Source organism: Pseudorasbora parva, chromosome 7 (genome assembly GCF_024679245.1).
Source record: "Pseudorasbora parva isolate DD20220531a chromosome 7, ASM2467924v1, whole genome shotgun sequence".
Classification (NCBI taxonomy): Eukaryota; Metazoa; Chordata; class Actinopteri; order Cypriniformes; family Gobionidae; genus Pseudorasbora; species Pseudorasbora parva.
Genome location: NC_090178.1, coordinates 12,188,243 through 12,320,844, shown reverse-complemented (window position 1 = coordinate 12,320,844; position 132,602 = coordinate 12,188,243). Strand labels below are relative to the sequence as shown.

The window sequence follows — 132,602 nt, the reverse complement described above, 5'->3', positions numbered from 1 at the left end:
GTTAGTCAGAGTCAAGTCTTTACTAATCAACTGTGTTGATCTGACTGGCAACTTCACATCAAAACAAGAAGTTTTGATTGAAGTTTGTTCAGGGCTCAACACTAATAATGTGAAATAATAATAATAAAAAAATAATTCCTGCAGGCTCCACCACAGAAGTGTTTTTTTTTTTTTTTTTTTGGTAGTTTTACTTGGCTAGAAAAAGTCAAGACATATATATATATATATATCTTTTATTTATTTATTTATATATATATATATATATATATATATATATATATATATATATATATATATATATATATATATATATATCTTTTATATATATATATATATATATATATATATATATATATATATATATATATATCTCATTTATTTATTTATTTATATATATATATATATATATATATATATATATATATATATATATATATATATATATATATATATATTTATATATATATATATATATATATATATATATATATATATATATATATATATATATATATATATAAAGATATATATTTGAATTTATTTAATATTTTCTATTCAACTCTTTACTCTTTATTGCCAAAAGTATTGAGACACCCCTCCAAATCATTCAGTTGTTGCAATCACTTTCGTGGCCACAGGTGTATAAAATTAAGCACCTAGGCATCCAGACGCTTCTAAAACAAAACATTTGTGAAAGAATGGGTCACTCTCAGGAGCTCAATGAATTCAAGCGTGGTACAGTTATAGGTTGCCACCTGTGCAATAAGTCCATTAATGAAATTTCCTCACTACTTAATATTCCATGGTCAACTGTTAGTGGTATTATAAAAAAGTGGAAGCAATTTGGAACAACAGCAACTCAGCCATGAAATGATAGTCCACGAAAATCACAGCAGGGTCAGTGCATGCTGAGGTACACAGTACACAAAGTCGCAGACTTTCTGCAGAGTTAATAGCTACAGCCTTCAGATTAACTCGGGTGTGTAGAGAACTTCATTGAATGGATTTCCATTGCCAAGCAGCTGCATCAAAGCCTTACATCACCAAGACCAATGCAAAGCATCAGATGCAATGGTGTAAAGCACGCCGCCACTGGACTCAAGAGAAGTGGAGATGTGTTCTCTGGGGTGACTAATCACACTTCTCTGTCTGGCAATCCAATAGACGAGTCTAGTTTTGGCGGTTGCCAGGAGAATGGTACTTGCCTGACTGCATTGTGCAGAGTGTAAAATTTGGTGGAAGGGGCTTATGGTGTGTGATTGTTTTTCAGGGGTTGGGCTTGGCCCCTTTAGTTCCAGTGAAAGGAACACTTAATGCTTCAGCATACCAAGACATTTTGGACAATTTCCTGCTCCCAACTTTGTGGGAACCGTTTGGGGATGACCCCTTCTTGTTCCAACATGACTGCGCACCAGTGCATAAAGCAAGGTCCATAAAGACATGGATGAGCGAGTTTGGTGTGGAGGAACTTGACCGACCTGCACAGAGTCCTGACCTCAACCCCATAGAACACCTTTAGGATGAATTAGAGCGGAGACTGCGAGACAGGCCTTCTTGTCCAACATCAGCGCCTGACCTCACAAATGGGCTAGAAGAATGATCAAAAACTCCCATAAACACACTCCTAAACCTTGTGGAAAGCCTTCCCAGAAGAGTTGAAGCTGTTATAGCTGCAAAGGGTGGGCCAACTCCATATTAAACCCTACGGATTAAGAATAGGATCTCATGTGTATGTAAAGGCAGACGTCCTAAATCTTGTGGCAATAAACATGTATAATTATATACACTGCCAAAAATAATGCTCTGTTTGGATTAGTGATTATGTTTATATTATGTTATATGTTTTTTATGTGAGTGTGTTGCTTTTCATTTCTTAAACAGCCGTGTAGGAAAACACACCATGGCCATATTCCAGGATGACATTGTCAAGAATCTTCAGGCTCAAATTATGAAAGAATGGTTGGGAGGGAGTATGAATAATCATTTTCACGCATGAATTGGCACAGACCTTACATTGATTGAAGTCTTTGGGATGTGCTGGAGCAGACTTTACAGAGTGCTCGACTCTTGCATTGTCAATACAAGGTAAATGTGATGCTAATTCCATCAAGAGGTGCAAAGACTCAGTGAACTCAGAGGTGCCAATTCATGTGTGAAAATGATTCTTCATGCTCCCTCCCATCCGTTCTTTCACAATTTGAGCCTGGTGAATCGTTATATAGAGTATATTATTGAAGATCAAAACAGTGCTGACCATTTAAATCAAGTCTGATAGAACGCTAGGATTTAATTTGTATTTGCAGTCTGCCCACCAGGTGGAACTGATGTGCTACTGATTTTATCTCTATATCATGGAGAATATGCATTTCTCAATACTGATGATGAACATCCCTGGTCAAACAATGTGGCCTTTAATTACTTTATTCTACTCCAGTTGTGCAATTTCATGTCAGCAGTTTTTCATAGTTAAAAGATTCAGATACTGACTTAATTATTGTTTTTACCTCCACCAATGTGTCATTTAAGCACTGTTTTTCCTCCTTCTCCATCCATGTTTATGCTTTTTTTCCGTTTACCCAATTTAATCTCAGTGCTCCAAACTGGCCTCACTGACCATAAAACCCTCTTCAAGTTACAAGCAATTATCACGCTCCCAATCGTGTAGCCTTTGGCAGCATTTGCAGCAAAAAATAAAAATAAAGTTACTTTTACTGTAGCCAGAGAAAACGGGTCTAAAAATCTTTCAAAAGCAGCGATACCAAAAGGGAATGCGTTCCCTCCTCTCAGTGCTGGAGATGTTTTGAGTGGCTTGTGGAGAAGGAAGTTCTTGGACATTAAATGTTTTGGGCCCTGAAAATCAGGCCTCTCTTTTTTTAACTGTGTGGTTTATCACTTGGCAGCTTGACTAAGCATAGATAATGCCTGCTTATGCAATCTTGTTTTGCTAATAGTGTTAATATGTATCTGCACGCTTGTGTAAGACTAGCGCAGCCGAAGGGCGGCTGAGGTCTGTGTTTGTAGGTCAGGGTTCCATGACTCTCTCCGTGGTTTTCTTTTAGAACCAGGTGGGTGTGTTACAAACCCATGAGTTGATGTCAAGAGCTCAGCAGTGCTTTATTTTCCCTCTGTGAGCAGGCTAGGGGGTGTTTCGTGTGGTTTTATTAGAGCGTTGATGTTTAAATATTGAATGGCATACTCTGAAATAGTTATTAAAGTTACCAATTGATATTTAATGAAATTTCTTGGATTGGCCTTGCTCTTGACCCAAGATTTAGTACATTAGCTATAATATATAAGATTTTCTAGCATCAGCCTTTCTTACTTAAAGAGAGGAAAATAAGGGCATACTATATGGCTATAACCTGCAACTGGAGCAAAATTGACCTTCATAATACATGTTCTTATTGTGTATGATTAATTGTTGCATGTTATTCCAAAAAAAATGCATATCTTCATTTTATATATATATATATATATATATATATATATATATATATATATATATATATATATATATATATATATATATATATATATATATATATATATATATATATTGTATTTGACGAGTTGGTCAATTCATATGATTTCATAACTGTTATTTTCATAACATAACTGAACCTCAAACCCCGCCCCTAAACATCGCTGCACTATTGAAATTGACATAGAAATTATAGACATAGAAATTGTACAAATTCATACTAGTGAGGTCATACGAATTAGACACTTTGTACGAATACGTAGAAATTGTTTGTGAGTGAGATAGAGTTGGAATTTTCATTTTTGACTTTGCACTGTAAAAAATTATTTAGAAAAAAAGTTACCTTGGTTGCCTTAAAATTTTGAGTTCATTGAAATTAAAATTTTGAGTTAATAGAATGAAATGTTTTTGAGATTCGACAACCTTTTTTAAAAAAAATATTATTAAAAGATTTTGTCAGCATATTGGGTAATTGTGTTTTATTTCTGATGACGCAGTGAAACATGCCAAATAGTGCTATTTTCATGATTTATCACATTTTTTATGTGGTTCAGATACAAAAATATTTTGAGTTTCTATTTATTAAACTAATTTCTTTCATTGTATCAACTCAAATTTTTAATTTCAATAAACTCAAAATTTTAAGGCAACCAGGTTACTTACTTTTTTAAGTTAAACCAACAAAATCCACCACAAATTTTTTACAGTGTGGTCAAAATCTATGTCAAATAAATGTTGTTCTTTTAAATTTTCTACTCATCAAAGATCCTGATTTTTTTGTATCTTCACAAAAATAATAAGCAACAGCATCATTGTCATGTTAATAAAAATAAAGAAATGTAAGCAGGAAGAAGTTATTTGAAATAGTAATAATATTTCACATTATTACCAGTTTTGGGGGTAACGCAATACAAGTAACTTAAATTACGTAATCAGAATACTTTTTTCAACTATATATTTGTTGACTTTTTCTTTTTATATCGAAGTTACTAGTTACAAATGATGACAGAATTTTTTAATTTTGGGTGAACTGTCCCTTTAACCAGTGTCGTGGTTAAGCATCATTTGTTTTCTTTTTCTTAAAAAAAAAAAAAAAATCCCATTCTTCTTTAATCCACAGCACAGAGATTTGTTTGAGCTGCGCCCTTTACTGTACAGGTGTAAATTTACATTCAGCCTGAGGCTTATTAATTTCATTGTTTGTGTAAAGGGACCTTTGCATTTGCAAAAAGAAAGAAAGAAAGAAAACACTACTTATTACTGTTTTTAATGTATTTTTTATTCAATAAACTCAGCATTGGTGAGCAGGTAGCACTTTATTTTACAGTCCTGTTCCCCATGTACTTTCTATAGTAATTACAATAACTAAGTAATGACTACCTACCCCTAAACCTTAACCGTAACCAATTATCTTATATTACCCAGTTCTTTCAGAGGCAAGTACACAGTACACGCAAGTGCACGTGGGGACTTACTGACCCCAAACTTTTTGAACAGCCACATTACCAAAGTCAAATGGGTTGTGGGTCTATTTTCATTTGACTTTAAATGAACTAGAGCGAGATAGAGGATTGAAATGGCTATATTTTACCAACGCTAGCAGCCAATGAAGAGAAACGATAATGACTCTGATGTTGAGTAACAAAGAGAGAGAGCTAATGTGTGTTTGGAGAGATAAAGCTTCCTAATTAGCGATGAGATATTGACTGAGCGTGCTTTAAGACTTTACTCTTGAGCCACATAGCTGCTGTGTCACAGAACTCTCTCTCTCAGTTTGGCTTCCATAATGTACAGTTGATTTTGGCTGCTGTAGTGGAGTATAACATTTCACATTGTCTTTGTCCTAATTTTTAATCAGGTCTGTCTCATAGCTGCTGCCAGAAACCTTTGGTTTCTTCTTGTTAGATTCCGGCATCTTGGGACTCTGCCTAGTATGGAACAGAGGTTCTAAGAAATATGAACTTGGTGCCAACTCAAAACCGCATGAAAACATGGTTGGAAGAAAATAAATATGTGAGGGAGGGTGCGTGTTTCTCTCTGTATTTTTCAAATGGGGCTTTGCAGCTGCCTTTCTCCATGTTGGACTAAAAGAAACATGGTATTAGAGGAAATCAGATTGAGCATAACACATTCTTCAATGTTTTAATGATTTTACTACGAGAATGACAAATATTTTCATCATTTAATGTCACAATAATGCCCTAAAATTAAATTATGTGGGGGAGAAACGGCTTAAACTGTTTTGCTGGTCTTTACTGGTTATAAAAGTCTCCCAGCCTGACCAAGCTGGTGTTGAGAAACCAGAAAGCAGATTAGCCTGACCCTATGAGACCAGCCAATTACAGTAACTTATGCTGGTTTCATTTTTTTAAGTATCAAGGAATGTAAAGGATATAATAAATAAATATATACCTATCAGGCATGACAGGTGAAGTGAATAACACTAAATATCTCTTCATCATGAAGCAAGTGATTGGGCTGCAAGTGAACATTTAGTCCTCAAAGTTGATGTGTTAGAAGCAGGAAAAATGGGAAAGCATAAGGATTTGAGCAAGTTTGACAAGGGTCAAATTGTGATGACTATAGGTCAGAGCATCTCCAAAAACTACGGCTCTTGTGTGTTCTTGGTCTGCAGTTGGTAGTATCTAGCAAAAGAGGTCGAAGGAAGGAACAGTGTTGTACCGGCAACAGGGTCATGGGTGGCCAAGGCTCATTGATCCACGTGGGGAGCGAAGGCTGGCCTGTGTGGTTTGATCAAACAGGCGAGCTACTGTAACTCAGATTTCTCAAGACGTTAATGTTGGTCTGATAGAAAGGTGTCAGAATACACAGGCTGACCCTTGTCCACCACCGAAAGCGCCAGTGGGCACGTAAGCATCAGACCTGGACCACAAAGCAATGGAAGAAGGTGGCCTGTCTGATTAATCACGTTTTCTTTGACATTACGTAGGAGCCATGTGTGTGTGTGCGTGTGCGGCTTACCTAGGGAACACATGGCATCAGGATGCACTATGAGAAGAAGGCAAGCCGGTGGAGGTAGTGTGATGCTTTGGGCAATGTTCTGCTGGAATAACTTGGGCCCTGCCATCGATGTGGATGTTACTTTGACACATACCACCTTCCTAAGCATTGTTGCAGAAGAACATATACACCCTTTAATGGAAATGGTATTCCCTGGTGGCTGTGGACACTTTCAGCAGGATAATGTACCCTGCCACAATGCAGAAATGGTTCTGGAATGATTTGAGGAGCACAACAACGAGTTTGAGGTGTTGATCATTGTCCATGAAGGCCATCAACTTATAGGACTTAAAGGATCTGCTGCTAACATCTTGGTGCCAGCAAACATTCAGGGGTCTATAGTCCATGCCTTGATGGATCAGGGCTGTTTTGGCAGCAAAAGGGGGACATATTTCAAATAAATGCTGTTCTTTTGAACTTTCTAATCATTAAATAATTCTGAAAAAAATATAACTTTAATAAAAAGAAAATAATTATTGAATACCAGTTAAATTAAATTTTAAGACTGGTATTCTTAAAATAGAATACCAGTTATAATTAAAATAGAACACTTATTTTAAATTGCAATAATATTTCACAAAGTTTATGTCTTCCTCAGTAATGGTATATTGGATGGTTTTAGTGGTTTTTAGTTTGGGAGACCAGTTTTAACTAGCTAAGACCAGCGAACCACACCGTTTATTCATAAGGGACATTGTTGAATTTTGAGTCTGTGTAATGCTGTGTTCCTCCATGAAGTCTACAGTAATGTGTTCTCACTGTATCATTTCTCAACCCACTCTTCATCTAAAGGCTTGTTTTGTTCTCTCGGAGCTGGACACACACTATGTCATTGCTATGTGAGAAATAAACTTTGCAAGAAGCATAAAAGAGAAAATAACTCTCCTCATCAATTCATATAAACTACTTACTCCTGTCTGGAAGGACCTAACAATGAACAAGAGAGAGAGAGAAAGAGAGAAAGAGAGAGAAATCAACAAAATGATCTCACCCCCCTCAGCACCAGCACACACACACACACACACACTGACTCAGCAGTGCTTCAGGATGTTCTGTCTCTGCTTTGACCCTCTCTGCTCCTGAGTTCCCAGAGCCAGACTGGTAAGTGTATCTCCAGGGAACCCTAAGCCAATGTGAAATCACAATGCTGATCCTCAACTCACTTTCAATGGGATGTGCATTTCAACAACAACGGTTATTTGCTGAAGATATTCTGCATCCGTCACTCATGCTGCATCCCAATTCTCCTATTTACGCCCTGAAAGTATGTACTCTTTTTGTGAAGAAAAAGTTAGTGTAGCAGAAGAGTATGCAGGCTTTAAGATAAACTACTTCGTCATCTTTAATGGCCGCTTTGTTGCATCCTGTCACTATTTAAACTGTCCTGCCAATCATCTTGTCGCTGTTACAATCCTCCATATTCAATTTAATTTAATTTCCTACCGTACTGGAAAGAAATGTAGTAGCACGTTGATCTGCCAGCCATGTTTTTTTTTGTTTTGTTTTCATTTGGAGACTGTGACATGTTTGAAATTGAAATATAATGATGCATTAATGCAAGTTAATGGCCAAACCTATCATTACAAAAGTTCACAATGGTGTTGCAGATTAAATATAAAGTGGATAACAATGAATAAACATATTTTCATCAAGTTAGATATGATAATTATTCACTCATCCTTAATCTAAACCATTTTACCAAATCACCAGACATTTTTTTTTTAGAACTTTTTATTTGTTTTAGTTCTATAGAGTGGTGCAGGCTGCAGGTGTAACCTAGCGTGGAAGCCAGCCGAACTCAGCCCCGCCCACAACATTTTTAGGTCGAGCAGTTCGGTCTGGCCTCGCTCCATAGAGGAGTAATTATCCCCGAACAGAAACTGTTCAGACCAATGAAATCATCAGGGCGGGCTTTAGACGATGACGGACAGATGATCAACGGTAACGTAATCATCACGTCATGAAAGGGGCTTGTATTATATTTTTTCGAATCCTAAACGCGAGCTTGTTTGTATATAATAATAATAATAGATTTTATTTATAATGCACTTTTCATTCCGAAGAATCTCAAAGTGCAACAAGGGGGGGGGGGGGGGGAATAACAACAAAAAATGAATAACAAGTAAAAATATAGAATACTACAAACAATCAACCAACACAGAAAACAGAACAGAAACAGAGCTGATGGTGAACAGAAACAGAGCTGATGGTGAACAGAAACAGAGCTGATGGTGGACAGAAAACAGCTGATGGTGGAAGTCTCTGTTAGCTCCGCAGCACACTGTGGTCCACTCCATGTTTCAGATTTCTCCCAGCGGCAGTGTCCCGATGACATCGCCGAGGCACGACAGCTGAAGACCAGATGATGGGTCTTCTTCATGATGATTCAAACGATGGGGATCGCTGCAGCACCATGCAGGAGGCAGAACATTCCTCCGGGCACTTCTGTGGACACACCGGGGCCGGCGCAGATGTCCAAGCCGCTCCACGGTCGCAATGCAGGACGGAACAGCGGCGCAGCCGAGAAGCAGAACATCCCAACATCATGCCGGACGCCGACGACGAGAGCCCGGATGACGCTAGCCCGGTGCAAACTTCAGCCACCATGCAGCCCAAGCCCAAGGGAGACCACCAGTGAGCACCCGCGGCGAGAAACATCAAATGTCCTCCAAACCAGAAACCAACCGCAGCAATTCAAACGTAAACATTAAAGAAGCGGTTGAAAACGGCGAAACGACGAACAACGACCTCTCAGTGGCTGCCAGCAATCAGCAACAGTCCCAATTGTAGCTCTGACTGTTAGACTAGTCACAAACATAAGGAAATAAAATAAAATGTAAATCTAATAGTACATTAACATGATTTGTTGTGGGTGGAGAAGCGGCGAACAGACAACGCCAGCGTCCTCTCCCCCACGTTGCCTAGCAACTCAATCCAATCACACAAGCTTTCGTGTTAATCACAGACACCGGAGCTTTCAATGTTGCTGCTATAGCTTCAGATACAAAAAAAATAAAGAACAAATGTGTGCAAATGATTTGTTGAAAAGCAAAAAACAGGTAAATAGTTAGATAACAGGGAAATAGACCATCTACGATAGCCTAACATATTGTAATTCAAACAGCAACAGTCACTAAAGTAACTACTCAATGGTAGGCTGAAGCTCATTTAAAAATTGGGGTATTAGACTAGCGCTACATCTACTGGAGCAAGGTAAGGCATTTCATGCATTGCTATCTCCTGAATTAATTAATTAATCAGTCCCTCAATAATCATGTTAACTATGTCTGAATCCCAAGCAATTTACTAGCGTTGCCATAGGAACGCTTCGGCATGGTGAACTGAATGCGCGTATCCAGAGACGCTCTTCATTGGCTGTGTTTTTTTTAAAATCATTTTGTCGTAAATCTGGTTTGAACAAACATCTTGCGGTGGTGGGATTAAACCAAAGTGTTTCTTTCACGCGGTTGGTTGTCGTATAAAATCAAGCTAAATACAACAAAGACCAACCGTCCCATTCTGCTTGTGCAAAGTCAACAGTTGAAAACAAGCAGCATAATAACGAAACTAAATAATTTAAAACAAGAGCTAGGCCAAACACTTTACATTGTATCAGCATTTTTATACAGAATCAATACAGAAACAAACTATCTGTGAAATGAGATAGGCCTACTAGTAGCCTAACGCTGCACTACCAAAACCCTCTCAAGCGCTCAGCGAGGCGTATTTAGCAGAGCACCTAACAGTTAGCGTTTTCAGATAGATAAAAACGCTTTGGTGGAAATGCGGCATAGGCTGTTTAAATGCGCTATCAAATGCCAACTCAAGCAAGAGAACTAATGAACAGCATCACGAGCTGTTTAATGTTACTTCCCCTGTTTTGTCCTAAATGTCAGGGTATGGCAACTGCCAAACTCTGAATACCGCCCCTGCGGTCTACGGGACACACATTAAAACATTTAAATAAAAGGGTTATTGAGTTTACACGGTCATAGCCTATACAATAAAAGAGCCTGCACAGTGACAGGAAATAACAATAAAACACATAAAAAACTGCCTGAAATATGCATTCACCTTCACGATTTCTCTCAGAAATGATGATCATGTTGGGTAAGTACTCTGTGTATCATTAAATTATGTTATTTTTTTACAACACCGGCAAAGATCGTGTGTTCCAGCCTGATTACAGCGCACGTGCAGACAGGGTTTCCAAGTTTTTACAACAAAACCCGCCAACTACTAGCCCTAAACAATAGCTTCTCGGGGGGTTCTCCAGGGGGAAAATGGCGTTTGGGGGGTAAAATGTGTGTTATTTGGCAAGGTTGCCTGCTAAAATTCGCACTCATGGGTCTATATATCACATAATAGTCGCTTCAACCCGTGGACATAGAAAACAACCCGCAGGGAAAAAACGCGGACTTGGCAACAGTGCAGTTGAACTATGTTGACATTTGACAATGCATCGCTTCGTTGCTCTGATTGGTTGTAGGTCTATCCAATTGATGTCTTTCCTGGTTCGGTTGAAACGCCCCATAATCACAGCACAATGGAACAGTTTCAGACTCATATTCTGACTAGAATTGAGTATGACCACGTCAGGCTAGGTGTAACCCCTTCCTGTTCGAACCGCCCGCTCCAAGCAGGACTTGAGCCTGGGTCCACCGGCATGAGAGTCGGACCCTAACGGCTAACAAGAAGTCTAAAGGCTGCAATCGCTAACATCAGTAGCTAGAGCGTCTCTTGAAGTCATATAGGAGTGAGGTTTACTCGCACAGCAACTACTTGCTGGCCTCTTTACACTCACCTCACTATCCGGGTCACGGCACCAATGTAACCCCTCCTGTTCGAAACGCTCGCTCCAAACAGGACTCGAACCTGGGAGAGATTGGCATGAGAGTCGGACGCTCTAACAAGGATGCTAAAGGCTGCAACCCCTAATGTTAGTCACTAGAACGTCTCTTGAGGTCAGAGCAGGGAGGTTTACTCACACACCAACTACTAGCTGGACTCTGTTTACACTGGTGTGACATCACTTTATAGGCCAAAACACGGAAGCGAATTAGCATTTTAGCACTTCCGGTTCCATTGTGCCGAAGACAATGTTTTTTATTTGAATGGAGTTTTAGATGAATGGCTAAGAAAAGGTCTGTGGTAAACAAGCTCAAGACACTTTATGCATTTTATTCTAATGACATAAAATGCATAAGAATTGCCCCATTCTGGGATTTTTTTTAAAGCATCTTGAACAAGGCGGTTGCTTACAAGAGCCTTAATGTGACCACAAAGGCTGTAGAGGAGATTAAACGTCATCACGCCGAAAAGGTAAATCAATGCTTTTACACTTTTACAGCATCATTATGCTTATAGTTGTGGTCATAAACTAGTCTAACTCAAACATTGTCGGAAGCTTAGTGATGGCGATGTTGAAGTCGTGGGACCATGGTGTAGTCCATTTAGAGCCTACAGTTATCTTTTGATTTCTGGCAACTGCATTTAGGCTTCAAATTTCATAAAAGTTATCTTGATGGACAAAACATGCAAGTATCTTAAACTTTTGTTGATCAAGGAACTTGTTTTTAGTGAAAATCCTATTGGATTTTTCTTCAGGGGACCAGTGTGATGTGACGTCATAACTGCACCGCTCTTTTCGAATCCTTTAGCTACTACACCAAGCTGCAACGGCTAAAGGCTGTCTACACTGGATGTGACAAAAGCGCCTATTGCAAACCATTTGTCCTTCACGTCAGTACGTCATAAGTAAAACAAGGTATCAGTTTACTGACAGAGATTTGTTCACATCCAGTGTAGACAGAATCACTGTTTATAATAAGTTTTATTGCTTTCAGTCGCCACTCGCGTCCTGTGTAGACAAGGATGCAGTCCACTACTTGCTTGTCACGCTATGCTCAAAATGTGGAATTCAAGTAAAAAGTTAAAGTAAGTCCACTACCTAATTAGTGAATGAAAACGAGTGAGCGAAATTTGACAGCCGTTGAGTGTACATCTGATTGTAACTGGAAAGAGTAGACCATACAGGTATCTTTGGAATACTCATTTCAACATACTATAATTTGGGACATTCTCATTTTATTTTTTTCTAATTTTCATCTATGTCTGCCTGTCTGTAGATACATACACATACCTAGTAAGATCGGTCAGTTTCTATCAGCCAAATGCCTCTTTTTTGTCTATAGGTGGGTTACACCAAGAGAAGCTGCAGTACGGCCCATCGATTGGCTTTGCGAGACTACTATGTTCCTAACATGCTCCAGGAGTTACACCACAAGCTGTAAAGGAGTTTCAAAAACAATCATTTTAATTCCTGGATCGGAGTTCCTGTTGTATATGCCCACTTGAGAAAACCAGCTGTAACTGGATTTTAGAACAAATTCTCTTCTTTTTTTTGAGAGGAGAAAAATCATATTGAGAGCAACTGTACTCGATTTGCAGGCGCTGCTCTTACAGTGAAATGACTGAAAGCAGCTGTCAGAGGTGTAATTGCATTCTAAGTGTAAAACCCAAGCACATTGGATTACATTGCGGGATGGAGCAAAGCTAATTGAGTTTTGGTCCTGCTGGCACATGTGTGCTGGAAACATTTACCCAACATTACCACCCCATTAGACTCCACAAGACCCAGAGTTTGGCAGCAGAGTGGCAGAGGGTTGTGATGCCTTACATGCCCGGGTGGGTTTATCTGCTCTGAAGGCCGGGAGCAAGAAACCACCTCTAGCTTTTGCTGCTCTATGCAAAAATACTACATTAATTATCCACACGGGCATGAGACAAGAGGAAACTTATGAGGGAATAAAAAGGTCATAGATGAAAACACAAGATAATCCTTGTAGTTCCTCACTGTCAGGCCCAAACTGAATCAGTACCCCACAGAAAACGGCAGATTTCATTCACTAAACATTCCCCACTTGTATGTGTGTTTATTCAATACTTTGAATATGTGGCTAAGCTACCGATCATCTTCATGTAACACATTTTACCATGTTTAAATCCTTTCTGAAGATCTTCCTCCACAATGTGATTTCATCTCAGATTTAATCTCTCTCTACCATTATGGAGTGTGTTCTGGACAATATGAGCTCCATGTAATGGGGGAAGGATCAGATGTACTTGGTGGAAGTAACTGAAAAATCCGATATTACAAGAGTGATATTTCATTGCTAACAAAGTGAGATATATTACAACCTATTGATTTTACTCTGTGCTATTATATCGCATGTTTATCAAGATATTTACATATATGACATGTAGGTATAGGGTCACTATAATATCTCATATCCCTTTCAATAGTTATTCTGCAAAAAAATATGATTAATAAGTTGTGACAACGTGTTTTTTTACATTGAAAGTTTCAACTTTTTATTTTATACAAGATTCAGCTAATAGTTTAAATCAGTTTAAAGGTGCATTATGCAACTTTCCAACCACTGATGGGCGCCTATTCTAAACAAAGGCGTAGTTTGATGATGCCAAGTGTGAGCGCAACATCTTGGGACATGTGGTCTTCACCTCACAGCCGGTGGAAAATAGGACTCAGGCAGAAATCATGTTGGTGGATGCGGTTATTAACGTTACTGTAGTATGAAGCAGAGCAGGACCGAGTGTTGAGGAGCTGAGCACGGCTGCTGGAGCGATTGTTACACAAACACCCGCCTTGCAAACACTGGGACTTTTATTATGACGGGATGGGACACAGTCGTCAGGCGCGCACACTATTTCCGTTGGTCATTGATATGAGGTGATCCAGCTCTTTTTATCATATTAGATACATATAAGTGTGTTTAAAATTATGTTATGACATTACTCTGTGCGTTCGCTCGGTAGCTGCTGTGACACTTGTTCACACTGCTAAGAGGAAAGCGCTGCAGAATAAAACCCGACACCGAGGGTAACACAGTTATGACGCCATTGACAGGCGACTCCCTCAAATGCTATGCTGAAATGTCCCGGTTCACTGGTTAAAATAGCAATTTTCTCACAATTTACAAAAAGTTGGAAACATTTGGGATATCGTAAGAACTTAACTGAACAAAATATATGTGGTGTGGCAAGCAGCGGGGCGGGGGACCGCGAGAGTGGGCGATGAGTACCAGCTGCGTGACGCACCGGTCTCGTCTCGCGGCCAAGTGACAGGAGCATAAAAGGAGTAGCCAAGGCAGCGGAAGACGAGAGAGGACCAGGCCTGGAATTTATGTTGAGTTTTGTTTAAGTTTTATTATATTTGTGTGGGCAGTTATCCGTGAGGGGCTGCCCACGTTTTATTTTGTGGGTATTTGCGGCAGTCGTTCGTGAGGGGCTACCCGCAGTTTTACTTTCGTTTTGTTTATTTTGAATTAAAAAGTTGTGAAACGTTCGCCGGTTCCCGCCTCCTTCCTTCCCATCTACAAACCTCGTTACAATATATAACACTGGTGGTGTCTTTTGGATATTTTACTGCAAAAATACTACATAGTGCACCTTTAAAGGGTTTGTTCACCCAAAAATGAAAATTCTGTCATTAATTACTGTCGTTCCAAATCCGTAAGACCTTCGTTCATGTTCAGAACACAAAAATGTGTTGACCACTCCATAGACAGCAATTTAATTACCACTTTCAAGGAAGGTAAAGAGACTGGTAAAACCGGAAATGTGACTACAGTGGTTCAACCTTAAAGGGTTAGTTTGCCCCAAAATGAAAATTCTTTCATTAATTACTTACCCTAATGTTGTTCGACACCCGTAAGACCTCCGCTCATCTTTGGAACACAAATGAAGATATTTTTGTTGAAATCCGATGGCTCAGTCAGGCCTTCATTGACACCAATGTCATTTCCTCTCTCAAGACCCATTAAGGCACTCAAGACGTCGTTACAAAGCCCATCTCACTACAGCGGCTCTACAATCATTTTATGAAGCGAAAAGAATAGTTTTTGTGCGCAAAAAAACAACAACTAAATAACGACTTATATAGTGATGGCCGATTTCAAAACAAAGTTTCGAACAGTTATGAATCAGCGTATTGATTCATGATTCGGATTGCGTGTGAAACTGCCAAACTGCTGAAATAGCGTGACATTGGCGATCCATATTTATGAATCGATACACTAATTCATAACGTTCAAAACTTTGTTTTAAAATCAGCCCATCACTAAATATGTCGTTATTTAGTTATTTTTGTTTTTTTGCGCACAAAATCTGTTCTCGCCGCTTCATAAAATGATTGTAGAGCCACTGTAGTGAGATGGGCTTTGTAACGACGTCTTTAGTGCCTTTTATGGGTCTTGAGAGAGGAAATGACATTGGTGTCAATGAAGGCCTGACTGAGCCATCGGATTTCAACAAAAATATCTTCATTTGTGTTCCAAAGATGAACGGAGGTCTTACGGGTGTCCAACGACATTAGAGTAAGTAATTATTGACAGAATTTAAATTTTTGGGTGAACTAACCCTTTAAATTCATGAGGCACAGAAATACTTTTTGTGCACAAAAAAAATTAACAAAAATATCAACTTTATTCAACAATCTCTTCTCGTCTGTCCCAGTCTCCAGTGTGTGTGTGTGTGTGTGTGTGTGTGTGTGTGTGTGTGTGTGTGTGTGTGTGTGTGTGTGTGTGTGTGTGTGTGTGTGTGTGTGTGTGTGTGTGTGTGTGTGTGTGTGTGTGTGTGTGTGTGTGTGTGTGTGTGTGTGTGTGTGTGTGTGTGTGTGTGTGTGTGTGAGCCTGTTTATGTGGTTTATGAGGACACAAATTTGTATAACTACATGGGTATTACACTGGTATTACACTATAAATGTGGTTTATGAGGACTTATCAAATGTCCTCATAATTCAAATGGCCTTAAAAACATACTAAATGATGTTTTTTTGGGAAAGTAAAAATGCAGAATGTTTCCTGTGATGGGTAGGTTTAGGGGCAGGGGCAGTGTAGGGGGATAGAAAATATGGTTTGTACAGTATAAAAACCATTACGCCTATGGAGAGTCCCTGTAAACCACATAGACCAACATGTGTGTGTGTGTGTGTGTGTGTGTGTGTTTGTGTGTGTGTGTGTGTGTGTGTGTGTGTGTGTGTGTGTGTGTGTGTGTGTGTGTGTGTGTGTGTGTGTGTGTGTGTGTGTGTGTGTGTGTGTGTGTGTGTGTGTGTGTGTGTGTGTGTGTGTGTGTGTGTGTGTGTGTGTGTGTGTGTGTGTAAATACAATGGGGTATCCATATTATTGTTAACTAGATCAAATAATTTTCATAAACTGAAATGAAAATGAGATAAAAAATAAATATTAGATGAAAATGCTATTTTGTTATTACATTAAAATTAATAAAAACTAAAACTGAAATTCTTCTAAAACTAAAAAAAAAAAAAAAAATACTGGGTGATTTAAAGTCAACTTGAAATGAAAGTTCCAATTTCTTTTCTTCCCTTTTATGACATATATCCAAGTGAAATGGCTTCTCAAACAACAACAAAAATGTGCACAGATAATTTTATACTAAACACTGCAACATTCCATAAAAAAAAGAACTGTCCATTTGGATTTCCTGGTGATTTTAAATCTGGAGTTTTGGATTTTAAAAAGAAAGTCTTAGTCACTAACCAAATAGAATATCATATATTTTAAAATTCATTCCTCCGTGATCTTTGACTCTTTTTGTGTTCCTGCAGCAGGCAGCATTGTTTCTCTCTGTCTCACTCTCTACGTCTCCGACTCTCGCTGTCTCCCTTTCTTTGGCAGGCTGCTTTATGCCATGCACAGGCGCAGCCCGGCTCTGTGGGGAGGCTGATCTAGTTATATAACAGTCGGTGCAGCCGTTGTCTGCTGGAAGACGAGCATGCAGGCATCCCTGTTACATAAGCCTGTTAGGATCATATTGTCACACTGTGGAGCATTCGCAACGCAGTGTCCTTGCTACTGTGCTTCCCTCTCTCTCGAGCGCGCTCGGGAAAGAAAACCCAACAAAAGGGTGTTCCAATGCAGTTCAAAGAGCGTGAACTTTGCAATCACGATTAACCCAATCAAACCAGACCTCCCTGCATGGGCTACACCCCCCACCCACACAGCCGTCACGCACCTCACAGCCACACGCCCAGTCAGGTGTCCTGTTTGACTCAGCTGAGGATGGCGGCTGTCATGACGATGAAGTCAGCAGCCATCTCGTTCCCCACAGGGAGTCTGAACAACAGTGGCATCCAGTGACGGGATCAGGCAGCTGTGAGCTATGACTCATCACCTGAAAGCCAGGTGAACTTTACCGGACACTGAAGAGTCTCCAGGAGTCCGTCTAAGCTTTCTAAATACACAGCGTTGGCCCCACAGAGTCGGTGAGAGTCTCACCTTATCTCTTCGCTAATTTTAGAGCCAACACGTTGACCTATTCAGCAGCAAGACATCATTGCGCATTACGGTGGGAAAATGAACAATACCACACTGGTTTTGTCACGCAATGCTACTCTAATCGACCCCAGCGTGACCTTCTTGCGCATTCAAGTTTTGCTCAGTTCCTCAAGCACCACTCTTCCTTGAGAGTAATTCGACTCTTGTAAAATAAATATATAAAAAAGCATAATAACAGGTTGGAGGCCCAGCAGGCGTGGAGTTTGGGAAGCTATATTTACGGCCAGTAATTAAACTGTCCTTCGGGTATCGACCCAGAACTGCATTTGCATCTGTTAAACAAAGCATTCCTTTGTCAACCGTTTGTCATATGGTAGTCAGGGTGACTGTGTTTAGATTCATAAGACGAGTGTCACACACACTAGTACATTCAGAAACAAACAACAGATAAATCCCCAAGCTATAGTGTGTGTTTTGGCGTACTCAGTTTACATGGTCTTCAATTTTTGAAGGCCGCTGCCATTGTTAAAAGGTGGGCCAGTGAGGACATAATCTGACTGGAAATATAAACCCAACGGGGAAAATTCCCTGCAGAACTGGTACAACTATTTAGGACTTCTTCCTTAGTATACAATGTGATTTTGGCAACTTTAGGGAAAACAAAGAGCACAAGTAATAATTTACTACTCAGGTTTAGTTTATAATATACTAAGGAATAACCAAACTTTCCTGGGAGTTTAGTAATGTTTTTAAAATTCTGGTTTCCTACTTTTCCTCCATGCCCCTGGGAAAGAGTTAAATGAATTAAAGTTCATACTGATGGTTAACCCTGTTAATAGTCCTCATGTGGGTCATACTACCATTAGTGCAACTGAGTCAGGGAATTGTGGGAATTGTGCTGACATAAGCAACTCAGTATGCATCCCCCAGATGGGCCTGCTTGTGAAACACTTGCTCTGAATGTATTATGGAATTCTCCCTCTTATGTTCAGTGAAATATTTGAATATGGTTATGATGACTGTTTAACTTAATAATTATCAGTTATATCAATTGTATGAAATTAATAAAAAATTAGCAACCTAGGGCCAATGTAAAGGAATTATTCTCATGTTTCCCCCATACAATACAGTAAATGACAGAATTTACTCTTTTTGGTGAACTGTCCCTTTAAAAAAACATATAGCCTACTGTAGGCCTATATATGTAAGAGTAGGCCTATTGATTGATAGTAAAAATAAATAAATAAAACAAATCTACACAAAAGTTTTGCAGGGTCCCCTTGAAATAAAGAATACCGGGACAAGGAATTTTTGGAATGTTCCATGACGTCACCTCACTGTCGCTGACAGTGAGGAGGGAGCTAAAAAAATGAAGGTAGTTCTTCGGCCAATAGACGACGCGAGAGGATACTACCTCATGATTATTAATCACCCTGAGAACTGCGAGAGCATGGGAAGGGGGCGGGGCCCCGGGGCGTCGCGTGCAGGGTGGTGCGGTGTGAACTCTTTGCGTTGCGCGACGCCGTGGCTGTTGTTGTTGCACCGATCAGCTGAACGCATGATTGCGCTTCTAGTTTGACAAGCAAGAGGGGAAGCCCTGTTGGCTCCCGAGAGCGTCCAAAGAACGCAGAGAGGCGTCAGCAGCGATTCCGTTTGACAAGCAATGGGATGCGGACCACGGCACGCTGCCCTGGAGAGTAACGTTAAATGGCTACATCAACACCAACAGCTGTGTCAGGTATGGTTAGCGTGTAAATGTTTTATGTTTTTTCACGTATGCCTTAGTCGATAAAGTGCGTAGATTAGTAAGCATTTTATTAAGTATTTTTCTTTGATATCTTGATTTAGCAGAAATAACATTTGATGAAGTCTGTTAGTAAAACTTGGACGTGGTGTTTTGCAGAAACTACTGTTTAAACTGTCATTTGTAGAAGCTGTTACACTTTTCATACGTTAAATATGAAGATTGACTTTCTGTAAACTATATGCGACACAGTATTAGTGTCTTGACTGTTTACACAAGTTGAGAAATGTATAGCGCGAACTCTCACTCAGCCTATGGTTTTGTTCCGACGGTCAGCCAAGAATAACGTTTGCTACATGGCAAACCACACAACCCAGGAATCTGACGCTCTTTCCTAATTCTTGGAAATGACAGAACATAGACGGAGTTCCCCCGTGTGTGGGGTAAGTTAGGCTAGGGAGCACTGGACATTTGCTCAATAGAGAATGATACTTAAAGGGATAGTTCACTCTAAAACTGAAAATAGTTATTATTCGCCTTCGCGCTGTTCCAAATTCACATGACTTCCGTGGAACACAAAAGGAGGTTTCCACTTCCATAGCCTTTTTCTTTCTTTCATACAGTGAAAATGAGGCTGTCATTGTGCCTCAAATTCGGAAGGCAAGAATTCATTTTTAGAAGAACTTCCTTAAAAACATAGGCCTATGTATATTTTTAATTTCCAAATAGCTTTGAGGAACAGTCCAAAATGTAAGATGTCTTCTTAAAATAACTGGTAACATTTGTTTACTGATGGTTTTCTAGCTCAGAAAATACTTAAAAAAAAATCTTTGGTGGAGCTTAAAGTCGACATGAAATATACTTTCTAAATGCATGTATTAATCTTATTGTGCTCAATTAATCCATGAATGTTTCAATTTAAAAAAAATATTTTTGCCTCAAAATCAAAATGTCGTTACTCGACCTTCTGGTAAAAAAGACCACTCTTTTCACACTTTTCTACTTTTTTAGTCCGCCCTCCAAGATTGGGTTTATCCTCCTTTTTTGATTTCCATGTATGGATTATTATTCATATCCTTTATCCTTGGATGTACATAATATGGAAGAAAATATCTGTTGCTATTTCTATTCCATAGCAGGCTTAAACATCAACATGGTTTTAAAAAGTAGGTATGCACGATATGTTTGCCACCATATCTGTATCGGCTGATATTTTTAATGTTAGCTTTATTTTTATCTGCCTGATATGAAAACTTGGCCAATATATTAAAGCAGATAAATAATGGATTATTTCCTTCAGCCAAGACGAGTGCTGTTCTCCATGATAGTTTTGAATCTCTTGAAATATGATTGAAATCACTTCAAAAAGTCTGTTATAGATTACATAAAATTATAATGAGAAGATTATAATTGTGTGCTTGGGGTATGGCTTTTTAATGTTGATACTTTTGTGTTTGTAGTCAAGTTCTCAAAAAATATATGAAAGTTTGGCTTTAGATTTATTGGCCAGTATATCGTATAAAGAATTGTCGGTATCGGCCAAATTTTTCTTATTGGTGCATCCCTACTAAAAAGTATCAATATAGTCTGGGAGGTTTGCTTAGGAAATGTATCATAATTAACCACGTATTTTTGTTATGATCATTTTTAATATTTCAATTATATAATCACAGTCATCAATAGTCAAAACATTAGGTACTACATGATCTGCCGTGAGCGACATGAATTCATTCTAAACCGTTCAAATCATGAATTTCTTGGTGTCAATGTTATCATGCATTTGAAAAGTGTTTCATGTGCACTGATGTTAGCAACGGTATATTTGATTCAGGCTGGTTTTGTTTGGAGTTAAGTCAACTCTCTAATGTGATCAAACAGTTTCCCTCATCTCAAGTAACATGAAAAACTTGGCTTTGTTTGCCTCAGACACAGTTGGCTAGAGCTAGTGTCTTTTAATGCAGTGTGTGGTGGTGAGGAGAGAAAGCTTAATGATATTATTTTTGAGTGTATCAGCACAAAGCGCAGAGCTCTGCGAATGAGACGTGTTATTGCTTGAACTAAGCGGCAACAGTGCTCCAGCAGAATTTGAAGGGAGGAATGGTGTTGGGCTTTTTCCTTCTTTTATTTATCACAATGTCAAAATTGTCGAGTATATCATAAGCAACACCTTTGTAAAGAGAGACAGTTTGTTTTTCTTATACTCAGGAAAAATGTTTGCTTTTAGCCTGCTAATTTGGAGTTACGGTGCAGCCTGCGTTTTAAGAATGAGAAAAATCAGCTTCAATCTTCCTTAAATAGAGAGACTAAGTTACTCACTGTCTCTGTATGGCACTTTATGTAGTGCATTATGTTAGATCGTTTTTCATTTTCCGTTTCGTTTTCATTATGAATACTTATTTGCAATTTGGAATTTTATATTTAAGTGACTTTTTGGCTACAGTGATGATGTGTTGCTATAGCTGATGTGATGTGAAAATGTATAACATTTCTGGAGTTCAGCCAGACAGTTTATTTATAGACAGTTTATTTAATAGACAGTTTATTTACTCTCCCATGTCAATCCTGACTTGTATGCTGTCATTTTTTCCCTTTAGACTAGAAAATAATTAATGATAGTCTGGTTGTTTAAATAAAAGACCAAGATTTGGGATCGAGTTGGTTAGTGGCAGCATCAGAAATTGCATACAAGTCGGTTCTTATTTTAAATAAGTAATTTCTTCATTACAATTAAAAATATGGTGTGTGTAATAAAAATGTAATTCATCAACATTAGTCATTTTGTGAATGCCATTTGACCTCCTAGTGCCAGTTGTGTCACTTCCCTACCTTTCACAAATCCTCCCCGGTGGATTCATGGGATGGTAAATTGTCCATGGGATAGTAAATTGTCCATTGGATGCGCATTTTGAGATCTCAATAGAAGTAGTATGTCATCCAGGTACTTTTTGTCATCTGTGAATTTGAACATGAAATTCTTTTCACATACTGTTTTTTCCCCCTAGGGAAGTATGCATATTCGATAGTATACAAGTATGCGTCTGATTCACAAGCATTGAGTTTAATTTGCGACTGATTTGTTGAAAAGAATGGATGATTCGAAATAAACATTAAATATAAACCTGCATCATATGAAATTGCATACTTTACTACTATATAGTAGGTAAATAACTGTGTGTGACAAAATAAATATGTCTGAATTCACAGTACTCATAAAAGAGTAGGGAAAAAGTACCTGGATGACCTCCTTCTGCAAGCGAGATTCCGAAGTGTGCATGGGGTGGGCAATATTCATGAATGGCAGTAAAGTGTTAGGTCACATGATAATGACAACACGGCAAATGTAGTACGTCCAGAATCAAATTACATTCATACTACACATATACATATTATATAAAACATACTTTTTTAGCAGTTGTGAAATTATTACTAATTAAAAAAAGGAGCTACTCAGGAATGTGATTTCCGACATAGCCTGGCTTCCCACATTTCATTATGCCTACTTCCCCTCTATTTAGCATGCTATAAAGTATTTTCTTTGTTTTACAGTGCCTTGGGAAAGTATTTGGCCCACTTGAACTTTGCAACCTTTTGCCACATTTCAGGCTTCAAACATCAACAAACAAGTGGGACACAATCATGAAGTGGAACAAAATTTATTGGGTATTTCAAACTTTTTTAACAATTAAAAAACTGAAAAATTGGGCGTGCAAAATTATTCGGCCCCCTTAATTTAATACTTTGTAGCGCCACCTTTTGCTGCGATTACAGCTTTAAGTCGCTTGGGGTGTGTCTCTATCAGTTTTGCACATCGAGAGACTGAAATTTTTGCCCATTCCTCCTTACAGAACAGCTCGAGCTCAGTGAGGTTGGATGGAGAGCGTTTGTGATCAGCAGTTTTCAGTTCTTTCCACAGATTCTCGATTGGATTCAGGTCTGGACTTTGACTTGGCCATTCTAACACCTGGATATGTTTATTTTTGAACCATTCCATTGTAGATTTTGCTTTATGTTTTGGATCATTGTCTTGTTGGAAGACAAATCTCCGTCCCAGTCTCAGGTCTTTTGCAGACTCCATCAGGTTTTCTTCCAGAATGGTCCTGTATTTGACTCCATCCATCTTCCCATCAATTTTAACCATCTTCCCTGTCCCTGCTGAAGAAAAGCAGGCCCAAACCATGATGCTGCCACCACCATGTTTGACAGTGGGGATGGTGTGTTCAGGGTGATGAGCTGTTTTGCTTTTACGTAATCATAAAGTTTTGCATTGTTGCCAAAAAGTTCAATTTTGGTTTCATCTGATCAGAGCACCTTCTTCCACATGTTTGGTGTGTCTCCCAGGTGGCTTGTGGCAAACTTTAAACGACACTTTTTATGGATATCTTTAAGAAATGTCTTTCCTCTTGCCACTCTTCCATAAAGGCCAGATTTGTGCAGTATGCGACTGATTGTAGTCCTATGTCCCACCTCAGCTGTAGATCTCTGCAGTTCATCCAGAGTGATCATGGGCCTCTTGGCTGCATCTCTGATCAGTCTTCTCCTTGTATGAGCTGAAAGTTTAGAGGGACGGCCAGGTCTTGGTAGATTTGCAGCGGTCTGATACTCCTTTCCTTTCAATATTATCACTTGCACAGTGCACCTTGGGATGTTTAAAGCTTGGGAAATCTTTTTGTATCAAAATCCGGCTTTAAACTTCTCCACAACAGTATCTCGGACCTGCATGGTGTGTTCCTTGTTCTTCATGATGCTCTCTGCGCTTTAAACGGACCTCTGAGACTATCACAGTGCAGGTGCATTTATACGGAGGCTTGATTACACACAGGTGGATTCTATTTATCATCATTAGTCATTTAGGTCAACATTGGATCATTCAGAGATCCTCACTGAACTTCTGGAGAGAGTTTGCTGCACTGAAAGTAAAGGGGCCGAAAATTTTTGCACGCCCAATTTTTCAGTTTTTGAATTGTTAAAAAAGTTTGAAATATTCAATAAATTTAGTTCCACTTCATGATTGTGTCCCACTTGTTGTCGGTTCTTCACAAATAATTACAGTTTCATATCATTATGTTTGAAGTCTGAAATGTGGCAAAAGGTTGCAAAGTTCAAGGGGGCCGAATACTTTCGCAAGGCACTGTATATGCAATTTTTGACAGTACTTTGCTGAGATGTTACTGCACTTGTATGCTTTTCCCTTTTTGGTCTGATTTCTTCTATTGTTCTCCTCATTTTCAAGTCACTTTGGATAAAAGCGAAATGATTAAATGTAGGGCTGCACGTTTTCAAGTTTTTCATTAACCGTTAACCGAGGCCCTTAGCGGTTAATACTCGGTTAACCATAGTGTGCGTCAGGGTTATTTTTAGCTTATTAATTTGACGACCGCCATCTCCGTAGTGAACGCGCCTATAGAGAGAAATGCACATCATGGATTACATAAACAGAGAGTAGCCTATTTCTTTTCGTTTTAAATTGTTAAAAGACATTTCAAGCTTTCTTAAGATATATTTCATGTCTGTGAGGCGTACGCTGAGTTTCTTAAATTAGGATGAGATGCGCTCCAGTTCATGAGCAATGCGAGTGGCCGCGAGGGCGCCTGCACAATTAGGGCATGTAGTAAAATATGCAGCGGAGAACGATTCACACAGCGTTTGACTCGCGCGGCTGAGCCTCTCCCGGCAGAGAGTTCAAGCATCTGTGGACTCGTCCCTTCAGCTCTGGCCATCTTGCTTTCAGTCCGCGATTAGCTTTTTGTTTTCTTCATTACAGTTAAAGTAACGTCTGCTTTTCTCTAGTCATTCACAAGTTTCTCACTTCAAACTTTCTTTCTTCTGCTCCGTTATGCACAGCGCGCAGGGGTCCCGCTCTGCTTCTGCCCTAATGCGACTTATAGTCCAGTGCGACTTATGTTATTTTCCTCTTCATGACGCATTTTTTGACTGATGCGACTCATACTCCAGAGCGACTTATAGCCTGAAAAATGCGGTAAGCACTGCATTGCAATACTTGCATTTTGCCCCGTCACTCTCATTTTTAAAGTACTCCCACGCTTTCTTTGCCCGCTTAGAAAGCGGGTCATGGCTTCTTCTTGTGGATATTACAAATGTCAGGGAGTGCTCTGGCGGTCTCTAGTGGTGTAAAAATATATTACAACTAAATTCAAAGCACGTCATTGACTCCACTTAACCGAGCAAAATGTTTCACTCGGTTACGCCATTTTCAACGGTTAATCGGTCAATCGGTTAACCATGGACACCCCTAATTAAATGTAATAGTATGCAAAAAAAAATTGTATGTCTATCGAGCAGTATATTTGAATATACAATATTCTTAATACGGTAAGCAAAAAATACTTGGATGATGTTTGGAATGACATGAACATAAGTGAATAATGAAATAAACAGAAAGAATACACATTTTTGGTTGAAGCATCTCTCCTAATTCTTATAGTGGCCCTATTATGTTGAAGTTAACTTTATTTGTTAAGAAACCAAAGTCTAATAGCATATCTTCCTTCTAATGGTTTCATTAAAAAAGAGCATGGCAAGGTCAAAAAACATTTGTAACTTTCGTCGTCAAACTCTCTAGAAATCCACAGAGGTTGGCGAGGTTAACGGCCGCGTGTCGCCAGTAAGTGTGTGAGAATCTTTAATGACCATTGCTTACCTCGTTAGCCAGGACTCCGCAGCACCTGTGGTGCGCTATAACCATCAGACTAATGAGCTGTTGGCAGAATTTCATCTTAAAGTTTTCCCTGGCTTAACTGCTCCATTTACATTTCTTTCACATGCAAAACGGAGGACATGAAAGATTTGTCTCATAAAACAATGGCATTCTGAGGCATTGAAATTCGCACTGTGAAGAAAAATACCGGTAATAACATTCTCTGCCGAAGTTAATGTGCTTTGTTTCGTGCCAGCATGCCACACAGGCCCCATCAGCGACGGATGGCATGAAGTGTAGATCTGAAGGATCACAGTATGTGCCCAGTGCCTTGTCCTTATCAACCCTCACTGCATCTGTTATCTCCTTTTTCCTTGAAAATATTCACAAACATATACGGACCGGTTAGACATCAAGTTCGCTGCTTGCTTCTCCCCTGCAGTCAATCTTTTAGCAAGGTTTTTTTTGTTTTTTTAAACACTTAAACTACCTAAGAGGTGCTGCAGTAGATACTTGCATTATTTGAATGCAGAGTAAAATTCCTCAAAAGAACTGGCCAACAAAATCTATTCTGATGTTGATTATTTAAGTATTAGCAGGTCCATCATTCACAAAGTTCTTTCAGTTCTTTTATTAAATATTCTGGCTCATTTTGTAATGCTTTAAAAGGGGTAGTTCATCCAAAAAAGGAAAATTGTCATCCTCGTGTTGTTCCAAACCCATAAGAATTTTCATCTTTGGGACATATGAAGATATTTTTAATGAAATCCTAGAGATTTCTGTCCCTCCATTGAAAGTGACTTCAAAGGATTTATATAGAGATCATAAAAGATATCCATGTGAATTGAGTCTTCTGAAGAGACATGATCGCTTTTATATAATGAACAGATTTAATTTAAGCTTTTGTTCACATATAAATATTGATCAGCGAACAGTGACATGGAAGCTCAAACCATACTGGCTTGACGCATGAGAACAAAGCTCATTTCTTGCGGAAGCTCAAACATGCCGCTCTTTATGATCCTTTTGAAGCATCAGAGTTTTGGGTATGGACGGACAGAAATCTGTCCGATTTCATTCAAATATTTTTATTTTTGTTTCAATTATGAACAAAAGTTTTATACGTTTCAGATCTATACAGGTGGAGCTGGGGAGGTGGAGGGTTTCTGAAATCATGCTGCTACTGCAAATCCTGACAAAGTATTTGAAGTTTGAGTAACAAGTTCATTGGCTACTGATAGAGCAGGAACCAATCAGCTGTGCCCTATAGAGCCTGCACTATATAGTTTCATGACAGAACTTTGTACATAGATTATTTTATTTGAATGTTTTAGATTTCTCTCCATTTTTAAGGGATGTTAGTATTGAGAGAGACAGAGAGATTAACTTAGATGTTTCTTCAGGATGTAATATTTTAAATTATATAGAAGTGTAATAATATTGAATTTGGATAATACAATTCCAAATATGGACTCTGGGTCGTTAATATACAAACTAGTGCGTAGTTTGTACTTTTTTGGTATATTTTGTTTAGAAATGTGCCAAATATCTGAAATGTAGGAAAGTGTTTTTTTAGGTACATTGTATCAGCATTGCAGTAGAATAACAGAATCATCATCCTGTCAGGTATGTTATTGCAGAAAGATAAGAACTTGGCCGTTATCTTAAACAACCCAAAACTGATTAAATGCCCAGTCATCCCGCCACACGGCTCCCTACTGAGAGTCCTCCAGTGTCACAGGGAACCTGCGAAGAGAGTCAAAATGAATGGGCATGTCTGGAAAGGGCATCAGGTGCAATAATTCCACAGTGAATGAGCCTGATGTCCTTCGTCGCCCATCAGTCAGGGACTCACTTGGTGTTTGCCATGCCATAGGGAAAACTGACACCAGAATGCTCACTCCCTGCTCTTTGATTTATGGCTTGATGAGTAGCAAAGCTCTGGGAGATTCACTGATCACTGGATTCTCATTTTTATCCCCCGACTTTCACACCCACCGTTACTTAGCATTTGCTCTTGTTTTCAGGAGCCGAAAATGGCAACTTTCTGTCTTGCGCCTTCAGAAGAATGTGATGCCTCTGGTGTAGTAATGTAATAACAAGAGTACAGGAGGTGATTGTCACTATCATCTCTAGTCTGGCACTTTCCTCATGTTGGCGTCCTATTTATAAAAGCATTCATGCTGCTGTTACTGGAGAAGCACATACAGTTGGGCCCAAAAGACTTAGAACAAAGTTAAAATTGTTCTAAATTATAATTATAAGAGAATGTGGAGAATTTGGAAATGTTGAAATAGATATATTTAAAATACTGCTGCATTTGTTGTCTTATTTTTTCCTCCCAGTGTTATTTTAGTATGATTTATGTACTGCTATATTTTTTGAATTACCTTTTATTTTGTATTTTTAGTGTTCCTCTTATTTTAGTATAGGTTTCAGTAACTTTGTTCATTTATGTTTATTATTTATTTACATTTTTTGCCAAAACAGCATTTCAACATTTTTAGTCAAATATTTATATTTTAGATATTTTGTTCAGCTTTACAAAAATAAATTTGGTCTAACTTGAAAGGGGACTTATTATGCCCCTCTTTTTGTAAAATAAGTCTCTGATGTCCGCAGCATATCCCAATAAATATCCCACAGGATGTTAAAATTGCCACTTTTTAGGGGTGAGCAAAAATGTTTTTGTGTGTGTTCCCTTAAATTCAAATGAGCTGGTAATCCTGGCCCCCTCTGCAAAATGGGCAGAACTTCAAGAGCTTATGCTTTGGCATACCGACAGCAAAAAAACAGGACAATCTTACAGTGAAAATGTCAGAAACTATCAGTAACAGTGTTCAGCTTTACACCTTCAAGCCAGAGTCAGACAATGATAGAGACTCAAGAAGAAGTGACAACATGTAGAACGCAACAGGATGGTTTTTAATGGCTAATCGATGATTTTATGTAGTGGATGTGGAGTTAGTAGTCTTCAAGTAATCTATTAGAATGTTCTGTCATGATAATCTATAAATCGCTGTATAGGACAGGAGCTCGAGTTCAAACACCTTATAAGAGTTAACAATGACAACACTGGCTTCCATTGAAGAGGAAGATAAGATATAAATGATATAAATAATATAAATAAAATATATTAAAAATGATACATTTGTTGCTTAATTAAACTTAAAACATTTTTTTTTTACTACAGTGGTCTCAGAATTTTGAACCCCAACTGTATTTGCGTATCTTCTTTATCACAGTTGTCTTTTTATGTTTCCTTTGTTAATTTGTTCCACTCTTTTACCAGTCTACCCCAAAGGTGTTATTTATGCACGAGTACCACAGACTTTGCTGTGAACAAGCACTACCAACAGCTGCAATGGGTTAATTATTATTCCTTCCACAACTGTTTCACATACCAGCTTGGGTGCCGTCACATACTTTACTACCCACATTTTGGCCACACTCTCTGCGTCGTACTTTCACAAGTCAGCGGCAATCAGATATTGTGTAGGGTTTTCCAGTGTTTGGAAATATTTCAGTTTTCGGTTTTGCATTGTGTTTGTAAAGTCTTTTTCTTCCTGTTTTTAGCATTGTTGATATATTAGAGCCTTTGTTGATCTTCCATTTAATCTGTGTTTTGTTAGTAGCCTTTAGATTAACACTACTGTAGAATTTCAATTGATCACAATATTAAAGTACTCCTGTGAATCTTGTTTATATGCTGGTCTGACAAAGCGAACAAAAAACATTGATTTTCAATGAGAGTTAGAGAATTAAAGGGATATGGGTGACCATTGGTGATGTAATGTAGGCGTGCCTACATGAAAAAGTGGTGAAAAGTTTAATTTCATGCAAATGAGAAACTGAAAACAGTGTCAGAAATTGTTTCATTTAGATTGTTCACTTTATTCATTTATAATTGTTAATCTCATGACGATATATTGCATCATAGCAGTACCCTTTAGTCATATTTATCCGTGTCGTATTGTGCAAAATGTGGGTCAGGTGTTTGTTTGCACTGTAGAGTTGTGTTGAACATCATCTGGCATGATCCCAAGGGAATGTTGGCTACAACTGCTGATGAGGATTACATTCCCTTGCCTGGTACTGGCATGGATTGCTAACTCCCGTAATGCAAATAACTATAGGCATGGCCAACACTAATGAGAGCCTAAACAATAACATATCATTCCTTTCTATATTTTGTGATGCATGTTTATTGAAACAGCCCAACCTAGATCAGGTATTATAGCTTGGAGTTAATGAAGTAGGAGTAATAATTCCCCACTCTTCCCTCAGGTCCCTTGTTCTGTTTTTTATTACTGATGTGTTTTTTATGGGTTTTCATTTAAAGGTTCATATTTTGTCATGCACAGTTTCGAGACATCAAATGACTCCCATTTGTCAGAGGCTGTCGTAGGCCATAGCTAATCTCCTAGGGTGAACTGAACCAAAACAGTTCACTGGCTACTGTTTTGATTGTGGGGCTCGGTGACTGACATCTGTCTAACTATGCATAGCATGAAATGCATTGATGAAGTACAGTGGGGCAAAAGAGTATTTGGTCAGCCACCAACTGTGCAAGTTCTCCCACTTAAAAAGATGAGAGGCCTGTAATTTTCATCATAGGTACACTTCAACTCCAAGAGACAGAATGAGAAAAAAAAATCACTTTGTCTGATGATTTGTTTTTAAAAGAATTTATTTGCAATTATGGTGGAAAATGGGTATTTGGTCTCCTATGAAAAAAGCAAGATTTTAGTGTGATCCTAGTGAATCCTAGTGAATGACTTGCAGAGAGCTGTGACCAAAGTAACAAAGGCTACCATCAGTAACGCACTACGCCACCAGGGACTCAAATTCTGCGGTGCCAAACGTGTCCGAGTGCTTAAGCCAGTACATGTCCGGGCCCATCTGAAGTTTGCTAGAGAGCATTTATATGATCCAGAAGAGGATTGGGAGAATGTCATATGGTCATATGAAACCAAAATATAACTTTTTGGTAAAAGCTCAACTTGTCGTGTTTGGAGGAGAAAGAATGCTGAGTTGCACCATATACTGTGAAGCATGGGGTGGAAACCCCATGCTTTGGGGTTATTTTTCTGCAAAGGGACCAGGACGTCTGATCCATGTAAAGGAAACAATGAATGGGGCCATGTATCGTGAGATTTTGAGTAAAAACCTGTATTTATTTTAAATTTTTAGATTTTTATTGTATTAACAACTAAGCTGTATGTGGACACATTTTTTTGGGTAGAAATGCATATTGCATTTCTTGTTGCAAATAAAACTCTCATAGTCCATAACTACTCTAATTTTAATATATAAATTCACTTAAATCATCAAACATTTGTTTGACTTGCCAGAGCCTTGACCCCAGCTTTGACTTGACTTGCTTGACATAAAGCAGTGACTTGTCTTGACTTGACTTGATTGTCACAACAAATGACTTGGACCTGCTTGAAACTTGATGGTTAAGACTTCAAAGAGATTTGCTTGTGATTTGCACATGTGTGACTTACTCCCACCTGGTAAAAACCTTGTGGTGACTTACAGAATACGGTTGACCTCTGTTATTGCCAACAAAGGGTATATAAAAAAGTATTGAGATGAACTTTTGTTATTGGCCAAATACTTATTTTCCACCATAATTTGCTAATAAATTCTTTAAAAATCAGACAATGTGATTTTCTGGATTTCTTTTCTCATTCTGTCTCTCTTAGTTGAAGTTATGATGACAATTACAGGCCTCTCTCATTTTTTAAGTGGGAGAACTTGGAAATAGGTGTCTGACTAAATACTTTTTTGCCCCACTGTATCTGCGCAAGTGGGGGCATGTATCAAATGCAATGTAAAACCACAAAAACCAAAATAACAAAAAACGTTTCTGGAACAAATCGCCTACCCTGCCTTTAATGTTCATTATGGTTATAGTATACCAGTGGTTAGCCACTCAGTTGACACTTATGTAATATCTGCATATCTAGGTGAAACAAGTGTTTTTTTTTATTTATTTTTTTTAAGTATACACTTTATTCAACCTAAATCCAATTGGGCTGTTTTTGTATTGATGCACTTTAGTACCTCTTCCAGACTGACTGTGTTTAATGTTGTGCATCAGAATCCAAAAGTAACATTTCGGTAATTTAGATTGCACGCCAGCAAATCTCACAGCTGTGGCCAAAGACATTTGTCTGATGGGCTTTTGTCTGATATTTGTGGTTTACTTGCATAATTATTGATCGCTCTGAAATGGATCGTATTGAACGAGGAGAACACTCGGCTCTTTCGGGTCTACGCTGTTGTACTGTGATATTTTAACCTGTCTTATCTCATTGCTCTAAGGGTCAAATGTATACAATTTCCCAGAATCATTGTGCTGAAAACCAGGAGCAGTTCTTTACTTCAGCGTCATAGAGAAATAAAAGTCTCCACCCCAAGGAAAGCCGATACAAAATCTCTATTCTCGGTCTGAGACTTCTCCCCCTCTCGTCCTGTCCTCCCTAAAAAACATGTGTATCTGCATGTCTTCACGCTTGGCCTTGCCCAACTTCTTCCTTGCATATTGGAGGTGTGTGTGTGTGTGTGTGTGTGTGTGTGTGTGTGTGTGTGTGTGTGTGTGTGTGTGTGTGTGTGTGTGTGTGTGTGTGTGTGTGTGTGTGTGTTTGAAAGAGTGTGAGATGCTTGAACACGGCTGAGCTCAGCAGTCAGAGGCAGACACTCACTGTACTCACACAAATTCCTCTTCTCTACATCGCTTGTGGTCTTACTAGGGATGTAGCAAACTATGTATTTTCAAAGTACAAATTACATTTGCTGTAAAATCGAGCTACAGTGGATTTGATTCATCAAGCTACAGGCTTAATTTGTCTGTCAAAGAATACCTGACATGTTTAATTGCATATGAAGAATCAAATGCAACCCTGATGAAGATGATCTATGATTGTGTTATGTGATACGTGATGATATATCCAAATATGAGGCAATTAATAGATACTTGCAACTCTAGTTGTAAAATTGTACATGCTTCACTTTGCACAGACTCACCAAAATTTGACAATAGATTGGAAAAATGTCTGGTCTGATGAGTCTCGATTTCCGCTGCAACATTCAGATGGCAGGGTCAGAATTTGTTGTAAACACCATAAAAGCACAGATCCATCCTGCCTTGTATCAATGGTTTAGGCTGGTGGTGTTGTTGTAATGTTGAGGGGGGTATTTTCTTTGCATACTTTAGGTCCCTAAATTGAGCCTCATTGTTGTTACTGACCATGTCCATCCTTTTATAACAACAGTATACCCATCTTTAATGGCTGCTTTCATCAGGATAACGTGCCATGTCACAAAGCTCAAATCATCTCCAACTAGTTTACTCAAATGGTCTCCATTTTTACAGTGTACAAATAAATGACAACATTGAAACATGACATTTTTAAGTTGAAAGGCTGAAATAGTTATTTCTTGTAACATACTCATAATCTTTGTTTTATTTACAACTTTGAATTTGTTTACTGTGTTTTATTACTTTTCTTTGTTTTTCTCACCCATTTTAGCAGTTAGCATCAAGTGCTATCTGCTATACAACATTTTAAATAGGAGAACCTTAAGTTTCCATCTAGCTCATTTGATGTCCCAATTTTACATTTATTTATTCTGAGAATGGATTAAATTAATATAATTTCAAGAAAAATGGCAGCAAAAATGTGGTATTTTGTTTACTTTGAACTCAAACAGATCTTCATGGAGTTTAGATTTTTTTGCTTTAGAAAGTTAGACTTGGTTGTTTTACACTTCCAGATGACATTTTGTCTACCTGTAACAATCCCTCGGCAAGTTATAGCCATTTATTATAACATTATTCTGGCATTTGAGTGAAAACAGGTGTATTTTATTTACTGACAATGTGTCCTAAAAAGTAGTAAAGTAAATAGAAAGATTGTTATATAATAACAACACTGAAACAAAATTTTTTTGGGACTAATATATAATAATTTCTGTTCGGCTCTGGGGACCAACCCAAGTGTGTTTCCTTCACAAATCAATGCTGCATATGGAGCCTCTGAATGATCAATTGCGAAAAATATATTATAGCTATGGAAAGCGGAGATTCTCCTCTTTACTGTGCAGTTTACAGCATACAGATTGGATTAGCCGTTTAAAAGATATGAAACATTTAAGAACGATAGTTATTTTCAGCCGTGGGCAGCTGTCTCGGTCTATAAGGGTTAAACAGTCAATAAGTGGATAAATCACCTACTGTCTGCAAGAATATATTAATATAGGCGCTGAGCGAAGCTTGCTTGAAATGGGCCGAGCAAACAAATGATTTTGAATTAAATTGTTGTGGTATCCGATTATAAAAAACTTCAACCATGATGTGTTGAAATTTTTTATCTGTGGGAAGGGTATGAAAAGTCCTTACATCCTCTGCACATCCTGAAACATGACATTTGTGTCCATGAGCTGCCGTTTTCGCTATCCTCGCATGGCGCTTGTTTACCTGCAGATTAGGGTTGTGCCAAAGGACGATATATATCAGGGATTAAATACTATAGTCTATGCAGGATATATATATATATATATATAAAGAGAGCGAGAGAGAGAGATTTTGAAATGATAAACGCTCAAACATCGATTTCATATAAGCATGCGTGTTTATTTTCCGTCAGTGAAACGACTCACTGCAGAAAGTAAAGTTAAATGAAAGTAAAATCGCAGGGTGTGAAATGCGCTATTCAAATAAACTTGATGCACCTCAAGTCTAATAACACGCACAAACATAAAATTTAATAAAATAAAATTTGTCAAAAGGTATTCGTCCTACAGTCTTTACCATAGATGTGAATAGGTATAATAGACTTAATTATACGCAAACGAAAGGAAGAAACGTTTATAATTTCCTGTGAAAATGAGTGCGACACGAGTGAAGATTTGAGAAGAGAAACTAGATCTCCAGTGGGCTAAAATGGGCTAACGTTAGGCCTATTGTTAAAATTCACGGAAATCGGAAAAGAACAACATTGGAGGAACCGTTAGCGCATTTGAATGACGAAGCACGCGATCGTGTCGTTTACTGATGTTTACTCACACGACGATAGCCAACAGCACAGACATTTGAAGCAGTTTTACTCACCGACTACTTCCAAAGAACGACCGAACCTTTATCGCTGGGACCGCTCCGTCAAAAACACACTTCTTTGGTATGATTTGGTAAAGTCCTGACAGCAGTGAACGGTAGAGATCCGCGATGTTGTGAAGCTTCCCGTCATTTCTGCGTTCAAATCGGTTCAAATGCAGCGCTGCCTTCCCGGAATGCTGTGCTTGAAGTCGCTTGATGTCACCCATAGGAATAAAGTGGAGAGCGGCGCGGACCATAACGACGACTGGATCTGCACCTGAGCGAGTGTTTATGGGCGTGCATTTCCTCTCTCGCTCAAGTCACGAGCGCGCGCACCCTACCGGGAGAAGAGCCCATACAGCCCATAGAAGGACCTTCCGCTCTATTAACGTCAAGCCGACCCATACTCGAAAATAACTCTCCGAAACTTGTGAGAAACCGGAAGGAGTATTTTTAACACAGAAATACTCCATCAAACGTCCAACATTAGTTTTTGAAACTTTGTCTATGTTTAGGATGGGAATCCAAGTCTTTAACAGTGTAAAAAGCTCAGTATGCATGAAACAGCGTCCCCCCCCCCCCTTTAAGTAGAAAATAGTATTTATGTAAAGAGATAAAATACAGAGTATAGTAAATTATATATTTTTATAAAAATAAAAACAAACGACGATATCATCGTCCATCGGGATGTTTTACTGTAAACATCGTCAACTGCCAATTTAGGGGACATCGCTCAACCTACTGCAGATCCTGATGATTCGGCTCCGTCAGTTTCGCCTGACAATGAACATGTTCGGACATGCAAATGTTGCATATTAATGACCCCAGCGACTGCGTCACAGTTGGGTTTATGTTGAGAATCACTTATTTTTCTGTGGTGTTTTTCATGCACGAGATATACATAAGAAGTAGGAGGCAATGGTGTTTGAGACACTGTATGTGATGTCCATGTACTGAACTCGTATTATTTCACTATGGCAAGGTTACATTTAAATTTTTTCATTCTATGGCACCTTTAATAAACAAACTGTTAGGAGGCGTATATGTATAACTTGATCGATTGAATAATGTGTTTGAGTTGAGTGGAAATGGGCCTGGTGATCGGCCATGTGACAGGAGCTGCTTCTTTTCTCTTTGCTCAGATGGAAGGAGGGGTTTAGGGGGCTTTGGCTGGTAAATCCCCAGGCGCAGAGGGGATCAACAGCACCAGGCTGAGCTCCAGCAAAGCATCTCTGGCATCAGCTCCGTCATTAGCATGGGCCGCTTCAATTCCCTAAATCTTGGACGGGCCTTTCAGCGTGATCTAGTTGTGATATCCCGCACCTGTGATTCTAAGTTCTGCCTGCCTTTTGAGCCTCAAGGGGCTTGAGTTTTACTGTGTGCACAAGTATGATGCTTGAGGAGGACAATGGTTGGGATGGCAAAGTTGCAGAGCGAGTTGTACACTGTCCGAGGAGACGCATGTTGTAATGTTTGCTGCACAGGTTGCTGGAGCGTTTTGAGACGCCTTTTTCGTATCGTATTTTCGTATCAGATTTCAGTCAGTGCTGGTCCTAGTTGCGGAGCACCTGATGTTAAACTGCATGTCTGAATCTATGTTGATGGTTACATAACAACACGTCCAACGAGTCGCTCGTCGCTGCAGCTGTCTGCCCAGCTGCCAGCAGTCAGAGAGCTGCCAAGTGTCTTCGCTGTCCAACAGAAGCTGACTATCGCACAGAAGCTGACTTTACACCTTCGTTTGACAATCCAGTCTGTCACAATCTTGTGCCTTTTTAAATGTATTATCAGCCCAGAAGCTGAATTCATATGATAGCTTTCTTAGAGAAACAGAACGTAATTGACGTCATTGATTTTAAATTGTGACATCCATACCTCTCTTTCGCGAGTGAACAAATTGTTCTATTAAATCACATATTTTCAATAAATCAGTTGAACCTGTTTAATGTTTAGTTCACAAATCAGACTGATCCAGTTCAAGTCACTGTCACAAATATTTCGGTCAAGGTGTTTCTCGAGGTAAACTGCTTGGAGTTATTTTAACAAATGCTATTGTTTTCTAATAGTTTTTGTTAATATATTGAATGAGCATTTATTTGTATATTTTCATATTTTTTTACATTTTTATTTTCATTTGTATTAGTTTGCTTCTTTTTTTTTAAAAATAATTGTAATTTATTTATGTCTTATTTCAGTTAGTAATTTTAGTGCTTTAACTTATTTCAGTTAATTATCAAGGCAACATTTCACATTTTTATTAAAAAAACTAATTGTTTTAATTAACTTCAATTTTGGTGATTTTCATACACATATGACAGCATAAGACTTTATACAACTAAAGAATATAGTGCTCACAAGTTGTATGACTTTGTGGTACTTTTATCATGCTTTTGCATAATTTTTGCAGCTTGAAAGCTCCAGTCCCCAATGCAGTTTTATGGAAAAAAGCGACCAATTACATTCTTCAAAATGTACCCTTTCATGTTTCACAGAATAAAGACAGATTTGAAGCAACATGATAATGAGTAAATGATGACTTTTATCTTTTGCTTCCAGATTCTTCAAAAAATAAAAACTTGAATAAAAACATATAAATACTAGGTAAATACAAATGTCAGTAATCTGTGGTTTGCACTCGGGGTGAATTAATTTGTAATACATAATGTCAAATGGCAAAGTGATGGTTGTTTGCATCAACCATCACTTTGCCTGGATACAAGAACAACAGCCCCATGACTTGGGTTTGTCTGAGTATTTACACTATAGTGTGCACTTTATGGTGTTTAAAGATCAGGTATCTGTTTGTCTGTGTTAGGCAGGTTTTGCCATTCTGCCCCAGCCCTCTGCAAACAAAACTCAGGGAATGCGTCAAGTTAGACTGCAGTGTAAGGCCATTGAGCTTCCTTAAATGTGAGAGCTACCTACCTCTTGACATAGTACAGTTTGTTCTCAGCTGTACTGTCTGAGGTTTTTTTGTGTCGGTGAGCAAGAGAGAGTGAGAGAGGGCACAATTTCCAACTTGTTCGTGCCAACTCACACGTGCCAGACTACAAGGATAACCTGACTTGGATCTACATGCCTGGTAAACAACAGATTTCATATAACCACATTGTTAGCATCCTCTCGGTTTTGTTTCTGTTGTGTCATTAGAATGCTAAAATGGCAAGTTGCAGGTGCAATGCAAATATCTTTAGCCATAATTATGCCTTGCTGGATGTGAAACTGTTTTAATTTTTATTGCATAGAGAGATTATGTGGCTTTTCTCTTGATTATTAATGACAAACCACAGCTTGTCATGAATTTGCTAGAGAAAAGGTACATAATGGCTATTGTTACGCTCGCAACATCATATATGAAATGAGTCAGACTCTATCTCTGATTAAAACTGCATCACAAAAATATGAAGACATCTTGTTCTTGCTCCGCATACTTTCAATTTGGTGGCGGAATAAGCTTAATATTCCACAAACTGAAGTTCTGGAGAAAAACATTAGCCATCCTCGAAAAAATCTCAAGTTCATAGCATCCCAAACTCCTGACATGTAATCTGATTTAAATTACCTGCCATGCACTTACATTAATGTTAATGCTTTAAATGTTTTAAATAATTTATTCCTGTGCTGTTGAAGAAGTAGGCCTACAACTCCAAGAATCGGTCTTACAGCTCGTACACCTTGAAAAAATATAAGAAAGAATATTAATTTATAAAATAAAATTATATATATATATATATATAGTCATAGTGGCAGAAATTTGAGCATGTTGCCGTTCGTCCTTGTGTATATATATATATATATATATATATATATATATATATATATATATATATATAGTCTGGCTAGTTGGCTATCGGATGTGAGGATGCTGCAGGTGGTGGATCATTTATAGCCTTTTCTCACAGCAGCCGGAATAATTAAATGTATCTTTTTGATGGCGGATTGTAATCCAGAAAGGCCAAAACGACAATCATCAGTGACAACGGAAGATTCACCCGCAGTAAAAAGCAAAAGATTAGACTGTACAGAAATTGAAATCTATGCTTCAGGTAACGCTAATACACACTAAATACACATATTAACACAATGCTAATGCTATTAACATGAAAGGGGTGGTTCCGTAGTTTTTTTCTAAGCTTGGTTGTGTTTATGGGGCGCAGTATAATTTGTCAACACTTTTTTTTTTAATGCCATAGTTTACTTATATTTGAGGGGAACCTTTATTCCCCACCGCTGTCTCCACTGTCCTTTGAACGACTCGTTTGCTTCCTGCTTCAATGAAGTCCATCCCTCTGAAAAACGCAATGGTCTTAGATTGGTTAGATGGCCAAATGTAGTTTCATGTTTTTTATTGGCTGAAGTGCCAAGCACAGGCTGCCGGAATCGCCTCGCCCCTTACCATTACGGGCAGAAGTCACATCTGCGGTGACTAGAAAGGGTTTATGATGTCACCAACCAAGGAAGAAGCTCGTTGTAGTCCAAACCGGCCATTTTTGTAGGCAATAAAGTAACTTTAAAAGACAATATCTCCGTTTGCATTGAACTTTCAGCGCTGTAACTTTGCAGATACTGTTAATGCTCAAGCAGCAACATTACACAAAAGTGAAATCGCATGAAACCACCCCTTTAACAATTAAATGTTTTGAAATTGCGCTCACACTAATTTTCCCTGTTTAGTCAATCTGGCCCTATATTCAAATTGTAGTTTGTAGGCAATATATCGCTAGACATAACAAAACTGGTAGATATTTGACACTGTGAAGGCACTGTTTATCCTGTTCATGCCTGTAGTGTTTACTCATCTTCAGTAAGCTTGACCTTTTACATGTATTAGTTAGGCTAGTGTAGTGTTATTTTGTAGAATGCATCATTTTAATGTTGTTATAAACTTAATAGTAAAAACCTTATTTTCACCAAAACTAACTATATTGTGAATTTATATATTGTTATCCCTAAATTAAATTAATCATATTGTGATTATGATTTAATATGATTGATATGATCACATGGTTCATGATTGAGTTTGTTAATCATTGATTTGGGTCATATCGGCCACCCCTAAGAGTTTCTCAGTATTACCGAATCATCATAATGTAGCTGATGTTGTTTCTGAAGCCACAGAAGCTAGCAGTGCTTATAAATGCTCTGTTAGATTTAGCAAACTTTTCATCTGAGCTAGATTCATGCTCATGTGAAAATGATTGGTGTTCTCTTTTCCAGTTTTTTTTTTTTGCCTTTTCTTTTTTAATAAAAGTGGCAAAAAAGCTCAAAAATAGAATAAAACACTAATGTTTATTCTTAGAAGAACTGAGACCCCAATTGTTTTTTTCCCCTCCTGCTCTGCATGAACCACTTTACCTGTAAAACAGAATCTTGAATGCACTAGCTCATTTCCTCTGATTCACCCCGAGATCCAATAATGGCCCGCACTGCATTACGCAACACCCGTGTGGTATTTCAATGGACAGAAATATTCTGACAAACGAACGCCTACTCATGTCTCTGTTCTGCTTCTCTCACAGTTTGTCTTTCTACAACAGCAGCTATTTTCAGTGCTGCCGTAATATCACATTGTATGGCATGAGCCGATGGAACGGATGTTCGCTTGTAAACTGCCCGCCGTTAGCGTCAAATTCATTGCTATTCCCTCAGGCCAATGAAGATAGGGAACGATTTGATATCGAGCTGAAGTTCTGCATATCACAGCCAATCAGTGATAATACCTGCTTTATTATATTGAATAGTTTCATAACATGCATTTTCAGTGCATCATAGCCCTTTATGCATGCTAAGTGTTGTAGCACTCTTCCAGGTGTATGCTTTTATATGTGTAGCAAACACTGATGTTCCAGACCTGCCATTCAGGCCTCATGCTGTGTCTGGTGTACGTCTCAGAATGGTCTCCGCACTGTGGCGCTGCAAGGCTCCTCAGCAAATCTTTCAGACCCCTAGGGATGTTTATGTGTGCCCCCTGTTCTGCCCACTGGCGCTGCTGTAATTAGGAAAATAAACAGTAGATTAATGCTAGACCATGTAGTATTGACTGTGTTTATAGTAAGCTGTTCGTACGGATTAAAACTCTACCCATGTCATGAAAATGTGAAGACATGCAGATTTGTTACTCATATTTTCATTTTAGGGGCTGAATGAGGATTTTTCCATGTTCTGGAGAAGAAGAAAAACTTAAGTCACCCTAGAAAAATGTTGTTTTTTGACTAGATCTATGATTTTTGGTCACTGCTGTTCGACGTAAAGGCTCTGCTCTTGAAGACTATTTAGGAAGGAAAAAAGAGGCAACAAAGTCTAGAGACAAATTAGTTGATTTTTCCCTTCCCTATTTTGATTCGGGCAAGTGAGGTGGGAAAGAAAGCTGTAGGGTTGAAGTTACTCTGTTTAAAGTGTTAGTTCACCCAAAATTTTTAATTCTGTCATTAATTATTCACACTCATGTCATTCCCAAACCATATGACCTTCTTTAATCTTCAGAGCACAAATTGATATATTTTTGATAACTGCAATGGAGACTGACAAAGACGAAAATAAATGATCAAATAAAGTTTTTTTGTTTGTTTTTTGAGCACAAAAGTAATATCATCGCTTCATTTTATTAAGGATGAACCACATGGACTATTTTATTGATGCCTGTATTACCTTTCTTGGCCTTGAAAGAGGTAATTAAATAGCCGTCTATGGAGGGGTCAGAGAGCTCTCGGATTTAATCAAAAATCATCACTCATTGATTTAATTCTGACAAATGCCCCTTATAAGTTTTCTGAAATAGGTGTTTTTGCTAATGATGTGAGTGATCACTGTGTGATTGCTGCTATTAGAGATACTAAGGTGCCCAGGTCTGCACCTCGTATTGTTGAAAGGCGAAATATGAAAATGTTTGTTGAGCAGGGTTTTTTATATGATTTGTTTTATTTTGACTGGAGTAGAATTGCCTTGATTGATGATGTGGAATTAGCCCTGACTTATTTTCAAAACAGTTTTCTTGATATTCTGAACAGACATGCACCTATTCGTAAATTTAGAATTAAGGGTAGGGATAATCCCTGGTTTACCTCCGAGATTTCTAAATTGCTCCAAGAGAGAAATGCAGCCTGGACAAAGGCAAGGAGATCAGATACTGATGCTGATTGGGTTGTTTTCAGGCGGTTGCGAAACAGATTTACTTCACTTTTCAGAAAAGCTAAGGCTGAATTTTATTTATCTGAAACCACAGAGAATCTAAATGACCCAAAAAAGTTTTGGAAAACTGTTAAGTCGTTATCTACATCGACTAAACCAACAGGTTTACCATTATCTTTAGTTAAGAATGGTGTGTCTATATCTGACAATGTAGAAATGTTAAATTGTTTTAATGAGCATTTTGTATCATCTGGGTGCTTGTTTAATTCTGTTGCCCCAATAGTTTCGGAGTCGATAAATGATACTTTTATTACTGCCAAAACTTTCAATTTTAACCTTTTCTCTGTTGCTGATGTTCATAAAGCCCTGAAACAATTAAATCCTCGAAAACCTGCTGGCCCAGATCACTTAGAGCCTTTCTTTTTAAAATTAGCTGCAGATATCCTAGCTGAACCGCTGACGCATCTTTTTAATCTTTCACTAGTCACAAACAAAATTCCAAAGGTTTGGAAGTCTGCATATGTTTTACCACTTTTGAAAGGAGGTGACCCTACCTTGCCAGATAATTACAGACCCATTTCCAAACTCTCAGCGTTGGCCAAAGTATTGGAATCTTTGGTTGGTGAACAGGTGAAGGAGTATTTAAATGCTCAGTCAATTTTATCTAAGTATCAATCTGGTTTTAGGAAAAAACACAGCACTACCACTGCTGCTATAAAAGTAATTAATGACATAGTCAAAGCGCTGGATGAAAAGAAACACTGTGTATCACTGTTTATTGATTTGTCCAAGGCTTTTGACACAGTAGACCATAGCATACTAGTTCAGAGACTGATCAGTATAGGCATGTCTCAGCACTCTGTGGGCTGGTTTATCAACTACCTCGCTGACAGGACTCAAGCTACGCAAGTTGATGGCCTAAAGTCAAACTATGTATCTATCTGTAAAGGGGTTCCACAGGGCTCCATTCTTGGGCCACTTTTATTCACCATTTATATAAACTGTATAGGGGAAAATGTCCAACATGCATTTTTCCATTTTTATGCGGATGATACAGTTATTTATTGTTTTGCAACTACCATTAAGAAGGCGTATGAATGCTTGCAAACTGCTTTCAATAGAGTGCAAGCTCAGCTTTATCAATTAAAGCTTGTGCTTAATGCAGAGAAGACCAAAGTAATGGTCTTTTCAAACGCAAGGAAATTGGAAAATGAGTCAGACCTGAATATTGTTACTGATCAGGGTAATAAACTTGAGGTAGTTTCATCTTATAAATATTTAGGATTTTTAATTGATGATGACCTTTCTTTTAAGCTTCATTTACAGAATCTAGTGAAAAAGTTGAAACTGAAGCTAGGTTTTTTCTTTAGAAACAAATCTTGTTTTACTTTTTCTGCCAGAAAAAGGCTAGTCCATGCCACATTTCTATCTATGATTGATTATGGTGATCTGCTGTATATGAATGCTCCATCAAAGTATCTTCAGATGTTGGATTCTGTGTTTCATGGCGCTTTAAGATTTATCTCGAATTGTAGACCCCTCACTCATCACTGTACACTTTACTCCTCGGTGAATTTGCCCTCTTTGTCAAGTCGCCGGCTTACTCACCTTTATATCTTTATATATAAGGGTATCATAGGCAGGCTACCAGGTTACATATCTGATTTACTTTCTTTTACACAGAGTACTTATGGTTTACGGTCCCAGAAAATTATTTCATTATATGTACCTAAAGCCAGGACTGAGATGTTCAAAAAAGCTTTCATGTTTGTTGCACCTTCAAATTGGAATAACCTACAGAAAATACTCAAACTACAGAGTCTAATTTCCTTAAATTTGTTTAAAGGTTATGTTAAATCTATAGAACATGACTCAATCCACACATGCAAATGTTTTAATTAATGTTATTTTTATTTAATTGAAATGCACTTGACTTTTGTGTTTTTGTGATTGTATGCTTTAATTTGTACTGCTATCTTGGCCAGGTCTCTCTTGAAAAAGAGATTCTATATCTCAATGAGACTAACCTGGTTAAATAAAGGTTAAATAAAATAAAAAAAATATCTTCATTCGTGTTCGGAAGTTGAACAAAGGTCTTATGGGTTAGGAACAACTTGAGGGTGAGTAATTCATGACAGAATTTTAGGTTAACTAACCCTTTAATAAGACCCAGCTCAAACCAATCTAAGCTGATATCCTGGTCTAAACGTGCCATTTTTACATTAATGTATCATTTTTATATTATATATGTACCCACTACCCACCTTGTTTCAGTCACCTAAAAATGTTAAAGGGGTCATATAATGCCATTTTTATACAAGTTAATATGATTCTTTAGTGTTTAAATGAAAACTTAGTAATATACTTGAATTAAAAATTCTCATTAGTATTGTAAAAAAACACAAATTTTACTTGGTCAAAAACAGCTCTGTTTTCAGCAAACCATTTCAGTGTATACGGCTTTAAATGATAAATGACCCCGATAACAGTAGAGGCGAAAGAATGGCTATGTGAGTCTCTGAGGACAGATCTGTGCAACTTTATCAATTTGAACCTGAGTCAGACTGGGACAAGATGACGGCTCCAACGAAATTCGACATTTAAGGCTAAATGGGACTTTTCTAAATGGTTGGTTAACGTAATGTCACTTTGATCTATCTTCATGTACTGGCAGGGTAACTTTAGCACGAAGGTGTTTACTGATGTATACTTTAGTTCATTGACAGGTTACACCTAATGCCAATAAAAACTTTTTTTCTGTTAATGTCAGTTTGTGTGTGATGCATAACGTTATCTATGCATTGTAATAACTGTTACAACACTTTTTTTTTTTTTACAGTAACAGACACTGTTATAAACCATCTATATAATTAAGTTTAGTGTTACCACGTTCACGTTAACTTTAAAACCAGCACACACAGTTTGTAATAACACAATAACCATAACGCGTTGTTCATTATAAACGTGGGATTATGTATTATATTGAGAACGTCATACATAGAAAGCATGCCGTAATGTATCTTACCCTGTAAACTTTAGCCGCATTCATCGTGAAGCATGCAAGCGATTCAAACGTTACACTCACTTCTTCTGCAGCAGGAACACAAATAGTTGTACTGATCTTTATTCAGGAGCAGCTTCTTAGCAAAACCTGCTTTATACTGACCCTCGGTTATAAAGCAGTCTGGTGAGAAATGCTTCACGGTTTGTGCAGACATAAAAGCATCGACGGAAACAAAACTCAGCCACTGCGTGCGTCTTCAGCGGTTCGGATTTAGGAACATCAATCCGAACTGCTACTGTGTTCATTATTTCACCCAAGAACAGAACCCTGCAGTCGCTTAGATGCCATTCTGCTCCAGCGTCTCTACTTATACAATGGTGGACTATGACGATGACAGCTTGAGCTCGATCAGGGCGGGTCTGAGATGATATGCTGCTGTCAATCAACAGTTGTGGGAGGGGCGTCCGACCGCGTGGCGTCACACAGTCGAACGGCTCGATTTGAGACAGGGGAAAACATATAAGGAGATTTAAAAAAACTTGATGGATTTTTATAATTTTAGGATGGTTGTGTACAGGCACTGCCAACACATATTTCCGTACAATCAGCTTGTAAAAGTGCATGTTCCATTATTTGAACCGTTTAAGGATTATTGGTCAAATAATAGAATTCATGTAAGTGAAAGATGGCGCCGATAGAAATGGCATGCCGTCTGATCCTCTGTTGTTTCCACTTGTTTCTTGGTCTGTTTGAGTGTTCAAATTCGTTGGCTATAATAAGTCAAAATGTGGCTACTGGCCCGAGTTCCAGCTTACCCCCTCCACCTCTGCTGACTGATATACCTTGGTGGTTGCGCCGGGTACCGTGTGCTTTTTCCGGGAGGAAACGGCGCAGGAGGAGAGGAAAGCGGGGGGGGCATCGCTGTTAGACTGAGATCCTGCATGGCTTCTCAAATGACACGTCATCCTTGTCTGGATGTTGCGTGGCCAGAGCTGGATCGCGGCTTTTACATCTCACGGCGTTCTCTCGAAATTCCTTATCAATGGATTGTGCCTCTGTCAGCGGATACGTTACGGCAGCCTTTTCGCAGACGCTCACCTCGTTTTCGGCGGGGTGGGGTGGACTATCATCATCTTCGTCCGCTGTGTCGGGCGTCACATATCGCCTCACAACAGGTCGGTGACTCATCTTCAATCAAAATGGCTGTAGTAAATTCGAGGTCGCTTGGAAACAAGACGTTTATTCTCAACGACTTTATAAACTCTGGCAACTTAGATTTTTTATTTGTGACTGAGACCTGGCTATCTGTCGGAGATAATAGTCCTTTCTCTGATCTTACTCCTCTTAATTATAATTTTTTTAATTCTCCCCGTTTGTCTGGCCGGGGAGGTGGCCTGGCATCTGTTTTTAGAAACAGTTTTTGTTGCCGAATAATAGAAACGGACACTTTCACAAGCTTTGAAGTTCAACTATTTTCAGTGGACTCCAAGAACTCATTGGTGGTAGCAGTGGTTTATCGTCCACCAAAATCAAACAAAAACTTTATTAATGAGTTCTCAGAATTCCTAGGTGGCATTACCTCTAAATTTGAGAAAATTCTAATCGTTGGTGATTTTAATATTCATGTTTGTTGTGACTCCACAGTATTAGCGAAAGAGTTTATTAGTCTTATTGATGCTTGTGATTTCTCTCAATGGGTGAAAGAACCAACACACGCACAAGGTCATATTTTAGACTTGATACTTACACATGGCCTTTCTATTTCAGACATTCTTATTGGTGATTTAAGTTTTTCGGATCATATGCCTATAATGTTTTCTGCTGATATTTCCTGTCATACTACTGAAATCACTAGACCTGCGAAATGGTCACGTGTTGGCTTATTTGGCCCAACCACTGTTGTAAATTTTTCCGCAGCATTCAATGAGGCTTGTCATCTGCTTTCTGTTGATTATCTTACTACTGTGTTAAATGTGGATGAGCTTCTTAACATGTTCAATTCTGTATGCACCAGTGTGTTAGATAGTGTTGCCCCTTTGAAACAAAAAAAACATAAAAACAAAGTTGAACCATGGCTAAACAGTGAAACTCGTAGTCTAAGACAAGCCTGCAGAAGAGCAGAACGCAGGTGGAAAAAGGATAAACTCCAAATATCCTATGAAATCCTACGGGAGTCATTAATTATATATCAAAAAGCGGTGAAAGTTGCCAAATCTACATATTTTTCGGAGATAATTTCAAATAACACAAATAATTCCAGGACTTTATTTAAAGTATTGAATTCTGTTTTTAATCCAACAAGTAATAATTATTTAGTGGAGTCTTCTTCTTTGTGTGAAGACTTTTTGAGATTTTTTGTGGATAAAATAGATTCAATTAGACAGTGCATTACTCCCTGTACTGATGACCCTGCAGAAGTTTTGATTCCCACTAAGTTTATAAATTCATTTGAGCCGATTACTATGCTGGGTTTAATGGATTCAGTTGTTAAGCTGAAGCCTTCTACCTCTGCTCTCGATATTGTTCCTACCCAATTTTTTAAACAGGTATTTGATAGTGTTGGGGTCTGGATTCTAGAAATTATAAATAAGAGCCTTCTTTCTGGGTCTGTTCCTGCTTTTTGTAAACATGCTTTGGTTAAACCTCTGTTGAAAAAGCCAAACCTGGACACAACGGTCCTATCACATTTTAGGCCAATTTCTAATTTACCGTTTATTGCAAAAATTTTAGAGAAAGCTGTGTTTTTGCAATTAAATAGTTTTTTGGCCACTAACAGTATTCTAGAAAAATTCCAGTCTGTTTTTATGAAAAATCATAGTACTGAGTCTGCACTTCTAAGAGTACTGAATGATATTTTATTACTAGTTGATTCTGGGAACTCAGTAATTTTAGTACTCTTAGATTTGAGTGCAGCTTTCGATACAGTGGACCACAGCATTCTTTTATCACGCCTTGAAAAGTGTGTGGGAATCCAAGGAACTGCCCTGAGCTGGTTCAGATCTTATCTTAGTAATAGAACCTTTTCAGTAGGTATTGGTCATGCTACTTCATCTGTAGCATCTCTTACCTGTGGTGTTCCTCAAGGGTCTATTTTGGCTCCCATTTTATTTTCCCTTTACATGCTTCCACTAGGTTCAATTTTTAGGAAGCATGGAGTGTCTTTTCATTTGTATGCAGACGACACCCAAATCTATTTACCCCTAAATCATAATGACAAGCATGGCTTAGAAACATTGCTTGCATGCTTAGCGGATGTACAATCTTGGATGTCTTTGAATTTTTTGCATCTAAATGAGTGCAAGACTGAAGCAATTGTCTTTGGGCCTTCAGTTAAAAAAGGAAATCTAAATCTTAACTGTGGTAAACTAAACTCTTATATCAAACCAACGGTTAAAAATTTGGGAGTTGTTCTTGATTTGTCCCTTAAATTTGACAACCATATAAATTCGGTTGTAAAATCATGTTTTTTCCATCTTAAACTACTGTCTAAAGTCAGATCTTTTTTATCTTTAAAAGACCTCGAAAGAGTTATACATGCCTTTGTTTTATCTCGCTTGGACTATTGTAATTCTTTGTATATCGGATTACCTCAATCTTCGATTGCAAGGCTTCAGATGGTCCAAAATGCCGCGGCTAGGTTTTTAACTAAGGTTCGTAAACGCGAACACATTACTCCGGTATTAGCGTCTCTTAATTGGTTGCCAGTGCATTATAGAGTTGAATTTAAAATGTTGTTGTTTGTTTATAAGTCGTTAAATGGTATGGCACCTGCATATCTGTCAGATCTTTTGATTGTAAATAAGTCAGTTAGATGTTTGCGATCCTCAGACAGTATTACATTGGCATATCCTAGAACAAGATTGAAGTTGCGAGGTGACCGTGCGTTTTCAGTGGCTGGTCCTAGGATATGGAACAGTCTTCCATTATCTGTGAGGTCTGCATCATCGATATATGAATTTAAATCGAAGTTACAGTCTTACTTTTTAAATCAAGCATTCCATTCATTATAACTCATGGTTTCCTTTTAAGCTTAAATTTAGTGATGTATTGTTATTATTATTATTATTTTTTAATTATAATTTTTTTTAATTTTTCTTTTATTGTTGTGTTTATATTATTATTTATTATTCCTATTTTTATTACTGTTCTTTGTACAGCACAGTGGTCAACTTTTGTTGTGTTTATTTGTGCTTTATAAATAAATAAATGAAATGAAATGAAATGAATAATAAATCTAAAATGTTACCAGTGGTGTCAGTTAGCAGGGACTATGGCTATGTATACACCTTCTTGCTCAGTACAGATTTATTGCTCATATCTGATTTCTTGTATATCTGTTTATATTGTTGTTTTAAATGTGGCAAATATCAGATGCCAGTGTAAACAGATCATCGTCCTTAACTGACCCACATGTGCAAAAGAATGATAAAAGAAGACACAGCAGGCTGTCATACGAAAGTAAATACAGAGGGCATTAAATTAAGCGATTTTATTTATAGCGTGATCTGTCGCGAATGCCAGCTAAATTTATGTGCAGGCAATAAAATAAAACTAAGACGGGAATGTAAAAAAAGAGGGCAGTTTTTAAACACTTCAACTAATACAAAGACTCATGTTTTGGTTGTACAGTATATAGAACTGTCACTATACTTACAATACTTATCAGTTCTGACCTATCACTGCCCTTCCACTTTCTACCTTTTGAAACGGCCTTGATAACTTTAGGTATGTAAAAACTTTGAAGTGACTCTAATAAGTGCAGAATTGTGACGAATGTTGCTATGTCTAAAGTGACGTAAAAGTCGCATAAATTGCGACATTCATTACTGTTCATACTGAGGTCACATTGCAAAACATCTGACCTGTATCGGATTAAGGACCACATATGAAAGTGGCTCAAATTGGAATTGTAAATATCAAATAAAGATCGTGCTGTTCACACTGTCATGACAAACAGATCACATGAGCAAAAAATCTTGATTTGGCCCACACTGACCTGCAGTCTGAACTGCAAACTCTACTATGTTGTCTTTTGCTTGCTAGGAGTTTCAAACTGGAGATATTTTCCACTGAAACATTTCATATTTACCCAACTATGTTTATTTATGGTTATAAAGATGATATTTTGTCAAATTAGTTATTATTGTATTGCTTCAAGTGTTTCATTGTGGGTTATGGGTCAGTTTTAAGTTGTTTTTTGAGGAGGACCCCTCAACAAAATGGAGGATATGCTCTGTCTTACTCGTGTGCTCATTTCTGGCTGAGGATCTTACAAAAAAGTGAAATTAGCACCATGAAATAAGGTAAGAATGTTAAACAAATGTCACAGTAGTTTCAGGTGTCATCTATGCTCTATATTTACCTTACTGTGCTGATATTAAACTTAGCAACCTAAAATGAAATAAAAACCCAGACACACTTGCTAAACCAGTAACCATGGAAACACACTATAAATGGAAGTCTCTATAATGCGGGCGCAGGTCCCAACTGTTCCTATTCTGAAAAATAGACTGTTTTGGAAGGTCAGTGAAGTACCCGATTGAATGTTTTGGCTGCGATAACTGACTTTGAATAGACTGAGCACTGACACAAGGCACTCGCTCGAGACTCTTTGTACCAAACCCGAAGCACCAGCGGCGTATTGACCGAGCCTTGTTAATGACTTTAAAACTCAACAGACCTATGACTAGTCGTGAGTGTATGCTGGGTCAGCGACAGACCTTACAGTCTGTGAGGTGTAAGGAAAGCATGTCTGGCTCAGTCCAGTCATTGACGCTTTGCTCAGAAATGAATTTCATTGGCCAGTTGTGAGATTCCATGATCACACTCATGGTTTATGAGCTTTTATGTGAAGTAGCCCTGGAATGGCACCATAAACTCATTTTATGGTGCATAAAACACCACAGAAAAAACAGGCTATTTTCAACAAAACGCCACATGTGACACAATCGCTGGGATCCTTAAAGGGGGGGTGAAATGCTGTTTCATGCATACTGATCTTTTTACACTGTTAAAGATTTGGAATCCCATACTTAACATAGACAAAGTTTCAAAAGTTAAGGTGGACGTTTGATGGGAGTATTTCTTTGTCAAAAATACTACTTCCAGTTAGTCATAAGTTTCGGCAAGTTTTTTTCGATCATCGGTCCACTTGACGTTAATAGGTCGGAATTTCCTTGTATGGGCCGTACGGGCAATTCTACCGGAAGAGCGTGAGAGAGAGAGAGGGAGAGTGCGAAAGCAACAGCCTACGTCCATCAAAGCGCTGGCTTGTAGGATGCGCTGCACAGGTGATGTGCACATAACAATGTCACCAAAAAAGTGCGTTTTTGGTTGCCAGACCAAGACAGTCCTGATTGCCAAAAAACCCTGCGTTAAGGCAACAGTGGATGGAATTTGCTTTTCCGGATCAGCAACTGAGTTGCGCAAAGGTTTATGTCTGTTCACTGCATTTCGGTGCCGACTGTTTCATAAACAAGGCCCAGCTCGACGCCGGATTTTCCGATCGCCTAATGCTGAAGGATGGAGCAGTCCCAACGATAAAGGTCCCAACGTTAGAACCGCAGGCGGTGAGTAAGACTGCTTCAAATGTCTATGCTCATCAAGTAGCCCAAACATGATCACGTATAGTTAGTTGATCAATGGAGCATGCGATGTGTAGTGCGTGTAGATTTGTTTAGCTGGCCACTATATGTGCAACTTTATGTTTGTGTATTGTAAAAGCACTCCAAACAACAATACACAAAGAGGGGGGAAATATGTTGAACTAAATAAGCGCGCTTCTTCATTCAAATGCGCTACTATTCCGTGTCTTTCTATGTAAACACTAGCCTGCCGTGCAAAACCAGTCCGCTTACTACAATTGTCTACACAAACCACGCGTAAACACACACACACACACACACACACACACACACACACACACACACACACACGTGCACAACCAGAGGTGTCAAAAGTACTCGCATTCATTACTCAAGTGGAAGTATAGATACTAGGGTTTAAAATACTTCTGTAGAAGTTGAAGTATCAACTCAAGCTTTTTACTTAAGTAAAAGTGTAAAAGTACTGGTTTCAAAACTACTTAAAGTATAAAAGTAAAAGTAATGTAAGGAAAAAATGCCATTAAAGACAAAAGCTTAGGCCACACCACAGGGGCCTATAGTGCTCTACCCCACCTCCTCAAGAAAAACTTTTCTAAAGGCCATACTGACTATAATGTTATATTAAAATGTTAATGTTGAAAAATTTGGGAGGCACTGGCTACCTGTTTCAGCCGCATATATACCCATTGAAAATGAATGCATTTTAGTACAATGGAAATATACCATTATGTGTACTGCTGAGCATTAACATGTGTTTCCTGAAGCGGAAGATATGATGACTAGTTGCCTATAAGTAATGTTATCAATAACCTTTATTGGAATGTAAATGTAGGCTACATGTGTGATCAGTGTTGCCAGATTGACGACGCTTTAGAGCCCTACGGGCCCTGACTTTTTTTTACACCCCTAACCTCATTCCCACTGCTTGGTTGTCACTTTAAAAAAAATTAACAAACAAACAAATTATCCAAACATTTTTCTAAATTAACTTTAATAAAGAAACTAAACGAAATTTAAAGGGGTACTTCAGCGCTGGGAAGATGAATCTGTATTTAAACTGGGTCATTAATGTAGTAGAAATGTGAAATTATTTTTGAATTTGGTGTCTTCTAGACTGAGAAAAGACAGAAAATGTATTTTTGTCCCATGGGGATGAAAGACTACAATTCCCAGAATGCTTCGCTGCCCTGTGCCATTCCCCAACGCCACCAACTTGATTACAGTGACTGAGTTAGAGAAGACACTACAATTAAAAACTGAACGCGTGTGTTCAATATAATGAGTGAGTCACCGCGCGAGTATCACAGCACTGAGCACTAACTGCAGGAGTGATGAGAGCTGAGGTAATCCCGACTACACTCGCGGCATACATTCACAACGAGAGTTCAGTCTGGCGTGTTTCAGTTCATGCCTTTACAAGCTTAACTTTCATAGAAATTAATTTGAGAAGTTAAAAGACTTACATTGCACACCATAGCTCCGTTTAAATGAGTGCCTGTAGCTGCCAGCTGAGCTCTCCCTGCAAGCTGAGTGTAATCTCCCATCCCCCATGCGTGGGTTCAAACATAGACAGTAAAAGAAATGGACGGAGGGATCCCATTGCCTTCTACGGCGTTAAGTGATGTCAGTATAGGAGCACTCACTTCCTGATGGCTGAGCAAACTGCGCAGGCTCAGACTGAGCTTGACGACGTAGATGTGATGTGAGCCTCCTGTCTGACAGCTGTAGGTCTTCTAGTAGTTGTGGAAAGTGAAAGCTGAATCACGTTGTTTAAATATTTTCTCCCGTTGCTTTTGGCTCACTATGGGCTTCTCCTCATTCTTCCCCCTTGACTTTATCAGACTTTATGTCTCCACGTCCCCCCGGCTGTCTCATAGACAGTAAAGATTGCCTGCGAGCGTCTCCTCAGGTCTATACGGTAATTTCTCAACTGTGCGACAGAGTCGCGTTGGTTATGACGCAATAGTTAGCCTATTTTTACAAAAACAGCTTCTGCGGGGCGATAGTGTAAGATACAAGGTAACGGAGCCTTTTATACATTGTCGTGTTTCTTTAGAAATAAACAATGGACAAATGGAGTCTTTAAACGCCTCTGATGTAAAGTTATTCACTGTCAAAGTGACTCAAAAATGAATGGGAGTCAATGGGATGCTAACAGCAGGTGATGGCTTGGTTAGCAATGGCAGCCCCTAGGGGTGGAACGCTTTCCGAGCGCTAGATTACCCCCTTGGGTTCAAAACATGCGGAAATGGCTCCCTCTGCTGGCTGTAGTCTTTAGCCTTTGGGCAAACATTCCTCCTATGATGCAAAAATCGTCAATTTGCATCATAGGAGGAATTTTTCCAGAAATAAAATGCATAAATCTCTTGTCTCAGGGAGATATGAGGGGGGAAAGCACAATCATTTGAATATACTCCAGGGTTTCTACTGATACAAAGCCATATGCTAATCGCTGAAGTAACCCTTTAACTACTTGGACATTACAATCAAAGCTGAACGATTTTAATGACTGCAGGAGTGTGCCATAGGATTGTGCAGGGCCTGTGCAGGGCTCAAAGAATATATAGTAAAATGCAACTTATTCCTGTGATCAAAGCTGAATTTATCATCATTACTCCAGTCTTCAATGTTACATGATCCTTCACTAATCATTCCCATATGAGGATCTGATGATCAACACACATTTATGATTATTATCAGTTGTGCTGCTCATGGTGATGCTTAAATTTTGTGGAAACCATCTAAACATTTGTGGTAAAATTAAAAAGAGAGTAATTAATACTTTTATTGATCAGACATGCATTTAATTGATCAAAAGTGATATTGTTAATATTACAAAAGATAATAATTTATTTAATAAATGCAAATAAATGCTGTCCATTGAACTTTCTTTTCATCAAAGAATCCTGAAAAAATAAATGTATCTAGGTTTCCACAACATTTTAAAGCAGCACAACTGTTTCCATCACAGATAATAATCATAAATGTTTGTTGATTATAAAATCATCATATGAGAGTGACTAGTGAAGGATCATGTGACACTGAAGACTGGACTAATGATAAATGCAGCTTTGATCACATAGAAAAAAAAGGCTGTTTTAATTTGTAATAATATTTCACAATATTACTGTTTTAACTATTTTTGATTAAATAAATGCAGCCTTGGTGAGCAGAAGATACTTAACATTAAAAAAAGCTGCATTATAGGCTGCTTTATTGTCAATAAATAGGCTACATTGAGATGGCTTGAAAAACACACATAAAGCATATATTGTCGCACTCGTCTGATTGTCTTCGTCACGTTTCATCACTCATAGCGATTGTTTTCCTTCAGCTGCAGCTCCAGCGTGACTGGGTATTACTTCTACCTATGGGGCGCCGTTTGTAAAGAGTCTCAGGCTGAAAATAACAGCAACATTTTGTCACATTTAGCTACAAACAATGTTTAAAAAACTGGTATGAAATTTTGACGGTCACATTTTAGCACATTTACAACAATATTTATCAACTTAGAGATATTTTAAATAGTTAAATCTAAATATTAAATGTTACAACTAAATGTTAAATGTTAAATGTTAAATCTAAATGCTAAATCTAAATCTAAATGTTAAATCTAAATCTAAATGTTAAATCTAAATGTTAAATCTAAATCTAAATGTTAAATCTAAATGTTAAATCTAAATCTAAATGTTAAATCTAAATGTTAAATCTAAATGTTAAATCTAAATCTAAATGTTAAATCTAAATCTAAATGTTAAATCTAAATGTTAAATCTAAATCTAAATGTTAAATCTAAATGTTAAATCTAAATGTTAAATCTAAATGTTAAATCTAAATGTTAAATCTAAATATAAATGTTAAATATAAATATTAAATCTAAATCCAAATGTTAAATCTAAATGTTAAATCTAAATTTTAAATCTAAATCTAAATGTTAAATCTAAATCTAAATGTTAAATCTAAATGTTAAATCTAAATCTAAATTTTTGATTTAAATGTTAAATCTAAATATCAATGTTAAAAATAAATGTTAAATCTAAATCTAAATGTTAAATCTAAATCTAAATCTAAATGTTGAAGCTAAATGTTTCGGGTCAAACTAAATATTTAACTAATATGCAAATTCAAAATGCCGAGAACCGGAAGTGCCAAAATAAAAGCTCGAAGAGGTCAGTGTGTGTTTATAGCATCGTCAAATGACTAACGAATACAAATAATTGACTGGAAATTGACTCTTGGACATGGATTATCGTCATAATAACTACCTAAATAATAAACACTTTTGGAGAAACTGTATTTGAAGAGTAAGTTAGGCTAGTGTCACTTTTATGAAAAGTGCGGGACTTATGATGACCTGTAGTCATAATAGCAGCCACGAGGGGTCTCACTTTGACTGAATGTTATGTCTTCACTCATCATGCCATCACTCTCTATCACCTTCGCATGCTTAAACGCCACAAGAGCCCATTTCCCCGCCAGCCCCTGACCAGGTACGGCTGTCGTTCAAGATGTCCAACGATTCGGCGTTAGCCGAGAGCATCGGTACATAACATTCAGTCAAAGTGAGACCCCTCGTGGCTGCTATTATGACCATAAATATTATCTCCAAAAGTGTTTATTATTTAGGTAGTTATTATGACGATAATCCATGTCCAAGAGTCAATTTCCAGTCAATTATTTGTATTCGTTAGTCATTTGACACGATGCTATACTGACCTCTTCGAGCTTTTATTTTGGCACTTCCGGTTCTCGGCATTTTGAATTTGCATATTAGTTAAATATTTAGTTTGACCCGAAACATTTAGCTTCAACATTTAGATTTAGATTTAGATTTAACATTTAGATTTAACATTTAGATTTAGATTTAACATTTATATTTAACATTGATATTTAGATTTAACATTTAAATTAAAAATTTAGATTTAGATTTAACATTTAGATTTAACATTTAGATTTAAATTTAGATTTAACATTTAGATTTAGATTTAACGTTTAGATTCAACATTTAGATTTAACGTTTAGATTTAACATTTAGATTTAACATTTAGATTTAGATTTAATATTTAGATTTAACATTTAGATTTAACATTTAGATTTAGATTTAATATTTAGATTTAACATTTAGATTTGGATTTAACATTTAGATTTAACATTTAGTTTTAGATTTAACATTTAGATTTAGATTTAACATTTAGATTTAACATTTAGATTTAGATTTAACATTTAGATTTAGATTTAACATTTAGATTTAGATTTAACATTTATATTTAGATTTAACATTTAGATTTAACATTTAGATTTATATTTATATTTAACATTTATATTTATATTTAACATTTAATATTTAGTTGTAACATTTAATATTTAGATTTAACTATTTAAAATATCTCCAAGTTGATAAATATTGTTGTAAATGTGCTAAAAAGTGACCGTCAAAAATCCATACCAGTTTTTTTAAACATTGTTTGTAGCTAAATGTGACAAAATGCTGCTGTTATTTTCAGCGTGAGCCGCTTTACAAACGGCGCCCCATATCTACGAAGCCGCTTTTGGAATTTGGACTTTCTGTGAGAGCGAACTCCTCATATTTAGATGCGAATAAAATGACAGCGGGTCATGCATCGATTAATTTTTGTCTCTGATTTTAAATCTTAATGTATTCACATTGGTTTCTATGTAAATACACTTGCCCGTGACCTCAAATAGCGCTCTATCAACCGAGATTAGAGAAGGCTGTCTTTAGCGTCCCTGTTAATTTGGCTGTCGCCGCGCAGGGTAACGCTGATCCGAATCCCGCTCGGAGCGGGTCGACTAGAATCGGTGAGACCCAGTAAAAGTGCGGGGGACGAAAATACATTTTATTAAAATTGAGGGGGACACGTCCCCCCCCCGTCCCCCACGTAATCTACGCACATGCCACTGCCAAAATGCGTAATTCATTGATAAATTACTGTACAATAATCCGCCGACAAAAAAATAACAACAATGCGCTTAGCTTTGCTCTGACAAAACTACAGTAGGCCTACCCTTGTGAAGTTCATAGAACATGCACTTAGCCCAGTCATAACTGATTCAAACCTCTTTCAGCAGCTGTTGGGGTTGCTAGTTGCAGATGTCCTGAGTGTATGATGGACAGGAATCATGATTATATTTATAAAGAGTCTTCGAGTCACAGGTGTATTCCACGTTTGAGAGTTGGTTCACTCTCCCACTCCTTACTGTAGAAACGGGTTGTGTATATATATACTGTATGTATGCCACTTTAGCATAGCGATCACTTGAATATACATCTATCACGAGTTATCGCGCTAAAAACCTGGCTGTCATGAATGAGCGCGTCTGCCTGCTGATCGCTGATTGACTGAAAGTGCGTGCTTGTCCGCTGGAACCCGCCCAATTTGGCAACACCGTGTGTGATTTGTGCTTTGAGTCATGTGCAGGCACGATGGATCGCGTAGTAACCAATAGGGTGTTGGTTTGGTATATGTTTACACTTCTCATCCAACCACAATCAAATTCACACTATCCGGATGACGCGATTTATCTGCATTTTTTTTTAAACAAGATTAAATGAAAGAGGAGTAACGAGGCTATTTTTAAAAAGTAAGGAGTAGAAAGTACAGATAATTGCGTGAAAATGTAAGGAGTAGAAGTAAAAAGTAGGCAGAAAAATAATTACTCCAGTAAAGTATAGATACCCAAAATTTCTACTTAAGTAAGGTAACGAAGTATTTGTACTTCGTTACTTGACACCTCTGTGCACAACTGCACTTCCCACATGTACACCTTCAAAGACAAAAAATACGACGATATAATTCAAGTATAAATATGTAAATAACAAGCCGCTAAGCATATTATATAGTTAGTGTATAACTTGTACCACATAGAGACGTCCTGCTCTAGTCGTTTTTGCTGCTGCTCCTGTTCAACTTCAGCCTCTGGGTCTGATTCCGGATCATAGATGTATGGCTGTATCTGATTAAAAGCCATATTTTTATTTTGAATAAAGTTTTTTCCCGCTGTTAGGGACGACACAGCTTTACGACGCACTCAACACAATAACAGCGGCGCGCACTCGTCATCCGCTCACACGATACGCCCCCACCCGCTCGGCTTTTTTCGGAAAGACTCGGAACAGCGCATCTTTCTTATATAATTATAAAAAAAATAAGACTTTTCAGAGATATGCAGGATGCAGTGCTACTCTATAGGTACTCAAGATTGACATGACACTGACTGAAACTGAGTGTTTCACCCCCCCTCTTTAATATGTACACTCCTAACATTTGCATGTTCATTGTCAGGCGGAACTGCGCAGTGCGCAGCCGTTGGGAGTTCAGCAGATAAGCAAGCATAGCGAAAACGGCAGATCATGGACACAAATGTCATGTTCCAGGCTGTGCAGGGGATGTGAGGACTTTTCATACCCTTCCTACAGATAAACAATGTCAACAGTCATGGTTGATGTTTATTTACAATCGGATACCACAACAATTGAATTCAAATTTGTTCGTTTGCTCGGCCCATTTCAACACGTACAGTTGCTCTAACCTGGGACAATATCAAGCAGGATTCGCTCCACGTCTAAAACTGAAGAAAGGGCCGATTCCAACCATATTCCTGCAAACAGTAAGTAGTTATTTTATCCACTTCTTGAGTGTCGAACCCATTTATGATTAAATTAAAAGTTTCTTAGTAAGACATCATTACGATAATATCCTGTGTGTTGTCTAGACTAGATCCAACGCAAGAGGCTAGTATTAGAAACTCCAAGTAGCACACACAACAGTTTGTCAAATGACAAAGGTTAATATTATTTCCTGCCAGTGTTGTCATAAAATACAACAGTAGATACGTATGTCGATCCCTTTTGACGGATTGAAATCTAAATTATAGCCTATATTTCATCATCAACACAACTCAGTAGCTAACTACATTTACTACTACTGTTTAGTTGCTTACAGATCACTCACTCAATCCTTGTAGCTAACGTCACCTTCTCCACCATCTAAGTTGAAACGAGTTAAAACTGAAGTAGGATTATTTTGCAGTGGGTGAGTAGTAAACACGACACTATTTTGAGTGGCTTCTACATTACTTTGTTTGGCTAAATAAATCTACTTTTAAATCAGTACTCTACTGTCAAACTGTTAAGTTACTGTACAAACAACATATTTATGTGCTACCCTCTTCAGTTCGTGATTCAAAGTAAAGAAGCTATCATTGTAAAATCATTGTCATGACGGATGGTATAGATGTGTTAGCTGTCATTGAGCTGTGCAGTGAAACAGCCAATCAGAGCAGAGCTCCGCATTAATATTCTCCACCCTTCGAAATAAGTCAAAAACAGAGCATTACATCCTAGGGACAATTTATAGGGTTGTAAATGGACCTGTAAAACTGTATCGGGACCATTTTTGACCTTAAATAAGCCACATACCCTCTATTTAGATATCAGAGAACAATTTAAAATATTGTTTTAAATCATTCTAAGGCACCTTTAAATATGTAATTTTGGTGGTCAAAGATGAGTTTTAGAAGGGATAGAATAATTGACTACAGGGGGACTTTAAATATATATATATATCGGGAAAAAATTTTTTGTTTCTGTTTCTTTTGACAGACAGCAGCTGTGACTGTATACTGTCACTTTAAGACCCAGTGCTCAGATCCTATATAGACCCACATACGGTTTCTCTCGCAACTGTTTACGTTCACTTAAGACATAACCAACTGTGTTTACATAAATATTCACCAAGACAGGCATTTTGACATAGCTGTGCGACGCGTTTATTTGACCGTTCAACAGCGATAAGCTGCAAAAGGGAAATTAATGTCTGAGAGGCGCGTGTCAGACAGCGTAAGTACCGCAATGAGTCGTGTGCCCAATCCATTCTCTGCTATTTGCATCAAACTAAAACTTTGACTTTTGGCAATTTTTTGACGTAGGCTATTAAAATCATTTAGCCTGCAGTATACATTTTGCAATAAGTTCATTTGCAATATTTCAATGATATTTTTAATGTTGTGCAGCCTAACTAATACTGTTGTATTTTTTCATTTTTTTCATTTTTAAATTAGCATTTATTTTTTTTATCTTTTAAGTTTTAATTTTAAGTTTTAGTAAGTAATTTTGTCAATTTATTTTTCTAATAGATGGCCTGTTCAACACAAACACAAACACAAACACACACACACACACACACACACACACACACACACACACACACACACACACACACACACACACACACACACACACACACACACACACACACACACTTTTTGGTGATTATTTATTTTATTTATACAAAGTTATATTATACAGTTTTATGGTAATTTCAGTTGCTGTTTTTATTAACCCAAAACTACTGAATTTTGTTAATACATTTATTGATTGCACTTACAGTCTTACATACTTTTTGCATCGCAAGTACATTTGGATGACTGTTGGCACTGAACAAACCCATTATAATTGTAAATGTCCTATTGCTCATCGCTTGTTTCAGTTATCACTTTAGTTATTACAATGTGTTAGCCTCTCAAGATCAGCTTTTTGTAGCTTTTTAGGAACATAAAAGGCGATTTATACTCTCAAGCCCTAATGGTCAACCTAGTAGGCCATTTGTAATAGCATTGTGTTTTTGTGAGGAATTCCCTCTGCACAAAAAGATGGATGGGCTTGCATCCGCCTCATTCTCCCACCTCACATCTGACCCAGCGGTGCTTACAGGATGCTGTATTGCTGCATGCAGTGCTGTTCACCAGAAAAACACCTATTACTGAGATCAAAAGTAGGTTCAGTATTAAATTCTGAGCTTATCTGAATGCTTTTGAATTTCAGGAAATTGTGCAGTGTTGCACAATCAACTCAGAGTGTGTTTGATGGTGCCTTTCTTTGTATGTGTGTATGCACTGGGATGTACAGGCTTACGTGCTGTAAAGACATCATGCAGATTCCTTTCGTCTGAAGTTCCTCAACCCTGCCAGGCTGTGACAGCTCCTCTCAGCCGCCAGCAGGAGGGAGCGGAGTGGATGTGTACATCCATTATTTTCCTTCGCTCCATCCGTTTTCTCAACTTGGAGCAGCTGGGCTGTGTCAGTAGTCTGTGGAAGACTGTACTGGAACGCCTGTGCTTAGTCACTGTAGAGTTTTTTTTACATTTTCATTCTAGCCATGTATGCATGTTCTCTTTACTCTGTTTTGGCTTGGACACGGCCAGTCTCAAGGAACTGATTTTTTTTCACTGTTAAAAAAGTTGGATTCTTATGCTAAACATAGCCAAGATTTAAAAAAACAAGTTGGAATTATGAGTAGGTTCCGGAAAGGTGTGTGTGTGTGTGTGCGTGCGTGCGTGCGTGCGTGCGTGTGTGTGTAAAGCCCAATATGAAAACATAAAAGGTTGAATTCCTTGTTTGGGCACTTCTCCCTGATGAGCGCGTGCACACATCAACCAGAGCAAGAGCACGCCCTTCAATGAGTTTCTTTCGGTTTACAGAAGCAGTCGGCAGCGCTGTCATTTTGTTTTTAGACCACAACATCAACAATGTCACTAAAGAAGTGTGTTTCTGGTTGTTAGGGAAAGATAACCTTATTCAGTTTCCCAAATAACCCAGCGTTAAGTAAATGATTCTGTGTCTGTGTGTTTGTTGGCAATCTGCATGTAAGTGCATATAATGTAAACAACATAAACGTGTGTGTGTGTGTGTGTGTGTGTGTGTGTGTGTGTGTGTGTGTGTGTGTGTGTGTGTGTGTGTGTGTGTGTGTGTGTGTGTGTGTGTGTGTGTGTGTGTGTGTGTGCGTGTGTGCGTGTGTGTGTGTGTGTGTTAGTGATGTCATTTTGAACGAATCTTTAATATGACTCGAGAACAACGGGTTGCCTCAGAGAGCCGAGTCCGAGTCTCGTTCTTTTGTCATGTGACGTGACCACTGTGTTGAATACAGAAATTAGTTAATTCATAACCTTCTTTACAAACAAGGGAAAATAATTAATGTAAATATAATTCATAAAATACATTCTATGGACCCTTTTCACATTTCTGAAGTCCTCATTGTTGGGTAAACTTCAATAGCGGTGAATGGAAACTATAACAATATAATTTTTGCCCTGATAGCAAAAGAAAAAAATACGATTTTTTTTAGGGTTTTTTAAAAGAGGAAAAAATATTGAGATATAATTATTTGCCGTCACTTCCCGAGCCGTTGTATGATGAAGGAAAAAAACATGAAGCAGCGTTATCTAGTCTGTAATTTAATACCATGGCAATTTAACACAAAGTATAGTGTCATAAATGTATATTAAACTTTTCAAAAATGAAATATAAAAAACTTTATAGATTTACAATGTTAATAACTGAAAACACAGAATCACAGTCAGTGAAAAGGGTCCACGAGAATAAAACACTGTATTATTATTATTCAATTGTTATAATTATATTTAATATAAAACGTGTGCAATTTTGAACAGTAATGGTAGTTTTTTTTGTTTTTTTTATCTAGTTTAACTATTGAGTTTTGTGTAATTTTGTGACATAACAAAAGATGTTTAGACCAAAAGCAGCTCAATGGAGGCACTGTACAGTTTGTGGACTAGATGTGACTGACCCAGGGGCCCCTCTGTCTCCTAATGTTCTGGGTGTGACTGGATCTATCCATCACGCTCTTGGCCCTCTGTCTGTTAGAGCTGACTCAGGCCTTCAGTCTGCCTGGAGGAGACCTCCCCACCTCAACCCCTTACAGCTATGCTAGCACCCAGAAAATGGACATGTCAGCTTACCAGTAAATAAGATTAAGGACGATATGTTGTATGTGTGCCAGAGTGTAAGGGAGGGTGACTGTATGTGTAGCTGGATGAGGGCCAGAGGACAGGATGCAGCCCTGCTCTGCAACAGTCTGTCTGTGTCTCACACTCAATAGATGCACCGCACTTTCTACACAGACTCTTGAGCCCCTCCCAATAAGTGTGTTGTGGAATATTTTATTATATAATTTAGAGGAGGGTCTTGAGCTCTTGCCCCAGGTTGGTTTTTGTTGTTCCCTCGTCCTTCACATACTGTTTAGCTTTCCGTTGTCAAAAAGGTATGCGTTTATGCAAGGATGCAAATGTCTGTTTAAAAGTGTTTAATCTCACCAAATGAATTACATAAAAAATAATGTATAACCTAGTAATTTACAATTGTCTTTGGATAGGAAAAAATATCATCATTGCCATCAGTTGCAATGTTTTCAGTGGGAGTTCTTTTTTTCTTTTTCCTTATTTTTACGGATACTCTATTCATTTAACTGTAGTAAGACTTGGTTTAGCAAATCATTTTCATACCCTTTCAATAAAGGAGAGTTTGTGAAGTGACCTTTTCATTAGAGATCACTTCTTGAGCTGCCACTTGGCTGTAAGTGGTCTCTTCCAAAGCTTCAAATGGTTTAAAGTGGTATCTTACACTTAACTGATTCCAACACTCTTCCTAAAGGTTCCACAGCAATGCCACAGAAGAACCATTCTGGGCTCCCCAAAGAACCTTTCAGTGAGCAGTTCCTAAAAGAAGTGCGAAGAACATCTTAATGATCAAAATAACTCTTTTCCACTATACAGAACATTTTGTCCAATGAAAAGGTTCTATGAATGTTAAAGGTTCTTCATAGTCTATGTTTACATGTGCAAATTTTTTTATCTATGCGTTTACACAAAACCTCTCTCACAGAGATTATCGATTTCCATATAGCTAATTATTTAGATGTTTATTATAGGTTAATGGCAAAATAAAGGTTATATGATGATGTAATTTAGGAAGTAAACAACACCTCTCTCTCACACACACACACTCACATACACACACACACACGTTTATATTGTTTACATTGTATACACTTTTATGCAAATTGCCAACAAAACACCAACACAGATACATTTCCTTAACGTTGGATTATTTGGGAAGCTGATTTAAATCTTGTTACAAGTTACATATGGTGGCCATGCTGGAGTGTCTCTGAGCCTCATCCCCATAGATACACTATATTTCTAAAAGTTTTGGGATGTCTCTTTGTTTAATGAGATCCCATTCTTAATCCGTAGGGTTTAATATGGAATTGGCCCACCCTTTGGAGCTATAACAGCTTCAACTCTTCTGGGAAGGCTTTTCTTTCTCAAATGGGAATTTGAGAAGGGAAAACAAACTCTAGAAGCACAATTGTGTGATCAGGCATTGATGTTGGATGAGAAGGCCTGGGTCGCAAGCTCTAGTTCATCTCAGAGGTATTCTATCGAGTTTAGGTCAGGACTCTTTGCAGGCCAGTCAAGTTCCTCCACACCAAACTCGTTCATCCTTTGTCTTTATGCACTGGTGTGCAGTCATGTTTGAACTGAAAGGGGCTATTCCCATGAAATTGTCCAAAATGTCTTGGTATGCTGAAGCATTAAGCATTTCTTTCAGTGGAACTCTGGGGCTGATCCAAACCACTGAAAAACAATCCCTTCACCATAATTCCCCCTCCACCAAACTTTACACATTCGCACAATGCAGTCAGGTAAGTACCAGACAGAGAAGCATGATTTGTCACTTCAGAGAACACATCTCCACTGCTATAGAGTCCAGTGGCGGCATGCTTTACACCACTGCATCCAACCGTCCAATGCTTTGCATTGCACTTGGTGATGTAAGGCTTGGGTGCAGCTGCTCGGCCATGGAAACCCATTCCATGAAGCTCTCTATGCACTGTTCTTGGGCTAATCTGAAGGCCACATAAAGTTTGGAGGTCTATAGCTATTGACTTTGCAGAAAACCCCGCTCTGTGAATTGATGTGGCCTACCACTTCATAACTGAGTTGCTATTGTTCCCAATTGCTTCCATTTTGTTATAATACCATAACCCACTTATAATCCACTTTTGTTAGAATATTTAGTAGTGAGGAAATTTCATGAATGGACTTATTGGACAGGTGGCAACCTATAACTGTACCACGCTTGAATTCATTGAGCTCCTGAGAGTGACCCATTCTTTCACAAATGTTTTTTTTTAGAAGCGTCTGGATGCCTAGGTGCTTGATTTTATACACCTGTGGCCATACAAGTGATGCAACACCTGAATTCACTGATTTGGAGGGGTGTCCCAATACTTTTAGCAATATAGTGTATATACATGCATAGATGCCTTGTTAGCAGCTGTTTCTATGGGCAGCTATACATGAGCCATCCACTATATTGGAATGGTCAAAGCTGATTCGTGATCACCTGAGAGCAAGTTGACTGTGCTTCTGCAACCATAGGCTATAGATGCCTGTATGAATATCTGCATTATACTTCAGCTGATGATTTTGCTAAACTAACACAATACAACAAGACGAAGGACATCAGCTAATGCAACATTATAAAGTTACCATAGTTTAAACACTCATATTGAGTTTAATATTGTAATTTTACTACCTATAAAAGCACAAACCAATATATCTCATCTGTGAAAAATTATCCCATTTATTTTGGATTTTAAATCTCCGCAGTTTCACAACCAGATGCTGTGCGGTGTTGTGGCATCATTGATTCTTACTGTGAGTGACGGTCAGCTGTTATTGTATTCAAGAATTCACTCACATTTAGCTTTCATTCAACCTCACAGATTACTTTTTTCTTCCCTAGTCTCATTATATAGCAGTTTGGTTTTAAGTCAAATAACTTGATGAGTTCCTTGAAATAAAAAAAGATTCTGGCTCGAACCCAAGTTTGGTGTGCTCGATAAAACAGTTTTGATCTCTGCTTCCTCTGTGCGCTCTCCAAGCTCAATACACACTGTATATTGATTTCTGAGTGCAGTGCTGGAGTTGAAGGCCTTGGCCAGCTCCCATTCTGTGGCAATCACAAGAGGAAGAGTTTGGGAGACAGAGACACAGAGAGAGACAGAGACACAGAGAGAGACAGAGACAGAGAGAGAGACAGACACACAGAGAGAGACAGACACACAGAGAGAGACAGAGAGAGAGAGACACACAGAGACACAGAGAGAGACAGAGAGAGAGAGACACACAGAGACACAGAGAGAGACAGAGACAAAGAGAGAGACAGAGAGACAGACAGACACAGAGAGAGACAGACACACAGAGAGAGGCAGAGAGAATGTCTTTTCTTTGTCTCCGCATTTCTTGCTTGGAGCTGCTGAGGTCATTGGGAGGGATCCAGAGATAGAGGCCCTGGGATATTATATATTGTGGTTTGGATTCCCTATATTGGTTCTCTCACTTTACTCAGAAAATATCGTGTTGTTAAAAATGACTGAGCTTTTAGGGGTTATACAAAAGATCAAAATCATTAGCAAGTTTGAAGCAGTTTTGAAGTTGTTTCTGGTGTTTTCCAGGAATATAAATAATAAAAGCATCAATCCAAGTTGTTATTTTTTTGTTCACACACCCTCAAAGAGAAATTTCTGTCATCAATTACTCAGCTTCATTTCACTCCGAAACACACACACACACACACACACACACACACACACACACACACACACACACACACACACACACACACACACACACACACACACACACACACACACGTTGGTCTATGTGGTTTACAGGGACTCTCCATAGGCGTAATGGTTTTTATACTGTACAAACCGTATTTTCTATCCCCTTACACTGCCCCTGCCCCTAAACCTACCCATCACAGGAAACATTCTGCATTTTTACTTTCTCAAAAAAACATCATTTAGTTTGTATTTAAGGCCATTTGAATTATAAGGACATTTGATATGTCCTCATAAGCCACATTTATAGTGTAATACCAGTGTAATACCCATGTAGTTATACAAATTTGTGTCGTCATAAACCACATAAACAGGCTCACACGCACACGCACACGCACACGCGCACACGCACACGCACACACACGCACACACCCACAGGGATGGGCTATCCCCATGAAATTGTCCAAAATGTATTGGTATGCTTAAGCATTAAGCATTTCTTTAATTGTAACTCAGGGGCTGATCCAACCCCCTGAAAAACAATCCCTTCACCATAATCCCCCCTCCGCCTAACTGTTCATACATCCTCAAAGATATAGTTCACCAAAATATGAAATTTCTGTCATCAAACACACACACACACACACACACACACACACACACACACACACACACACACACACACACACACACACAATATTCCATTCAAGCGTAAATGGCCTCGAGAAGTGGAGAAGGAAGTTTACCCACCAGTCATTGCCCATTACTCCAGTACTAAAAAAGAAAGAAATGCATACCCATTTGGATCAACATGACACTATTGTCTTTTTTGTGTGAACTATCCCTTTAAAATGATTGATATTTGTGCACTTGTACCATTTAGACCCCATCAGAATCATTCAGATGTGCCTGTGGATCATCAGGAAAGATTAATGAAGCATTATGTCAGCTTTCAGACAGAATACTGTGACTATGTCACTCTTGGCTCCATAACAGCAGGATGTAGTTGTACAGCACATTTAGAGTATAATGAAGACAGGCTGTTAGCTCAGTGGCTCAGAGCCCTTCCTCATCTACACTTCCTCCAGACACACACACACACACACACACACACACACACACACACACACACACACAAACACACACATATCACTGCTCTTCAAGCAGCGGGTAGGTCAGAGACAGAAAATGCAATGTTTTAAATTGTGATTCTTTATTGTGGATCAGTGCTTGACAGGTTTAAATCTGTTTGACAGCATGAGACCAAAGACGTCAACCCAAGGACCCTTAAAGACTGAATGATAAACATCAGGTTTTTTATCATGCAGTATGTAAATGTTGTTTTAGGATCTAAAAAAGGTTGCACCTAATGCATTACATTTTTGCAACTAAACTCATTTTGGGCTGGCTGCAACGATCTCTCCGGGGTGCCGTAACACTGACATCCTCCTACAGCTGTTATCCTTTGTCCTTGTCTCTGCGGTATGAAAAATAAGTATGCCTTGCTGAATACAGATCTGCATCCTCTCAAAGTTACATTTGGAGATGCTACTTCTCGAATTGTTAGGTATCTTCCTCATAACTAGGTGTGACGCATCACCATAGGGGTTATCCAGCACAAGGGCTTAAAAATAGAAACCAAGCATCCATCAAAACATCTTGATGTGCAACTCTGTTGACAGTTGTGTGCTTGTCATGTTAACAGGCATTTCACTTAGATTAACATGATAGAGATGCCATTCATCACTTGATGGTTTATTGTTAGGACATGGCACTGCTGCTACCCTTGTTTGCCATTTCTATTTCTCTTGAATGTCACCCAGACCTCTTAAATTACATCGTCATTGGCCTAAAGGTGAGGAATGATGAAATTTTGGCAATAGACAACTAAAGTTTTTGGCAGGTTACCTTTGCCTGAAATTAATTCACTTTTATGCTGACTCGAAAGGTGAGTGCTGATGTAACTCAGTGATACTTTATATCCTATATATATATATATATATATATATGAAAACGCTGTTGTGTTGCATAAACAGCCCTTCATTTCATGCGTGTCCACTGTGGGCAGGATAGTTAAAGTATAATGCAAATTTTAGGTTTTGTTTCATTTAATTTTGTTTTGCATCAGTTTAGCCAAGTTAAAGGTAACTTTTTTAGCACGATTTTGGTGAAATTTCAGTTAAAAGGTCCATTTGCCTCAATAGTGCAGCAATATAAGCAAAGCTCTCACAGAAGTCACTTTCAAACCAAGCAGCTTTCTGTTGTTCAACATGGCAAATCCGCATGATCAATTTAAACCAGCGTTATTTTCAGTGTTATTTTGGCTGATAACCTATTCAAATTCTACTCTATTTTTGTCCTAAATAAATTTAAAGTAAATGATGTAAAACTCAGATCAGTCATTTTAATTTGATATTCATGTTGAGGTTTGATTAACGATTACATTTAACAGCCTTTAAATACAAATTTTACCCCTGGTTTCATAGAAAAGGCTGAAGCCTAGTCCCAGACTAAAATGGATGTTTGAGTTGTTTTAAAGGTGCACTATGGAGCTTTCCGTCCACTAGAGGGCGCCTATTCAAAACAAATCGTAGTTTGATGACGCAAAGTGTGAGCACAGCATCTTGGGAGATGTGGTCTTCTCATCACAGCCGGTGGAAAATAGGACTCGGGCAGAAATCACGTTCATGCATGCGGTTATTAACGTTACTGTAGTCTAAAGCAGAGCAGGACCGAGTGTTATGGACCTGAGCACAGCTGCTGGAGCGATTGTTAAACAAATACCCGCCTCGCGAATACCGGGACTTTTATTATGAAGGGACGGGAGACATTCGCCGGGCGCCTGCACAGATCCGCTCTTCCGGTTATGATTTTGAGGTAATGTAGCTCTGTTTATCATATTAGATACATTTAAGTGTGTTCAAAACGATGTTATGACGTTACTCCGTGCGTTCACTTGTTCACACTGCTAAGAGTAAAGCGCTCCTGCCAAATAAAAGCCGAAACCGAGGGTAACGCAGATATGACGCAATTGACAGGCGACTCCCTCAAATGCAATGTTGAAACGTCCCTGTCCTTAGTTAAAATAGCAATTTTCTCACAATTTACAAATAGTTGGAAACTTCTGGGATATTGTAGGTACTCAACTGAACAAAATATATAACACCGGCCTAGTGGTTTTTGGATATTTTACTGCAAAAATACTACATAGTTCACCTTTAACTGAAATCTACTTGCACTGACATATCTTAAAATACATCAGTGCCCTTGTTTTGTCTCAAGATGCAAACCAGTGAGTTTTTTCTTTCTTTCTAAGACACTTTATAAAAGCTACTTAAATGTCCTAATTTAACTACGGCCTAATCCTGGATTAATCTAAACCCTGTGCGAAACCAGTCCCTGGTATATTAATAGGTTGTGAGTGCTAGATGACGTCAGAGTTAATCTAAATTTTAAAAAAGAGGACATAATTACGCAATATTGGCATGTATATGTGTGTATATATCTCAGCAGAATGTGGTGAATGTTGATTTTTTTTTTGTTTTTTTGAAAGGCTCACTTTCATTACCTTTTACAAAAAAAAAAGAAACGTAAGGTGTTAGTCACTTAAAGAATGGCTCGTTGGCCTCCACCATCAAATGTCACTGCTATTCGTCTTGTATAATTAATACATGTAATGCCATTTTTGAAAAAGGCTTTTGTAACTGATTTTTACCATTGGATTTCAAAAAGGTTTGAAGTTATGACACCAGTGGGGTTGTCCTAAAGCTAAGACAGCTTTTAGGATTTTTTGTCGAGTTGGGATGCTCCTGTAATTCCCGTTTCCTATCCATAGTTAAGATAAGATTACGCATTTAGGAAATGTCATTCTGTAATAGTTTTGTCTTAAATGAGGTCCTAACTGAAATTGCCATGGTTACCAAACAGATAAGATAGATCTTTCTGTAATATGCCCCCCAGATTTCTTGTCAAATATATTTATACAGTCAGTGAGTGTGTTTACATGCACACCAGTAAGCTGATAATTCACAAATAGCAGCTTTATTGAAATAACCAGTTTTCCCCGTTCACATGCAAACCAGTAAACAGACAACGCAAGTAAACCGTTTACATTACTTTATTAATAAACCGGATTATTTCCTTGTAGTGACATCAAACATAATAATGTGCGTATATGACTTCGAGTATTCCAAATGTTACATTAGTTGTGATCTTAAATAAAGTGTGCAACGTGTTAGCAGGAAATTTATGGCTCATGTTATCCCCCTGTCTGGAATCTGGATGCATTTAAATCTGCTCTGTTTCATTTTAGTCACCTATCACACATGCGCACTTTAATAAGCCGACATAAAGCAGGTTAATGCGTTTACATGCAGCGCGAAATCGGGGTAAGAGGCAAAAAACTAGCTGTCCCGACCGGTTTATGCTTACACCGTTTATGACCATACTCTGATAAAAGAAAACGGGTAACCACGTTTACCTGACTGGTTTATTAGGCATCATCGGCTTAAGACCGTGCATGTAAACACACCCAATCTCAAAGCTCTTTACTAAATTTTAGATGTGTTTTGTGTGGTTTTCACGGCAATAACGCTAAAAACCAATAGTCCTGTTCAGTCTTTTTTGCCACTCAGTGGACGTAACCACAGTCACTCAACGGTGACGTCACATACATACCCTCTATAGTCGGTGTGTAGGCATTTTGATTTTGACCTGCATGCTACATTTGGTTCCAACTTTTTTTCATGTGAACCCTGTAGATGTAGAACTTTAACCAACAGAAACTGAACCAGCTAGTTAAGCTTAAACTGCATGAAGGTAGATCTTCAGGAGATTGAGTGCCCGTTTGTTCCCGTTGTTTAAGAAGTTATCTCCTTTTCCCGCTTGTTTTGGTATTGGTTGACGCATCGACTCACAATGAGACAGAACAAAATCAATATACAACAGAAGCTCTGGGCCATCAACCAGAGACACTTATATGAGCCCCCTCCTCATGAGCTCCAAGCCAAAGTGAGAGGGAAGATGAGATCCTAAGGGTTTTGTTTGAGAGCTGCTGGGAGCAACGGGCCACGGTGGAAGCGAGGTCGGATTTCCCCTCAACAGATTTTTATGAGTTGATGACAGCTGCCGGAGTGTGGTACCAATCCCCCTGACGAGAGTCATGTGACCCCTGCCTCAATTATTCTAGCTAACCCAGCCTCAGCTTCTCAATGACACATGTGGCATAGTATGGAGATGTAGGCTAAAGTTGCCCTGTCAGCAGTTAATTGAAATGCATTGTACAGTAGATCTGGGTTTCTGCTTCAGCCCATGAAAGGGATCCCTAACCACTCATCCTTCCAATCTGACTACAAATACACTCTCTCATAAGGTAGATACGTGTTATGTGTGTATGACCACATCCCAGGAGTTCTTTCTGACCTGATTCCAGACCACCGGCGAGCCCAGCTCGTTCCTCTGACATACTTCTGCCTTGTTGATGGTGGAAAACTGGGCCAGTTAGGTTTGTAATTGAGTACAATCTTTCACTCATGCCACAGATGGTTAATACGGCCATATTACATCACACCAGTTTCTTTTTAATTCTCATGTCCGATGTGGCCTTTAGTCACCCCATTTTTTTTAAGCTACCCTATTTGTGTTTGTTGCCAGGCGCTATACAACAGTTAACTGTGCTTTGGTCCCAGTAGATTTCTGTAGATGTGTGTTCACACCTTGCTGGAGGTGATAAGTCGCTATTGTTGGTTGTTAGTAGCTGTTCATACTCGACCGCTGTTTCTGGCAACATCACACGGCGGATAAAGTGAGATCCACTGCCTGCACTTCTAATGGTAGTCTCTGCACATTTTAAATAAAGTTACTTGGGATGCACCAATAAAGAAAATTCAAGTCACACATTATTTGTCTTGTCTATTTATTTAACAAATAGATGAGACACATAAGTATTTTAAGGTTCTACTAAATTAGTGTTTTTAAAGCTATTTCTTTAATCTAAGCATTAGATTATGACAAAGGTCATGTACACTATACTAGCATGAAACTTTTTTGTTTTAATTAATACTTTTATTTAGCAATTAATCCAAAATGACAGTAAAGACATTATTGCAAACATTTTCTATTTCATATACAAATATTAAGCAGCACAGTTTTTAACATTGATAATAATAAATGTTTATTGAGCACAAAAGCAGCATATTAGAATGTTTGGAGGAGACATTTATATTTTACATTTATGGAGGAGAAGGTTACACTAAAGACTGCTTAATTCATCTTTGCCATAACAGGAATAAATGTAATTTAAATATTTATTAAAATTGAAAAAATATATTTTAAAATGTAATATTTAACAATGTTGTTTTTGATCAAATAAATTCAGCCTTGATGAGCATCAAGTTTACTGACCACTAACTTTTGAACGATAGTGTAAATGGCATCCACAATTAATTCTTCATTATCAACTGACCAATTTGGAGTCAACGACTCAACGTCACATTTTGCATTGTGGTGGTAGAAAAACATTGGTAAAAAGTGGAGGAAAATGAGAAAAAAGATTCTTCTTCACTTCTTATTGGCCAGATGATGAGCGGCGCCTGGTTTTCTCCAGACATGACACTTGCCATTCAGGCCAAAGAGTTCAATCTTTGTTTCATCAGACCAGAGAATTTAGTTTGTCGTGGTCAGAGAGTCCTTCAGGTGCCTTTTGGCAAACTCCGGGCAGGCTGTCATGTACCGTCTGGCCACTTTACCATAAAGGCCTGATTGGTGGAGTGCTGCAGAGATGGTTGTTCTTCTAAAAGATTTTCCTATCCACAGAGATGCGCTGCCACTCTGTCAGAGTGACCATCATGGTCATCATTTCCCTGTCTAAGGCCCTTCTCCCTGATCGATAATTTGTTTTCCCCAGGAGGCTAGCTCTAAGAGTCCTGGTGGTTCCAGACTCCTTCCATTTACGGATTAGTATTTCTCAGAAATTGTTCTGTTTTTTCAGAATTTTTTCTTCCCCAGATCTGTGCCTCGATAGACTCCTGTCTCGGAGGTCTACTGACAGTTCCTTGGCCTTCATGGCTTGGTTTGTGCTCTGACATGCACTGTTAACTGTGGGACCTTATAAAGACAGTTGTGTGCCTTTCCAAATCCTGGGGTCAACTGAATTTACCACAAGTGGACACCAATCAAGTTGCAGAAATATCTCAAGGATGACCAGTGTGTTTATTGGAATTCTGAATTTCCAAGGTGACCCTTTCTTTCACAAATATTTGTAGAAGCAGTCTGCATGCCTAAGTGCTTGATTTTATACACCAGTGGCCATTGACATTTTTGGAACAGCTGAATTCAATGATTTGGAGGGGTGTCCCAATACTTTTGGCAATATCATGTAAGTGTATAAGTAACGCCTCAAATCTTTTAATCTGATTGAAAATGAATGACTTTCGGTTGCTTTGTTGCTGAAAACCGCTGTCACCTCTTTTAGAATAATGATCTAGAGTTACTACGAATAATGAAACATTAGCTCACTTTTACCATCATGATTGATTGAGTTGCCTACAGGAGTAGTTTTAAATGGTCTGTTCATCATGTTTTCTCTACAAAAGTATAAGATTATAAGATTCTGGTGCTGAATTTGCTTGCCAGTAACCCCTGGGGTGTTTTTCAGACCCCTACTTGAGAAATACTTTTTTAAATGATATTTGTCTGCATGTGTGTGTTCGTACACCAGCCGTACGCTCCCCGCGGAGGGCTGCAGTGGAGATCGGGCACAGTCGAACCCCTGTTTCTCTGCAGGCTGTAATAGTGAGCCAGGAGACCTGAACGAGAGAGGATAGAAATAGATGCCTGGTGTCAGGGGAGAGTCCTAGGGACGGCTCGCATCCAGGAACATAAACCACAGAACGTAAAGTAAACCACCCCGGCTTAATGTTTCTCTGAATGTCAGCTATCTGTGAATTAAGCCTCATTTTGTTCAGATCGTTTGTATAAGAAAAACTACAAACAAACTCCAAACCATGGTGCCCTTATTGAAAGCTAATTAAGCGTTACCAATGGGCAGATGAGAGTTTTTCCTCCATTTAACTTGTTTATGTCTATGGCTCTTCCTTTTTCTTTCAAGCAGTCATTTGTTGGGTGTGAAATGTGGAGTTTATCTGTCATTCGGGAATAAACTGCAGCAATTTTACACTGGAGCTGCACTGATGGCTGACAGCTGTAATTTAATGTGAGACTGGCTGAACTGTCCTTAATATTATTGCCATGCATGATTTACAGTGTCTTTAGCTCAGCGCTCAACGAGAGATGAGAGATGGACAGCAGATGTTGCACAACTGTGGACGTCTGATGAGCGTGATGAGATGATATCTGCCGTCTTGCAAGTTTTGTTTCTGTGTGTTTGATAAACACGAATGCAGAGATGGCCCTCTAGGAATGAGAGCCTTACAGGGAATATGCTGGGCAAACAGCTGTGCAGGCAAACCAAAATGCATGCATTAGTGTATTAAATCTGAGAGTGACTTGCACTTCTAGAAGGACAACTATTGGATGACTGCAGCAAGCTGTAGGAGACCCGTCTAATGTATGTATTAGGAGAGGAAGAATTTGTCCAGGAATTTGTTCATTTTCTTTATACTCATTCTGGCAATGCAGTCTGATTGTCAGAAAAACACACAAACAGCTCTAGTAATCTTTGATAGTGCTCCAGATTTACTCTTTTGTCCGAAATCTAGAAACATAACCAGAGAATCTTCACAGAATAGGGTAAAATAAAGAGGATTTTTTTTTTTTTATTATTGATGGCTTTAATGCTACTGTATAACAATGCAAAAGGTGAAAATAGGCTATACAATGTATATATTTACAATTTAAATGAACTGTTTTCTTTTCTAAAATATATTTTAAAATACTAATAAGACAGTAATAATGATGTCAATTTTACCATATCAATCCAAGTGAAAGTCCAATGATTAGAAATCCAATAGTTAGTTATTCAACCCAAACCCAATAAAAAATCACTACTCATTTTGAGGTACATTATGAGACGATGCAACTGTAATTCCTCACATCAGCATTAAGAAGTGTATGTCAATCAACAAACCAATGTGTATATTTCTAATTTATTCCGGTACACATTCAGGAATTGTATCAATAACAATGCATGCGTTAGCACTAACGTGAATGACTGATGCAAGACGTCAATTAGCCGTTAGCTTATACATTGTAAAACACAAAACTACGTATTTTGAACACCCGGTAGAAAATATATACATCAATAATTATTAATATACTTACAGGTTGTGATTCTGAGGAGCAGCTGGTCCAAATAAACTTGGTGCTGACCCATCTTTCCAGAGCAAGTGTTTTGCGAATCCCACATTGTACTCCAAGTATGTGTTTGGTTTGAAGGCGGGACAAGTTGCTTTTGGGCGGACAATGTACAACATAAGCGGGCATTATGCAAATGCCTTATCTACTGGGTTCAAACCAAAACCATATAGGGGCTTTTTAACAAACATTTATTATTATTATTATTATTATTGTTGTTGAAAATCATGATGCATTTTTTAAACTTTCTTTGATGAATAGAAAATGACATTATATTTTACAGTCACTTTTTATCAGTTTAAACAATGCATCCTTGCTGAATAAAAGTATTAATTTTCTAAAATAAAATAAAAATATTGACCCCTAAACTTTTGAACTTTTGAATTATAACTTATTGACCCAATGCTCTATAGATTTTAGGTGTTTCTCAATGTCAAGGATACTTCCTTGGAAGGACGGATCCTTCCAAGTCACTTCCTTCAGAGGCTAGGCGAGGCTCCTCTTTAGCATTCGGAGAACACGTAAATGGAACAGGCTAGCAAGTGCACGTCATTGCGTCAGTGAAAAGGTCCGTTGGCCATCAATAACGTTATGTGTAACGTTATTTGTATTTTTTTTATATCAATACAGTAGTAATTTGTACTGGTATTTAAACGTTAAACTTTACTTATATTTACTACGGTTATAACAAATGTTTGGTAACGTAAATAAAAGCATTGTGGCAAGCAGCGAGGTGGGGGTCCGTCTGATCGCCACACCGGTCTCGGCTCACGGCACTGACGGGAGTATAATTGGAGGAGCATGGAAGACGAGAGAGGACAGGCCTGGACTTTATGTTATGGTTTGTTTATGTTTTATTATGTGTGCGGGCAGTCGCCCGTGAGGGGACTATTATAAAGTTGTTGAATGTTTGCCGGTTCCAGCCTCCTTCCTTCCCATCTACAAACCCCGATACAAGCATATTTGCCCCGTTCACGCTCCGAGTCCGACTCCGAGAACGTCTGATAGAAAAGTTGCGCGCATAATTGTGGGTGATTTGAGAACGCGAAGAGCGCGAAGGCTACTCATATGCATCCTTTGCTGTATATGACATATTTTTCGAACGAAGGACTCAGTCCTTGGTTGAATTCCGAGGATCCTCGACATTGGAACAGTCCTTCGTCGGATGTCAATGACGTAGCATCCTTAGAATTCTGGCTTCCGAGGATCCTTCCTTGACATTGAGAAACGCCTTTTGTTTCAGCTGTGCTCATAGATAACCAGATAAGAATGTTGTTCAACCACTAACCTCAGCTGTAAGTTGAGCACCATCCCTAAACCTAGCCTAACTCCATCCATAAAAGTTGATTTGACGGTGCTCTGTCAAAGGCACAGAAAAATCTGTACATTTAGCTTATCACTGGGGCTGTACTTTAACTGTATCGAAGTGCATATTAGTGCCCTTGAGGTACTCCTAAAGCTATAATTTTTGCACATATTTTGGACATTGTGATATGTTGCTCCAGGACCAACAAGGATATTGTTCCAGCAACGGGTTTGGGATCAGTCACATTCAGGTTCCATTGACCTGCCCTTTTTGTTAATTGCAGCTTTACACTGAATAGTTTTGTGCCATGGACTCAGCTTAGTGGTCTTGATACACAGGAGGCAGTCCATGCAAATGATGGTGTTATAATCTGTTTGTCATGAACGTGTGTGTTGCTGTCAAAAAAGTGAGCTTGCCTGTTTGTTTTGCAGCTCTGTTCTTGTGCCAGGTTTACAGTGACACATTTGCTCTGGGATCATGGTTAGGTTGATAAGAGATGTTTTTTTTTTTTACTTATTTGAAAGGAGCTAATGTGTAAAATATGTAGCGACCAGTGTAGCTCACAATCAAAATAAAAGCTGTGGGTTGACGCAGACAGTTTTCGGATCCCCTTATTTATAATCTAGTGCAAATAAAAACATTTTTGTTCTTAATGCCCTCTCTTTCATCAATGTCACTTCCTGCCTCACTGACCACTTCCTGGTCTTGTTGGCCATGTCTCAGCAAGTTCAGGTTGTTGCTTTGTAGAAGAGTGTGTGTTGTGGTTTCCCTGTGCTTCGAGACTTGTCACCCACGCAATGACAAGCGAAACTTGTCGGCTTTGAAATGAGTGGGCGGCTTCTAAAAGTGTGACATCCTCCCTCTATTTTTATCGCTTGTGTCCTCTTCCCATGACATGTCATGCTCATTTCTCTCTCTCTCTCTCTCTCTCTCTCTCTCTCTCTCTCTCTCTCTCTCTCTCTCTCTCTCTCTCTCTCTCTCTCTCTCTCTCCCCCCTTTGTTGCTCTCTTTAATTTTTCTTCCACTAAGTAACGTGAGATTCGGATTGTTGCCATGACAGCTGGAAGTTTCTATCAGAATGAGTCTCATTTTGCCCCTTTACTTTCACAGACGTCCCTGTTCTTTTTACTGTTGTTTTCTACACATTGTGTTCTTTGTAGTCCTCTTACGTTTAAATATCTCTCCTTCTTTCTTTTGTTCAGTGAGAGAGAGCCTTTTCATGTCCCTTCCAATGACAACACAACCAAAACCTAGAACTGTAATCTACAGATGTTGATAGTTCCTGTAGCTAAACTGGTAGAGCATAGCAATGGCAGGGTCATGTGTTCCAATCCCAGGGGACATGCATGCAGATAAAATGTATCTTGAATGCACTGAAGTGTCTGCCAAAGGCATAAATGTAATGTAAATGATAGGGGAGGATGCACAAGTGCTGTATTACACAACACATAACACCGGAGAGCTTCACTCCTACTCATGCTTCTGCTGAGAGCTTCAAGCTGCAGTATTGCAATGTGCCACCTGAGTTGGAACAGTCTGTGTGTTGTAAATTTGGAATCGAGCCCATGAAGTTGAGGGATTTTTGGCTGCTTTTCCATGTAGCGTGGCTTAGTGATGTTGGGTAAAGAGAATTGCGAGGGATATTTGCACTTTAATGGAATGCAGACTGTACACAGAATCAGGATTACTCTGTACAGACATAATCAGATCACATATCCGCGCCAAAGAGCAGCCTTATTGATCGATCATAAAACAAAAAGGACTTGCATGCAGTAGTCCATCAGGATCGCATTCACATTAGGCCAAGGGAGTGGGAGGTATATACCCAGCAAACACAGCAACGTTGTAAAAACGTTTTTTTCATGTTGTGAAAAGGTCGCGATAACGTTTTTATCCGACGTATTTAATACGACAGATGTCGGGTTTTTTTCACGTTATAAATACGTTTTTTCACAACGTTACAGAAACGTTCTTATAACGTCTTTATCACGTTGCCACGTCTCCTTGTAACGTTGCAGAAACGTCTTTATCACGTTACCGCGTCTACTTACAACGTTGCAGAAACATATTTATTACGTTTTTTATCACCTTACCATATCCTCTCCTTCCAACATTGCAAAAATGTGTTTATAACGTTTTTGTCACCTACCACGTCCATCTCCTTCCAACGTTGTAGAAACGTACCACATTCAAACTGGTTCTTCACTTCACACATGCTGTCAAAATGTTTTTTTTTTGTTTTTACTGTTATCTTTAATATAAAAACAATATTATAACTACAGTAAGAAAAATATATTGTGGTCTTTTTAGATCTCTGTATAATTTGTCAAGGCTAATCACACGTTATAATATTTCTGTCAATCTTAATATTCAGCTTATTAATAACGCTTTTTACATTTCACCTTACCTGTAGGCCTTACATCTGTTTGTTTCCCATTTTATTAAACTACATAAACATATGTATTACTAATAATTTATACTACACACAACATTTGTCAGTCATTGTATTTATTCACACAATATAAAAAGCAATATGATAGAGGTAAGTAAACAAAAAAAGAAAAATCTGTCATTTACTCATCCTTGCATGATTCCAATCTAAATCTGTATGACTTTCCTTTGTTAAACACAAAGGGAGGTGTTAATGTTAACCTTAAGTCAGGAGATATTAAGCATAATGTTCCTTATACACTATTCACTTTTTTGAACAAAAGAAAGTGAATGGTGAATAAGAAACATTAACTCGAATGTCTAACAAAGTCATACAAGTTTGGAACAACAACAGAAAAGTTACATGATAACAGCTTTTTCATTTTTAGTAGAGATAATGTAAATTGAAATCCTTGAGATAATTGTAGAAGACTACAATTAAAGCTCTCATTAATAATAAGAAAAAAATTCTAAACAGATAAATAAAAATACCGGTATGCCAATAAAACAAAATGGTACAAATAAAGTACAGCACATGCAAATTATGCAATGACTGGGAATTTAAATAAGAACATGAACAAAAAAATGTAGAGAAAAATCCATAAAAATTCAGTGCACAGATGTTATAACAAAAGAGATTAATCTATAAAATGTAAATTCTCATTTTAACTAATTACAGATTATGTTATTGCATATGTTATTTTACTGCAATCTATTTTTTCTATTGTACCTGGTGTACATTAAACAAGCTAAAAACCCCAGGAACAAAACCCAGAAGTTTTTATAAGCTGTTGACCCCAAAAAAACAACGAGTGTTTAAAGACTAAAGTGGATACAGGCACTTGAGACAGAGCGCGTCATGCTATATTACACTGAGAACTACACACACTGGAGGGGAAAGTAATCAGCGACAGGAAATATAATATATAATATATAAAACTGACATTTGGATATTTAACAAAAGGTTTACTGCACACGTAGGCATATGGAGTGTCAGGATCCCAAAATTGACCCATTCTTCTTGCTGAAGCTTCACGTCTCATTGCCTGTATCCACTTTTGTCCTTAAACGCTTGTTTTTTGGGGTCGACAGCTTATAAAAACTGAGTTATGTGTTTTTTACCTTGTGTGCTGCACACCTTGTCACATATGAGCTTTTAGACATTGCCGTTTTTGTTATAAGTAAAAAAAGACGAGGTGACCGCTTCACGCAACACAAACTCAATGGAGAGCGTTGGAATGTTTCCTCCCCGGTGTGGGCGTGGCCTAAATACACTGTCTCTATTATTGTTCAATAAATAATATTTTATAATATTGGCATACCTGATTTTGAGAAACAGTCAAGTGTTTTAGTCTGTTTCACATTGGTACACTAAATAGATGTATTATAGCAAATAAAGTTTAGTCGTGTTCCTGAGTAATATCTGCATGCACCTAATTCTGCAGAGAACATATAATACACCATTAGACAGCAATCCATGTGAGAGAGAAGTCTGGTCTGGAAGGTGGATCTGGAACCGACTTCTGTCCTGGTTTTCACAACATCTCTTGTTTATCCGTCTTCACAAACTGCCCTGAAATACAATTCAAAAATCAACAAGGATTGTTATAAATATAATGTGAGGTTCATACATTCACAATGCTCATCTGGCCTCGGTGGTGAAGTGTGCAGAAAATTCTGCCGGACTGAAATTTAGTCTTTTAGTCTTAACCTTCTTATACTAATGGTAACAAATTTATAACACAACAATAATTCACTCTCAAAACTACCTCTCTTTAATACTGCAAATACCACGTAGAGCCAAACATGGATGAAATCACAGAATCCAGTCACAAATGGAATTTACTGTATTAAGCAGAACGTTACAGAATTTGGAAATATTCTTTATGTATAAATCAAAATAAGGGCTCTACAATGAATCAGATATTGATACAGACTAGTGTCTGAATATTAAAGCTCAAAAAGACTGGAACTGAAATCTGAAGTCTTTGTTCTGCCATGTCTATAGTATGTAAATAACTACTACTACTTAAACCGAAGCACGCCAGACACCCATGATGATTTCAGTATCTACTGTCTCCCTATACGCACACATGAACTGCATCTGCAAAGTTGATCTCAGAGTTAATTAATGAACATTTAACCATTTAATTTGCTAGAATGATCAACATATACACACAGGAATGTATGTATGGTTGTATGTATGTTTTACTTACAAGTCAGATGGTTCATAGTGCTGGACAGCCATCACAATCTAGGAACATAAACAATTTGTCACAGAGCCAACAATAAGTGGTAAACTATACAATGTCACTCAGGTAGGTTTATTAGAAATAAATAAACTAGTGCATAGGTGAAAATGCAGCAAAAAAAAAAAAAAAAGATTAATATACAGGATATATACAATATATAATATCGTAAGATACCAGAATTTACGTTTAGGTTTTACAGATGCATGGTTATATACGTGGTCAATACTTGTTTACTATGAAAGATCAAACATGTTTGAAATAGCGCATGTGAGTGACGTCACCGAGTCACGTAAAGTGCAAACTGTTTGGTTAAATACTTAAATTAACGTTCCTTTCATTCAACCATTGACAAATAGCCAGCAAAACATTAACAAAACCTCTTATCTACACATAATATGGAATTAAAAGCCCAACTTTCATAAATAAGAGCTCAGGGCTATAGTTAGCCTTACGTTAACGTTACCTCTCAATTAGCCTAACGGTTAAGACGCTAACGGACTTTTTCCGAAGACACTAAACCATTTCTTTACAGTAAATATTCAACAGAAGCGTGTTAGAAAGTGTCAAGAACAGTTGTATGTATTATATGTGTAATATTAGGGACTAAACTTACCTGAAATTAGTGAAAACAACAGTGACAGACGGAGCTTTGCTGCTTGTTGTCAGACGAGCTGCCCCGTTTCCATGGTAATTCCATCCGCTCCAGTTTGTTTAAAAGCGACTCGAATGTTCAACACGCACGCACGTTAAACACGTCATGTGTAATTTGTGCAGTGTTGCGTTTACATGAATACATATTTTTATACTGAAGTATAATATCCCGATAGTTAAGTAGGCCACCGTTTAAGTGGAAACTGCAGCCTATGCCTACGTAAAACTTTAAATGGAATGAGAATGAAAGCTTGTATAATATAATATAATATAATATAATATAATATAATATAATATAATATAATATAATATAATATAATACTCTAATATAGCTATTCTATCAGTTAAATGAGCACCTTAAAGTATATTCACAACATTGATATAGAATGCTCAGCTCTGCATCAGCCTCATCTGTTACCCGATCAGTCACTGAATCGTTGATGTTAAAATGTTACTGTCACGTTCTGTTTATATTCTGTGTATATTTTTCACAAACAGAACGTAGCCTACCGTTGGAGGTTTGGCATATGGTTGTATTTTGGTACTACCATGACGTTTTTAAAACGTTTTATTCCAACGTTCAGATCACGTTATTTTAACACCTGGATAAAACGTCTACCAAAGGTTGTAGTTTGGTCTAGTTTAGTTTTCGTAGTAGACAAACGTGATATTTACGTTTTTTTGACTACTTAAAGAAAACGTCCCAGGTTGGTATTTTCACAACGTTTTTAAAACGTTTTTTTTTCCAACGTGCAGATAACGTTATTTTAACACCTGAATAAAACGTCTCCAAAAAGTTGTAGTTTGGTCTAGTTTTGTTTTCGTAGTAAACAAACGTGATATTTACGTTTTTTTGACTACTTAAAGAAAACGTCCCAGGTTGGTATTTTCACAACGTTTTTAAAACGTTTTATTTTGGTTACATTGTTTTTCTATTTTAAAAAACGTTTTTAAAACGTCTTTAAAACGTTGTACTACAACATTACCTAATTGCAACCAGAATACAACGTTGTGGAACGTTGTAAAAACGTTTTGTGTTTGCTGGGTATGTGCACCTGTCTGTGTGCTTTATAAGTTGCTTTATAAATGTACTTTTATGCAATACATGTGCAGATATGTATGTAAATGCAAGCTCCCTGATGCATGCAAATTAAGGGTGTGCATGAATATTCGAATATTCAATCTGCAATTAATATTTGAAAACAAAAATACCATTCAAATTTTACCGCGTTGCTTTGCTGGCCGTAAATGCAGTGAATCCATGATAAATCTCTCGTCACCAAATGTCATCGTCTCTCTTGCAATGTTTGCAATTGCAATCCCTTGCAATTTTTTTTAATTGATCTTACAAAATGAAACAGCTGTTAGAAACTTCACTTAACACCATTATCCTAGTAATTTAAAGATTTGGACTTCAAGAAATCCAAGTCTTGCGCCACCATCATTGTGGAAAAAAACATCTGCCAAATGTAAATGTCTATCACACCCAATAAATTAAGGAATAGCTGTATTGTTGATTTGTTTTGAGTTGTTTTTATGAAGTGTCTGTTTGGTCTGCCATTTGAAATCCCTGTGCAAATATTTTCATAAGCAGATCCATTTTTACCTTTTCCCTTTTTATAGGTCGTCATTTTGTGGGCGGCAGTGCAAAAATACATTTCATCTGTCTGCAAAGTCCAAGACCGCTAATTTGATTTAAATTACAGTCTAGGATAGAGCCAGAATGACATAAATGTGCCTCATAAAGCTTGATATGTACACATTGCATCACATTGTCTATTTAGCAACTTGTCGAAGATTACCCATGCAACCTTAATGACAGATAACCCTGTGAGGAAAATATTGTGAAATTACCCAGGGGACACATAACTGCCACAACCAGGGGCACTGTGGATGCTTGTTGTAAACCAAACTACCATCTCTGTTTGCCATCATGGGTGTGAGGGAGTTTCACTGGCTGTGAGTTACTCACTTTTTCATGTGTGGGTGTTTTATCGTTTGGTATCGGGCTATTTTTGATTTTTCAGTCCCCCACCTTCAACCATCTCCCCTCTGGAGAGAGACTGGGTGGTGACAGCCAAGGAGACAAAGACCTCCTATATCGCTTTCACTCTAAAAACAAACCCTCATCACTCCCACTGCAGGAGAACACTAATAGAAGTGAGTGTTTTGCTGAGAATGCTAGGAAAGTTTGCCATAGTGCCAGCATTTTCAGCCCAAGAATCTCTTTTTAAACCCCTCTAAATGCATATGCATAATGACATTGATGAAAGAGGGACTTTCGCTTTTGAACGGGTGTCAAGTCATGTCCGCATTCTGTAAATGAATTGACGCGCTCAAGTTTTCATGACCCCCACCTGTTTTAACTGTTGCTTTAGAGCCTGGAGCTGAATTTCCAGAGAAGACGCATTAGTTGCATAAGAGTGAATGAGAATAACAAACAGGAGTCGTGTGGAGATGTCACCATGGAGGTATAGACTAATGGCACGTTTCTGTCTTTCCTGCACACCTGGAGGAAATGCAATACCTGACTTTGAGCAGCCACACAAAGCTCGTTCTTAGTAGTGGTGCTGGCTACATAATTACTATTGCTCATACTTTGGGTTAGGGGGGTCTGGATCATTTTCTAATTTTAATGTAGTTTATTTTATTTTATGGTGTCTTGCATTTTCTAACAAGGTTCAAGGACACTGGTCCAGTTCTTTTCGCATGCTGTAGTAGGGAGATTTTGCTGGAACAAGACAATCCGTCATGCCATTGTTGTATAGGACTTGCCTTGTTGATCAGATTTACAGAGCCTCTGTTGTCTCATCTCTTTTTGGAAAAACAGAAGACAAAGAGATGACGGAAATGTGAGTTCCCCTCCCAGAGGGCTACAGTATGGGCAATGCCTGGCCACAGCCGCCCCTCTTAAATAGGCTGACCATCGCCACAAAGATCACATTCAGACGGACACAATACATGCACGGCCCCAGGGCCACAAACACTGCCCTACTCCACATGACGCTGAAGGTCACACAATCATTTGGGATGATTGATAAAACAGAGAGACAGAGACACAGAGAGAGAGAGAGAGAGAGAGAGAGAGAGAGAAGGGGGGGGATGAGTATATATATATATATATATATATATATATATATATATATATATATATATATATATATATCCTCATCTTCGGCTATAGATCTTCGGAACAAATTGAGATATTTTTGTTGAAAGCTGATGTCTGAGAAAGGCTTCAGAAAGGCCTCCATTGGCATTCAGTACATTCCCACTCACAAGACCCATAAAGGCACTAAAGACGTCGTTACAAAGTCCATCTCACTACAGTGGCTGTACAATAATGTTACAATGCAATGAAAATAGTTTTTGTGCTCACAAAAATCAAAATAACGACTTTATCCACCAAGTTATTGACATGAACTCGACGCATGCGCGAGAATATGACGCAGAGCCGGCATTCAGATACATGACCTGGAAGCGAAGAGGAGCGCCGCTATCGCGTGAGTTCATGTCAGAGACCTACACGGAAGACAATAACTTGGCGGATAAAGTCATTATTTACATTTTTTTTGCGCACAAAAACTATTTTCGTCAAATTGTATAATCGTCGCAAATTATTGTACAGCCACTGTAGTGAGATTCTACACTAATCTTTCTGAAGCCTTTCTCTGCCATCAGCTTTCAACAAAAATACCTTCATTTGTGTTCCGAAGATGAATGAAGGTCTTACGGGTATCCAACGACATGAGTAATTAATGAAATCATTTAAATTTTTAGATGAACAACTTTCACGGAAATAATTAACTTACATCATATATGCATATAAGGGAATATAAGGGATGCCACAATTCTCAACATAATATTGAACCGTTCAGTATGGCTTCTTTCAGTCCGTTCAGTATCGGTTTTGCATTTAATTTTTTATGTTTTATTTATCTCTGTTTGAAATATTACTCTCATATGCACTAAAGTTAGGGGGTTGGTTTCAGAACGTTAAAGTCTACTCACAGACACAACCGCGGAAGTTCATTATTTGCATGCGTTTTAAAGCCTTGCCAGTTAAACATTTAATCCGCGTGCTTGTATGCACTGTTTTACATGCGCTGATCGTGCACACTAAATGCGTGTCAAGCACACCTGATTACTGGACTAAGCAGTCTTACTGCTAATACTGTCAAATACACACAAGGTTAACATAAATAAACAATCGGTTATGTCTAAAGTGAAAGTAAAATCGTGTACGTCTGTATATGAGATGCGAGCAGGTCGAGAACACTTGTCCTTAAAGGGAAAGTTCACCTCTAAAATGTTGTAAATAAAACAACGAGAAAATCACTCACTGCTCTTGAATAAATAAATAAAAACCTTTATTACAGTGGCTTTTAATCAATGTACATTTTATAGTGAAGACTATGTAGTGTTTTAATTTTACATTTATTCATTTAATTTAATACTTAAATGCTGCTGTACAGTTCTGAGCTGCCACTGTAAATCTCTATAAATATTTATTTTATATTATACAATACACTAGGAATTTGTACAAGGTTTTTTTTAAGTAAAGTTCTAAGTTAAAGTACGTTTTTTCAAGTCATTTAAGTAAAATAACGAAAGGGTATTGCAATAAATAAAATATATTTTTATAATAAATTAATTGTTTAATATATATATACACACATTTTAAATGCTTTATTATTATTTTTTATACACGTCTCATGTTAGCTACATACTTTGCCTCTTAATTTTACATTTTGTCATTACATTACAAAATGTCATTTTTGCGGTGTCATTGTTAGTCCCTAGTTCGAAGTTTGACCGTTTTTTTTTTTTAATAGAAAACAAAAGGAGATGTCAAAGATTCAAATGAAGAAGAAATAAAAGCATTACAAATTGGTAGGAAGAAACTTTGGCCTAATGAAATCGCTGAAATCAATTCCGGGGGACAATTTGACTTTTTATGGTGTTTTTTAAAAACATCAAAATATTATGTATTTGTCAAATATTTCCATTAAAGTTGATTGGAATCTTCTTGTTTAGTGTTTTAAGAGCTTTTTTTATTATTATTATTTTTATTATTTCATAACACTTCATATTATCTACATATTTGCATTTGAATTTGAAATATTTGTGCAGTTATCTTTTCGAGTTAGTCATTGATCCTTAGTTTGAAATGTATGTGACTCTTTTTAAAGGAAACAAAAGGGGAGATAAAAAATCCAAAGCTGTTCCTTTCCACACTTTCTCATTAGATTTTGTTTCACCTCTGTAGGCTACTTACCTAAAAAAAACTATTAGGTAGTTTGTGAGACCATAATATTATAATAAATTAAGCATGACATGAGTTCTACATTAAGAGTTTACCTTTAATAAAGAGTGTTTTCCGTGCTGTTGGCATCATGAGGAAAACCGTTCAATTCTCCCAGGATTCTTAGTGCTCATGTCATCCGGTCACTGGGAAAGCCCCGTTTTAGAGTGTGTTTATTCATTGGCTCACAATGCACTGTCACGGGCTCTCTGTTTGTGCTGCAGGAACATTTGTGAGCCGCAGGTCACGTTCCTAGAGGAATTTCCTATAACTGTGTCCTCCGTTCACACTCTGAACTGTTGTGATAAATCCAGCATGTGTGCGTGAGTGTTTATGTGTGGACAACTAAAACTTAATTGTTTAAATATTTGAGCGCTTGACTTAAGTTGTAGTATGTAGCTTTATTTGCTAGCTTTCTTTGAATCTTTGTATTGTACTGTATAACAAACTCTGCTTTTCCCCAAACCATAGTTGCCCTTAATATCTAGGAACTACTAACATTTCTAAGTTTTAGAGCATCTTTTCTAACTCAGTATAATTTTTTATTATTTTGAGGGGCAGATGCTTACTTGCACATGCTGACATAATCATATGGTGGAAATATGCTTCCATGGTGGAAAACCCCACCTAGTAAATGGTCCCACTCATCATGATGTCAGCATACAAGTATGGAGCTGTGCTTTTCTCTTGAACAGTAGATGTTAAGGCCAAACTGAGGTGAATCTACAAATGAGTCTACAAATTCCCATCTGTAAAAAGACATCATATGACCTACCCTAGATGAAAGCATTGGAGTTCAGTAATCACGTATTCTGCTGAGATAAAACAATATATAATGTATCATTTAAATATTTGACAATATCACCGTTCAAAATGTTGTTATCAGTAAGATTTTTTTAAAAGTAATTAAGTTCTACTCTGCAAGGATGTGTTTAATTGATCATTTATAATGTTGCAAAATATTTATTTGTAACTTTCTATTCATCAAATAATCCTGAAAAAATAAAATCAAAGCTTCCACAAAAATATTAAGCAGCACAAAATGTTTTACCATTAATATTAAAGGTGTAGTATTAGGCCAGTTTTGTTCAGTTGCGTTCTTAAAATATCCCAAAAGTTTCCAACTATTTGTAAATTTTTAGAAAATTGCTTATTTTAGGAGCTGAGACGTCTAAGCATAGCATCTGAGGGAGTCGCCTGTCAGTTGCACAGGCGATCCCGCACCCGGTGACTGTGTCCCGTCATAAAGTCCCGCTGTTCGGGCTCAGCTCCTCAGCACTCGGTCCTGCTCTGCTTCACACTACACTAACGTTAATAACCGCATCCATGAACATGATTTCTGTCCTATCCCGATTCTTTTCCACCGGCTGTGAGGTGAAGACCACATGTCCCAAATTTCTGAGCTCAAACTTGGCGTAATCAAACTACGCCTTTGTTTCGAATAGGCGCCATATAGCGGACGGAAAAATTACATAGTGCACTTTTAAAGAAATATTTCCTGAGAATCAAATCAGAATATTATAATTATCTTTGAAAGAAGTGATACTGAATGGAACTTTACAATTAAATGAATAAGATCCATTCTAGAATATACAAAAAAAATCTTAATTTAAATTCCCCCCGTTTTTTATTAAATAAATGCAGTTTTGGTGAGTATAAGAGACTAAAAATGTCATCAACACCAAAATTCTGAAAGTTAATGTGTCTAAATAATATTTATTAATTGCCAGGCAATCGATTAATCGCAATTAATTGCATCCAAAATAAACGTTTTGTGTGTACATAATATCTATGTGTGTATTGTGTATAATTATTATGCATATATTGTTAACCAAAACTGTTAGGGGTTAACAATATAAATAAACACTTCTCCAATGTATATATTTAAGAAATATTTGAATGCATATACTGTATATATTTATATGATTTAGCTTATAAATAAATAACATCAATAATACACAATAATTATACACTATATACACATTTTATGTAAACATTATATATATATATATATATATATATATATATATATATATATATATATATACTGTTTATCTGTCATAATTTTTTTTAAAGATACTTAAATTTTATATATATATATATATATATATATATATATATATATATATATATATAATAGGGATGCCACATATTGAACCATTCTGTACGGCATTCACGGTTCAATACGTGCTAGTATTTTTTTCTTTCGGTTTTGCATTTTATTAATTATTTATTTTTCTCTCCATTTGAAATATTTCTCTCAATTTATTTCGCCTCTTTTTGAGTCTTCCTGTGGGTCTATGCACTGATATGAGCAATTTTCCAATCATATGCACTAAAGTAAAGGGCTGTTTAGCCGCGTTTTAAAGCCTTGCCGGTTAAACATTTCATTCTAAAATTATGTTAATTTAAAAAAAGACTTTTAATACAGTAGCTTTAATCAATGTTGTATATTGCAGACTATGTAGTTTTAATTTTAGCCTACATTTAATCATTCAATTTAATACTTGAAAGCTACTTTACATCTGAGCTGCCACTGTAAATCGTATATATATACTTAGTTATTTATTTTATAAAGTTTTAATTTTAAGTAAGGGTTATTACAAGTATTTTAAGTAAAATAAAGAAAGAGTATTGCAATAAAAACATTTTCTCATTAACCTTTTTCTGTTCCTGTCACCTAGAACAGAATAGCAAAAACCGAAACTAAGAACCGAGGTACGCATTGAACCGTGGGCTAACTATATTGTTGCATCCCTTATATATATCAGTACATATTACATATATCATAAGATCATCTTTTGTTGTGTGTCTCAAATTTTTAAATGAAAATATGAAAAAGCTAAATATATAACCAAATATTTAAGATTTGCTGTTACTAAAAGTAAACCTTTAAAATTCGGTCAATCAATTAGTCCACTATTCTGAATACTCAAGAGGAGCCGTGTCCCATCAGTGCCCCTGGAGTTCATGGCCCTGTAATGAAGTACTTGACCAACTGACGAAGCCAGAATGCATCGTTGGCTATCACAACAATAAAGCTCCCAGGTTGTCCTTGTGCACGGAGGAGAAGCCTGTTATTCAATCACTGTGACCGTATTCATTCACACAACCTTTTCTGCCACCTCGTTCCCGCCATGTGTCTCCATGTCTCTCTAACACCCACTCGCTTTCGTACTCCTTGTCTTTCTCACTCGTACTCTCCCCCTCCCGTCTCTCTCTGTCTTTCTCCCCTCTTCACCCTCCTCCCCCTCACTCACTTCACAGAAGTACACCCACTCACACACAAACATTCATATCCGCCGTGTAGTTTGGTGGCTTTCATTCATGCTTTAGCAGTGTGAGGTGGCAGAACTCCTCAGGTAATGGACGCCACTACCACCCTTCTATTCGACTGTATACTCTATTATGTGTGGAGAACGGACAGTTACTGGAAATAGTAGACGTAAGGGGATCAGCTTTCAGAGTGAGTATTGGACTGTTTTTGTTAACAGTGCTTTAAGTTTGATGTCATCGCATTTTGTGAATGCGTGGCTTTTGAGTTACGTTACACAGGACTGTGTGTGTGTGTGTGTGTGTGTGTGTGTGTGTGTGTGCGTGCGTGCGTGCGTGCGTGCGTGCGTGCGTGTGTGTATAAGGGGTGTAACAATATTTAATTTTACAATATATCGCAATACAATATCTATCGTGGATAGTGACAATCTGAATTGTGTACAGTTCACACAAAATTAAAATTACTGTATTTAACTACATTAAATTACTGTATAATATAATAATGCAATATTTGTGGGTCCTGATGATGCCACATGTCTTATGTTACCAGTAAAAAGTGGCCCTACATTATTTAATACACCTAATCTGGAATAGATTTTAAGCATATTTGTCTAAAATAATACAGTTTTTTCAGCTTCAGAATCATGAATATTTTTTATTCTGGTATCACCATTGTCCTGTGCATTGGGTTGCTTTTTATTTTTTATTTTTTTGGTATATATTTATCATATTATTAATATAATTATTATCTATATTTGAACATACATACATACATACATACATACATACATACATACATGTATTTTTATATTAATATATTAATATATTTTATAATACGTTTGTATTGTGTGTGTGTTTATAATAAGTATACACAGTACACACAAATGAAAACTTAATTTAAAAACTTAAAATGAATCTTAATAATGTCAGATAACTGATAAAAAGGTATGTAATGGATTAAAATCAACCAATCAGCTGTTAAATTGAAGTACACAATTAGATAATACCAACCCCATGTCAAGTATTTTACTGGAAATAAAAAATGGTAACATGCGATAAAGATCTTTTATTTTCCACATGTTCTGTATACTGGACAAATTTGTCACACATGACTTCGTTCTGTAAACAAAGACTTCATTTGTCTCACATGTAATAGGTTCTACTAGCTTTTGTAGTGTTTTTGAACTGTTACCCGTAACTGTTTTCTGTTAAACTAATCGTTTCAGTTGTGAGAACCTGTCCAGTTGGAACCGCCTGAGGCTGTGTGATTTGTATGATCTTTGGGGCAAAACGCTGTGCTTCTTGAACTCTGTGCTAGTGTGTCAAATCTGGTGTCCGAGGCCCTTATATTTCATGTCTTAGTTAGAGAATCTCTCCATCAGGAAGAGGATGTGTATTACAGGTAAAGTGCACTTTTGAAAAGCCCAGAGAGGCTTCCTCATTAACGCTGCTTTGTTTTTGGAAGGTTAAAGTCAGGAGAGACCTGAGAGGTGGCAGTAACGAGGGTATAAAGAAGCTCAGAAATGCAGCCGGAGTATGACTAATCACATCAGAGCGCTCAGCGGCGGCTGTGTGGGGCGGCCCGCGTGCTTGTTAGAGTTCTGGCGGCCATCTGATTCACCGCCGCTCCCCGTTAGAGACTCTGCTTGATTCACTTCCTGATGTGGGCGGAATTTTCCTATCGGCCCTGTGCTCTGAATGCCGAAGGGTGAGGTGATTGACGGGCCCGTGAACGTGATGTTGTGGGTGGCTTGGAAGACTGAGCTGTTCCACTTGTTCCTCTGTGAATGTAAATGAATGAAACTAGCACCGTTCATCTTTCTCATTCTTTGTCTCGGGTTACTATGGAAGCCCTGAGTGGCTGCTTTTAGCAGTACACTTGAAGTAGGCACGTGTCACCTAGTCATTTTTATTATTTTACCTGTCTAAAAAACTAAGTCTAATTATTTTTTAAAGGAATACAAAAATGAAATGTCTGTCTTGATGTTCCATACTGCTTTCCATTAGCCTGACAAGCCAGACCCACATCAAGATGTTTGGTCTGGAAACTCACCATTGACAGCTCAATCCGAGGGGCGGGATAAACGGTTGTCTTTCAAACTCCCTCTGCACGCGATAGGATAGCGGTACACCAACCAGAGCAACGAAGGTGAAACAGCGCTCATTGATAGATTAAACATTTGCCGTATCCGGTCGGCAAAACTCCAAAAACATCATCTCCTTTTTAAGAATGACTTCAGTGCCGTTCTTTGTTCGCTTAACTCCAAGTCTTCCTGAGTCGCGATCAAAGCTGATGCGAAAGACCGCCGTTCGCCAGTTTCTGTGTTTACTAGTAGCACGCAAACGCAACTCGGCCGTCGTTATTATGGCCCCGCCCACCGACTCTATACACGATGTGATTGGCCCGACAAGAGTTTGCCGTTTACAGCTCAGAAGGGTATTGAGAGTTGCTAGACGACACTCGCGGGCAGATTAGATTTGCTGCCGCTAGGGTGCGTCTAGATTTCTAGGCTAGCCTCCCATGCAACTCCAAGGAATGTGCTGTGAAGCTTTCAAGCTTTAAAAAGGATGAAAATCCTCATCAAGATATGATAAAAGTAGTAAAAGTCTATTGTATTCCATGTGCTATAGCTTTGTGTGAGGAATGGACCTGAAATGCATGTTTGTACATAAATACTATAATAAAGACCATATCAATCCAATTTGTGAATGAGCCGTTTAGACTGGTTTTGTAAACTGGTTTAAATAGATTGAATCAATCTCTTATGAATGCACCAATCAATGCTAGGACAGATGTCAGGACTTTTAGTTAATAATAACTTAATTTATGGTCTTTTCATCATGCAAAGCTATCGTATGACTTCAGAACATCTGGAAAATAGTTTTAAAAAAAAGATCTGGAAAACATATTTGTAGTTTAAACTGAGAGTACATATTCACAGAACTTAAAAATTGGCAAACTTTTTATTTAAAAAAAGCTAACGAAGCTAAATAAATAAAACGGATCCAGTAGGCTTGTGCTGTTTTTTTCTGATACACATACCGTAGGCTGGTGAAACTGAACACCTGCTGACCTGATATGCCCTTTTTGCTCCTTAATCAAAGTAAACACAAAAGCCTCTTGAACTCTGTTCACAAGTCTGTCTGTCAGCTTCTGAATATCTGTGAGGTAAACCAAATAGTTTGTTATTCAGCGGGTTTGGAGCTGTGCAAGGGGTCTTTCTTGTGATGCATAGTTTCAGATAAGTGTAGCACCAAGTTTTTAATGTGTGCATCATTAACACTATTTTCTTGTTTATTACTATGGAGCTGCTTTAAAACTGTCTGAATTGTATAAAGCACTAAGTAAATGTGACATGACTTGGCTTTTTTTCTTTCCCTGGCATTTTAAAGTTGCTGCTCTGAAATATATATCTGGGATGGAAGGCTGTGAAACTATAAAAACCGAACAGATTTTTAAAATGCCACTATATATGTACACTATGTTCAAAAGTTTGTCATTATAAGTTTTTTTAAACACTTAAAAAGTCTCATATGCTCGGTAATGCTACATTATTTGAGTAAAATAAAACCTTAATAATATTGTGAAATATTACACTTTAAAACAGTTTTATTCATGTGATGGCAAATCTGAATTTTCAGCATCATTACCCCTGTTACCAGTAGGAGAAGGAATCACAGGGTACCTGACAATACGATACACGATACATGACTCACAATACAGCAATTCTACAACAATAAATATATTGCTAGACAATCCCTGATTATACACAATGTCTTGATTACACAATGTTTGTCTAACTATGTGTGTGTGTGTGTGGGGTGTGGGGGGGGGGGGATGGCAGTGATAAGGTTTTCTCTCTTTATTCAAGATCAGGGTATTATTTTAGTCACACTGCATTCCGGCATTAAAAAAAAAAACTTGTTAAAAACCTTTTCCTTAGGCTAGTTATCTTGTGTTCACGTTTCCTTTATTCATCTGTTGTGCGCCCCCTCGAGGAGCCATGAAGTAGTGACTCTGGGAACAGGGAACTCTATTTAGAGTGCCTTATTTTATTCATTAAAATATCGATATTTGGTGCCAGCGTATCAATTCTCGTATAGCATGGTGAAGGACAATGATATATTGCCATATCGATATTTTGTCCCACTCCTAGTCTTCAGTGTCACATAAACCTCGGAAATCATTGTAATATGCTTATTTAATGCTCAATAAACATTTCTTATTATTATCAATGTTAAAACAGTTGTGCTGCTTTTAAAGGTGCATTAAGTAGTATTTTTTCAGTAAAATATCCCAAAACCACTAGGCCAGTGTTATACATTTTGTTCAGCTAAGTTCTTACAATATCCTAAATGTTTCCACACTGTAAAAAATTATTTTGAAAAAAAGTTACCTGTTTGCCTTAATTTTGAGCTTATTGAAATGAAAAATTTGAGTTAATACAATGAAAAAAATTTTGCGATTCGACAACCTTTATTAAAAGATTTTGTAAGCATATTGGGTAATTGTGTTTTATTTTTGATGACGCAGTGAAACATACCAAATAGTGCTATTTTCATGATTTATCAAATTTTTTATGTGGTATTAATATTTTGAGTTTCTATTTATTAAACAAATTTCCTTCATTGTATTAACTCAAATTTTTCATTTCAATAAATTTTAAGGCAACCTTTTACTTACTTTTTTAATTTAAACCAACAAAATGTTTTTACAGTGCAACTATTTGTAAATTGTAAAAAAAGTTATATTTTAACAAAGGATCCGGGACGTCTGAGGGAGTCGCCTGTCAGTTGCGTCATATCTGCGTTACCCTCGGCTTCCGGTTTTATTTTTTATTAAATAGAAATCTTTGTTTAACACTGTAAATGTCCTTGCTGAATAAAAGTATAACATTTCTTAAAAACAGTACTGTACGTTTATATACCTAATAATTGATTTATATAATACTATTTTTTATTTTATTTTTGTGATAGTTTTTTTTGTATTGCATAGCTTAATGCATTTGTAAATCTCAAATCCTAAAGCATATTCATTTGTTCAACTCCTTTGTCCAAATTCAGCTTTGCTTTTGGACGGTGTATTTACACAAAATTGGAAAGCTCATGTCTTTGTTCAAATTTAGAGCACTTTTTGTGGTAATTCAATCACAGTGTCCACACAAGCACAAACTTCCCTAAGCCAGCAGACAGCAGGCCTCCAACAGGGTGTGGCACGTGGACATCCACGTGAGATCCTCGTTCTGAGAACAGTTACAAGTTGTAATTCTACGCTTTTACCGTCAGCTTTTACATGAAAAGATTGTGTTAGCTGACTGTTTTGCATAAGCAAATGGTATTCATATCAGCTGCCCATTGCTCTGTAAACATAGCTGTTTCTGGCATGTAATTGAGTAAGTCGCTAGTGATTAGTCGATCGCAAGGAATGACTTCCTGTGTGTTGGACAGGGACGAGAACCAGCACGGTTCAGAGGGGTCGTGATGTCTTTCCCCCCATGATCTTTACTGAATGTTGATGTTTGTGCCAGTACAGGAGGGGTGATGAGGTGTGCCTATGACTCCTGCGGCGTGACATTCAGGAGGGGCCTTCTGGCGGCATGGGCCAGCGGCACCGCTTCCTCCGGTTTGTCTTTGATGAACATGTTGAGGTCTCAGCAAGGGGACACGTGGGGTCATGAGATTCTGCTACTGGCGTGCAGAGGTCAGCCTGTTTATCTACTTCCTCTTGCCGGCGTGCCACTACACTCAGATAGGATGCTGGGGGACAAATTTAGACCTCCAGCTCACCCTCCATCTGCCACGGCTAGCTGTAGGACTGTCTCCATGGGAACCAGAGCCAGGTTGCCAAGAGTAAGGGCTGGAAAGAGAAGCACTAACTCTTTATCCGTCATTCTGCTCAACTAATAATAAAAAACACCCAATTTTAATGGACCTGACATGATGAAGACAATGAATAATATTTCATATACACCCTGATTGGATTATTATGATCACTTAAAAAGCCAGAACACTGGCATCAATTTTGTATTGTAATTATGCAAGCATTAGACAAAATTAGCTCCTTGGTCTCCTTATTACTAGAGTCTTGACAAGCTGCCATGTGGCCTCTAGAGTCCTTGAATCTTCTCTCAGCTCCATTAAAGAGCCCATGTTCCACAGCAGCAGGGTCAGCTCACCTGGAAACCACTAGAAGCGAGCTGACCGCATCCAGTCAGGAGATGCTTATATCATTCTTGGTGGTCCAATTAACATACGGAGAACAAGGTGACATTTTCTGTTATCAAATCTGGCAAGTTGTCACTAGGACAGCGGGGTGCAGAGAAAAAAAGCGCAAAGATGGGTAAGAAATGGCTCAACCTTTTTGTTATTTCATATACTCAAGCACACACATTTTACATTCTCAATTTGTGAGACTTGCATACGAATGCTGGTTTACTAGTTCATCCATGATTCATGATCCAGATCATATTACCATGCCAGCAAATCTTGAAAGTGAAACCAAACCTAAATTCCTTGAATTTCAGAGCAGTCTTAGGCTGACGTCGTCATACTCAGATTCTAGGCAGAATATGAGTCTGATACTGCTCCATTGGGCTGTGATTATGGGGCGCGTTTCTACAGAACGAGGAAAGGATATGCTTTCATTGAAAAAGAAAATGTACAATGAAAGGTGAATGCATATGAACAAGTTCTCCGTTTAGTAAACAAATTCAACCCAAGATTTGGTGATGTGGATGAATACGTTACTGCTGTTCATCTGTCCTTCATCGTATAAAGCCCGGCCTGACAATTTGATTGGTCTGAATAGCTCTGGTTCGAGCATAGTTGGTCCACAAACAGATCAAGTCCAGACCAAACTTACCGACCTTATTTGTTGTGGGCGGGGATAAGTTTGGCTGGCATCTAGACTACAGCAGTCTATTTTCTGTTTAAACATTTTTCTAATATTAATAGTAACTACGCTTTAAAAGGTTAGTTCACTCTAAAATTATATATATATTTTTATATATAATTATAATTTACTCACTTCATTTTTTAAGACACAAATTAAGATATTGTGATCTGAGAAATGTAATTTTTAGGCCACATAGCTACCACTTTATCGCTACAAAATTTTGTGATGTTAGCAACTAATCTGTATGGATTGAGGGTTTTAATCAAAATTTTCTGGAGAGATTTGATCCCTTTTTTATGATGAATAGATTGAATTTAATCTTTATTTTACATTTAAACATTGATCAGCAAACATAAACAGAGTTTAACTTTAAGTTTGCTTGACAAACGAGAGCACACCTCATTTTTTCTTGCGGTAGCTTAAAACACGGTTCTCACACGTCAAGCAAGTGTGCTTGAGTTTCCGTTTACCATATCTGATGTATGCGTTGATCATTGTTTATATGTGAATATAAAAGACTAAATTAAATCTGTTCATCTTATAAAGCGATTGTGTTTCTTCACAAACTAAACTGCTCTATTCATATGGATTGGTTGTATTAACTTTTTTAAAAAGTGTTTTAGTGTGTTTGGAAGATAAACAAAAGTCTAATGGGTTTAAAATTTAAAAAACATGAGGGTGAATGACAGAAATTACATTTTTGGGTGAAATAACCCTTTAGGAAAACCATTTGGGCGTCTTTGTTTAGCGGTCACACTTGGAATGATTTTTTTGAGAATTTTTTCTGATACTATGCAAAATTTATAAAAAATGTATTGCCTACCCCTAACCCCCCATTGAAGATTTGTTTTATACATACACACACATATATATATATATATATATATATATATATATATATATATATATATATATATATATATATATATATATATATATATATTCACACTAAGAAAAAAAATGGTTCTTTTAGGAACTGTACAGTGGTTCTTTTATTGTTAGATTAACTTTTTCATGAATGTAAATTACTTAACAGGAAGTTGTGAAGTGTCAGTACAGCAGGGTCTGTATGTCAGTTTGAGAATGTCCCAGCTGTTCGAAACTGCCTCTTCCTCCATATGTTTGAGAGAGCGAGAGAACAAGGAAGGGGTATCGTGCATGATCTTTTGTCACATTCTCCTTGTGCCTTCAGTTCATTCTTCACTTGACCTCTGTCTGGCTTTGTTTTCTCTCTATCTATATTGTTGAAGTTACAAGAGGCTTTTACATTTACATTTTACATTTAATCATTTAGCAGACGCTTTTATCCAAAGTGACTTACAAAAAGGGGAGAGCAATAGAAGCAACGAAACAAACAAGGCCAACAACCTGCAAGAGCTGTAAGAATTCTCAGTTAATCAAGCACAGTACACAAACTTTTTTTTTTTTTTTTGGGATGGTTAAGTGCTAGTCTTTATTGGTTGTACTGGAAATACTGGATTCAACTTTTACAAAAAGTTGAATCCAGTATTTTAAGTTGCAGCATCATTTGTCATCATTCTCTGTCTTTTGCACCAATTTCATTATCATAATTAAAATTCAAGTGAGATTAGAAATAATCAAGCAAATATTACATTTATACAATACTTATTTTTTGATTGCATATTTCCAATTCTTTCAGATCACTTTTGTAATGCAGATCATTGCCATTTTGCAAGGTACAGTGCCTTGCGAAAGTATTCGGCCCCCTTGAACTTTGCGACCTTTTGCCACATTTCAGGCTTCAAACATAAAGATATAAAACTGCATTTTTTTGTGAAGAATCAACAATAAGTGGGACACAATCATGAAGTGGAATGAAATTTATTGGATATTTAATTTTTTATTTCAAACAAATCAAAAACTGAAAAATTGGGCGTACAAAATTATTCGGCCCCTTTACTTTCAGTGCAGCAAACTCTCTCCAGAAGTTCAGTGAGGATCTCTAAATGATCTAATGTTGACCTAAATGACTAATGATGATAAATAGAATCCACCTGTGTGTAATCAAGTCTCCGTATAAATGCACCTGCACTGTGATAGTCTCAGAGATCCATTTAAAGCGCAGAGAGCATCATGAAGAACAAGGAACACACCAGGCAGGTCCGAGATACTGTTGTGGAGAAGTTTAAAGCCGGATTTGGATACAAAAGGATTTCCCAAGCTTTAAACATCCCAAGAAGCACTGTGCAAGCGATAATATTCAAATGGAAGGAGTATCAGACCACTGCAAATCTACCAAGACCTGGTGGTCCCTCTAAACTTTCAGCTCATACAAGGAGAAGACTGATCAGAGATGCAGCCAAGAGGCCCATGATCACTCTGATGAACTGCAGAGATCTACAGCTGAGGTGGGACATAGGACAACAATCAGTCGCATACTGCACAAATCTGGCCTTTAGGGAAGAGTGGCAAGAAGAAAGCCATTTCTTAAAGATATCTATAAAAAGTGTCGTTTAAAGTTTGCCACAAGCCACCTGGGAGTCACACCAAACATGTGGAAGAAGGTGCTCTGATCAGATGAAACCAAAAGTGAACTTTTTGGCAACAATGCAAAACCTTATGTTTGGCGTAAAAGCAACACAGCTCATCACCCTGAACACACCATCCCCACTGTCAAACATGGTGGTGGCAGCATCATGGTTTGGGCCTGCTTTTCTTCAGCAGGAACAGGAAAGGTGATTAAAATTGATGGGAAGATGGATGGAGTCAAATACAGGACCATTCTGGAAGAAAACCTAATGGAGTCTGCAAAAGACCTGAGACTGGGACAGAGATTTGTCTTCCAACAAGAAAATGATCCAGAACATAAAGCAAAATCTACAATGGAATGGTTCAAAAATAAACATATCCAGGTGTTAGAATGGCCAAGTCAAAGTCCAGACCTGAATCCTATCGAGAATCTGTGGAAAGAACTGAAAACTGCTGTTCACAAACGCTCTCCATCCAACCTCACTGAGCTCGAGCTGTTCTGCAAGGAGGAATGGGCTAAAATTTCAGTCTCTCGATGTGCAAAACTGATAGAGACATACCCCAAACGACTTAATCACAGCAAAAGGTGGCGCTACAAAGTATTAACTTAAGAGGGCCGAATAATTTTGCACGCCCAATTTTTCAGTTTTTGATTTGTTAAAAAAATTTGAAATATCCAATAAATTTCGTTTTCACTTCATGATTGTCCCACTTGTTTGTTGATTCTTCTCAAAAAATACAGTTTTATATCTATGTTTGAAGCCTGAAATGTGGCCAAAAGGTCGCAAAGTTCAAGGGGGCCGAATACTTTCGCAAGGCACTGTATATGTTTGCAGTTTTATTTTGCAGGTGATATTGATCATTCCTTACATTGTTAATTAACCACATAATGTATTATAGCTGTTTATTTCTGACATATGAACATTACTTTGACACTCTCATGACTTTTGAATACTTCCTTACAGTGTTGGGGAAAGTTACTTTGAAAAGTAATATATATATTAGTATATATATATATTAGTGTTTAATCATGATTAATCGCATGATTTTCTGTGCTGAAAATCATGTTCATGAATTTGCATGAATATTTGCATGAATAATATATATATATATCTGTTGCTTTGTGTTTATCACTGAAATGGGAGCTGAGTGATTTGATATCTTTCTTTCCGTATTTCCTGCTTGAAAATGCTGTAATGCTGGGTCTCCCAGTCCAGTGCTTTGTGCATAGACAACCATGAATAATTCACATAGCACCCACCCCATCCGAAACCCTCTTAATTGCCCTGTTTAAGAGCCAAATCAGTACATGTCAGAGGTCATTAGGCTGTCTCGCACTGATCTGTGACGTATGGAAATCCATTATGGAGTGATGACAATGTCTCTCTCTGTGCTTTTCTAGTTTACATCTGTTTTTATCAATCCAGATGAAAATTCCAGCAATCAAGCGGTGTTATTTTATTAGGCACTGCACACCCCATTTACAGTTATAAACCTGTGCAAATCATTCATTATAAATTTGTGGTTCAGCCCTTTTGCAGTCAAATATATACACGAATAATGATGAAGGTCTTAGTGTTGTTGTATCTTCAATAATAGTTTGCTGTTGATAAAAACACTGTGTAACCAAAGCCTACCTCTGCTCTGAGAAAGCTCATTAAATTGTTGCGCATCACTCAGCCAGCAGCAGCTGTTTGAGAAAGCAAACTCAGTCAAGAATCTGTCAAGTTATTTCAAGAGGAAAGCAGTTTTTGTTTTTGTTTTCTGCTCACTGCCTTTCCCACAGTGAACACCAAGAAATGAAAGCTAAGATGCTGTAGTTTTTCTTAATACATGTGACTATGTAAGGTACCTCACTGAAAATGTTTTCCAGTAAAAATATATATAAAAAATAATATTTCAATAAGATGCATTTACTGGAAGTAAAAATGTGTAGGCTACTAATATAAATAAATATAAAAGTTTCATTATTTTTGATGGTCCCTCAGAACACATTCTGTTGACTATAAGTAACGTTGCACCTACATGTCTACTAACTCTCATTTAGTGTGTTAGTAGACTGGTAGGTTTAGAATAAGTTGACATGCAGTTACTTACTGTATAATCAACAGAATGTTCAAAAGGGACTATCAAAATTAAGTGTTTCTTAATTTAATTAATTAAGTGTTTTCTTTAACCTCACTATAAGAACAATATATTTGCCACTTTAATCAGAAACTCAAATGCGGAATTATTCACAAAAATAATGATTACATTCTTGTGCTAAGACATCACAAAATGTTCAAAGATAAAATATAGTATTTATTTGTCGTCCATCTCAAAATATAGTGTAAAATATGTTCTCATTTGCACATTGAACTCCCTCTGGTGGGATCAATACACTTATTTACTAGTTTATTTTGAGACGTCATGTTAATACACTGTAAAAACTTTGTGGTGGTTTTTGTTGGTTTAACTTAAAAAAGTAAGTAACCTGGTTGCCTTAAAATTTTGAGTTTATTGAAATTAAAAATTTGAGTTGATACAATGAAGGAAATTAGTTTAATAAATAGAAACTCAAAATTTTTTTGTATCTGAACCACATAAAAAATTGGATAAATCATGAAAATAGCACAATTTCGCATGTTTCAATGCGTCATCAGAACAAACACACACATAATTACCCAATATGGTTACAAAATCTTTTAATAATATTTTTATTCTCAAAAAATGTTCTCAAAAATTTTTCATTGTATTAACTCGAAATTTTAATTTCAATGAACTCAAAATTTTAAGGCAACCAGGTAACTTTTTTTCTAAATAATTTTTTACAGTGTAGGCGAGAGTGTTTTGTCTACGCTCAAGTAAGGAATCAGACCAGTTTTAAACACTTAAGCACTCCTATTCCCTAGCACTCCTGATGTCTCTTGTACGATTTATAGACATAGACAAAATCAGCTGCAAAGCTGTTTTTTTTTAATTTTATTTTAAAAAAATGTATTCATTCTTGTTTTTCTTTTTGCTGAAAGGATGACAACTTGTCACAACCACTAGATATCCAGTCTCATATTGTGTGTGTAAGGAACAGCTTGGAAGTTTAAAAAAAGGAATACTAAAGATAGATGAAATTAAGCAATTTCCTTGTTAATGCTTATGAGATCATTTTGAAACCACTGGCTCTACATCGCCTTGGATCACTTTACAGTTGGGGCATTGCTTTGTCTAGACTTTCCAGTTTCCAGTTGTGTTGTTTGCATTTTGTGTTGATTTCGTTCTGAAATGTAACATTTCAGTAGAAGTCTGAAGGATTTGTGACAGCAAGGGGGTAATTATTGTACTGTTTTTATTATTGCTATTATTATTATTATTATTATTATTATTATTATTATTATTATTATTATTATTATAGCATGTACATTTTTAATTCTAAAGCTTTTATCATCAATTAAGATCAAATATATATATATATAGTATTCTTTCCTTAGAGGTTTAGAATCAGTTAATCTCTCTCATATTTTTTCTTTTTTTTTATGAATAGTTTAGAAAATAGCTAAGCAGTAGTAGGTAGATTAGCATTTTTGTATAGTTTACCCAACACTGTTTATTAAAACAACTAACCATATTTTTTGTGTCTCTGCAGGGCCAGTGAAGTTCTAACATGTGACGAGCTGAAGATGGGAGACAAATAGGGCTTGAATAATTATTCACATGTCAGCAAAGAAAGTGCCTCAAAAGCATCTTGAGACATTCGTTTTCAAGCCCCATTGCCAGACATCAGCCCAAAAGACTCATAATGATGAATTTCACCAAGGCTGTTTGTGAACAGGAGAGGAGACATTTACCACACAACCAGCACTCACATATATGGCGACTGCATACTGACACTGTTTGATTATGCCTTTTTCAGTTAAGACACTATTTGGTATCTTAGATTAATTATGACATAATACAATTAGCCCCCTAAAGTGAGTGTAAAGACTTTCCTATCGGAAGAGTTTTGATGCAATGATGTTTATCAGATGCTCAAAGTAGCATTCCCATAGCATCCTTAAGGCCTCCTCCCCACATCTCATGGAGGCAGAGGAAAAGCAGTCGGCCGATGGGGAGCGGTCTGGTGAGCAACAGCAGCCATTGTCAGAGTCTTTGTTAGCTGCGCAGCTGCCTCATTTACAGCAACAAACTACCTCGCAATCTGTCCATGGATCACGTGGCCGCCTTCAACATAGGCAGCCAAAACACTTTGAAATGCTCCAAAGACAGAAGCAACAGTCACAGGCGAGTGGGTTATCTTGGCAGCTTTCAGAAGTACCTGGTCCTTCAAGAGGCAGCTGTTCTGCCCTGGGAGAACCATCTCCCCAAATTCATAATGTTCATCAAACTCAATCTCTTTCTAGTGTGGAAGTACAGGAAGGCACACCATGTAGACGAGATCGCAAACCCCAAAAACCAGGGAAATATGTGTGTACATACTGCGGCCGTCCTTGTGCAAAGCCTAGCGTCCTCCAAAAACACATCCGATCCCACACAGGAGAGAGACCCTATCCATGTGTCCCATGTGGTTTCTCCTTCAAGACCAAAAGCAACCTGTATAAACACAGAAAATCCCATGCGCATCGAATAAAAGCAGGCATGGCCTCGAGTCGTGAAGAGACCAGTTTTATTGGGCCAGAAGGTGGAATATTGGGAGATGATCAAGAAGAGGGTACAGAAGGAGAGAGTACAGGTTCTGAGGATGAGACCCAGCAACACCAACCATCTACGTCACAGGGTAGGCCAACTCTGAAAAAAAGTTGCAAAGTAGAACTGTCATTTATAGAAGAGAGTCCCCAAACTGAGGATTCACAGGCAGTCAAGCAAAGGTTAGCAATGAGGCTAAGCGAGAGAAAGCGAGCTCCCAGAACATCTTCAGATGAAGCCCGATCCTCACTGGGTCCTGGCAGTAAGGGGAGCACAGAATCGGGATATTTTTCCAGTTCTGGAAGTGCTGAGCTCTCCCAAGTGAGCCCGCCAAATGCCAGTGCTAAAACATATGCTGAAATAATTTTAGGAAAGTATGGACGACTAGGACAGCAACAAAGAATTCCACATCAACAGCTGCAATTATCGTCACCTTCAGGTCAACAGGAAAAATCAATCCCTTTCACTGTTCCTAAGACACAAGTCATTGAGCATATAACCAAGCTAATCACTATAAATGAAGCTGTGGTTGATACAAGTGAAATTGATAGTGTCAAACCAAGACGTTCCTCTCTCTCTAGAAGAAGTAGCATTGAGTCAGTCAAGTTCTCTTCACCCAAAGAACCCTGTGTTTTTGAACCAAAAGCGGATGCCCCAGGCTCTGCTGTTCAACTTATTCCTGGTAGTTATGCAGGTGAATTACCTGGCTCATACACTGAAACTTTGGCTGGTCAGAGCTCCAGTGCTCTTCTCTATAGGAGTCAATCAGTGCCATCTTCTGGTAATATTTCAGATACACCTTCACGCAGCTTTCATCTCAGTCGTTCTTTTGATGATCAACAGGCCATAGCAGCTGAAATGAGGATTGGCCCACATCAACGGATGTTACGACGCCAACCTGCTATTGAGGTGGCAGTTGGAGTGGATCTCGTTATAGGAGATGCAGATCCTTCTTCTAGTTTGAAAGAAACGGAATCAGGAAAAAAGCAAGACAAGGAATTCCACCTTTATGATTGTGAAATGTGCGGTGCTCGCTTGAAGAAGCACGACTCTTATGCAGAACACAGATTTGCATGTATGAGTAAATCTCCACACATCCCCTGTGAGGAAGGCAGTTCTTTTATTGATAGTCAGCCACAGATTATGAGCTACAAGTTCAAAGCCATGGCCATGGCTGTTCGTAAGAGGAAAAAAAAGGAGGAAAGTCTTGAGGAAGATCCTCCCAGTCCAGGACCAACAGCTGTGTCATTCGGTACCCAGTCGCCATTGATGTTAGGCAGTATTGATAATCCGAGTGCACCTTGTGGTCTTTCACAGAGTGAGATAGAACGGAGGGGTCACTGGAAAGAAATTTCTGTTATCCAGCATACCAGATCTTTCGAAAAACAGGAAAACATCTCAATTGCAAATCAGGAAGCAGACCCAGAACATGAGCCAACACAGGAGCCAAAACCAACCTTCATATCCCGGTTAATCCGTCAACCCAACATTCAAGTGCCAGAAATTCTGGTTACAGAGGAGCCAGATACAGAGAAAGTCTCTTATCCAGTGAACACGTACGTCTTAAAAGAATCTGAGAAGGTGGAGGAATTCCAGTGGCCTCAGCGTAGCCAAAGCCTTTCTCAGCTCCCTGCAGAGAAACTACCGCCAAAGAAAAAGCGCCTCCGTTTGGTTGAGGCAACCCAATCATCAGGAGAATCTAGCTTTGAGTCAGTATCCCTGCCACATAGCCCAAGCCAAGAGAGCAATGTTTCCCATGCCTCCAGTCGATCTGCATCCTTTGAGGAATCAGGAAGGCCAGACTCTGAAATGCAAAGTGGTACTTGGAGTTCCCAAGGGTCTCACATGCTGACCGTTCCATTAAGTCTCCATCAGCACCATCATTCTCACGGAGAGATGCGACGTTCAACATCCGAACAAGCATCAGCAAGTCCTTCACACCCTGCACATGTAGAAGAAGCAAGAAGCAAGTCATTTGACTATGGCTCCCTCTCTCTAGAACGCGCTTCTGCTACTTGGAAGGAGAGGAGAAAATGTCTCTTGGTGAAACACGGAACCCTTGGTGAGCCTGATCAGGAAGAGCCATCTACTAAATCTGGTGTCTCAACAGTTTGCCAGTCATACCCAATTCATCCTTCATTCACAATCACAGAGCATAGAATGGGAGGCAGGACCTCTAGGCTTAGCTCAGAGCATACAGGGAAGACCTTGCAGCTTTTTCAATCCCCTCTTGCCCTCCCGCCAGCCGTTTTCCCCCTACAACAAGAAAACCCTGATTTTTGTCCCCCAAATCAGCTCACTAGATTTCTCCCAGTCACTACAACAATTTCTGCAGTTGTTTCCACCCAGATGTTTCAGCAAGATTTCCTTCACAGTGAGCCGCCTCTGCTATATCCAAGACCCATAGAGTACGTAGAACGCCTGGGACTACCCCTTCAGCCGCTCACCAATTTATTTCCTCTACAAACAAGTGATGTTGCTCAGGATGTTTGCTTTCCCATGGAAGGTGGTCTGACTATTCAGGTCCCCTCAGGGCCTCTTTTCAGGGAGTCTAGGTCATCACCTTCTTCCTCGCATTGTCCCAGTCATTCACAACAGCAACTAGCTTTTCGCCACAATTCCCATCCTGTGATAGCTCCTTGCCTTCAACAGCTTGTGCCAGTGGTGTCTCTTGTAGTGCCTGTGCGCTTACAAACTCACATTCCTACCTATGCTAGTGCCATGTATACAACCATCTCACAAATTTTGGCCACAACGCAACATCCAATCTGTTGCACAGCTATGGTCATCATGGGTAAGCTGGAGGAAGACAAGCTTCAGAGATCTTACCTTAGGCTGCCCTCACCTATCACCAAGAACTATATTCCTTTGCCTCTCGAGCATGGAGCAGGAACTTCATCTGATGACAGCTGTGGGCAGCTCGGTGCTGGAGGAAGCAAGCGAATGCTCTCACCAGCAGGTAGTCTAGAACTTAGTTTAGAGGCACAGCGGCACCAAAAACGAGTGAAAGAGGAGGAGGAGAAAGAAGAGGATGACAAGGAAGATGATGATAACAAATGTGATGAGAAATCTCAGGAGGTGAGTCAGGGAAAAAGTAATCAGAGGCTAACCTTAGAGACAGCAGGGAGGGACAAATATACAACAGAAGTCATAGAAACTGAAAAGTTAAGCAAGCAGGACTTAACCCAGCACAAAACTGAAGACATAAAGGATGAAGAAAGGAAGGAGGCAGGACACCAGTATGCTTCAAGGGTAACAATTCCTGAAAGATCTGTGGATTCCTCATACCCCAGTTTGCATACAACTACATCTGTCAGCTGGTGCTATCTGAATTACACAAAGCCCACCCCCTCTACACATAGAGATTCAGCTTCTGTCTATTCCTCATGGAGTGTTAGCATGCATAACCCCAATATATCTGGCTTGTCCACCAAACTATTACTGTCTCTGCTGCGCTCCAAACAGAAACATAGTGCTGAGACATACACTATGGCTACAGCTCCAACACCAGCGATTGACAAGCTGGTTCCTACTGACAGCAAAACGACCAGTGCGTCAGAGGTAAACCTCATTGTAATTTTTTATCTCAATATATATAATCGCATTATAATCGAGTTTTTGCTTTTTACATAAAATTTTATTAAAAGTTTATTAAAGGTTCAGTGTGTAGTATTTTTGGGGATGTGTTGACAAAAAATGCAATATAATATACGTAACTTTGTTTTCAGTGGCTTATAAAGACCGTACATAAGGTTGCGTTATGTATTTATTTTCCTTAGAATTACCCATTTCTATCTCCATAAACAACACGAATCCCTTTACAGTGAAATCCCCATTTTGCGATGTTTCTATAATAGCTCTAAATGGACAAACTTCTCTACAGAGTGCTAGTCACTCTCTGCTCTCTATGACGATGACATTTTTGTCCTGTATTGGCCACCGTAGGTTCTCTATGTGCTCCGCAAGGGAGGGGTGGATGCAATTCACAACCTCACCACTAGATGCCGCTAAAAATCACACACCTTTAATTGTCTGCATTTTGATATCTAGCATGTGTTTTGTAAGTGGTGTGTAGATGTACTACAGTGTTGGTAAATTAGCTTGTCTGTCTGGAGTGTAGGTATGTGCCTCTCCACTCAACATACCCGTCAAAGTAAAAGAGGAACCACCAAATGAAAGAGGGGAAAAGGATAAGAAGAGTGCTGATGACGTGCCCGCTAACTCGACACAAAGTGAGGCAGCGCGTAATCGGATTTGTATTTTTGAGGGCGGGTGAGTAAATTCTTATTAATTATTTTGAAACTGTAGTTCAGCAGAGATACAGTAGTTAAGATAGTTGAGATTTTAAAAAAAAGTTAGCTATACGATGAGCTATTAACAATAACGTATTACATAAACAGCTTTTTGTCATGCTACACATGCTACCCCTATGCTCACTGGAAGAAATTTCTTGTGATTTTTTAAACAGAGTGCACTTTTTAAAAATAGTTGAGCTAGTGCAGCCCTTCATTCATGATAGAGGTGGGGTGGAGGTATGAGGTTTTACAGACAGTTTTAATAGCTCTTTTTATTACTTTTGTTTAAATATTTGCAAATACAGACAGAAAGCAATGATTAATACAAAAATTCATTAGGAAATATGGAGAGTTTTCCCTACCCCACAGCAATGATATACAGTTGCAGTCATGTTCAAGAGTACTAATAGTGAAGTTTATTCATGATCTTCCCCACCATGAAATTGCATTTTTGTAAGTGCCAATTATAGCACAGTTGCCTCTCAGCTTGAGCTTTTCTGTTTGTTATTTGCTGTGTGAGAGACAAAGACAGTGCGGGTGGTAGTACGGGTGAGACTACGAACCATTAGGGATTTAATTTATCCTGCCTTGTTCAGTTGTCTGCAGAATTCACACCTTGCTCAAAGGTACGAATTTGGATGGAGTGAAGAGAGAAAGAGTGCTGATAACTTAGTAGCTCTGCAGATTTATTTTTGAAGTCTCCTGCTCATTAGTGTTGTACCGACTATATCTGCATAGCACAGTTAAAGAGTAAAACAAAATTCAACGTTTCATCTTGAATGAAAAGGATAACTACTGAAGTTTCGACTCTACACAAACCCACTGAGAGATAATCATTCAATGTCTTTTAGGAACACTAATTGTTTTTTACATTAGAAATGTAAAGGGTTACTTCAGTGATTTAGCATTAAGCTTTGTATTTAAACTGGGTCATTAATGTAATAGAAATGTGAAATTATTTTGGAATTTGTTGTATTTGGTAAAGAAAATGTATTTTTGGCTCATGTGGATGAAAGACAACAACTCCCAGAATGCACTTGCTTCGCTGCTCTATGAGGCCACTCCCAAAACCACCGCTCCTGGATCACTTGCCCACCACGGCAACGCCCCTACCGTTGTGTTTATAAAATTATTTAGTTCAGTTAGAGAACAGGCACTACAATTAAAAACTGAAAGTGTCTGTTCAATATAATGTGATCAAACGCAGCAGGAGTCAGATTACATTAATTACGAGAGCTGAGGTAAGCGCGGCCGCGGCATACATTCACGGCGCGTGTTCAGTCTGACTCGTTTTCAGTTCATGCCTTTGAAAGCTTAACTTTCGTAGGAATTCATTGAAAAGTTGAAAAATGCACTTTTCTCCGCGCCGCTCCGCTCCGTTTACATGAATGCCCGATGCTGCCGGAGCCAAGTGCTGTGAGTGAGATCCCACCCCGCGCATGGCAAACATATTTGGGTCATTTTTTTCAGTCATGAGTACATTATTGAGGGGAATAATCAACAATGGTTTGTCACATTTGTGCAGCCCTAGTACATGATTTGAATATCATTTCTACTTTAACACTAGAAGTCCCAGAGATTTGTAACCCTCCTTTAGCCAAGTGGATGCTAACTGGCTAGTCTTTTGGCTATCATTAGCATCAATTCATGTGTAAATATGGTCATTACCTGAGCAATCTGCAGGGGGGTTGGGTGTGTGTGTGTGAATGGTTGCTGGTGGCTTGTTTGTATGTGTGGGGGAGGGAGGGCTGCTAAAAGCAGAGAACTTGATTGACCATGTCTCACATGGGCATGGGCAGAAATGTTACCACGGGCAATTTCTTCACATCGCTGTCACTTGCGCATAAACTTCTTAGCCGGAAAACCACCATCCTCGGCACAGTCAACAAGATTTGCCGGGAAACACCTCAATCCGCTAGACACACAGATCGCAATGAATTCACCACTCGGGTATCTTGAAGGTCTTTTGTGGTTCTATGTTTATGTGTTTCTAATTTTACGCTGACGGCGTATGACGGCGTATGCGCCAAACAGAAGAAGACTGTCTACATTCTTAGCAGCATGAACAGCGTGTTTTAGACTGATGATACCACCAAAAGGAAGCCAAACACTCTCACCCTTTACAACACCACAAAGTGCGGCGTGGATGTGATGGACCAGATTGTGCGGGAGTACACTGTCCGCACAGGGACACGGCGCAGACCAGTTGCCGTGTTCTATAATATGATTGGCATGGCAGCACTGAATGCACGTGCTGTATCAAGCATGCACCGGAAGGGCGGAAAGATGGGTGGACTTCCTGGTGGAGCTTGCAAGAGAGTTGGCTAACTCTCATAAGTGTGCGAAGAAGATGTGGTAAATCCATGGCAGTGCCAGGATTGTGAGTGATTGCTGGAACGGACTCACTCACTTTTTAATATTATTTGTAAATATGTGTACAAATGGTTTACATTTAAGAGGAGGCAAAGAAAACACAAAACGTGCACTAAATACCAAGATTTGTATACCGCTCAGAGTAGCAAAAACAAGAGAAGGGAATAAGAAAAGAGAAATAGAGGGGAGGGTTTTTTTATTTATTTTTTTATGTAAGATTAAGTGCTCATGGAAGAGATGAGTTTCTACCTGTCTTTTGAATGAAGCGAGTGATTCTGTCGTGCGTATGGAGGACGGAAGATCGTTCCACCAACCAGGAACAATGAAAGAAAAAGTCCTGGAGAGGGATTTCATGCCTCTCTGTGATGGTACCACAAGCCTCCTCTCATTAGCTGAGCGAAGGCTTCTGGTGGGGGTGTAGACTCGTAGGAGTGAGTCGAAGTATGCGGGTGCTGAGCTTGTGGTAGATCCATAAGCAAGAGTCAGGGCTTTGAATTTGATCCGGGCAGCGAGTGGTAGCCAATGCAGAGAGATGAATAGAGGTGTGACATGAGCCCTTTTGGGCTCATTGAAGACAAGACGTGCTGCAGCGTTCTGGATCATTTGCAGCGGTTTTTATTGCACAAGATGGAAGTCCAGCCAGAAGCGCATTGCAATAGTCTAGTCTAGAAATGACTAGGGCTTGGACAAGAAGCTGTGTTGTGTAAGGAACGGTCTGATTTTCCTGATATTGTGCAATGCAAACCTGCATGACCGAGCTGTCTTTGAGATGTGGTCTTTGAAGGACAGCTGGTCATCAAAGATTACTCCAAGCTTTCTGACCGACTTTGAAGGGGTAATCAATGACGAACCTAGCTGGATGGTAAAATCATGTTGTATGAAATGGTTGGTTTCTTTATTGGTTTCTTTGGTTGGTTGGTTTCTTTATTTTATATTGTACTATTTTTATCAATAAATCTCAGCAACAAAGAAAAAAAAAAAAACATGTGTGTTGATTTCTCCCTAAGATGGCTCCCTAAGATTCAAGTTTCCCTGAAGTGGCTCAGCATGGCCCCATATTATTTACATAACAAAAGCAACTGTTCACAGCTGATTAAGGATATTAGCCTAAAGCCTTCCAGCCCATCGGCTGTCCTGCGGGTTTTATAGGTAGAAAAGCCAAATGGCTGCTCTCTGGGACTTCTAGTGTTAAAAAATGAAAGGACAGCTGATTGATTGATGGATGCATGGATGAATGGATAATAAACAGGAGAGCTGACCTGTAAACATCAAAAGCTTTGGATTCATTAGCTGGGTCTCCTGCATTCATCTGCTTATGCGGGGCTCTCAATGTGGTTGAGTGCTTAAACTGCAGCAACAACTCACCACAGCCTGCATTTTTATCCCTGCTTCCTTTGTCTCTCTCGCTGCCTTTATTTTGCTCATACGGTTCTTCCGCCTTGCACACCCACACACTCCCTAATCACATCAGACTCTGCACTGTCTCGCACACGCACACTCCATTTTGTCTCCAAAACTTCTCGCAACCATCAGCACCCTTTTGTCTTTGCACCTCTCATAACAGTATTTGTTGTTTGCTTTCTTCTTCATTAGTAGAACACAATGCTACTGAAGGACAATCAAAGTCGCCAGTTTTTCTGTAGTCACAAGACACCTTTCTAAAAATAGATGATTGGTGTGTTTGTATATTAATTTATTTATTTATTTTACCTTGAAACTGACGTTTAGCGAATCGTCTTCTCTCCACCCCATCCATTTTTATTTTTTCATGAAAGCCTACAGACATTTTTCACAATGCATATGCTGTCTAACCAAACACATCCCATCCTGCTATCAGGCTTAGCTGTCATAGAGCAGATGAGGATTCATACTCTAGCAGTCAATAATGCAGTTATACATCAATATATTCTCTCTGACTGCAGTGTTAAAATTTATATACTTACTTTTATTTTAATTATTTTACATACAATAAAATAAATAAGTACAGGTGCTGGTCATATATTTAGAATATCATCAAAAAGTTGATTTATTTCACTAATTCCATTCAAAAAGTGAAACTTGTATATTTTATACATTCATTGCGCCCAGACTGATATATTTCAAATGTTTATTTCTTTTAATTTTGATGATTATAACTGACAACTAAGGAAAATTCCTAATTCAGTGGCAGCGTCCGAAACCTGCAAAATGCTGCCTTCAGAGGACACATTTCAAGACAGGAAGGCATCGAGCCACATCCGAATCTAATGTTTGCTTGACTTCCTGTCTCCTGAGATACCTTCATCTGATCGATTTTTGAAGGCAGCACGTGTCCTTCGCTGCCTTTGATATCCCACAATCCTGTGCTTTCCATTCAGTGACAGTTGAGCTGGGGGAAAAAATGGCATCCAGAAGTTGCGTTTGCGGGTCAGTTTGTGTGTAAATGTACGTTTTTTTACCAACATATTCCACTTCTGATATCATTTCTAGCGAGAAATCACTACTGTAGTATTAAATATGTTTAAACTGTTACACTGCCTTAGAAGTCTGTCTGAAATTAGTTTTGTGAGCTGCCTTCATGCACAAAACGCTGCCTGCAGAGTCATTGTCTGATAAGGCAGCGAGGCAACGAGTCAGCAGCCTAGGTTTTCGGACGCAGCAAGTGTCTCAGAAAATTTGAATATTGTGAAAAGTTTCAATATTGAAGACACTTGGTGCCACACTCTTACCTGCTTATTAAATGCAAAACAACTGCAAAGGCTTTTAAATTGTCTCTAACCCTGTGTCTCAATCAGCTCCCTAGTTCACTAGTCAGGGCACTGATCAGGATATAAGTCAATGGGCTGACTCCCTGATCAGTGCCCTGACAACTGAACTAGGGAGCTGATTGAGACGCATCCTCAGTCTAGTTCTGTAGGCTACACAATCATGAGGAGGACTGCTGACTTGACAGTTGTCCAAAAGACATTCACTGACACCTTGCACAAAGGGGGCAAGTTCATTGCAAAAGAGGCTGGCTGTTCACAGAGCTCTGTGTCCACACATTATTAGAGATGTGAAGGGAAAGAAAAGATGTGATCAACAGTCAAAACTTTAATGGGCATGCCACAAAAAAATCTCCATTGGGGCACGCCCATCAAAACCTAGCGTTCAGAAGACAACCTCAAAACCAGTGTAGAAAATAGCCTATTACTTACAGTATTGTTCAAAATAATAGCAGTACAATGTGACTAACCAGAATAATCAAGGTTTTTAGTATATTTTTTATTGCTACGTGGCAAACAAGTTACCAGTAGGTTCAGTAGATAGTCAGAAAACAAATGAGACCCAGCATTCATGATATGCACGCTCTTAAGGCTGTGCAATTGGGCAATTAGTTGAATTAGTTGAAAGGGGTGTGTTCAGAAAAATAGCAGTGTCTACCTTTGACTGTACAAACTCAAAACTATTTTGTACAAACATTTTTTTTTCCTGTGATTTAGCAATCCTGTGAATCACTAAACTAATATTTAGTTGTATGACCACAGTTTTTTAAAACTGCTTGACATCTGTGTGGCATGGAGTCAACCAACTTGTGGCACCTCTCAGCTGTTATTCCACTCCACGATTCTTTAACAACATTCCACAATTCATTCACATTTCTTGGTTTTGCTTCAGAAACAGCATTTTTGATATCACCCCACAAGTTCTCAATTGGATTAAGGTCTGGAGATTGGGCTGGCCACTCCATAACATTAATTTTGTTGGTTTGGAACCAAGACTTTGCCCGTTTACTAGTGTGTTTTGGGTCATTGTCTTGTTGAAACAACCATTTCAAGGGCATGTCCTCTTCAGCATAGGGCAACATGACCTCTTCAAGTATTTTAACATATGCAAACTGATCCATGATCCCTGGTATGCGATAAATAGGCCCAACACCATAGTAGGAGAAACATGCCCATATCATGATGCTTGCACCTCCATGCTTCACTGTCTTCACTGTGTACTGTGGCTTGAATTCAGAGTTTGGGGGTCGTCTCACAAACTGCCTGTGGCCCTTGGACCCAAAAAGAACAATTTTACTCTCATCAGTCCACAAAATGTTCCTCCATTTCTCTTTAGGCCAGTTGATGTGTTCTTTGGCAAATTGTAACCTCTTCTGCACATGCCTTTTTTTTAACAGAGGGACTTTGCGGGGGATTCTTGAAAATAGATTAGCTTCACACAGACGTCTTCTAACTGTCACAGTACTTACAGGTAACTCCAGACTGTCTTTGATCATCCTGGAGGTGATCATTGGCTGAGCCTTTGCCATTCTGGTTATTCTTCTATCCATTTTGATGGTTGTCTTCCGTTTTCTTCCACGTCTCTCTGGTTTTGCTCTCCATTTTAAGGCATTGGAGATCATTTTAGCTGAACAGCCTATCATTTTTTGCACCTCTTTATAGGTTTTCCCCTCTCTAATCAACTTTTTAATCAAAGTACGCTGTTCTTCTGAACAATGTCTTGAACGACCCATTTTCCTCAGCTTTCAAATGCATGTTCAACAAGTGTTGGCTTCATCCTTAAATAGGGGCCACCTGATTCACACCTGTTTCTTCACAAAATTGATGACCTCAGTAATTGAATGCCACACTGCTATTTTTTGAACACACCCCTTTCAACTAATTCAACTAATTGCCCAATTGCACAGCCTTAAGAGCGTGCATATCATGAATGCTGGGTCTCATTTGTTTTCTGAGAATCTACTGAACCTACTGGTAACTTGTTTGCCACGTAGCAATAAAAAAATATACGAAAAACCTTGATTATTCTGGTTAGTCACATTGTACTGCTATTATTTTGAACAATACTGTATTAGTTATGATCTTTTTGAATTTAAAAACCACACAAACGTCATTAGTTGACCTCAGACAACAGTATAAAATAAAATAAAAAGCCAGTTCGTGACACCTGGTTTAAGGACCATGGTATCCCTTTTCTTAATTGGCCAGCAAACTTGCCTGACCGTAACCCCATAGAAAATCTATGGGGTATTGTGAAGAGGAAGATGCGATATGCCAGACCCGACAATGCAGAAGAGCTGAAGGCACCAATCAGAGCAACCTGGGCTCTCATAACACCTGAGCAGTGCCACAGGAAGAAGAATATTCCAGGACAACATAAAAAGCACTTTCCCATTGAAAATGGGCTACACATTTCTATTTGAAATGTATAGATCTCTCGTAAGCCTTGTGTCTCACCTGGTTGCCTGTTGACAGCAAACTTGCACAGCAACATTGCTCAAAAAGTTGCCCCGTATATCATCATGTTAATGGATTTTTATATATGACCAGTTTTAACTCTCCGACCTTAATTTGAATTGGTTTGCCAGCAAAAAACACCTAGTTTGAGCCAAAGTGTGGATTATTTGAGACCATCCGTGGACTAACAATTGCTGAAAAATATATACTGGTAGTCCCTTTTTCTAATGTGAATTAAAAAAAAGTACCCTTTTATAATGAAGGATTCATTGTTTTGGAAATTCATATGAGGATCCTGCCGATGTGAAGACTATATCCATTATATTATTCATCTTCATGAATGTGTAACCTTGTAAATCTTTTATCTATGATTTTTTTTTAACCTCTCTGTCTGTCTGTCTTTTTTACCTGAACAGGTACAAGTCAAATGAGGACTATGTGTATGTTCGGGGTAGAGGAAGAGGGAAATACGTGTGTGGGGAATGTGGGATCCGCTGTAAGAAGCCCAGCATGCTAAAAAAGCACATTCGCACTCATACAGATGTCCGTCCCTACGTCTGTAAGCACTGCAACTTTGCCTTTAAAACCAAAGGTAGGCACATGTCTCTTAAACTCTTACTTTCCCCTACACATCTTTAATCTCAAAATGGTGTCATTTTTGTATTGTGTCATTGAGAATTACCTTTTCCTCAAAGGGAACCTTACCAAACACATGAAGTCCAAGGCCCATGGGAAGAAATGCTTGGAGATGGGTGTGTCCGAGTCATCTGTGGATGAGCTGGAGACTGAAGAAGCAGGTAGGTTTGCCAAAAAGAGCTGTAGTGGTTTGATGGACAGTGGGTGTGTGAATGACAATATGTAACTGCAGTTTGATCATTTAAACCATCTTCCATGTTTTTCAGTAAATATTCTTTTCATTACATAAGTGAGAAATTATTATTGTGTTACAGCTCATGCATATGAACAACATGCATGTGATGCTTCACACATTAAAAATCTAAATGGCTTGTGTAATAGTGCAGTATACATTTCAAAACCTTAGATTGCTTTCCCTTTTGGTGACTTATTCTAGAATATGTTCTACCAAATCTATATATTGTGGAAGGATGTCTTTATCTTCGCTTCATTGGTGCAAAAGTGATGTCAACCTTGCAGTGTGCTTTCAGACATGGAAGTTGAAAAAGGCCAATGAAAATAGTTTGCTATAAAGAGAAGCAAGATTGACCTTCAGTTTACCGCATTTATATAAAGCCAGAAGTAAAAATTGCCTTTCTCCCTGTCTGTCTCTGTCTCTGTCTCTGTCTCTGTTTCTCTTTATCTCGACATTTTTCTTTCTTAGTGCATCTAAGAGCTCCAAGGACATTTCATTCAGCCACACCCCATTCACTAGATTTTGAATGTAACTGATGAATGATACACAGTTAAAAAACAATATTTTTTTGCTGCATTTTAGTGTTATATATAGCTTTGCTTGGGGAAAATATGTAGTGATGTGCTGTTCATGAGAGGAGACCGGGGCTAGTTGTCACAAGGGATTGGAGTCAAAATAACACAAATGTTTTTTTTCTGTTTTTGCCATTGTTTGGTGAACAAGTGAACGCCAATAAAGCCATATTTACTATAAACTCACCTAAAGAATTATTAGGAACACCATACTAATGTGTATGGTGTTTGACCCTATTTCGCCTTCAGAACTGCCTTTATTCTACATGCCATTGGTTCAACAAGGTGCTGACAGCATTCTTTAGAAATGTTGGCCCATATTGATAGGATAGCATCTCGCAGTTGATGGAGATTTTAGGGATGTACATCCAGGGCACGAAGCTCCCGTTCCACCACATCCCAAAGATGCTCTATTGGGTTGAGATCTGGTGACTGTGGGGGCCATTTTAGTGCAGTGAACTCATTGTCATGTTCAAGTAACCAGTTTGAAATGATTCTAGCTTTGTGACATGGTGCATTATCCTGCTGGAAGTAGCCATCAGAGGATGGGTACATGGTGGTCATAAAGGGATGAACATGGTCAGAAACAATGCTCAGGTAGCCCGTGGCATTTAAACGATGCCCAATTGGCTCTAAGTGTGGCAAGAAAACATCCCCCACACCATTACTCCACCACCAGCCTGCACAGTGGTAACAAGGCATGATGGATCCATGTTCTCATTCTGTTTATGCCAAATTCTGACTCTACCATCTGAATGCCTCAGCAGAAATCGAGACTCATCAGAACAGGCAAAATTTTTCTAAGGTTGTGCGTGTTGTGGCTTCACAATTGCTTTGCTGCAAACCTCGGTTGTAACGAATGTTTATTTCAGTCAAAGTTGCTCTTCTATCAGCTTGAATCAGTCAGCCCATTCTCCTCTGACCTCTAGCATTAACAAGGCATTTTCTCCCACAGGACTGCTGCATACTGGATGTTTTTCCCTTTTCAGACCATTCTTTGTAAACCCTAGAAATGGTTGTGCGTGAAAATCCCAGTAACTGAGCAGATTGTGAAATACTCAGACCGGCCCGTCTGGCACAAACAACCATGCCACGCTCAAAATTGCTTAAATCACATTTCTTTCCCATTCTGAAATTCAGTTTGGAGTTCAGGAGATTGTCTTGACCAGGACCACACCCCTAAATGCATTTAAGCAACTGCCATGTGATTGGTTGATTAGATAATTGCATTAATGAGAAATTGAAAAGGTGTCCCTAATAATCCTTTAGGTGAGTGTACATTTGGACAAATGTCAACTATACTGTATAACAATGTATTTTACATTTTAAGTTGGGGAATGTCTTTTAAATGTTTTATTTTACCATTCAAATGTTTGAGGTCAGTAAGATTTTTTAAAGTAATTCATTTTTACCTTTTTCAGAGAGGATGCATTAAATTGATAAGTAACAGTAAAGACATATACACTGTTACAACAAATTACTATTTCAAACAAATGCTTTTAAAGCATTTGTTTTTAAAGTTTATAAGATATGTTTCTTGAGCACTAAATTAGAATAATTTGTGATCATGTTACACTGAAAACTGGAGTAATGATGCTGAACATTTTCCTTTGCCATTATAGGAATAAATTACATTTGAAAATATATTAAAATATTTATATTTTTTAATAAGAAAACAGTTATTTCAAATTGTAATATTTTTTCACAGTATTACTTTTTATTGTATTTGTGATAAGAATAAAATAAAATAAAATCTCACAACTTTTGGTGATGTGTGTGCCTATACAAAAAAATAATGTAAAAATGAATTTACAATGAAAAATGTATTTGCATCTATTTTTGTGTTAACGCCTTTGCTAAATTAACACATCCATTTCTGTCCAACAGGGGGCAGTGAGGAGCGAGTGTGTGAGGCAGAAGACCAGGAGGGGCACCAGTTCTCTGATGTTGAAGATTCTGAAGCAGATGAGGATGAGGATGAGGAAGAGGAGTTCTCTTCCCACGATGAACCATCTTCTGCCTGTTCCACTGATACTCGTCAATCCACAGGTGACCTCTCGGAAAGTGGCCAAGGCTCACAGACTGAGCCCTCTGACCCTAAAGCAAAAGAGGAATACTCCTCACCCCACAGGCCTTGGCCTGGCATGCGAGCCGCGTCTCCAGGCAGCAAGAGGGCATTGTTCTCTCGCAAGGGCTGGGAGGTATCCCCGAAGACCTTCTCTCCTAGCAGGGAGGACTCCCCTCTTAGAAGTCTGTCTCCCATGCTAGAATTTTCCTCACCCAGCCGCCATCCTTCTCCCTCTCCGGAGAGGGGCCCTTCACCCATCAGAGCCCTCTCCCCTCTCAGGCCCCTCTCACCTCTGCGGCCTGTGTCCCCTGGGCGGTACAGGAGTGCCAGAGCTCTATGCTCTCTTACGCCCCTAAAGCCCCAGCATCGACCGCACAGCTCACCTGCAGGGCTCCATTGGGAGCCTAGCTCACCAGCTACAGAGGGTCTAAAGGTGGGTAACACAACAATTTAAACAATTTTTTTTCAATCCGTGCTCACTGGGAAAAAAACGTGCCTGTGGCGATTATTTCGGCAAAATAGTCTTACATTTTTTCTTGCACATTCAGTGACACATTCAATGTGAAATGTCCGGTGAGGTGAGTGCATTAAAAGCGCAATTTTCTCAGAAACAGAAGGCCGTGACATTTTATCATGCTGGTTGTTGTACGTATCACTGCAGTTTGGAAAGGAAAGGTGAATGCTCTATATCGTTGTATAATAACATACCACCTATATTACTAAAACCTACATTAAAAAAAAAGGATGATTACACTGTAAAAAATTATTTTTAAAAAAGTTACCTGGTTGCCTTAAAATTGAGTTAATTGAAATAACACATTTGAGTTAATACATTGAAAAAAAATTGAGACAACCTTTATTAAAATATTATTAAAAGATTTTGTAAGCATATTGGGTAATTGTGTGTTTTATTTTTGATGACGCAGTGAAACATGCCAAATAGGCATAGGCCAAATTTGATGATTTTTTGACAAAATTTTTATGTGGTTCAGATACAATAATATTTTGAGTTTCTATTTATTAAACAAATTTCCTTCATTGTATCAACTCAAATTTTTAATTTCAATAAACTCAAAATTTTAAGGCAACCAGGTTACTTACTTTTTTAAGTTAAACCAACAAAAAATGTTACAATGAAGTAATTTCTTGCTACTTAATTCAGAAAAAATAGATATTCTAATTATTGGACAAAAAACGCCTAATAACCTTGAATACTAATAAATCTGACACCTGGTGGCTGCTCTGTCAGGTCTTTGTCATCAGTTAGGAACCTGGGTGTGCTCCTTTTTACCAATCTTTCATTTGAAAGCCATGTTTTAACATCTTTAAAACAGCATTCTTTCATCTTAAAAATATAAATTGAAATAAAAACATATGCTCTCAATGGCAAATGCGAAAAAGTTAGTTATTGCGTTCTTGACCTTAAGGCTAGAATATTGCTCTACTGGGTGGTTGCCCTGCACGCTTCATAAACAAACTCCTGCTTGTTTTTTTTTTTGTCTTTGTTTTTTCTTAATTTCAAAATAAATCCTGTTCACACGGATCCACAGAAACGACTAAAAATGCTGTATTATGCATGCCAGACAAGTAATTGATGACGTCACTAAACACGTAATACTCATGTGCATGCCGTTACCGTTTTCACAGATTCATGTTTTTAAAGTTTACACTGAGATGATAACGATATTGTTTTCAAACCTATTTCAAAGTTTGCATTCTCAGGCCACCAAAATGCTGTTGTGTAAATGAACCTAGCAAACATAAGATATAAACACATTTGCTAAACCAGCAATACCATTTTAGCTCGGAGCTCATTTAGTCTTTGAGCTCAGGTATTGGGACTTGTGTTTCACGGGACTCATACCATATTTAGGGCAGTGCTGTACCAGTTTCTTGCGTCTGGAAAGCTGTACAAGGGTAGATGGTGTTTTACTTTTTCGTGTGATAATTTCTACTTCAAATGCAGTGATTTAGGTATGATATAAGTATATGTTTTTGGAATTGTGGGGGAAAAAAAGTAGGTAGAGGCAAGTTTTTACAATGAGCCTGTGTTGTTTATGTTTGTTTTTATCTTAAAGGGTTATTTCACAAAAAAAAAAATTCTGTCATTATTTATGCACCCATCAAGTTCCAAACCTGTATGAAGATATTTTGAAGAATGTCTATAACCAAACAGTTGATGAGCCCCATTGACTTCCAGATAAAAAAAAATTCTACTATGAAAGTCAGTGGGGTCCATCAACTGTTTGGTTATAGACATTCTTCAAAATATCTTCTTTTTTCTGTTCAGCAGAAGAAAGAAATGCATACAGGTTTGGAGCATCTTGAGGGTGAATAAATGATGACGGAATTGTATTATGCACTAAATGAACCAACTATCTAAAACAAAGAATTACTCTTTCACATAGTGTGCTCATAATATTGTGTCACAATGTTACAATGTTATTAGTTTTTCAAATTTTCAGATTTGTTTCTTTTTGTCACATTCTCGTCAAATAAAATGCTATTTTCATAAACTAAAATGATATGCCATTTTAGAGTAAAACTTAATATGACATGACAAAATTTTCATTAAAAGACAAAAACTATGACTAAAGCGGTGTAAAAATGAACAGTCAGTGAGAATTGATTGCAATGCCATGCCTCCCCCTATAGGACAAGCCCGGTACTCAACCAACTCTACAGGAGCGTATGCCCTCGGACCCTATCCTGCTCTCCTCATCCCTACGCTTCACTCCAAGCGAGCCTTTCCCTCCCACTCCTTTAACACCACGGACAGTGGACCGCATGTTTAGCCACCTTCCTTTACACTCCCAAGATCAAGCCCGCATGCCCTATCACATGATTCCCATTGGGGGCATCCAAATGGTGCAGCTTAGACCCCGATCGCGCCCCAAACTGGAACGACAGTCATCCTCCACCCCTTCGCCCACCTCTCCCAAAGAGGAATCCCCTTTTTCTCTCGCCAGGAGGGATTATCCATGGATCTCACTTCCAGAAACCAGTCCGCAAAGAACTCTGGCGGACAGCAGGACAAAAAGCCAAGACAAGGGAACCAGTCATTCGGACCTGTCTTGTCTTAGTACAAGCTCGCCGTTACCCAAGCTCCCCCCTTTACACCAAGGTAAAAGGGAGCAACTGACCGCAAAGGTCAGAAAGCAATATGGCGAGTTGAGCTCCGCCACAAAGACTCACACCTTCGGTTCTGAAAAATCCAGGAAAGCCGCAGCACACAGCGACGAAGGAGCCGAGAGGATCTCGCAGGGGGAAGGAGCGAGTTCTTCACGTGAAACCAGACAGCTGCGCGAGACAGAAAAGCCTATAGCGCCGCCACTCAGGGGACGTGGCTCTTTTTCAGATGGATGTTCAGGATCTGGCAGTGCTCCTCAGAGCCTGGAAGGTGATCCAGATAGCACTTAAAAGCATCTGTGCACAATGGTGAAATGCTTTCTACTGCTAATACTACTATTGTTTTGTTTTGTAATGCGCTTATTTTTTATATACAACATTTTCAATACTATTGGTAACTTGGTAAATGTTTGTTCTGCAATATTCAAGATTGTAATATGATGCACTTTTTTTTTTCTTGGAAAAAAATATTTCTGTAAATCGATTACGTCTGTCCCTCCTGTATCTTTATTGACATTGCAATCTTAATATATCTATTTGAATATGTATATGTTAAAAAAAAAACTAAACAAAAAAAAAAAAACTTGTTCTTGTAAAACATTAAGTATGAATACATTTCTAAGTGACCAAGATGAAAACTTAAATCGAGAGTAATTCCAATATTTCGTCTCTTGTCCAGTATTGCGCAAATTCTAGTGATGTGTGCCTTTTTCTGTCTAGATTTACCGCTTGAAGTGTCAAAGATGAAAGGCTGTGAATTCTTTTTATGAATATATCTATTTTTTATTTTATTTCATGAGCTGGTATTTGAAGAAGCAGGGAGATTTTCTTTGTATATGAGGGTAAACGAGACAAGCATTGCTGTTTTGAGTAGACAAGAGATGAAGGTTTTGGTTGAGAGCCTTGCAGGGAAATTGCACTGATATTTTTTATAATACAAGTGATTTAAATGATTAGATCAATTGTCTCTGTACAGATAGAAAGTCTATGGTCCATATTTATTATGTGAAAATATGAAAATGCCTATGTTTTGTTTACTTCGGTTTTCAAAGGGATTTCTATTGTCATTTTTATTATTCTTTACATTTTTTTGTTAATAGTTACTTTTTTCAGTTATGACCTCAAGACTTGAAATGAAGAAACTGGAGGCTTTCAGTGAAGTCGGTCAATAGCCGAGGTTCTGGATGGATCAGATTCCCTCCAAATTTGTCACAGAAAATTTGCATTTCTGAACCAATAAAGGTACACCAGGAATTACTAAGCCTGCTTATGATCTTGTCCAGTGTTTTGCAACCAGCAGATGGTGCAGTCTGTCCATTCATGTGACTTTCATTCTCGTTTTCTAGTTCTCCCACAGAGCAGGTGGACTTATGTGAGCTGTGTGGGAGGCATTCATGGCCTGTTTAAAACAGACTTTATAGTTTCCAGGAGAAAAAGATAGCTGCGTTGAGTCAATTATCTGGGCTTCCGTGAGAATTTCTATTCCCAAGTGAAAAATATTTGAGCCTGAGACGTGGCAGATCATCTGTTCACTTCCTAAAAGTAGTTTGTCTAAAGTTAATTCATAAGTCTCTCTTTTTTTAGTTCATTATCAAGACTTGTATAACTTTTGTGTTTTAACAGCTTTATAGATGTAGATTATGACAATTGCTTGTGATAGATTTGTGTTTGTTGTGGCACAAACCTTGACGCCACTCTCACACCAAAAGCTTTATCTGGATTCAGGTACGATGTTTTGTTGGCGACATAGGACAAAAGAATTCATGTGAAATGTTTAGTTATTTATAAGTAATTATATGTAGCCCATCTTATGTTAGATAATTACCTTTAATCAATTGCTCTTACTACCTTCATAGTAGATCCTTTAAGTCCTGTAAGTCGTCTAGCGTCACAATTTGGCCCTTGTCAAACTCGCTCAAATCCAACTTGAGGACAAAATGTTCACTTCCTGCCTAATATATCCAACCCACTAACAGGTACTGTAATGAAGAGATTTATATATAATAGGCCTGTATGGAGGCCTATTCTATATATGTGTGTGTATATACACCCATATATACATACATACATGCGTGTGTGTTTGTGTGTATTATGTATAATGTACATATATATCACGGAATAAATGTTTTTCTATTGTTCACACTACAGTGCCACAATTATTGGCACCCAATTATTGCAATGTGCTTTTCCCAAGAAAACTGCTCTGCGTCTTGTATAATTTCTGATGAATTTGAGTTGAGATAAACCTCAAAAAAGAAAAAAGAAACTATTTTTTTTAGTAAAGGCTAATACTTTCATTTAGCGAAGGCATTCAGTTCATATTATTATTCTTTTATGAAACGGCAATGACAATAAATCAGCGCTTTTCTTGGAATTATTCCATCTACTACCCTAAGGTTCAGTCTGGATTCCTCCATTGAGTAATGCAGTGGAACCGATGATCTTGAGTTACATGATCCCACCTGAAGGCCTCTGTATAAATGCCTTTCTCACATCATAAGCCAAAAATGAATGAAATCAAATCATTATTCGATGGAAGTCTATAGGTTAAATGGGTCAAATGATTATCATTTTAATCTGTATCAACCCCGGTGCAGTTAGTGCCATCCCAGTATCTTTATTGGCCTTATCGCTATTACTTTCTTTAGAAACAATCTGGAGTAAACCTTAACCCATTCCACTAAAGGATACATGGCACAACAATGTATTTTATTTTCAGTCTCCTGCAGCGACAGCCTGTCTGACACTGACCCTCAGTATTGTCTTTATACAACACAGGACAAGTTTATTTATACATTTTTCATAATTGTAGTAACCAGTCAATTTGAAACTGAAACTGTTCTTTATTTGTGAATTTATTCATTTTTATTATAATTATCAAAATACTGTCTGTCCCTCTTTTGCTGCCAAAACAGCCATGACCTGCCGAGGCATGGTCTCCATTGGAGTTTGTTTTTGGATGAGCTAGTAGGATTTTTCTTGAAACCCTCCCAATCTTTTTTGGGGGGCTTTCTGATGATATAGATACGTCCCCTTCTAAGCAGATTTGTAACATCTTTAGTTGAAATGGGTTTTCAGTGTTTTAACTATTTTTGTCTTACAGCCACTTTCTATTTTTTAAAGCATCTGCACATCAGAATATTTGGTTTTACTCAATGTGATGTATGCATGTATGTATGTATGTATGTATATACATTCACACAAACATACATACATACATACATACATACATACATACATACATACATACATACATACATACATACATACATACATACATACATACATACATACATACATGAATACATACATACATACATACATGAATACATACAGTCTTGTTCAAAATAATAGCAGTACAATGTGACTAACCAGAATAATCAAGGTTTTTAGTATATTTTTTATTGCTACGTGGCAAACAAGTTACCAGTAGGTTCAGTAGATTCTCAGAAAACAAATGAGACCCAGCATTCATGATATGCACGCTCTTAAGGCTGTGCAATTGGGCAATTAGTTGAATTAGTTGAAAGGGGTGTGTTCAAAAAATAGCAGTGTGGCACTCAATCACTGAGGTCATCAATTTTGTGAAGAAACCGGTGTGAATCAGGTGGCCCCTATTTAAGGATGAAGCCAACACTTGTTGAACATGCATTTGAAAGCTGAGGAAAATGGGTCGTTCAAGACATTGTTCAGAAGAACAGCGTACTTTGATTAAAAAGTTGATTAGAGAGGGGAAAACCTATAAAGAGGTGCAAAAAAAATGATAGGCTGTTCAGCTAAAATGATCTCCAATGCCTTAAAATGGAGAGCAAAACCAGAGAGACGTGGAAGAAAACGGAAGACAACCATCAAAATGGATAGAAGAATAACCAGAATGGCAAAGGCTCAGCCAATGATCACCTCCAGGATGATCAAAGACAGTCTGGAGTTACCTGTAAGTACTGTGACAGTTAGAAGACGTCTGTGTGAAGCTAATCTATTTTCAAGAATCCCCCGCAAAGTCCCTCTGTTAAAAAAAAGGCATGTGCAGAAGAGGTTACAATTTGCCAAAGAACACATCAACTGGCCTAAAGAGAAATGGAGTAACATTTTGTGGACTGATGAGAGTAAAATTGTTCTTTTTGGGTCCAAGGGCCACAGGCAGTTTGTGAGACGACCCCCAAACTCTGAATTCAAGCCACAGTACACAGTGAAGACAGTGAAGCATGGAGGTGCAAGCATCATGATATGGGCATGTTTCTCCTACTATGGTGTTGGGCCTATTTATCGCATACCAGGGATCATGGATCAGTTTGCATATGTTAAAATACTTGAAGAGGTCATGTTGCCCTATGCTGAAGAGGACATGCCCTTGAAATGGTTGTTTCAACAAGACAATGACCCAAAACACACTAGTAAACGGGCAAAGTCTTGGTTCCAAACCAACAAAATTAATGTTATGGAGTGGCCAGCCCAATCTCCAGACCTTAATCCAATTGAGAACTTGTGGGGTGATATCAAAAATGCTGTTTCTGAAGCAAAACCAAGAAATGTGAATGAATTGTGGAATGTTGTTAAAGAATCATGGAGTGGAATAACAGCTGAGAGGTGCCACAAGTTGGTTGACTCCATGCCACACAGATGTCAAGCAGTTTTAAAAAACTGTGGTCATACAACTAAATATTAGTTTAGTGATTCACAGGATTGCTAAATCCCAGAAAAAAAAATGTTTGTACAAAATAATTTTGAGTTTGTACAGTCAAAGGTAGACACTGCTATTTTTTTGAACACACCCCTTTCAACTAATTGCCCAATTGCACCGCCTTAAGAGCGTGCATATCATGAATGCTGGGTCTTGTTTGTTTTCTGAGAATCTACTGAACCTACTGGTAACTTGTTTGCCACGTAGCAATAAAAAATATACTAAAAACCTTGATTATTCTGTTTAGTCACATTGTACTGCTATTATTTTGAACAAGACTGTATGTATGTATGTATGTATTTATGTATGTATGTAGACTGTAGATAGTACATACATACATGAATACATACATACATACAAGACTGTACATACATACATGAATACATACATACATACAAGACTGTACATACATACATGAATACATACATACATACATACATGAATACATACATACATACATTAATACATACATACATACGTACATACATACATACATACATACATACATACATACATGAATACATACATACATACATACATACATACATACATACATACATACATACATACATACATACATACATACATACATACATACATACATACATACATACATACATACATACATACATACATACATACATACATACATACATACAAGACTGTACATACATACATACATACATACATACATACAAGACTGTACATACCAACATGAATACATACATACATACAAGACTGTACATACATACATGAATACATACATACATACATACATGAATACATACATACATACATACATACATACATACATACATACATACATACGTACATACATACGTACATACATACATACATACATACATACATACATACATACATACATACATACATACATACATACATACGTACGTACGTACGTACGTACGTACGTACGTACGTACGTACGTACGTACATACATACATACATACATACATACATACTTACATACATACATACATACATACATACATACATACATACATACATACATACATACATACATACATACATACATACATACATACATACATACATACATACATGAATACATACGTACGTACGTACATACATACATACATACATACATACATACTTACATACATACATACATACATACATACATACATACATACATACATACATACATACATACATACATACATACATACATACATACATACATACATACATACATACATACATACATACATACATACATACATACATACATACATACATGAATACATACATACATACATACATACATACATAGTGCCCTCCCGTAATATTGGCACCCTTGGTAAATATGAGCAAAGAAGAGTATTTGAAAATAAATATGCATTGTTTATCCTTTGGATATTTTATTTAAAACATTTTGAAGTGGGGGAAAACACATTAAATAATAATTAAAAAAAAACATTTCTCAGTTCGCACCCCTAGAAATTCGTACCAGTAAAATATCTCTGAAGCATATTCCCATTCCTATTTACATTTTGAGCACACCAGGGTGACTAGGAGCATGAAATTGTCCAGACATGACCTCCTGTTTCACACGAGTATAAATATGAGGGGGAAAATTCCTCTGAATAAAAAATTATTTTGATAATTATAATAAAAATGAATAATCAGTCATCACATTGAGTAAAACCACATATTTTGATGTGCAGATGCTTCAAAAAATAGAAAGTGGCTGTAAGACAAAAATAGTTAAAACACTGAAAACCCATTTCCACCATCAGGGACAAACTTCCAATCAACTAAAGATGTTATAAATCTGCTTGGAAGGGGACGTATCTATATCATCAGAAACCTCCAAAAAAGATTGGCAGGGTTTCAAGAAAAATCCTCCTAGCTCATCCAAAAACAAACTCCAGCATATTCGGTTGTCAAAAACGACTGGCATTTCAAAAAGGGCCTGGTTTCGTGGTCAGGTGACACTAAAGCAAGAGCTTTTTGGGAGAAAACCCACAAGATGGGTTTGAAAAAGGACGTGTGTGTGTGTGTGTGTGTGTGTGTGTGTGTGTGTGTGTGTGTGTGTGTGTGTGTGTGTGTGTGTGTGTGTGTGTGTGTGTGTGTGTGTGTGTGTGTGTGTGTGTGTGTGTGTGTGTGTGTGTGTGTGTGTGTGTGTGTGTGTGTGTGTAAATGTATTAGAAAGAAACAAAGTCAAACTACTTGAAGGTAGAGCTCAAAATAATATCGTTGACAGAGGGAGGTTGAGGATGGAAAGTATATTTTTAAAAAGTGCATAGACAGGTCGAAGGGTTAATAAAGAAAGACTATAATTAAAAATAAACAAATGGGAAGAAGGGACAAAGACACTCTAACAGCATCTAAGTGCTAATACTACGCCTCCCTCCGCACTGCCAGCGTGGGCACACCATGTGCTTGTGTGCATCTATCAGGGAGTACCTGCTTTTTCAATAAAACGGATGCCCGGAACAGGAAGTTCAAGTACAAATGGATTTTAGAATCAATAAATTCTTTTTTATTTGGTTTAATGTGACGTAGTATCAATAGATGTAAAATATGAGTACGCTACATTTAGATATCACTTTTTATTAGTCACTGAATATTTTCACTGGTTTCATAAATATATTTAATCATTATATATCCTCATGTGTTTCAAGTATTTTTAACCCGTTTAACTACAGGTTAAATATTACACTTATTAAACGCAGTTTGGTCAGTAAGATTTTTATTTCTATTTTATTCAGCAGGGATACACTAAACAGATATAAATGTGACCGTAAATAATTTTACAATTTATTTTTAATAATCAAAGAATCCACATAAATATTAAGCAGCAAACCTGTTTTCAGCATTGATGATAATCATAAATGTTGAGCGCCAAGTCATCATATTGCAATGATTTCTGAAGGATTATGTGACACTGGAGACTGGAGTAATGATGCTGAAAATTCTGCCACCACAAGAATAAATTACATTGTATAATATATTATTATAATATAAATAAATTGCAAAAATGTTTCACATTATTACTGTTGTATTGCTAGTTTTATTGTATTTTTGATCAAATAAATGTAGCCTTGGTGGTAATTAAGAGACATTTTTCAAAAACTATTTACAGAGTCTAAACATTTGAATGGTATATTCATCAAAATATGTAAATAAGTGAAGGATAGTGTAGTCAGTTTCCCTGACTATCTGCACATTTATCAAGCTCATTACATGGCTACTTGAAATGCTGATTTGAGATGATTACATGAAAAGAAAAAGACTTAATTTTCTGAGAGACAACTATAGCACAGCTATCTAGGAAATCACTTGA

At 38.0% G+C, this 132,602-nt stretch overlaps 1 protein-coding gene and 1 long non-coding RNA gene across 4 annotated transcripts; one reads left to right on the top strand and one right to left on the bottom strand.

The window, feature by feature from the left end:
• The first annotated feature begins 19,269 nt into the window (after nt 1-19,269).
• On the top strand, nt 19,270-125,850 carry LOC137082745 (transcription factor HIVEP3). Of its 3 annotated transcripts, none has more exons than XM_067448162.1 (7): nt 19,270-19,558; nt 105,044-109,641; nt 110,201-110,352; nt 118,366-118,541; nt 118,645-118,746; nt 121,280-121,893; nt 124,116-125,850. In XM_067448162.1, the coding sequence occupies exons 2-7, from the start codon at nt 105,475-105,477 to the stop codon at nt 124,878-124,880; spliced, it is 5,976 nt and encodes a 1,991-aa protein (XP_067304263.1). In that variant the 5' UTR covers nt 19,270-19,558; nt 105,044-105,474; the 3' UTR covers nt 124,881-125,850. The 3 variants fall into 3 exon arrangements, with proteins under 3 accessions (XP_067304263.1, XP_067304264.1, XP_067304265.1); XM_067448163.1 differs by lacking the exon at nt 19,270-19,558 and adding an exon at nt 92,062-92,232; XM_067448164.1 differs by lacking the exon at nt 19,270-19,558 and adding an exon at nt 97,772-97,889.
• Nucleotides 82,006-83,664, bottom strand: LOC137083618 (uncharacterized). The gene is made up of 3 exons (XR_010906553.1): nt 83,424-83,664; nt 82,775-82,812; nt 82,006-82,131 (listed from the first exon to the last, which is right to left on the bottom strand). It is a non-coding gene; the product is annotated as an uncharacterized lncRNA (long non-coding RNA).
• Nucleotides 125,851-132,602: the final 6,752 nt, after the last annotated feature.

Coding starts and splice junctions, on each gene's coding strand:
- LOC137082745 (XM_067448162.1), top strand. CDS start 105,475: ATGGAGGCAGAGGAAAAGCAGTCGGCCGATGGGGAGCGGTCTGGTGAG. Junction 118,542..118,644: donor CTTTGCCTTTAAAACCAAAG/GTAGGCACATGT, acceptor TTTTCCTCAAAG/GGAACCTTACCAAACACATG. Junction 121,894..124,115: donor CAGCTACAGAGGGTCTAAAG/GTGGGTAACACA, acceptor CTCCCCCTATAG/GACAAGCCCGGTACTCAACC.